Source organism: Enoplosus armatus, chromosome 9 (genome assembly GCF_043641665.1).
Source record: "Enoplosus armatus isolate fEnoArm2 chromosome 9, fEnoArm2.hap1, whole genome shotgun sequence".
Lineage (NCBI taxonomy): Eukaryota > Metazoa > Chordata > Actinopteri > Centrarchiformes > Enoplosidae > Enoplosus > Enoplosus armatus.
In genome coordinates, this window is record NC_092188.1 from 3,049,816 (window position 1) to 3,176,703 (window position 126,888).

Sequence of the window (126,888 nt, forward strand, 5' to 3'; positions counted from 1 at the left end):
ATACTCGTCTTTTCTTTTCCCGTCCCAGCAGATGTCAGGTCAGAAGTGACACAATCGGGTCCATTTAAGTTCCTCGAGAATGTTTCTATATGATTGGTGCTCCACAAATCTAGTGGGTCGAACATCCACTGAAATGGAAGTAAACAATACTGTATACTCCGAAATATTTTGGACCCAAAGAGGACAAGTCAAAAATGCCGTGCCATCTGGCATTATGAGAATGAACATAAAGCATAGAATGGACTGCAGTTATTATAATTATTAACTTTGTGGCTATTGGTTGTAAATAAAGGAATAAGTACTAGCCAAAATTTTAACTGTATGTGTAAATGTGTGCCTTATTTAATAATAGTGTGTGACATGGGGGTAGGGGTTAATGCAAGGGGCTCAGATGGCTACTATGCTACAGTATATTGTAGGTGTTTCATTTTCTATGGTCGTCAGTATGTGTCATACAGTATCTATTGTATATCTGAAGAGTTTCATTCCAGAATGAGATATTTGTCATTAAAAAATTTGTCACCTGTTCTGATGAACTGATAACTGCGAGTATGATTGTAACACTCACTAATGAATCATGTCTTATGTTTCATCTTGAGCCCTTTTTTATTTTACAAAGTAATATTTTACAAATTATGTTATTTTGAGAAATATTAAACACCAATATGTTTTTTTTTTTTTTCAAGATTGATACAGCGTTTTGGAATGAAACCCTTCATTTCTCTTTGGTTTTTTTTGTTTGTTTGTTTGTTTGTTTGTTTTATCCCAGAAGTGTGAGCCTGAAGATTTATTTTGGAGTGTTTCGCAAAGCAAGTACACAGCCTGAGACTGCAGACATTCAGGTTCGACTGCCTCCGTATTATGTCACTTTCCACTGGGTGTCACTTTTCCTATAGGTGCCATTGTTCGCTTTTTTTTTTTTTATTTATTTTAGCATTAGCAACTCTTTGGGTTTCTAAAGGAGCGGTTCACAGTTCCTCTTAAGTTATCACCTACAGACTTGTAGCCATTGTAGAAGGTTGATGGATGCAGCAGGAATGTGGCTTAACGGTAAGAAATATTTTTTTGCTTCTTTTTAGGAAATAGTTGAGAGGAATAATGTGTTACACTATATTGTTTTGGTTTGATATAAAAATATGAGAATATATGCAGCATGAGAGTGGACTTCTACAATGGTTACCGCTGTAGATTTTGACTTGCATGTGTCACCAAGCGTCAACAATATAGGAAGCAAATAAACAGGAGTGGAGATGACAACGTTTCTGTTTGGGAAATATATGGAAACATGGAGAAGTGCAATGATCCGGCGAGCAGAGATTGTCTCATGGATCGATTTGAATCGTGGAACCGGTTCCCAGGTGGCCACGCTGCCCAACATCTGCTGCGGGTTTCCCTCAGAGATGGCGGTGCCGGCCGGCTCTGCCTCAGAAATATCACAGCTTCAAGACTCTCCGCTGTTGCACTTTTCAGCAGAGTCACTTTGGCCACGGTTGACTGGAACCGTGATCAATTCTGTGAAAACAGCACTACGCTATTTACTGTATCTGAAAGTGGTGTTTATTGATTGAAGTTTCCCAGAGCTCATTTGGCCCAATGAAAAGTTTACCATTCATACTCCAACTCCAGTAAATAAAGGAAAAATGCGGCCGACCGCGTTTGTCGAAAGGAGAAAAAGCATTAAATGGCTTTCGAACAACAAATACAAAACATCCAACCTGATTTAAGGTCGTGACCGTAATGTTTCATAAGAGGAATTGTGGCAGCTACAGTGTTTGATGAGCGGAAGCGTGTTTCTTTTTATTTTTTATCTGCCGGTGACAGATTGTATGGGAGAGGGAGCGGTCTCGCCTCTAACAGCTCTATCAGTATTTGATTTGGTGTAAATACATTCTATCTGGGCGGGGTCTCATTGATTCAGTATTATGTTGGGGTTTTTTTTGTTTGATTTCCAGGCTACGCCTCTTGAATTACTATGAATTTGGTCTCACAGAATACCATTGTATGTCTCTTATACTAGGAATAAAATGAAAATATGATGCAAGTGTCTCACTGGTGAATGTGTTAAAATAATCCACGTCAAATCACTGGGTGATGCACGAGGGGTGAACACAAACACAACAACTGTATAATGGACTGCAGTTCAGTGCAGTAGTCCCATAATACCTTTAAAAAGATTAAGTTCAGTTTTTGTATGTTTTGAGAGTTATTTGGTGTTACACTGGATTGCATTACCTCCACCTAGGACGTCATGTCTTCGGGCCGACTCGTTTGTCTGTCAGGACGTCTCAAAAACAAAAGACTGGTGGAAAGTTTGGCCATCGGCCAAAGATATCTGAGAGGATTACTCCAACATGTTGTGAAATACGCTGCTTCGCTGCCTCACTGGGAGTTGCATTAAAAGATCAGTATCAATTTAATCTTTGTGTTTTAATACAGAGAGATCCAATAAGTGTTTAGCCGGTGTTCATTGTTTTAATACACAGGGGGCAGTAATGAGCCCGTTGCAGCTTGGCACAGCGTGAGGTGAAGAAGATAAATATACATGTTTGGTGTATTCGCACAAATTGTTTCTTTTTTTTAAAAAGGCTTTAAGTGAATTTGGCAAAGTTCCTCCAACAAAGAACAGCACAAAGCCTCAGCAGCACCATTCACTTCACCACAGCAATCCTCCACCACTGGTTCCTGTGCAGTGAGCCAGTCCTGGTCTGACTTAACCTTTGATGCGCTTTAAATGAAATGATTAGAATTAGTCAGTGCACAGCATGTCACGCTATGACAGTGCCATGTGAACTTTACGTGATACGTGAATTGTACGTACGTCCCTTCACATGTTCCCTCTGCAGATCCGATGGTGCTCGGAGCACCTTGCTGCGTCAGTTGTTCGTATTAATGAACAAATCAGAATTTCTTCCAGCTGCTTTAACTTAATGCTTTAAGCTCTGTTGTTCATTATAACACCAACCATGTGAAGGTGTCTGTGCATACAGGGAGCTTCCATAACGTTTGTGTGGAGAATACATGGAGCTTTAAGACATTGATCCGGACTGTGCTTTGTGGTTTTACAGGTTTTACACTGCCTCCTTACTCCAGGAACGTCATCGGGAATTTGTCTGGATAACGTGGACTTGAGCTCTTACGGGTTTGACCGGGGACAGAGTTTTGGTTAACTGGAAGATCCATATTTCAAATGTTTCCAGTGTTATTTGATGCCACCACAGAGTGAAGAGTAGCGTTCTCACCAGTCTGAACAAACCAAGCCCTGAGTGTTTACAGGAGTAAAACTGAATTTAACTGCTGAGTCGCATTGACTAATAGACTCCCCGCAGAGTATTACATAAGAGATAATAAACAATCATGGTGTGAATGCACCCCTACAGTGAGTAAACAGCCGGGAAGTTCGGGGTCCTGTTGAGAGTCATTTCTGCAGGGTTTCTGTCTGCTGAGGGAGACGCAGTGTATCGGAGAACTTTCGGTTCAGGGATAGTCTGACTAAAACTATCACAAGACTTTAAAGGGTCAAAGGGTCGAATTACAAATGATTTCTCACTATCAATGAAGGAGGTTTAGTTTTATTCGCACAGTTTTTGAGAATCATTTGTTTATTCGAAAGCTGTTGACAGCATGTTCTGAGAAATGGGGACGTTGTTTCTGGAAAGAGATGAAGTTTTGTTAATGTTTTCTTTCAGTGCTCTGAGCATCACAGGGGGTTATGTTCCTTTAACCCCCCATTGTGTCGTGCAGGCAGAAATCTCATACACGGATGTTTTAAAAGCTGAACAGATATAACCAAAAGTACACGTAAATGAGAAAAAAGAAAAACGTCATTTCTGGGTGAACCGACCCTTAACTGTAAGAAACTCATTTCATGGAAATAAACCAGCAGAGATTTGCAGTGAAACACTAGAAAAGCACAAATTGTCAATCATCCCCATATTGTGTTTCCAGCTGAACTCCACAGGTTCCTGCAGTCTGACTGCAGGGTTTGTGCCTGTTGATTATAAATGTAAAGCAGCAACAACACGGAGCCATCAGGGCAGCTTTACTGCCATTTCAAGGACGTTAGTTAGCCAAACTTTACTGTGATGTCCCTCCGTTTGATATGTTGTCCTCCTGTAAATGCATCACGGCTGAGGTGTTCCTGGATAAACCTACTTTGGCATTCAAGCGAAATGATGTTTTCCTATAGATATATACGGTGACAGGACTCTGACGGGGGGTGAGATTGACCTTTTAGCCAAAACAGTTCTCCTAATGAGGTGGTATTGATTAGTTTATGCAATTATCTTCCCTGCAGTCTATTGGATAATCGTGTGTGTGTGTGTGTGTGTGTGTGTGTGTGTGTGTGTGTGTGTGTGTGTGTGTGTGTGTGTGTGTGTGTGTGTGTGTGTGTGTGTGTGTGTGTGTGTGTGTGTGTGTGTGTGTGTGTGTGTGTGTGTGTGTGTGTGTGTGTGTGTGTGTGTGTGTGTGTCTCCGTCTCCGTCTCCGTCTCCGTCTCCGTCTCCGTCTCCGTCTCCGTCTCCCTGGCTTTGTATCACGAGGAGAAGAAGTGAGTGAGAGATGGAGGTTTGTTGCAGTTGAAGATTGGGTCCAGGCTGGATAATGGACAGTGATTAGCCGTAGCATAATTATTGGATTCCAACAGAACGCCAGTCGATGGCCCACGCTCCCAGAGAGGTCGGGCTTTTTCTCGAGCCTGTTTGCACCTTTTCCGATCACATGGCTGCTGATGATGAATGAGTGCTGATGGAAATAAGCCTCAGCTGAGCAGCTGATAGTGACAGAGGACAATGGGCCTCATTCACAAACAGTGCGTACACACAAACCTGTGCTTAAACACTGCGTACGAACTCATCAATCATCAATATTTTCTTACTCTGCGAACAAGTTTAGAACTGCCTCAGACCGTACGTACACACAAATTGTAAACGCACACCTTTTCACTAAATGCATGGCATATTAAAACTGCATTCATTAAAACAACAATTTTTCAAAGCGTTAATTTCCTAATGCATTGGCCAAATTATTAAATAATCGTGACATTTCATCCTCATCAATTATTGTCATAATTAAAATATTCAGCTATAAAACCTGAGTGTCCAAGCTTATAATGGACTATATTGAAATGTGACATGCTCTGTAATGATCGGCTACTCCCACTAATGTCTAGTGCCATGAAATAGCGCATACGTAATGTTAATTGCCCTAGCAGGGTTTATGTAAGATCTGGATTTAGAAAGGTTAGGGTTAGGTTTAGGAAAAGATAAATAAATCAGTTCTAAACATTATTCGAACAGCGATCTTCCGGGTGAAAAACCTATGCTTGACCTGCTGAGCCATAATTCACGATAAAGATTTCAACACCTCTAAGCAAACGTATTTCCTCATGTAGAGAAATGGGGGTGTGGCAGTGTGCTGATAGCGATAGTCATGCGCATGTTTCATGAATCTGGCAGTCATTTTGCATGTGCACTTATTTTGTGCACAAAGTAAGAACATTTCTACGCAGATATTGGTGAATGAGGCCCATTGTGTCTTGCACATAATAAGTAGAAGCAGATTCCACTTAATTACAGATGCTTTGCCTTCTACCCCATCTAGATTTTTCCCCATCTTAAATGTACTCAAACAGAGCTGAACATGGTGTTTGTTTTTATGAGCACCTGCTGGCACACTATGAATATATAATGAGTGTTAAGAAAACACATTTCTCCATTAAGTAAAATAAAGGATTTTGATGTTTTGATGTTGATTTGAAAACAAGTTTTTGGCATTTATTGTTATATAAGCAAGGGATGTGATATGGAGATTTAGCCCTGAAGATGAAAAAGGTTTTCATTTTTCATTGTGACCTTTTTCTTTTCCCGGGAGCTTCCCGCATCATCAACCAAAACCTACATTTTTTATGAAGGTATGTCCAAACTTACAAGTAAGTCATTTGTCATTTTTACCTCTTTGCTTCTGTATTTTGTTCCCAGACAAAATATTTTGATCTTTAATCCAATTATTGGCTTTGACCTCGTCTGCACTTCAGATGTCCAAAAAAAAACATTATGGTGTGATTGACAGAAAAAACATTTTCCAATTACAGTACACGGTCCCCTACCTCCCTTAATCTGTCTGACTGGTGACTCCATGGATTTTTTACCCGTTTAAATGGGTTTTTGTGTTGTCAGCCGTTCCAGCGTGACCTCCCGCACCTTCCCCACAGCCCTCTGGCCTTCCAAAAAAATACATCTACAGTAGAATCACGGTATGCACCTCAAAATGACTTCCTGTTCCCCGTGTCTGCACCCTGGCAGCAGCACGCTGACAGCTGGCATCACAATTCATTATGTCTCTGCTGGAAAAGGCTGCAAAGGGCCAGGGAGAGGCTCTCACCATATTTCACCATCGAGACCTGTCAGTGAAATAATCACCGGCATTGACAAGTTGCTAGGGAGTTATTTTTTTTTTGTTTTGTTTTTATTTTACTCTCTTCTATAAAACAGGCAGATGTTTGGGAAACACTGATCCTGGTTTCAGGACATGCGTATTGTCCCTCCTCCCTAACTTGAATTTACCCTCCTGCCCTCTGTCAGGCCCCTCTTCATATTCTCTCGTCATCACTGTCACCAGCTTCAGCGTTCAGATCTTACAGCCTCTTTTCGCATGTTTTGAAAGCTGTGCCGAATCTCGAATGAATGTGCAGTGTTTTAAAGTCTTTATTTCATCATTATCTACACTGCTGTTAGTGGGACAGTTGGTTACTCTGTATTAAAAGCTCATTTCACTTGAGAAAGAAATATGAAGAAGTGAAACATGGACAGTTCACTCTTGAATCTTTTACTCAAAGTTTGGCCTGAGGGGGGCGACAGAGAGAAGGCCGAGTTGTTGCCAGTCAAAAGGGTTTGTGTTGCGTTCATGTGGGACAGAGGACAGCGATGCATGTTTACCTGACAGTTTAGTGTCACTGGACAAGATGCTGGTCAGTCTTACTGTCGAACTACAATTCTGAAAAGTATATCAAAGGTTATACTCTTTAGCTAACAAATGACTGCTAAAAACACTTTATAATATAATATATAATTGATTTGTTAACCTGCAACATGCCTATAAATAGCTAGGTTTGCTACTGAATGTTAACACGCTGTTTAGCAAGTAATATTTAGCATATCGTGTCATGTAAGACAGCATATTAGCTTCTTCACATGCTAACCATAGTATGGCAAAACACGTACGGTTAGCATATAAACATTTAACACGCATAATTAGTGCAGTAAAATGTTGTATACATGTAGTATATGTTATCCATGGCAGTATATTATGTTAGCAATACTCTTGAAGTACATTATGGGAGTTTTAGAGGTATCCTGTCGTGACCTGAAGTGTTGGATTAGTGGAAATGTTGACCTGCTGGAGGCTATACATAAAAAGACCCCCATAAAGAATTGTTCCTCTGGGATCCAAGTGTGTCTCTGATGACTGTCAGCTTTGTCGTTATCATCCAACATGTCATCTTGGATTAGAGTGGATTCTGTGTTTTTAATTTCACCTTTTAACTGAGGGACTGAAGTCTCTGATGGGCTACCTCAGCGCTCTGTGCCTTCTCAGGATCATATGCAAAGGCTGCATTTCTGCTCGCCCCCAAGACTCGATTGAAAGGATCTGAGAAAGTGCCTCATTAAATCGGGCATTAATTTGAGTTTGTTAAACACCCCGGAACGACTTTCATCTCATTTTGTGACAGAAACATCTTGCTGAAGTTGACAGTAAAGGAAGTTTTCAGTTAAAAGTCAGCAGCTGGATCTTTCCCTGTCAAGACGGATTGTGAAAGCAGGGTGAAGGAGCTGGGCAGAACTTTTCAGAAGTCCCTTTTCTAATTAACTTTTCGAGGCTTTGAAGCATCGTGTGTGAAGTGTGTCCACGCCTCAGTGGAGGAGGGGTGTTAAAATGTCTACAGTTGCCCTGTAAGATGGGTGTCGTCATGGTGTGTTTTTCCAAGGTTGGATGTCCGGGGGTCATTATGGTTATCATGGTATGGTACAATTACTCATCTACTGTACTTAAGTAAAAATCTGAGGTACTTTTCTCTCATACCACTCTATATGAATACAAATATTTCCCTCCTACAATTCAGAGGGAAATATTTATCTGACAAAATTCAGGTTTACACACAAAACATACGATGAGCTTGAAAATATGATGCATTGTTATAAATTAAACTAAATTCAATACGATAATCTTTCTCTTAATACTTTACAACTTGCCTCCAGCCCATCGGTACCTGCTGAAGACATAAATCTAAAAAATAGGATACAAATATATAGTTTCTTTTTATTTTAAAAGGCTAAATAATTGCATCAAACAGCCGGGCACTGTAGTTTTTTAGCGATGTTCCTTAAACGGCAGTAAATGCTGCATTAGCCTCGGATTAATACACCCTTTGTGCTCCGGTTGAGCTTTTCCGGCAGCTGAACACCGATGTGGGATTGAGACAAAGCAAGCTGCAGTGTGTGTGTGTTGGTGGTAATGAATGAACATGTCACCCAATGCAACAGTGTGGCTCACTGATCTGGTTTTGGAAACACAGACAAGACTTGCTTGTGGGTTTTGGTCTTTCCGTGATATTTGTTGACAGTAAAAAATATAGAGAATATTTAACAGTTCATGTTTAATATTCAGTCCCGGCCCTAAACTAACTCTCTTACTGCACACTGTCCTGTATTTGCATCATAACTTGATACTGAAATCCGGCCAATCAGGCCAGTTTCCAGTGTTTGAACTGAAAAGTGTCCGTTCAGCAGGTTTACTTCTTTCAATTAGAGAAGCTGCGTCTGTGGAAAGTCAGGGAGCATTGTGAGGGCTCTGCCTTCAAACTCATCCAATAAATAGCCTTTTAATTAAATGAACTTTTCCTGCAATCATCATGAAGCACCTTTATTTTTCCCGTACTGAGCCAAACTGAAAACAAACAATTTGACCTACTTCAACACAGATCATCAGACTCGTGTTGTTGGGACGAACACTGGTCAAACTGTACAAGCTTCAGAGTTTTGCAAAAATATCTCACTTTTGAATTTCAGGAACATATAAAATGATGCAGAAGATGCATAAAATGTACCACTGGATGTATGAGCGTGACCATAAAACCTTCCTTCTTCTGCGTAAATTCAGGATAAAAATGAGGAACATTTGGGTTCAAATTGTCAAAATGTTGTGAAATCTAAACAGCGCTGCTGGGATCAGATTTCAAGATGGTCGCTGCGTCAGGTTTGGTGATCATGATAGATTGTGTATAAAGATGTGACGTCACCTACTGGTTTCCATTGGAGCCAGTTTGAAGCCCAGAGTTGTTGGCATGTTTTCCTTCACTTAACAAATCATTGCACCACAGACTGCAGTGACATCAGTGAATAAACAGCAGCAAGAATTCATGACTCGATGATGGACTGAAGACTAAAAATGGGCGCAGTCGCCTCATGCAGGTTCTCCCTGTGCCTGTGTGTGTTTTCTCCGGGTCCTCCGGCTTCTGTCCAAAGACACGAAGGTTAACTGCAGAGTCTAAATCGCCCGTAGGTGCGACTGTGAGCGTAAATGGTTGTTTGGCTCTGTGTGTCAGCCCTGTGATTGACCGCCGACCTGTCCAGAGTGCACCCCGCCTCTCGCCCAGTATCACCTGGCTCTAAGGATGAGCGGTTATAGATAATGGATGGATGGATGATTGACTAATGTCAGACTACATGTTGAACCCTGATCAATTATAGCTTTCAGTCTTTCACGACCTGCATGGTGTGCAAAGGACAAACAAAGACAACCTGAAGTTACAGAGTGTTTTGTTTGTCAAATCAGACGACACGCTACACGGGGATGCCTTTCAGATGTGGCCTTTATTAAGCTGATATCTGATCCCGGCGTTAATCTGGAATCTTTAACATTCTTATGTGCGAAATGTGCAGAGTAATGATATAATTACAAAGTGGAATTTGAACCATGGCGGACTGCAACAAGATGTGAACAACACAAATTGCTATCCGTGATCTGCCAATTCAAAAGGGCTCATTAAAGCTTGTACAAATACACAGACAGTAAATTGAAGGACCGCAGTTTGATCCCTTTTAATTTTGCTCATTCAGCTCAGTAAGTGGAGGCTAAATAAGGATTTGCAAGCTTTGAAACATATTTAGGAGGTGGTCCTAATATTTACATGGAAATAGAGCCAAAAGAAAGCTGGTTAGGTTTGCCCACATACTCTTTATCAGTCAGATAAAAATACAAAAGAGGAAGAAGCAGATTTATTTTACAAGCCAAGAATAGACTCAGCAACTCACTCTCTCCTGCACAACCCCCCCCCCATAACTCTCCCTCCACTGTGTCTGGGCTGTTTACTTTAACTGTAAGCCTGCGCTGGCAGCTCGCCCGGAGGGTTTGGGGAGGACTTGTAGGCCGCAAACCGCAGCACATTTGGAGGCTTTTAAACGCCCCATAAACACTGTTGGAGAAACACACGGAGCTGCAGCACACACATTGACAAGACGTCCATGCGCTGCCTCCCACAATCCCCACCGCCAACCTCCAACCCCCCTACCGAACCAAATACCAGCTCCTTTTTCCCGAAAATGGCTTCAGTGAAAACTATTACATTTCTCAATCTGATACGCCTTTGCTGCCTTTTCAAAAGCATTTCCATGAAAGAGCCTTTTATGCTGAGGCGAATGAGAGGAGAAATTACAGTTGTTATACGATGTCTGGCCCGCTAGGAACATCACAGGGCTCAGTCCTTCTTATGAAATCCTTCCTAACTGATCGAACGGAGCGGGCCGAGCCAGAGAGGACAGAACAGTTAAGAAACCTTGTGGCTGCTGCGAGGCAGGAGTCTCAGAAGGATTCGTAAACCTCACTGCCTGTTAGTTAGTTGAGTCATTCTGGAGCTCAGTATCTCAGTCCGGCTGATTCTGCCCTCTGTCTTACCTCCGTTTCAGCGCTCCGCAACGGCCATTTCACAAACATTTGGCTTAGCGGCTCTTTTCCAGCACATTTTATAGAGGAACTTGAGTCCGGCTCAATAAGTAGCCGTCTTTGCTGTGTTTGGCTCGGCAGCCCTGGACCCTGATCTTCTTTGTCTGCTTTAGGATTGAAACCTTCTGTTAAAGAACTATTATGTGATTATATCAGCAGTGTTCTTTGTCTGTTTATCTTTTGTGTGTTGTCGAGGCGCCTTTCTAAGCCAGGTCTTTTCTGCAAAGTCACAGTGAGATGGCAGTCAGAGCCTCTTCATCTTCGACAGAAACAGAATATGTTGGCAGGGCAGAGTTATGACAGGGATTTAAATCTAAATCTCTCAGATTTGATTGGATCCCTGAATCGCGGGCGTGGCTTTTGCGAATACGGAGCTGTAGAGGACTTTGACCTCCACCCACACCTCCGTCAGCCGCGTTGTTACATCAGGATGAGGGAAAGTTAATACATTACACCTCAAATACATTCTTTGAAAATGTGAGGTGGTGTGTGTTTGCCAGCTAATGTTCAAACACCTCCAACCCAATAATCTCTCTGCTAGCTGCTGTGGCCCACAAGCTAACAAATGAGACTTTACATGATAGGCGGGGTTAGCTTGTCGTCCCAAATAACATTTGATTGGATAAATTTATGCACATGCCCAAATATAAATATGGTTTATGACCAAATGCTGCAAAACTAATGACAGTCATATCAGCCTCAGCTGCACTTTGTGTGCCGTTGTGTTGTTGAAAGGTGCTGCACAAATAAACTTGCCTTTAGTGCATATTAACGTTCGCGCCTCGCAACACCGCTAGCGTGGCTGTAGTCTCTGGTTTTTACATGTTTAGGATTAGACTTAAAATATATTTTTTATTTCATTGTGTCTTTTAGGGTTAATTTCAATCTCAGTAAAGCCGTCTGGCAAAATATGTGTTGTTAAAGGTCCTGAAAACCGTGAAAAGCTTCTTACTATGAGCAATGGGGTCTTCCATGAACACAACATTTCCAGCCAAACTTTGAACACTTTTGGTTATTTCACATGACAGATGTGTTTGTGTTCAACCCTGAGCTCTTCTCACTGGTTCAGTTGGAAAGAGATCAATCAGGATTTTAGCAGCAATGCCGAAGGATGTTTTGTTGTTGCACTCGCTGAACTTCAACTTTGATTGTTGCAGATTTACCAATGATTATTTAATGTTATGAAGAATTACTTGAATAGATGTTTGACTGAAACCACATTTTCAGGGACTTTAAGACTTAAATAAATGAATAAACACACAGTGTTTTCATACCTCAATAATGACATTTCATTTTCACAAATTGGATTTAACCCAAGGATGTTTTGTCATTTCTCCTCTCCACATCTGTCATTTCATTTCACAGGCAATAAGAAGAAGAGAGGTTTCTGATGTTTCATCTGTCAACAAGTGAATGGAGGGCAAGTTACATCATTATTATTTACACCTGGTGCTAAGTGAAAGTGTGCAGTTCTTGTAAGTTTGCGATTATGTGTACATGTGTACATCATTTCAAGTAAGATATACATAAACACATCACAGGCTGATGCCAAATGTAAATTAGATGTTCAAGTCTTTATTTTCCTTTTGAACAAGCGTAAAAACCTGCAAACTGGACGAGATTATAATTTTCATTTTTTCCAGTTTCCACTTCAATCATGTGTTTCCAATTTCATCAGTTTTCTCCACTCGAATGACATCGTCTTGTGAACGTTGTTTGAAGATACCAGCAAAATGAAACAGTGGGTGTGATGAATGAAATTATTTCCCTCTTTTTCCACTTGTTTATGTATAAATATATCCGTTTTATCATCTTACAACAGAGAGGAATGTGCCACCTCCTCAAGCTGCTGCTTTATCTCAAAACTACTCTACTACATCACTTTATTATCCCTGTTGTTTATTTATGGATAGGTCACGTTGCATCTTCCATATATAAATAAATAAAACATCGGAACAGACAGCAGCACATGCACACAAACCAAAACATCCATTTTTAATCCATACTCGCCCTCTATCCCTGACCCCCCCACCCCTCACCAAAAATGTATTAAATAAAAATGATATTAAAACAGAATAAGGAAAAATACATCTGTCCAACATTTCCACAAAGGGTCTATAGAATAGATCCATCCTAGTTTTATTGTTTTAGATAAAGGATAAAAAATCTAATGGGAATAACAAAGAGGGAAAATCCATAGAATTAAAATATGACATTTTCATATGAAGAGTAAAAACCAAGACTACAAGCTAACATCTGACTGTCAATTCAGCATAAAAACAGTATTTTGTGAGTGATCTGGGTGAACTGACCCTTTATACTTTTAAAACAACACATCTAATGGATGCCCCTCATTAAAGTGCTGTGTTACCAACAGAAAACTGTAAACGGTGAAGATGTTCAGTGTATGTTGCGGCTAATACGTGTTTTTTTGCTGCTTGCTGTCCTGTATTATATATTTTGTGGCCTTGGCTGCCCTTCGCCACAATTAAGAGCTGAGGTCAGTGGGCAGTTATGCAGTGTGGTTGGTATGGTTGGCATGCCTGGCACGCCCGGCACTCGTGGCCCGGTGCCTGACACACCCCCAGTGCTACAGTAGCGTGTCTATGTGTGTGTGTGTGTTACTGGTTCAATCCAGAGCGGTCAGGCGATCAGAGGTCTCGACTCAGCAGTTCAGACACTTTCACCCGGAGACAAGGACCCACCTGTGCTTGTCTGTTTCATGAGGACTCACACGCAGGCTCATCTGTGCTCACACTCTCTCAGCCTGCCATAACCTGTTCACCCTGCACCTGTCCTCACCAGGACATCTCGCCCCAGTTCCCCCGTCCCCCACCTCCCCCGTGCTGGCCCGGACTCCATCACGTTCCTGTTGGAGCCAGCTGGAAATCCCCCAGCACAACCGGTTCTGGGCGCTCCCTCCCAGTCCACAGTGATAACCATCATCCAACAGCTCGGTCTGCGCAAATCTGTCCTGCCAGACCAACTGTGTCCGTGTTAACAGAGAAACAGGACTATCTAAGCTCAGAAGTGCTGATCTATAGCATTTATGAGGACACTATTTCTTAGTGTGAAATCTAAACCCGTCGTCTGATGTTTGACCTTTTAAAAAACACAGAATCTAGCTGCTGCTGTTTGCCATTATGGTCCAGGGCAGCCCTCAGACAACCAGAGGGCTCCTCTCGTTCTCTCTCCGGTGAGTGAAGGAGCCACAATCGATGAGCAGACACTGATGCTGCTGGATCAACTTTCCACAAGAGGAAAGCTCAGGGTGTTTCACCGTCTTGTAAACAGCCTTCTCTTGCATGAGCTGACAGTGTGGTGGTCGTGTGGTTGGATCTGCCATTTAAGGGTCATCGCCCAGAGCTTGAAGAATCAGAGGAAACAAAATGGCAGGCAGAGATTTCCGCTCACGACTGGTTTAATTTATGTCGGTAAATATATACAGTATTTACTTAGATTCTGTACTAATATACATACACAGAGTTTCACATATGCAAACACACGTAGCTGCAGGCATGAAAAATACTGAGATGGATCTTTTTTCAGAAGATTATATTGACAACCATAACTTTAAAGCTGCAATAATAGATCTCTTCACCACCGGGGGGCAGAAAAGCTTCAAAACAAGCCCCAAACAAACACACAGCCCTGATAAAGCCTTCTAAAGTTATTTTGGCTAATGTGTTAAGCAATTTTAATTTACACATTCAACAAACACGGAGCAACATTAGCATTTCTTTTGATTCATTCAGGGATTTGGGCACCTGATGGATGTAAGTCTAGATCTGGTTTGGTCTCCACCAACTCCAGAGAAAAATGTCTGACTCTCAAGCTGCTAAATGCTCCACTTCCTCCACCAGCTAGTCACTAAATACGCAGTTTTGTTCATCAGAGCTTGTTTGCTTAAAATAGGTTTGATGAGAGCGTCCCGGTCACGTCAGAAGGGGGCACAGAGAAACTCATTTACACAAACAAGGTGATTCTGAGAGCTTGGTGGTGTAGTGGCTACTTGGTGAGCTACTGTTGCTGGTGAGCTAACCAGTAAAATGCTAACTAGCATGTCACAATAGTCCATCAAGCTGCAGAAAACGAGGCTAATGAGAGCGCTGAACCGACCGACCCAAACTGTAAATGTTCCGTAAACACACAACAATTACCAAAAAGAGGCTAAAAAGCTCCACAGAGCTGCAGGTTTGGAGATAATTCTCTGTGGAGTTGTTTCCATGAGTACGAGCTTGAAACATAGTCATTTGATTGGCTGTTAATATAGACATTTTGATTAATGGAGTTAAACATAATCAAACATCTGGTGTTGCGACCAACCTGTGCAGTGAACACGCTGTAAAAAAAACTGCACGCTTACTGTTTATTTGTACTGATTAGACATTCAAACAAACATGGAGTAGTTTATTTGAACTCTGGTATGTTAATTCCTTTAATTCTACCATTTGTACCCAGATGACACCAAAGAGCCACATGGAGAAAGTCAAAATGTAAGTACAGTATCTGCGGGCTAACAAGATAACTGCTGTGTGGCTTGTTGGAGCAGCAAAAGAGTGAGAAGATAATCCTGAACAAATACCGACAACGACCCAGAACTCAAGGGTTTATGGGTACAAGGAGACAGATGTTGGCGTCTGATATCCAGCCGTTCCTCATGCTTGGAAAGCTGAGTGTAACAAAATGAACTGAAGGAAAACATGGAGCCGAAATGAGGTGAAATTCCTCCTTTGGGGCCAACGAGCACATTTCTCGACTCCTTAAAAGAAGGAAGGTCAAAGGCAAAGTGTGCAGATGAGTCCATCGTGCTCAGCTAAAGTTACAAACACTGCGTTTAAATTCTGTTTGACCTGAACATAACAAAGAGTAAATCATTCTTGATGAGAACTTCAGCGCGGTACAGAAATATATAAGGTAATAACAAAGTTTGACTTTGTGCTAAACAAGCACCTCGCTGAAAGTTCATCCAAAGTGACTTTGGATGGATTTTTGACTCACAATCAATGAGACGCTGATTGTGTGTCATTGGATTTTCATTTATTGCTGCTCTGAGAACAGTGTTAGTTGAAGACATCAAACCTTAAGAAAATGATATTGAGCTGATGAGACTCTGCAATACTCTGCTAGTTTATTATATTATTATTATCTCAGCAGTATATAGCCATTTCTTTTCCTGTACTGTCTTTATTACTGACTGATAATTCACCAAATCTTAAAGCTGTCGCAGTTTCCCTTATGAAATATTACAGTCACAACCTTAAATTAAGTCTGATTATTTTTCCCATCATGATCACACTTTTTTTGACTACACTGAGCTTATTGCAACTCTCATAAACTCATCTCTTCCCCCTCAACTCCTTTTCTAATCACCGAGTGCAGATTAGAGGCCAGTTTCTGCTGCCTTCCTCGCAGAAGGAAGAAAATTGTCTCTTTCAGTATTCTGCCTCTGCTAAGTTGTGGTAGCGGAGCTGATTACTCTGCAGGTCATAAGTTAATTGTTTATGTGACTCGCATGTCAGCGAAAAATATGTCATCTGCATCCCGGAGAGAGGAATAAAAACCTTGACACCACGCTGACTCTGGAGTGCACAGACGGCGAAAAGTAAGTGGAAAAAAAAGATAATTGGATCTCGATACCAAACTCAGTCTTTGGCGCAATAGTGTCAGAGATTAACCACAGATCACAGTAATCACCAGCAATAGGGATCAGCCTCTTTTCATCTTGTTATGGACGTGTTGTTGCACATAACAAAATAAACTAGACCCTTCAACTGATACCATATTACAGTCTGTAGACCAACCAAAGGCTTCGCGATAAAAAAACAAAGTCATCAAATGTGCCCCAACATTTGGAATTGGAGAATTAAAGGTCACCATTTAATGGTGTTCAAATTCACCAAACTACCTGCTCAGATGGGATGATACCACTCTCTTGTCTGTGAGCCAGCAGGTGGTTAGCTTAGCTTAGCATTAAAACCGCTTGAAACACAAATGAACACGTTACATCAGTTGTGTTTAATCTGTTTTAAACCTAAATGTAAAAACAACACACTGTGGTTTTGCAGAGATTATTATCATGTGCTGGAACTGCAGTCTTTAATCTTTACGCTAAGCTAAGCGAACCGAACCGCCTGCTGGCTCTAGGTTAATATGTAGCACACACATATGAGAGCTGTGTCGATCTTCTCATCTCAACTCTCGGCGAGACGGCAAATAAACGTGTTTCCCAAAATGCTGAACTCTCCTTTTAACACTGTCCTGGATTAGAAAGTTCAGATGAGGTGAAGTTAAATATTAGCCTCAATAAAGAATCAGAATCAGAGCTGTGTGTAAAAGAAAAGTCAGAGCTGCAGTCATTTAAATTTTTGCTCAAAATAAAGAACAAATCATACACACTGACCGGGATTTGAAGGTTCTTCGGCTCAGCCATGTAAACACTGCAGCGTTAAGACAGGAACTGAGCTGATGTTGGAAAAGGTGAAGCTTTGAGTGTCGTCACAACTCAATAAAAGATTTGACTGTGGACTTATTGCAGGTTTTCAGGTGCTTTTTTTATTAGGAAGGAAAGATACTGCAGAGACGTTAGGAGCAGAATGGTGAAAGGGGAATAATTGCACACGTTTCTCAGATGATTGTGCTTCATTAATTTTGGATGCAGATGTTGAACTTTCCAAAGTCAGGGCCCTTTTTTCTTTTTTTGTAGCTTCCACCAGCTTGTCCACTGAAGCCTTCAAAGCTGTGTCTTGTTGAACTTCAAAGATTCCCGTATGGCTCCGTTTTTGCTAACTTCACCTCTCACAGCTGCCCACCTGCTCGTGCTGACGACGGCAGCTTTGAGGCCGACCCGCTCATGGCTCACGCTGATACTCCATTAGTCCTGGAACAGCGGTGCTCCCATCGAACTAATGATTCAGAGCAAACCCCCCCCCCCCCCCCCCAACTATCCCCTCCCTCCCTCTTTCTTTCTCTCGCTCTGAGACGTTTCTTCTTCTCCTCAAACTCATTTTTTATCCAAATTGCATGTCTCAAAATGGCGGCGTCTCAGGATCATTACTGTCGGCGTGAGATTGAAGAGATGACAGTCGTGAGGAATGTAGATTTCTCTGTGCAGGCGGTAACATGTTTAGTCTCTGTCACCCTAAATGAGCTTTGGGGTCATGTGCAGTGTGCATGAGCGTGTGTGTGTGTGTGTGTGTGAGGAGAAAATGGAAGCCAGGAGCGCAACCACAGGATTGATCTCGAAGACTCACCTCATTGATTTCTCCCTTCGCCACCCATTTGTTTTCTTGTTCGATGAATCAACAGACGTGCATCATACGTGTCATGTCTCTCTGTCACGGGGGAGGAGGTGCGAACTGTTCGGTTTATGAATATGTGATCGTTCCTTTGTGGTCAACACATGCAGCGCAGCGGGCCTCTTCGTGCTTTATCATTTAAAAACAAAAAAAGAGGTTTTCATGGTTACACGAGCGAAAAAAAAGCTGTGATGAACTCACAGTACACAAACTGCCTCCAACCTGGAGCCGGTGGAGACCAAACCAGAGCTAAAGGGACGGAAATATTAGACTCCAAATGAGCGCTAATATTGCTCATCTGTCGGTTTGGTGAGCCGGAAATTTTTCACTAATATGTTCGCTGTAATAACTTTATAAGTCGGTGAGGTGGGGTGGCTGTGTAGCTCTGAGAATAATGATATTCCTTAAATCAGTAACTCTCAAAGTGACAAGAAAACTGGGGGTTTATTGAGTCTGTCGTTTCAGCAAGTGGCCCAAAACGACATTTGATTACATTCAGGTGACAGCGCCCTCTAGCAGCTGTAGGAGTTATGACGGGAGCAAAGGACCCAAACCCAAACCACGTGTTTATCAATTAATGCAGCTTTAAATCTACATGAGCGTTTGCAACAATACAGCTTAAAGAAATGGTGAAAAGTCTGATGTTCATCCAATCTGAAGGAAGCATCAGTTGCCTGCAGCATTTTTTTCTAACCAGTCTGTGTTTGCTGTTTCCATTGTGTGTTTGCCATTGAAACATTAAAACATGATCTGGAGTCAGTTAATTGCTAGAAGAAGAAAAAAAACGGTACATTCCTGCGTAGACTAATTATCATTGAATAAGGAGTCAAACAGTGACAAACACTTTTATAGCTGCTTCACAATAAAGGCCATCCACTGGTCCTTCAGCAGAACGCTTTTATGAGAAGCAACAGCAGGAAATCAGCATCAACAGAACGCAATAATTAAAGTCCAATTATACAGCACAGTGGATGCAGGAGTGGACCTCCCAAGCAGGACCAGGGTATCACAGGACAGCGTGGCTACATCTCCTCCTGTGAGGAAGCTGTGGAAATGCATATGATCATAGCTCGGCATGCCACAGCATTGTTAAAGATTATTAAGATCATTATTAGAGATTTGTCTAATGTGTGCCAGCTGTAAAGGGTCACTAATGTTCATTGAAATCCAAATTAAAAGTCTTGAAAATGCAAAATGGTCTCTTATGAAAGCCTCCTGTTCAAGGCTTGTGTTTAGGCTATTTTGCTGCACTAATACACCAATTAATCAAAGCTCATTATAATGAAGATTTTAATGAGATGATACTTTTTCAAGTGACTGTTTTTGTGTTTTTAGGCAGACAACCAAATGCCCTTATTTTTGTTTGGCTATTTACCCACTTACTAATGATACTAAATGATCTGCCAATTTCTTTTTGTAAGTCCAGCCAGATGAAGAAGAAGATGCACTTCCTGAACAGACCGACATGAAATAAATTATGTTAATTTTATTATCAGTGTCAGTTCGAGCTCTCAGCCTGATTGACGGGACTGCAAAATGTCATTCTGACTCAGTCTTTCTGTACACCAAAGTTGGTGCTGCAAGTTCCTGTAAATTCATCCCCAACAAAGAGATTCTTTGCTTCTGACAGACCGCCAGCAGACAGTAAACACTGAAGGGAAATGAGGCATATTCATCACTCTGCTGCGACACAATCATCCCTTTTCACTCTAGTTTCATCACTTCAGGTTTCTCATCAGCGCGCCTCATTAATTCAAATGATGTGACACAACAAAACCTTGTCGTGGCAATCAGAAGGTTAGTTAATCCCGCTAATTAGCCTCCAAGTGGCCGTGGACTGATCGCGGTCTTTGAATGGGCTTCTGATCCCTTCCATTTACTCTGTAAACAACTAGATGAAGACAAAAGCATTTTATGATGGTTCTTCTCACAGGGCCAGAGGTCACAAGAAGATGTAATATCCCAAAAATGGGAAAGGCTGTGTGTGGATGTGGACCAGACAGCTTGAGATATAGTATATAGTTGATTTTCTGCAGTGTCCTGTAGATGAACGGCCCATAATTCTTCCAGACAGTCACTTTAGTAAATTAAACACTTGTCCAGTGGGCCAGAGCTCATCGGGGCCAGCATCCGGAGTGTACAGTGTACCATCGCTTTGTGCTGACCGCCCCCAGACTCTCGTCCAAACACTGTTTAACCACAGCCATTAATTCTTCAAACACACTGGACGTCTCAGTTGAAAGATGCTGGCTGGAGGTGGCCGTCTCTCCTGAAGCAGATTCGTAGCAACATACTGACACCCTGTGACCGCTGACAGGTGGTGCAGGAAGTCTTCATGAAGTCTGATGTGCTTTATCAGCACAAGAATCCTCATTTTTAGCTTCTCCTCCTTAATACAGCACTTTTAACACAATAGCTGATCCTGTGAATCAGTGCAGGGTCAAACAGTAGACTTTGCAGTTACTTTTCCTCCAGATACGTAACTCTTTTTCATTCTTTGTCTTTTAGGCTCGCTGGTGAAGTGGCGGCATCTAACAGTGAGTGGAAGCACCACATGAATGCTTTGTCTCCACTAAAAGAAGCATTAACTTTCCCACCACAGCCAAACCCAGAAACCTTTTTGCAATGTTTTGTCTTCGTGTCTAATTTCAGGGGTTTCTACTCAAATAGGTGAAAACATATTGAGTTAAAAACATAATGCTGACATTTTAGTACAGTATCACTGAGGTAAGATAAGTATCAAAATGTTGATATGTGTTAAAAGTGTTATGTTCACAGAGCACTGAGCAGACAGAAGGACTTTTTTAAGGCCATGCAGTCAGTAACACACATGGTCAAGAAACGCCGAGCCCTCACATACAGAACAGGTCCATTCAGTCAGCGTGGCATACATAATGAGAGCCCTAAAAAGAGAATATCCTTCTCTAAGAGCAGATAAATGAAATACACACACAGTAGCCATTAGACCTGCAGGTTCCCACAAATATTCAATAATGCCTGAGACGCTCCTGGAGATTATTCAGGGCTCCAAATTGGATTAGCAGAGATGCTTCTGCCAGCAATTAGTCTGAGGGAATAGATGAGCTGAAGGAAGCACAAAGCTATTAATTAAAGCTGGGGGGGGCGATGTGCCACTGAGTTCATACAGCAGCGATGAAGACGAGCCGCTGTGGGAGAAGAGGTGTCAAGCGAAGTAGCCCATCAGTGGAGAAGCCTTGAGAGGAGCGAGGAAATCAATAACGCCCTTAGCTGTGCTTTTAGTACCCTTGATGGCTGACTTGGACGCGAGTTTGCTTGCAGGAGAGTCTCAGCGAACTTTATTTTCGCAAAAGTTTTGTAAAGTGTATGGTTGACGTGTTTTCTCACACTTAGCCGCCTCATTAGAAACTTAATTTGGGAACTCTGTAAGCCGAGCAGGCAACATGAAAGGCGCCTGTCGTGGGGATATAGGGCAAGACCACAGGCTCCAAGAAATTGTCTCTTCAGTCAACAAAAGCAGCTCCCGAGCGATCCCGAGTCGAGTGCACTCAAGTTGAATGTGAACTGCCTGTTGGACATACCTTTTTAAATGCAAATGGAGGGTTACATAACTTTGTTGCATGAGCCTAAGTGATATGGTCAAATGACTTTTCCTCTCTGGAAATACTTGACATGAAAGAGAGCTTTCAGATGAGAATTATTCCTGCAGAAGCTTCACATCTTCAAACATCTGCCTCTGCATCATCTGATCATTATTCAGCATTTACTTTATTTATTATTTCTATCGTTTCAATTTGTAGGGGGAAAACCCCAGCACCCCAGCACAAAGACAAAATACTATGTGCGCTATGACAACTCATTAGTGGGTTGTTGCTCGAGCTCTGTGTGAGAACTCCACGAGCCAAACAGGCAACATGAAAGGCATCTGCCAGGGGACTAAAGGGAGATTTGGAGAGTAAAGAAATACTTTCATTTGTGCATTTCTCGCACATTGAAGCCTCATACTACAACTGGCATCCATTTAAAGCAGCAAAACAAACAAGACTTCTCTCACTACAAACTGTGCTAACAGGGATTAAAATGTGCCAGTCATATTTGTCTTTGAGCTTCAGTCGAGTAACCGCTCTTAATCACTCTTGTTTACAGCACAGTTACATTTCTGGTTCAATGTTACGGGAGAGAAATGCCTTCACGTATTTCATGCTTAGCAAATAAACTGACCCCGTCTCCGACCCTGAAATGATTCAGTATCATATCCATAAATTACTACTCTCAGAAACAGAATATCACATTCAAGAATAAATTGCCTTCTTCTCTCTCAGGTCTGTGCTGCATGGGATGCCTCTTCATCTGGACACCAGTCGCTGTGTTTGACCTCTGGAGGGAAGGCAGAGTATCGAATACTCTTTTCCTACAGACCGAGATGAAATGTCTATCAAAAATATCTGAATGAATGTCTGATCAAATCTGTGCTCTTGGTCATTTATTCTTTTATCAAATAGCTCCTGTTTTATATCATTATTTTGGATAGTATTTTTGAGTATTTTGGCAAAGTTCCTGTGCAGCTGTTTGTGTGAAGAGAAGTTTGGGAGTAACGCTTATTCCTCAGAGTAAGGTATTAAAACGTATATTTTTGGCGCTGGTATCAAAACATCACAGCCCACATGGGGTCGAACTGAGGAGGTTTAGTGGGATAAATACGACGCATTTGTTCTTATATTCTATTATATTTCAAGTCAGCTGGAGCTCCATTCTCAGTATCAGCAGGCATCGTTTGTGGACTCTCTACTTGTCATCTTCCAGGGTTCGCATCAAATCAGCCCCCCCCCGGGTCCCAGCCTGTTCCCTGCGGTTCCCGGGGCACATTTTCTGCTGTGAAGCACTTCAGATCCTCTGCTGCCGGCCGCCCCCGGAGTTATCCCGTCAGTCAGCTTCCCAGCCGGGTGTTCACCCCACTCCCTCATTAGTCAGCCATTCTGCTCACTGGCCAGAAATTGTCTTTCCTGTCTCCAGTTTATTTGTTTCTCTGCAGCAGTTTCTCTTATAAACGGCTCATCTCCAGCCTTTCTGCCAGCTAGTCTGCCCTCTGCCTCTCAGTCAGCTAACAGTCCTTATGTCTCCCGGGCTGAGTGTTCTCATCAAGCCCCCCTAATCTATTAGTTCCCAGCAGTCCAGTCCCTTCAAGTACAACGTCCCTGTTGCTGCTTCTCTGCTTCTTTAAACTTGTTTCTCCGTATGAGCTTGAACATGAACTAATTTCTCGGCAGGAGCATTAGCCTGAACCCGTCTCTCTGCCTGAGCCTGGACAAGTCCTCTTTGTCTGAGCCTGAACAGGAACACCGCCTCTGAACCAGTTCTTTCTCAGTTTCTGGTTGAGATGCAGGTATATGTCGAGCCAATAGCTGCTTCTCAGTCTGACTCTTTTCTGTTCTTGTTTCTATCCTTTAAGATCCAGGTTCAGTCTCTACTATCAGATCCATTTCATAGATTTTGGCTCTATATCTCTTCTAGAGTCTGAATCTGTTCATCTTTCCGTTCCTGAGCTTCAGTTTCAGTTTGTTTCCTCTGTTTTTCCACCCAGGTCAGTCTCTATCAGCTCTCTGTCCAGCTATGTTTCCCTCGCTTCTCTGCCTCTGTCAGTCTCTCTATATTTTCAGCCTGTGCCTGGACAGCCTGGGGGGGGTTGTCAGATTGTGTCCCTAGAGGGGGAAGCCTTTAGGGACAGGTCTCTCTTCATCAGACTCAGACTCCCCCCAGACTGTCTGTTCTTTCTGTTCCCCTGCCCTCTAGTTGCCCTCAGATCACCTGATCCCATCACCAGCACACCCAGGTGCTCCCCAGTCACCATCAGCCCCACAGTTTATAAATAGAGGCCAGTTTTCAGCCAGATTGATTAAGTTTCCAAGGTGCTGAAGCCTTCCAGCCTCTCCAGTCACCTGTGCTTGTTTGCAACCTGTTTCCTCCTCAACTACTCGCTATTTGTCTGATCACCAGCCGTCTTGCCTGTTTGCCTATGACTTTTGAAAAATGTAAAAAAAAAAAAAAAAAACATGTCTGCATTTGAGTCCAGTTGCCTGTTTTAGTGTTTGGCCATGTGACCTGATTTAAGCCTCATTGTTAACTGGATTATTCACACAGCATCTAATTGTACTTTTACCTGTAGGGGGCGTAGGTAGGTATGTAAGCAGGGGAGGTGATGACCCTTTCCATGCATGAATATAGTTTATTTTACCTCGCATGACAATAAAAACAGACGAGCATCTGGTGTGATCTTCCCTCAGACTCTAAAAACTACAAAAACACCATCAGAAAACAACAGAAATATTATAATATATATATTATATATAATATAACAGAATATATAACAGAATATATTTGTTTTTACTCTGTACTTGTTCTGAGGAAGTCAGATGGTATCAGGTAACTGTGTTTTGGGTCGGCATCAGCCCAGCCAGGGTCGATCAGTGCTTAATGGATTCCTCCTCTTGATTCACAGCCACCTTGACACCAGCCAGGTAGGATTTACAAAATAAAAGGATAACTGAGCTGCTGAGAGGTGTCGAGTGGTGATGAGCAGGTTTCAGCTGGCAGCTGCCATCTCGCTGGCATCGCATCATGCAACGTGTGTTGGCTGCGAGTTTTGGCAACGTGCTCGATTCTTTTATTCTTCCAAGGCTGCTAAGATGTGTGTGAGGGGTGTGTGTGTGTGTGTGTATATTAAGGTTACAGCAGTGTTATTATCAGTGTGCTTATGCCAATATTGGCCTTGCAGTTAAACACAGATGTTGGCCAGATAGTGGTGCCTGCTGCCAGTACGACAGCAGTAAAGACCTGATTTATCAGTGTCGGCGGCATCAGCGTGTAAATGTGAATCTGGCTTTAAGGATCTGGCTGATAGAGGTAGACATCCAGTGAGTTTTTTAAGACCCCAACATACGACATATCACTATTTTACTGCATTTCTGCAATTAACATTTATTTTCATTTTTGATTAATCTGCTTATTATTTTCTCCATCAATCAATCGATGGTGAGATGTTGCTTGAAAAATGACTAAACTAAATGAACTGATTATCAAAATAGTTGCCAATTCATTTTCAGTTGATCAACTCATTGATTCATCTCATTAATTTAATCAGTTCATTTCAATAATCTGGGCTTTAGTGGAGAGTTTTAGCGTCACATGTCTAATTTGAAACTAAAAATGGGGAAATATATATTATTTATTGCATAAAAAATGTGTATATTTGAATATCTGCACAAAATATCAGCTTTCAGCAGCTCTAGTCCAAAACGTTTGGTACCTTTTCTTCCTTTAAAGTTCACTGCCGCCTTTAGCCAATCACGTCGCTGCTGTTGGTTGTGGTAGATGATCGGTATTCACTTCCCTCTCATCCTCTTCCTCTGGTTTCTCTGTGTAGCTGCATCCAAACGTTTAGCAGTCCGACAAAGGGAGGTGGTTCATAGCTCACGAAGGTGTTACTGAGTTCGTACTGCCAGTATGTTGAACATCGCAGCGTGTGGAAAGTGTCTTGATGTCTTCCATCAAAGTGAATTCTGTCTGGTCACCATAGCGCCACCCCGATCCATCGTTGCTTATCTAACTGAAGTCTAGTACGGACTACAAGACTTAAGACGTAAGACAAAGACCCTCAGGTCGGGACAGAGTCTGCACTAGTCACCACCGGTCTTCTAGTTCGAGCCGTTCAAAGACATGTCTTCACCTCAGCATGAGTCTGAGATGGGACCAGCAAACAGCCACCAATTATGTTGTTAATGCAACAAGCTTCATTATACCTATTGGATTCCTCCAAGTGGAATAATCTTGTAATCGGTACACCTCGTCTGAGATCAGTGGTGTAGTCTGTGCATCTTCTTCGTCCACATGACGGTCTGGGACTAAAGATGTTTGAAAGCCTGCACTTGGCTTCAGACCGACATGTTGAAATCACCTAAAACATAAAATTGTGATCAGTAAATTAGTTTAAAAACGCTTTGTTTGCTCACGTGTTACAGTCACAGTCCTTTAATGCCACTCATGCAGAGATCTGCTCCGGCAACCTGCTATCAATGGTGAACTTTATTTTTCTCTGATCTTTGTCTTCTGAAGCGTGAACTGAGGGCTGGGAGACTGACACAGCAGCAGCAAGAGCCAATCAGCTACCTCCGCTGCCTTAGCTGTCCAATCAACTCACCCACTCAGCATGTGGTGTACACTGTATTATATATATATATGTGTGTGTGTGTGTATTTTCATTCTGAGAGTGTGAAATACATTTCTGAATCGGTTTTATTGGTAAAATTCCAACTTGATGTTCAATGATGTCACTCATGACCGACAAAATTGGAGCAATCAGGTCTTGAATTATTAGAATGTCATGATAAGGAAACAGTAAAGCTTCTCAGACCTCATTTATAGGGTCAGAAATTCTCATTAATACAGCTATCAAACAGTTGTCATGTGGAATGGAGTAGGGCACAGTAGTTGTAATTCAAGTGCATGGTCCATCTCGTGTATCTTATTCATTTAAAAGGTAAAACAACGTGTATTTGATCCTCAGTGGACTCGTAAAACAACCAAGTGGTGTTTTTACACTTTTTACACAGGTCAACTGTTTCCCTCTGGTTTCTAGTCTTTGTGCTAAACTAAGATGGCCGTCGATCTTAAACTCGGGGCAAGAAAGCAAATAAGAATTTTTCCCCAAATGTCCGACTTTTGCTTAAAGAGTTTAACTGAACTCAAGGTACCTGCGTTAAGGCTTATGTGTGTGCATATAAAGAGATTATTCATTTCAAGTTGGACCCTTAAAAAGACACCCTTTGATGTATCTAACCTGCGTAAAAGAAGAAAAACATCTCATTACAGATTAAAAGTTAGCTCAATTGAGCGTCTGTGGATTTCCTGTCTCAGCACCTGCAGTCCTCACTGGCCTCCACCAGGTGGAGATGCTGCACAAGCGTTTGGATGCTGACAGCTGACTGAGGACATTATGTAACTTGAGATTTCCCCCTAAAAACTGCTCTGCACAGTCACTCCCTGACCCCTTCATGGACTGTCACGTCCTCCCGGAGCTCTGAGGGGATTTGCATCTGTCAGGATGAGACAGCAAAGACTCTAAAGCTTGTCACCAAAAGAATACCAGAGGATGAGTGTTCTCTGCTCGAGGTGCCCATCACACCTTCATCTCTACGTTGTGCACACATCCGGCCTGAGCAACTAGTCTGCAGCAAAGTCTGTGCTCGCTTACCTCTGGCTGTGCATGTTCCTGCGTATTGTTTATGACAAAGATTTGAGCACATTATGATACTAATTTGGCATTTTGGAGTCTTAATAATAACATTAAAGAAGATATGAACACACCACACAGGCCACTACACGCTCACCTTTGACCTCCGCTGAGATCTCTGTGAGAGAATCACTTCAACCTGCAGAACTTCTCTTTAACTGTGTGTTTTGTGTTCTTCGTTTGTGTCATATTAGTGATTATTACTCCATTTGCAGATGTCATATTAGGGCCACACCTTTCCCTCATCCGCTTGCAACATATCGCCTACCTGGAGGATTGCTATGGCAACAGGTTGCCAGTAGCGACGGGGTACCACTACATCTCTGCGTGTGTGTGTCTGCGGGGATGAGCGGCGCGTCAGGACGAGGAGAGAGAAAGAAAGAGAAAAAAAAAAGACAAGCGAGCAGCAGAGGGTGAGGTCTGCGCGGCAATAAGCAGTGCGAGGCTCCTTCTGTGTTGGAGTGAGGAGCGCTGCGCCCCCCCCCCCCCCCCCCCCCCCCCCCAGGACGCGTCTGCTCGCTGTGGTTTCGGTGAAAGAGCCTGAAAACAGAAAGGTCTACCGGAATGGAGAGCCGCCGCTGACGGAGACTCCCGACTCCCCTGATAACAACAGGTTAGTGTTTCCAGACTCGGCCGCCTCCACCTGCGGCTGCTGCGCTCGCGTCCACCTTCACCTTCGCACGGGAGCCTCTTTCGTTTCTGCACGTGCAGATCTGATCGTTTGACTTTGTGCGGTGACTGAGTGGAGGGTACCGGTCAGGCGCACCTGGGGGGGGGGGGGGGGGGGGGGGGCAGAGACCGTTTGTCTTTGGACGTTTTGATGCATCCACGTGCGCCGCGAGGAGTCCAGCTGCGGCTCGTGTAAGGCGGATGAGGTGCAGCTGCAGATGGGCAGCGGGGGCCCTTCACACACAACAGTTGAAGCTTTTAGACCTTCATTTAAATGGCGGCTGTTCATTTCGCACTGACTTGTTGTTGAAGCTGCGGGTGTGTCCACCTTTGATCAGCACGGGACTCCACGCATCAGGCAAGATACAGACACCACACCAGAATGTGCCCTCTTTTACATTCATGCGTTTATTAAACGCATATTTCTGCATATAATAATCCAGAATGGCGTCATATTTGTACCTCAAGTAGTCATTTTGTAATGTTTACCCTCCTTTCCTCTTTTTCTTGCATTTCTTTACATATAAACTCTTTATACAAGATTATAGAAAATTATAATTTAAGAATTTTAATATTAGGCTGTAATGGTTGTTGATATTGTTATTTAAATATAAGCCATATTTTTATTACTAATCTTATTACTATCTGTATCATTTATTTTCAAATTCTTGCTCAGTTTCATTGGGTTTGGTACTGACAGGTGTGCATGTGTTGGCTTGGAAGGATTCAGAGGTGTATTTGTCACATACACAAACAGTATGCGCAGTGAAACACAATGTTCTCTTAGACTGAAAGACTCAGTGTGAAAACAAAACATTTAAATTCAAGATAAAAATAAATACATGTACAAATGGGACTCATTTTAAATATATTCGATTATTAATTGTATAGCTAAACGTGTTGTCTCATACTGTGTAACATCATCTTTGCAGTCTTTTAATAATACAGGACATTTTATATCGTGAGATGATTGACAACGTGTTGAAAAATAAACCCCAATAATTCCCCGACACCACTTCATTTCACCTCCTCTGATGCACTTTGAATCCCCCATTAGTCATAGTCATGACACACACACACACACACACACACACACACACACACACACACAGCTCTGCAGGTTAGATCAACTTTTCATCATAATCGGCTTCATTTCTAAATTTGGCTCCATGTCCTTGTCACACTCACTTCCCTGTCAATTTGACTCTCAGCGCCTGACATTGTTTCATCTCCTCTCCTCACCACGGCAACCGTCACTGATGCTGTACAGTTGGACCAAAATAACTTGTGCAGTCATATAAAGCTGGTCAGTTTCTAAATTCACACGTAGCGTATCTGTATTTCCGTCACTCGGAGGCTATTTCAGAGCTACAGTCGCTGCTGATGAGCATAAGTACATAGACAGATAATACGAGCTTCTTCAAACAGAAGAGATCTGGTTTTGAAATGGGAAGTGTGTCTCTCTCTAAAGTTGTCGAGGGAAGATTAAATGTTTAGCGTATCTCTGACTGTCAAGAAAAGCTCCAAACTCTGAGCACTTAGTCATGGAGCTGCTGATGATGTACATGTTGGGAGTCTTTGAAGTGCATTACATAACCTGCTGACAAATAACAGAGTGGTTTCTGGCCCAAGGTGCTAATACTCCGTAACCTCACCGTGTCCTTGGAGGACAAGAAGGCGAGATTATGGTCTGACAGTAAACGCTTATGGAAAACCGGCGGACAAAGAGAAACAGCCCGTTCCTTATCATTTTTCACAGCGAGGGCGATGAATCACTGCTGTGAAATATCATTTTTGAGTTTTAAGTGTGATGGATTACAGGCTGCTGATCAGCCAGGCAGGGCTGAAGGCTGCTCTCTCTCTCTCTGTGTCTCTCTCCTGAGAGTTGCCTACAGAGATCTTTTCTCTTCCTTTTTTTTTTTTAGGCAGAAAGAGACAGCTCTCCTGCCCGTCTTGTCACTTCTAGCAGCCTCATAACATCCACCACCTCTCCCAAGCGGTTGTCAGTCTCCGTGACGGCTCTTCACGCTTGCAGAAGCGCGACCGAAGGACGCAACCTAAAAAAGATTGGAGTTCGGGTTATGCAAACATTTCTCAAAGGCAATTGATACTCTGGTAATGACCTAATTGATCTGAAAATGATTGGTGGAGCCAATTAAGCTTATAAGAAAAGTCAGGGTCACCTCAACTTCATGTGCAGATCATTTGGTTTCGTTAAGTGCTTCCCAACCAAACCCAGAAGTTAAATCTGAGGGGTCATGAGAAGATGATCAGGAAAGGAAAGCAGAAAAAAAACAATGTTTCTGCAACCTCACATTCTGTATATTTATCAGATGTTCCTCTAATATGTTGCTTCTGTTCTTGTTAATGTGCTGAATTATTAGTTTCAGGCGTTTTAAATGTAATTTTTCAAATGAAACTTTGGCTGAAGTGGTCACCATCAGTTGTAGACATGTAACTGAAGACGGGCCTCACAAGTAGATGTTACTTCGTTTGACGTTGTCACGAGCCAAAAAGGTTTTGGAAACTTTGGTTTAGATAATTGCATCTGACTGTCCTCAGAACTCAGCAATGAAGTTGGAGAATAAATAGGATTTATGTCCAAAGTTACAGAAATAATACTTCTCACATATGTAAGTTTTATACACACGATCGTGTCAGTTGTGCTCCTGTGCTGTAAAACTGGTTTGCAGCAATGAGAGACATAAAAAGATGATCAGTCCTCCAACTCTGTTTATAGAACAGCCAACGCTCTTCTCCAAATTCAATGTATTGGGCCTCTTTTTGCCAGAACAAAATATCCACACAGAAAGCTGCAAGCTGCTCCTCCTGTCAAATCTCCATGTTAGCACATTTTGATGAAAAAAATATGTCACGTTGTGGGTTTGTTTTCATGAGAAAACTGTGACCACTGCTAACGAGTGAACCTCATGAGTGACCGAACCACCTGCAGGGTCTTTGCTGTCACTCTCCAATCTCTGTTGTGCTGAGCTTGTTGTGTCATTGCAGGAGTCATGAGGTCGGAGCCTACACATTAAAATACTGTATTAACTCCGTACATACTAATAAGTTCCACATTAGTGTCCTCGCCTACTGAAATCTACTCATAACTTAACCTTAACCAACCGAACTTTAAGTTTAACATAGTAGAAACCTGCATGGTGTGAGCCGAGAGCTGAACCCAAGTTGTTTAAAGGTGGATGTTTATATCCATCATGATCAGTAAGTTGTACTAGTACAAGGCTGTGTTGTTGTTTGTTGTTCTTATTGTCAACAAATCCCATTAAAGAGTAAAACCAATGATGAGTTGGTCCGTCTCTCTAAATGTTCCCGCTTCCCAAACCTGTCTGTGACACTCAGCCCATTGGTTCCTCCTGAAGATGTACAAGTATATATGGTTATATTTTTCTGAAACAGCTGGGGACTGTAGTTTTGTGCAAACGTTACTCAAACGGGAGGAAATGTCGCATTAGTTTGGGACTATTTTCAGCTGTTGATTGTTAGTTATTATTAGTATTTCTGGCAGCAGGGCGGTGTATGTGGGATTGATTCAAAATAAACTACAGTGTGTGTGTTCATGGTAATGAAGGAACATGTGTTTTTAATCATTTTTGAACAATGGAGCTCTATTGCACAGAGGAAGAAGATACACAGACAACACTTGTTATTAGGAGAAATCCATCGTTGCTTTTGGTCTTTTAATGGGATTGTTTGACAATAAGACAAATATAGAGCCTTTAAACACAATTAATTAAGTAACAGAATCTGCACTTAAGCACAAACTAGATTCATTGAAGGTAGGGTTGGAGAAGTCAGAGCAGCAGGCTGTGGTTTAATGAAGCCAGTGACATATCTAATAAATGTTGTATAACTAAAACTCCAAAGTGCCAATTCAAACCCCCTGAGCTGCAGAAATTCAAGGCCAAAGGAGTCCCTTGAGCCTTCTTTGCTCAGAGAGCAGGCTTTTCGCCTGGAGTTCCAAAAATAAACCGAATCTGAGAGCCACTTTGTTCCTGAAACACATTTTGTTTCGTTCCTCTCGTCTTGAGATTTTTTTTTTCTGTTTCTACGATTACACTGATTCATCGTTTTGCTGTTTCATCTGTCAAACCACAGAGGACACGATCTCCAGTGTAACCCATTTGTTTGGATTCTCTCGCAGGTCTTATCCGCCGAGCCCATCTTCCCCTCCAAAATCTTTAAGCAACCGACAAAGAGCTGGAGCCGAGACGATCAAGCATGGATGTGCCCAGGATGGCTGAGGGCCTCTTCAGCAGCACGCTGTCCTCGTCGGGCGGCGGCCATCACGTGCCTTCCTACCTGACGCTGGAGCAGAAGGCAGCGTTCGTCTTCGTGCTGCTGCTCTTCATCTTCCTGGCCCTGCTCATCGTGCGCTGTTTCCGCATCCTTCTGGACCCCTACCGCAGCATGCCCTCTTCCAACTGGACTGACCACACGGAGAAGGACACGTTCGATTACCGCATCGTCTGAGGACCCCTGAGGGTGCACGAATTGGGGGGAAAAAAGAAAATTAAAAAATAAAAGACTGATTTGATGAGCATTTCGAGAGCACTTTGGCCCTGAGAACAAATGACTGCTGATTCACCAGGAAAACAACAGCTTTCAGAAAATATTCTGAAAGTTCAAACGGAGAAGAATTTCGATGCCGGATTGTCGTCGAGATGAGCGACACCCAGAGTTCAACAGCATCTCCCTGCCAAATCAGAAAATTCTCAACTATAACAAGACAACCACAAACTACCATGACCCTCAGTCCGAGTGATGCACCAGAGCCAAGTTACGGTTACCCATAACTCCCTTTCCCAGCCATCAGTTCTCTTGTGGACTACCTCGTCCCTCCTCCATCTCATGTGTGGAAGACTCTTCTCACATTTCTCACACAGGGTCGAATATCTTTTGATATCCAAGCCAGTTGGATAATAACAGTGTTTACATCTTATCATGTTTACGTCCTTAGATTTTTATTGATAATGTAGACAATCAGTGTTTAAAAAAAAAAAGTTAGTGAAAAAGTATTTTGCAGAGTAAATAGTTGAGATTTGTCGAGGTCTTTTTGTTTTTAGCGTATTTTGTCTTAATTTGTGGACAGACACGAGAGGTCCAAAAGACTTTGTATGACTGATATGGTTCAGGTGAAGAGGAATTAATGCCTTATGTCTTTGTAAGATATTCTGATCTGGTCATCATTTTAGGTAAGACTGGTATCAAGGTGATAAAGCAGGTTAAATAATCACAAAGAAGGAAACTGACGTGGAAAAGTTCTCCCTTTAATGTTTTGGAAAGGTGTGTGGACAGATAGATGCCAGCAGTGAGTAACTATAACTGTTCTGTGTGTGTGTGCGATAAAAAAACTATTTGTCCTTTCAGTCTCGGAGAGGCCCGCGGCGTCCACGTCTCTTAGATGTCAACAACCAAAAGAGGTATTGAAGAAATAAAAGTTTACTGTGCTGTACCGTGTGCCTAATTTGAAAAAAAAAGAAAAAAAAACTAAAGTTGATATTGATGTTTTAGGAAAAAGAGGGAAAAAGGGTTCCTGATTTTGTCTTTAAATGTAGTTTTATTTTGAGTGTAGTGCCCATTTAAAGAAACTTAAACAGCATTTTACTGCCTGCAGTTGGTATATTGACAGTTGGTATGCCAGATCTGCAGAGTGTTGGTGATGAAGATGACGATGCATTTTCACATCAAACCCTTTACGAACTGATGTTGTGGCTCTTTCGTTGGGCAATTTTTCAACTGTGCGCCTTATAGTGTAGATTGTTTACAGTATCGTAGGTAGCGGAGACACTGGAAATCAGCCAGTCACTGATGCGACTGTGTCTTTGCACTTCACGGAGATGTCATACAACCCGCTAAAAAGAAGAAGAAGAAGAAAAAGAAGCGTTCCCTGCTCTTGTTCCTGCCGGGACAGGAGGTGAACTCTGACCCTTTCGACGACATGTGATGTTCTTGTGATCTGCTGTGGCCTTTTCCTACCTATCGCAGATGTTGCGATGTTGTGCTTAGGTGATGTGTTTTTGTTAGTTTTTTTCCCCGCATGTGTTTCTTGCAGAGTGTCCTCTCCGTGCATGATAAATGGTGAAGTGCTTTAATCCTGATGTTGTAGCTGTGGGTCAGTTGCTCAAGCAGCTATTTCCTGTCTGTACTGGAGCCTTTTGTTTCGACCTGTTTTTTCGCCCTGGAGCCGCCGTCCTTTTTGTAATAAAAATGATCAGAGTGCACAACTGCCTTTTAATGTGTTTTATTTCGTTAGGGTCATTCGCCAGGCGGTGAAAGTGGCAGGTGTTAAGGACAAACAAAAAAATGGATGAGAAAACTGTTCCCTGCCCTTTTCAAGGCGCCATGTGTGCCGGAGGCCCAATACATTCTCTGTCCCGTTTTATCAGCGGCAGGCAGTGGTAGCCGGCAGGTGTCTCGATTGGTTTTCTGTGAACCCACACACACACACACACACACACACACACACACTAGTCTCCAGGCCCGGGCTGCTCTTTGAGCCGAGACCCTCCAGAACGCCATGCAGAATAACAATCTTCTCTCTGACACCAACACTGAATATGTTGATATGCAATCATCTGCTGCACCCCTCCCTGAAAAACCTGCATCATTCCTCACTTTGAAGCAGGACGTGGATAGATCATCCTATGAATTCTGTTTTGCAGGGTGAATATGTGAATCTGTTGTGTGTTGCTTAATAATTCTGCTGATATCACACGTCCACAGGTTTTTTTTTTGTTGTTGATTTTTTTTTTTTTTTTTAGGGAGGGCCGGGAGCTGAAGCGGATCAGAATTTTAAATGCGAGCTGATCCCACAGAGGAGAAATGTGCAGTCTGCGCTTTTTGGATTATTATGTAAGAGACAACCTACGTTTTTTTTACTGAAGCCTTTTCACTGTTTGCTCATTTCTAAAAGTCGGAATAGTGCCGTGAATGCCACCCTCGGCTGATAACGGCTGCAATATGAAAGCAGAACTAAACATGTGTCATTTACACAAGCACAGAATCTTCTGGGATGTAGGAAACACATGTGAGGAGTGATCAGACATCAGTCATTTGAAAAGAAAGACACCTGCACTCGAGAAGGATTCTGACATGAAAGTTAAACACCGTAAAAGTTTCTCCCAAAACCTTTGCTTGTTTGAAATTCTGATCATTTGGAGCGATACCCAAAATAGAAACAAATCATTTTGGAATGAAAGCCTTCATTTTCTGTTTCTGAAATCTCATTAGCTCACGCCAAACAAAGATTATAATCCAATCTAAACGCGCCTTTACACAGCAAGTGGGAGCGGCAGTGGGGAACATTAACCATTATGGATCAATATCACAGTCATGCTTTATGCAACATGACTCATATTAAAGAAAGCCACTGATAATTGAATTATTTTCATTCTCTGCTGTGCACGCTCAGTCGCCTTATGCTGAATTTATTCCCTCTCCAAACGCCCCATTTCACTATTCAGCCTCCAGTTAATTTAATGGTCTCTGAACAGGTTGGAAGGGGCTGTTCCCCTGTGAATGTGAATGGCTGTGCAAGAGGACATAAGGGGGAACTACTGATATTGTATAATTGATTTTGCAGCAATTCCTCTTATTCCAGAGAACCGGTGACGTCTGTCCTCTATTTCACTGGCGAATTGTGTGAAGCTTCAGGGAACATTGGCGCCAAAGAAAAGATGATCGCCAGCATTATTCAAAAATACTTCAGGTCTGCAGCTTTCAGACAGATATTGGATTGCTTTGCGTCTTATGTGTTCTCATATACAGTGCAGAAAATGAAAAAACAACTGTTTTGATATTTGATCATTTGTGAAGAAAAAAATGCAAAACATTCGCTGGTTCCAGCTTTTTAAATGTGAGGATTTGCTGCTTTTCTCCTGTCTTAATTTACCCAGAATTCACAGCAAATTAGTCCTACTTAAGATAGTCAAGAACTTCACAGCTTTGTGCAAAAAATGAATTTAGACGACTGTGAAGTCTGACTATTAGTTAGCTCAAAGTTTATCTTCGTGAAACCGGCCTTTAATGATGCCGCTGTACGGAAAGTTGAGGGAACAATTCATCCTGAGTGGAACATGAATTTCATAGCAATCCATCCAAACCACTAATGTCAACCTCATGGTGGTGAGGGAGGAAAGGTCAGGGGATCAGCAAAGTCAGAGGGATTCATCCTCTGGGGACCATCAATATCCAAATGTCCATTTCATAGCAATCCATCCTGTAGGTTTAGAGATATTTCAATGCGCTGCCATCCCGAGAGCTGTGCTAAAAACAGAAGTGACCAGAGCTGAGCTGACACCTTGCTGACACAGTCTCAACAAAAGCTCAACAGTTTAACCCTCACAAGTATTGGATTGTATGAGGGGGTATTATTTTTATTGAAAGTCTTCCGCTAAAAACAAAACAAGAAGGAAAAAGACTAAAATGTGGAACGGCTGCATTTCAAGAGGTGTTTCTAAAGATTCGACCAGCCGTTCTCCTCAGGCAGGTCGTTCTGAGCCTCTGGGCCTTGACAGATGAGATGCTGTCAGGCCTGGTCTCTCTGGGCCTGCCTGAGGGCCCCCGTCCAGGTGATCTCTGCACCATGTGAGTCCTGATTCAGCCTTCAAAGCTCTATAACATAGCAAGGACCCAGACCACGTAGTGCTTTTCAGGCTAAACATTTGAGATCAGTTCTGAGTGAGTACAGACAGCCCGCGTGAGGAGGGTAAAACCGGGGCGATGTGATGCCGTCTCCTACGTCTTGTTGAAAGTCTGGAGCTGGTCTGTCAGATTCATGTCAGCCACGATCTGCTTTAGCCCTCAAAGGACATCAGAGGAAGACAGCTGTTCAAGAACACACATCACATCAAATACCAGCACACACTCCCACTGAGCCGTTTTGTGCCCACATTTCAAGGGTTTTTAGGAACAGAGAGCTGAGTGCAGCGCTGTTTTTCACCACAGTGTCCGACTGATGGCCACTGGGAGCTGCCCAGTATAATGACAGTCTTTACTGGTGACCACTGGAGAGCTTCACTAGAGCAGCTGGAGGATAAATGCTTCCCCTGGCTGCAGGATAAGAAAATGTGGAAAATTGGCATAAATGATTGCATAATTGCTCATGCACAAGTGTTGGGATCTTTATACACATGCAAGGATGCCAAGCGGAAACAAACAAAGAGCATTTTATTGAAATGTAAAAGACATTTTCTTTAAAAAATATTCCAGATGTAAAATTATTCAACTTCATTAAATTCTACATGTTGTTTTCTCTTTCTCTCGCACACTAAAACATGATAAACCTTTAACAACCACTAAACCAAATAATGAGAACACGTAAATTAACCTTCTGCATTCACACACAACTTGACAACAGTAAACATGTAAGTGTTTTCACAGGCTGAGGAGTTCTTCCCGTAACTACTGAGCTCATTTTGATGAGTAAAGTCAGTGAAACTAGTAATGTCTCTGAGGCACCTCTTTATTTCTCTGTAAGGTTTGACCTTAAAACAGACTTAAAAGTCAGATTTTCTACTGTATAAATAAAGCCCTTAAGTCCAACCATGTAAACAAATGTCTCCTGACAGTTTCAGTAATGAGAAGGCGGGGCTGTGTGATTTTGGCTCAAAACCCTCGACCTGCTCCTTCATTAGTTCCAGTGGAAAATGGCCCCCACGCTGCCACTATAAAGGTTAAATGCGCCTGTACCTTTGCACTCATGATTTTGATGCTCAGAGTGAGAGCATCTCACAACATCACCACCTCATTTTACTCCCCTTCAAAAAACAGATCTGCCTTGTTGTAATTCATATTAAACCCATAATATTCTCCACCATCATAAAGGTCACATGTTGGATTCCCAGAAAAGATAAGGTGTGCCCATTAACTGCCACGCGTTCTGTTGAAGTGTCCTTGAGCACAACACCGAGTTCCTATCTGCTCACTGTAGGTCACCCTGGATAAGAGAGCATGAAGTGCTCTTACTGTAATTGCTTCATGATTATCTCTGACCGTACTGTGCACCTCCACCGAGTGACACGCCACAGTCTGAGGGCCCTCATCACAAGTCCTGCCGGAAAAACTGTACAAATACTTACAAAAAAACAACACAGAATAATGAAGAAATCGATCAAATATTAAGAGGAATTGGGGTGTGGGGTGTTTTTTTTTTTGTCACATATTTATAAAGGTGAATTCTGTAAGCACGGAGGGTTGAAGGAACAAAAGTTAAGCAAACAATAAATTCAAAGTAACAATAACCACAGCTAGTGATGCTAACGGTAGCAGTTTGTTTCAATGGGAGGTAGACGTACTGTACTGAAGCAATGTGAGAATGCGACGTGAAGTCAGATCGAGTCCGGCCTGAGACCTTTGTTGCATGTCATTCCTCGTGTCTCTCTCCACTGCTGGCTATCTAATAAAGACATAAAATGCCCCAAAAATTATTATTAAAACTAAACAAATAAATAAAATCTGGTCCACGATTGATTAAAAGTTGTCACTTTCCTTCGCTGACCTAACATTTGTGTTGCCATCTGACCTGAGCTCCACAAATCAATACTTTTTAAAATTAAGAATGGATCAGACGTGTGACATAAAAGGCGTCTCTTGGAGTGACAAACCTGCCTGACATTTCAGCCGATTTCTGCCATAATCAATCTGTAATGACTGATGTATCAGTCCCATCTGCTGTGATTGCGAGCAGCAGCGACCTAACGTTTGTCATGTCAAAGAAATATGCAGATTTAAGAGTTGTTATTTCTATAAGTCAACTTACAACGACCTGTACAGCTGCTGCAGTCTCATCCACGCTTGCAGCCATGTTTGTGGCTCTGGCACAGGAAGACGAGTCTGGTCCTAATCCTACCTACGTAACTTTGATTGGCTCGTTTTCTTACAAGCAGCTGTTTACGGATAAAAGCCCTGACAGCTTGTTGTGGAGCTCTTCTGCACCAAAGTGGCCAAAAAATGAATTAATGCAGCGTTAAGTATTTAAGATGATGTAACTGTCAACATGGCTACAATGCAAGTATGTCAGACATTTTCTTAACCTTAGTCGTCTGTAAACTTCTGGCAGGCAGGTTTTTGTGTGTAAACTCTTCTCCTCTTAAAATGTTTGTATTTGGCTGAGGCAAAATGTTGGGATGTAATAGTCATTATTTGCAGGAGGTAAAGGACTCATTCAGTTGGGAGGCTGGTCATGACGTTACAGGTGATCCCAAGTGTTGAAAGGCCAACCACTTCCTCTCCAGGCTCAGAGTGTGCCTGGAACTAACCAACCAAGCTATTCCCTTCAAACTAAAGTCCTCTTCAGGTTTGTGCAGCTCTTCCTAATTCTTTACAAAAGGTTATAAAATCAATTAAATAGATTATCAGACACATGTCAGCTAGCGTCTGCGTCTCCCTCTCCCTCTCCCTCGGCCTCGGCCTCGCCGACAGGGGGAAGACTTGTGGGTTTCCTCTGTACGATCCTCCTCCTCCGTGTCCTTCGTCTCCCCTTCTTTCACCTCCTCCGTCTCTAGCTGCTCCTCTACCAGCACCTCCTCCTCCTCCTCCTCCTGCTTCACTGTAGCGCTGTGTGTAGTGATGCTGTTGTTACTGGTGGCTATGGCCTGCTCCAGTTTGAGGCGATACTGCTCGGCCTCCTGCTCCTTCTGCAGGAGCTGCTGCTGGTACTCGTGGGCTTGAAGTTTGGCTTCCTGCAGCTGCCGCTCCAGCTGCTCACGACTTTCTTTGACCTTGTGGAAACGAAGCAAACTGATTAGTGGTTCAAGCATAAAATTGAATTAAATTTGTTTTTCACAGTCAAATGAACTTAGTGATTGAAATTCATTCATGTTTTACAACAAACTAAAAGTAAACCAGTACTTGTCCATAGTGGCTCTGTTCAGCTGCATGGTATTATGAGGGATAAATAGCTCCATGTTGTGTTGTGTTGTCTTTGTGGTTCATGTGTCTAAATCATCCAGTCGCTGTGAGAAAGTGAGAACTTTGCAAATGTATAAAATAGAAGCTTCCAACTTATAAACCATGTTCATATGTAGCCGAACTATTGAACTGCGTACAAGTTGGAAACAGGTAATTATTACCTGAAAATATTGCATTACGATTCATTTCAGGTTGAAATTAATTGGAATGTAATAAGCCTTATTGTACAAGATAAAACGAGCGCACACACCAAATTAATGAATCACTTATTTCTTTCTGTATTCAATAACAAGCTAATTGAATATACTCAGATACTGAGACGTAATGTTGTGTTAATCCTCCTAGATTTAACACTCCTGGCTTACCTTGCCTATTAGGCTGATGTGATTGGCTGCGGGGTCTGTCTTCCTCTTGCGTGTGAACGTGGGCTGCTGAGGCTCCTGTACCACCACCTCCTCCGTGATGGAGCCTGCTGGCAAAGCCACCACTGCAACCGCAAAACAGAGAAGTGTCTCGGACGAGTGCTAGTTACAACCAGTGAACTGTCAGTGAAGTGGCATCTGGCTTTAAGTTGCTTCTTTTCCCCCGAGAGACCCGGGTTATAATATGATATTTGTCATATTTAGACATTATCACTGAATGGACGATCCCTTACTAGACCTCCAACATGTCAAATAGTCTTAAGACGCTGGTTTTCTCACATCTGTTTTGTATTTTCTTCCGTTACATATAAAATAAGCAGCTTTTTCTTACAGCGATATGTATTCAGGATTAGTTCCAAGGTTTTACATGGGTCACATTTGAATTCAAGATGCAAATAAACGCAAAACTGCAATGTCATCTTGAGGTTGTCTGAACTAGTCCCAGCAGCTATAACTTTAAGACTCCCCATGTAATTTCAGTGCCTCTGTTTTGCTTGAGCGTCTGTGTGTAACGTCTGCAGAATTGTAATCATCTAACCGGCTAATTTCTTATGTGTGTCTCGTTTTTATTGTTGGTATATTTCTGCTTTTTTAGACACTATCTGCATTCATGTCATCACTGCATCCCTATTCTCAGTTAGGTCCTGATCGGTACTGGAGAGCGCTGCCCACTCACTCTGCTGCCCCTGCAGGGTGACGATGAACTGTTGGCCCAGGGCTGCTGGCTGCAGGTTGCCGAGTTGATCCGTCACTATGGTAATGACCCTCTGCCCGCCGTCGCCCACCACATGCTGGATGGTTGTTTCCACCGACTCGGCAGCCGTGGCGTCCTCTGACTTCCCTGAAGACAACAGGTGGCTTGTATTGTTGGATAACAGCTGCTATCAAGGACTACACCAACATTACGCTGCTGTACAAAGAAGACTCACACGCTGACAGTTTCAGACACTCTGTGGATGGTTAAAGAAAAGTCTAAATGAATTCAGCTGATGTTTGTTGTTTTTACAGGAATAAGGGAAACATGGATGGATGAATAATGTGGTTTATTGGATGTGCCTCCTTTGCTGTTCTACACCTGTCTGCCATTTTGCTTCTGTTCTAGATGGTGTCCAGTCCAGGTGTTTCTTGTCTGTTGTCAGATATGATTACATGTCTCTTGAGATAACATAGTAAGTCTCCCGAGGTTTCTTTTTTCCCACCTGCACGCATTTGAATTTTCCCTTCCACCTGCTGGTTATTCAGCATTCTGCTCGCTTCATTTCTGTACTTCATCGCTGCACCTGAACATAACTGACGGATGCCTGTGTGCTGCCTACCTGCAGTGGTCTTGGTGGTGGTGATCAGCTCTGAGAGGTTGACCAGCCCGCCAGTATTGACGATGTAGTGGGACTCTGGGTTGATGTTCACCTGGTTCTGCATGCCGTCCTGTGCACACACATAACACAGGAGTTGTGGTTACACTGAATCATGTTGCAGTTAATGATAATTTACAAAGTGATCTGTTGCACAAGAGAGGAAGAACATTTCAAATGAAATCATATGTGATTCCATTCAAGAAATAAGAAGTCTTTCTTTAATTGACATTTACAAGCCTTTTTGAGGGACAAAGTGGTCTATAATACAATTTCTGATCTCTTTTTACATTTTAGATTCATGTGTAATTTAATTAAAAACTGACGGGCTTAAAATGAAATGAAACACGGGAACACTTTGATGTATAAAATAGGACCTTGCCAATTGTTTCCATTTTTCCTCCACATTTCAAACTGAGATAACAGGTTTACACACAAAACAACAGAACGTTCATCTAGTATTAATGTCTTTAGTTGACATCACTCATACAAAGTGGATAACATCAGTATTCTGTAACTGAAACGGACACGTTTAGCCACTCGTTTCATTGATGGTATGATTCTCCTTTTTAAAACTGGCCTATTTTCCGACCAAATGTAATCATGCTGTTCATCTGCACAGACTTGATGAGGGAGAGAAACAATGTCATTATTTAAACATTTTTGTGGCTTAATGTTGCGTCTCAATCTATAACAAATCCACCTATAACAAAAAGCGCAGCTATTTCAATTGTTTTCTTGGCAACGAAAGTGCTTTACTTAATCAGGGCACAGCAGTAAGTTTATTTCAGATAATAAACACACATTATGGTGCAGTCACGGTGATTCAGCCCTCAGGGGAGCATTTCGCACTCACGGCCAAGGTGGGTGTTTATGTTTCATAAACGCGTGTCAGTGCCCTTCTGTATTCAGCCATCTTGCATGGGTCAACCAGCTGCTTTTGCTCCAGGCCCTACTATCTGTATCCTGGCTGGTTGAAGAGTCCTGACCAAGGAGAGGAGTTATCTAACGCTAACTGGAACCTCCTACGTACCACCTGAAGGCCCACACACACCTCTGTTACGTAAGGCCTTGGTAGGAGAGCATGTGGGCCTTCCGTAATCTCATTTTTTCCAAATACTGTGTCTACTAATTTCAACATAATCCTTTACCACAATTCCGTTATTTTAATTATTAGCGTGGATTCTTTTTTTGTTTTCAAAGACGAGGCCTAATCCGATCTTGTGTGAAATGGTGTCTAAATGCGGGTGTCATGGTAAGAACTGTTTGCAACATGGCTGTCTAACAGAGAGAAGCTGCATGGCCACTGAAACCATAGCAACGCCAGTGAGAGTCCGATTGGAGCTTCGCTAGTCGCACTTAGAAAACATCAAACGTATTTTTGAAATCACAGAGGCACTGTGCAAACACGTCTGCGCCTGCAGTCTCACACTTTTGTCTTCTTCTTCTCTTTTTACTTTTCTCCCCCTCTTTCAGTCTTTTTGTTAATCTCCTCGGCTCCCCCATTTCTCTTCTTCTTCCCCCTCCTTTCTGTTTCGCTCTCCCCCTAATCTCGGTCCATCTTTCTCCCTGCCTCTCTCACAAGCCCCTCATTTATCCATCTATGTCTCCTTGTCTTCCCCGCCTTCATCTATCTGTCCATCTCTCGCCGTTTCTCCTCTGCATCTTCATTTTTACCTGCCTTGGCTGAAATGTGCTGGGTCATTTTCTGTCTTTTTGGGAATGTCTCCCGGTCTTGTTTTTTAACCTTGCAAAGACGTGTTTGAGACGCCAACAGAAACAGAGATGACCTGACTCGACTCGTCTCTGCTTCTCTGTCCTCCTCCCTGCATGCCTCACCCTTCCCTTCCCTCTCAGTTGTCTGTCCTTTCATCCATGTCTTTCCCCTCCTCCTCAATCTTCCTCTCCCTCCCCTCATCATGCATCCTTGTCTCTCTATCCTTCATCTGTCTGTCTCACATCTCATTCAATGTCTTTGTCCATTCCTGTTTTTCTCTCTTCAACTCTGTCTGAATGTCTGTCTCTCTCTCCCAGAATGCCCCCCCCCCCCCCGTCCACCTGTAGCAGTATCATCAGCTCAGTGTCGCTGGTATCCATGGCGATGTCGAAGGGTGTCTTGTCGAACTTGCTGAGGCAGTGGACGTCTGCTCCGCACCTCAGCAGGAGCTCGGCCACCTCCCTGTGGCCGTGCTGAGCCGCCCAGTGCAGCGCCGTCATCTTCAGCATGTCTTTGGCGTCGATGTCAGCGCCGTTCTGCACAGGTGCACGGCGCCCCCCGGTGGCGAGAGAGGGAAAAGACCACAAAAGAGAGGGAGACAAAAGGGAAAGTGATGAGAAGGTAGGAGAGATACGATGGAGTGTAAACAATCGAACAGTGTTGCAAACAGTGTGACGTGGTCATTTAAAACACGTGCTGAAGTCTCAGACAAGCTTCAAATGTTTTTGTATCCAAAGCAGAGATTAGGAAATGGTCTTTTCAAACACTAAAACCAGTTCACCTGTGACACATTCACACCATCGTCATATTTCATGAAATGTGTAAGTCTCACATCATACAATTTAGGACATTCTTAATGCTACAACATACAGTCATATTTAAGATCATAGTGTGCTTCCAACTTTGTAGCAACAGTTTGTGTTTAGCCCTTTTCTATTTTAACATAACAATGCTCCGTGCACAAAGCCAGGCCCATAACGAAATGGTCTGGCGAGGAAGAACTGGTACCACATCACAGTATACAACTGCAAAATCACATTGATCCTCAAAGCAATGAAACTCTTCACACAGTAACGCAACGACTGCACTGACACAGACGTCCCTCCTCACCCGCACTAATAGGTCCACTATGATGGAGTGACCCTCTGAGGCGGCCATGTGAAGAGGGGTCTTGTCCACCTTGGTTCGGGCGTCCCTGCTGACTCCGGCACGCAGCAGCACCTCTGCGGTGGAGTGATGGCCGTACTGGGCAGCCAGATGCAGCGGAGACGAGCCCAGCTGGAGGAGGAGGAAGAGCGAGACGGAACAAGACATGTAAAGGAGCAGCGGGAGGTGACGAGATTTGTGAGATCATTTTTATTATCTAACACGCTTTTTTCAGTACCAACATTTGTAGTCACACAGATGCACACCATCACATCTGGGGCCTGCTGAGTTCAATCACAGCTAACGTTCAGTGTCTCTATAGTAGTCACTGAAGAAGAATAAAGTAAATCTCTATTATCTTCGGGTCAGAAGCTGAAATATCTGACTTCCACACTAATTTCTCTGATTTTTAGGCTTCTGTTGATGTTAGTCATGGATATCAAGGAGGACTCGTCCTAGCTGAGTTAAAAGAGCAATTAAGTTGGGTACTCTTCAGAAACAGAAAGGTACAGAAAGGTTCAAATAAATGCAGAAGAGGGACAGATATTCTGACATTTAGTCCCTCGTATGAGTTAAGTTGATTTCCTATAATATAATAAATTTCGACAGACCCTTCCTTCTAGGTAAACACCCACATCTGTCAAACTTTCTGTCAGGATAACTCTCTTGATGTCATTTGAGTCATTTTCTCAGACTTGAAAACGCTGCTCATGTTATGCAGCTGCTTTCACAACCTGAGCAGTGCTCCTCATGACATTACGTTGTAAATGTAACACCCCCCCCCCACCCCCACCCACCTACATCTGTAAGTCTGCTCTGATGAAGCGCTCACAACATGTCAGATTTACCGTAAACACAAACTGCCAACCAAGAAAAACTAACATTAATTTTTCAGAGTTATTACAACTGATGTAGGAGTTTGTCAAAGGCCAGTAAGTAAAGGCCCCCCCTCCGCCCCTCTGCACCATGCACTGCGGCACACATGACAGCTAATCCACCAATGTTGACACTCCAAGGTAACAGAAATCTTAATTATCATCTGTTACATTCACACAGTCGGCTTTACTTAGAAAAAGAGTAAGAAATCTGTTTCATGTCATTAATGGTGGAGTTTCAAGTCATACATATAAATGATAAGGGATGTTGTCATTCTAAAAAACTAAATAGGTGAAAGCTCCCATTTCTCCCCTTATTTTAAAATGAACACATCATGTGAATGTGGCATGAATCACTAAATCATGTGCCCTTTAATATTGCATCTACTCCTCTATGTACATTTCTAAAATGTGACATACTGTCACAGATGAAGGACAGAACTCCACTTTAAATTTGATTCATTTTGACACCTTCAATCCGTTATCTGCCCTAGTATAGCAGATGACGGTGGCATTAGGAAGAGGAAATCCAATAAAACTGCATTAGTGGTGTACACAGTGCCTGTGAGCAGTAAATTATAAATGAATGTTATAAATAGATATGATAATAAGAGTCAGAGAAGGTGCCTGTGGATTTTTTATGTGGGCTTGTACGTTTAAATTATTTAAACAGCTTCCATTATTGTAATAAGTACATAAAGACAATAATTTGATCAGTTTGCGGGCCAATTCAATTAATTAATAATACAAAAAGAATAAAACAAAACATTACGGTGCAATGGAGGTTTATCAAAACAACTCATGTGATGCAACTGCTGGTATCCCTTTTATTCCCTTTTGCTATTTAGACTGAGCGCCTGTATAACACAGGGATAATAGCGCAGCTAAAGTGCATTAATTGATTAGTCAATCAACAGAAAATAACGGGGCAACTGTTTTGATAATTTAATTTGATTAATTATTAATTGTTTAAGTAATTTTTCAGTGTCTCAGTTTTGAGGATTTGCTGCTTTTCTTTGTCTTATGTGACCGTAACCTGATTTTTTTTCTTGTGACTGTTGGTCAGACAAAATATGAAATTTGATGACATCACTCTGAGCTTTATAAAATTGCGAGGAAAATGTTTCACTGTTGTCTGACATTTTGTAGAACAAATTATTAAGAGATTAATCAAGAAAATAATGTACAGATTAATAGTTAACTAGGAACTTTGAGCCCTCGACTATAGTTTCATAGGTTTCACAGACATATGGCCGGTTGTACTCCTACGATACTGAAACTGATCTTTTTCATTGCACATCCACAGCCACCTTGTTGGCCTACACCAGCATGCAACATGTTTGGTTTTCCTCTTTTGAACAGTGTTGAAGCATCGAAGATAAACGTGTACACAGAGACAGATTACAGTAAAAAGTATCTGAGTGTTGTGCTTTCCTTCATGAAGTGTCTGCTCAATGTTTTCTTGTCTTTTAAGCTCGACATGAGGCCTCAGCATTACTGTCACTCTGCTGCTGCACGGTGACAAAGTCCAACACGACAATAAGAGCTGACAATGTCTGTTTCTTGGCAGCAGATGAGCGCTCACACTCATCTCATTACGGATTAGTGTGAAGATTATTCCATAATTAACGCATATCAGCCTCACCCAGTCTGTGGTGAAAGGAGCCCCATTGGCCATCAGAGTTTTGACATCATCATCCTGTCCGGTTCGCGCCGCCTCGAGCAGCTGCTGCCCAAGATACACCAGTGACATCTGCTGGCAGGTAGGAGAAACACAATGAGACAAACAGTCAGGTAAGAAGAAACATTTCAACTGAGCACAAGTTGATGTAACCGCGTGTGTTGCTTCTTTTCATAATGCACAGTATTTTGATACTGGTTTGTCTTGTGTTTAGCAAATGATTTGCACCTCAGAAAATCAGGACCTTCAAAATTAATTAACCCCTATTTTGATAACCAATTAATCATTTATGTCATTTATGAAGCCAAAATGCCAACAATTCGCTTTTTCCAGCTTTTCAAATGTGAGGTTTTGCACTCATTGTAAATTGAAGATTGTTCTGTTTTGGACTGTTGGTTGAACAAAACAACCAATTTGAAGACATGATTACGAGCTCTGGGAAACTATTGGGGTTTCTATTATCTGACAAAAACTAAACAATTAATTGATTCATTGACAAAAAATAATCAACAGATGAATCGATAATGAAAATATCTGTTAGTTGCCTGCAGCCCTGAGATTACTGTGGCAATACAACAATGTCAAAATACTCTAATACAAGTAAAGGTTGTGCATTGAAAATGTACATAAGAATTAGTAGTAAATTGTACTTCAAGTATCAAAAGTTAAATTACTAATTTTGCACAAAAATGGTTTCTGTCAGTGTTAAATTATTATCTATATATTAAATTATTAGATTATTATTAGTAATGCATTAATGTGAAGCAGAAAATGCAGTGCAGCAGAAGTATAAAGCAACACAAAATGGAGACATTTCAGTAAAATACAAGTACCTCAAAATTGTACTTATAGCACTTGAGTAAATATACTTCACTGTTGTTTCACTGTTGTTGTATGTAATGTGTGAGTAATTACAGTGGTAGTGCACAAGGAAAATAATAAGCACGTACAAACTGAACATAATGCATTTTAATTGACCATCCATGCATTTTAAATGATCTACCCATCATTCATGTGTATAATGAGTGTGTGGCAGAATCAATCAACACCTTGCAAATGTGAAAATATACTTATAATGTCTTGACACAGAAACGAAAGCTTGACTCAGCTCTACGCGGCTTAACGTTATTAGATAGACAAACTATAACAACACAAATCAAATCGATAAAACAGGAAGAAGATGCATGGACGATCATTGGAAAATATATAAAAATTATAGTTTGACACCCAGTCAAGTCAGATTTGTTCCGGTGGAAGTCGCGGCTAGCAAATGAGCTATTTCCACATCCGCTAGTGAAGAGTGCAGACATCATGAGGGAAGAGGACCACTCAGCTGGGATGTTTACTGACAAACAATAACAGCTGTAACATAGACAGCTGCCAGCCCGAACATCACCACACGTATCCAGACCGCTATCTCTGAACTGACAGCAGCAGGCTAACTTGCTAATAGTCCTGCTGCTGTCACCGTTAACGTTAGCTATAAAGAAATTCATTTAATAATAATATATCGTGGTATACTTGCCTCAGAACGACGATGTTAAAAGGGCGTCTGTTAATTACGCTGATTTCTGGTATACGATAGATGATTGTTACACTTTCATAACTTCTTCCCGAAAACAAAATATCATTTGTTTTTATTATTCGGGGATCAAATATGGCGGCGACATGATAATGGTAAAGAGAGGCAGATTGAAACGTGGGTGTTCCGCTTGGACCCTCCAAAATAAGACAAATACCGAACGCGTAATATAATTGTGTGGGGTAACAATGCAGTACATGTCACTATAAACCTTTGAAGTAAGTGAACATGACAATTTTGGTTTCGTCTTAAGCTGCCCACAGGTTACACTTCAATATAACGACGTGTGATAGCGTATTTTCACGATGTGTTTTCTAAGTCGTAATTTGACGCCTTTACTTTGAAGGTAAAGTCCGGTTTCAGCTTTGTTGGTTTTAATGAGCTTGAGTCGCTGTAAGAACACAACAAGCGTCTGTGCAGCACGAGTGGTTCACAGTGCATCTATACAGACGTCTTGGAAGTTATTAATTCTGCAAGTAAAGTAAAGTTTTTTTTAGATAAGATCATTTTCATGACCATTAACTTCATTCAATAAACATGACGTGTTGACAAGTGTTGAATCAGAATCAGAATCAGAAACAGTTTATTGCAAAGTAACATACATTACAAGGAATTTGCCGTGGTCTGATGGTGCTTTAACATATAATGTGACAGACAACAAACATGTAAAAATATAAAGGTACATTTTTGAAATTGAAAAAGTTGAGTATTTACAGGTAGAAGAATAAGATAAGATAAATAATATACGAACATAGCATAGAACATAGAATAAAAACTATTCAGTGATAAGCAAGATACTTGATGCCCTCTGTGGTGTCAAAGAAAGGCATAATTAGTCTATGGTTTATTATTCCCAATTACAGTGTTATATTAGGGGTCATTTTAGGCCTACAACAGAACAGTAGAGGGGTTACAACTCTGTCCTTAGTAGAGTACACCCATCAACAAAACATTTTTTGATAAAACAAAAAAAGTCAAACAATAAGCCCAACAATTTATGAAAAGTTAACAAAATGAAAACTGCAAATAATAACAATTGATAAAATACATTTTAACCATTTAAGAGCCATAATACACATAATGAGCTGCATGGATGCAAAAACATTTCATATTTGGATACAAGTTAATGAGAATTCATAGAGGAATTGAGAATGGCTTTATAACTGTGGTGATCTGTTGATTCAGCACTCCATAAACAGTTTCCATTCTTCATTCTGCTGTTGGCTCAAAGTGTTAAAATTGGAAAAACTATCACATAATTAACTTTTGTGAAGAGGCTGTGATACAGCAGTATATCACTGACACCTTGAACAAATGAAAAATAAAAATATTCTATTTTCAAACGACATCAGTTTGATGTGAGCATACTTTGGCTACTTTAATTTTAAAATGACATTAAGTTTGTTGGTGTCTGCCATCATGCCTAACTTCAACCATGCAGGTTCATATCAGACAGGACAAAAGGAAATAAATGACGTCGCATCGGTGACTACATTTCCCACAAACCCTTGCGGCACATATTGAGAGCCTACGTCACGTGCGCGCCCAGCTTCCGGTTGAAGTGTAAATGGATACATGACACAGTTGTTTGGAGGAAAGCTATCTTTTGGAAAACAGTTAACGTCCACAAAGCCACCGACGTGGTTCTGACATCGTAACGGCTGACAGTCCCGCGTAGAGTCGGCCGCGATGGAGGCGGTCCCCCGGATGCCGATGATCTGGCTGGATCTGAAGGAGGCTGGGGAGTTCCAGTTCAGCCCGTCCGTCAGGCAGGTGAGCTGGGTGGGGAAAAGAGCAACAGGGCTGAGGTCGAAAGTCAACCAAACAAGGATTATGGACGACCGGATAACCCAGTCAAGAAGCTAACGTTAGCCACCGTTCAAACCAACAGTTAGCTGTCACTGCCTGTCGGGGGTCGGGGAGTTTTCCAGAACGGGTAGCTGGCCAGCTAGCTAAGGTCTGATTCTGGCAAATCCCCCTGACCACCGCCTTTTGTTTGCTAACGTTAGCCGCATGCTAGCTAATAATACGCTAGCAGCTCAAGTCGAAGTTCATAACTAGCCCTCAAGTAAGTGGCTGAGTTACTTATAGATAAACCCAACAATTTAGCGCTGCAGAGGGAAACGCTTGGCTAAAATAACGAGCTTGGCTCCTCACGGCCCAGTCAGACTGCCGACATGAACATAATAGACAGTGATCTCATTGTCACATGCACCTGGCTACAGCAGGTTCCTGCGAAATGTAGGATCCCTGCCAAAGGAAAGAAGACTTCAAACCAACAGCACGTCTAGTCATCTGGTCAAACATGGATACTATATATTTTATTTGCATATCACTCTAGAGTTACATCCACAGGAGAGGAGGAAAAAGCTGTCAGTTACACCTTGCAATACTTTTCTGACTTAAAACAGTTCAAGCTGCACAAACAAATAGAAATGGACATCAGAGATAACCAGTACACACACTGAAGATAATCAAGTGAACACGAGACAGGAGGAGCTGTGGATGTTGGATGATGTAGGAGATGTTTTAGATGTTGTGACTCTTTCACAGCATCTTTCTGGTCTTTGAAGTGTCCAAGCTCTGATATGATGCTCCTTGTTTCAAACGTCGTCATAGTGTAAAGGCTTTGTGATGTATGGTCAGATCTAACTGATATCAAAAAGTAGTTTCACAGTTGGACCGTTGAAGTTCACTTTCCAACACAATTACGTGTTATTGCACATTTTGAGGCACACTGATTTCTGTTGTTAAGGTTACAGAACTGACATCCTGTTTCCAAGCTCACGTGTTTGATATTTACAAGAAAGAAAATGCCAAACACTCAAACACTTCTTGCATTTTACTCCGTCTTTATCTGATGACCCATTTTCCAGCACCTTCCTGATGCAGATAAAATAACCGACCTTTGCCCTCTTGGGTTACTGTCATTCCTTTAGGTAATACTCCTGTCTCACATCAACAGCTTCGTTCAAAATGCTCTGTGAAGAATGTTTCTCTGACACAGAGCAGTACTTAAAAATGATGTATACCATGCTCAAAATGTCTAACCTCAATATTAACCCCTACTATGCTTAACCTTTATTACAACAGTTAATATTGGACAGTGGTAGTATTTTTTTCATTTTAAATGCTGGATCTTATTTTGGAACAAGTCAAGCTGTAACGTGAGAGTTTAATGTTGCGTTCCTTATTGGCAAACCAGTATTGCTCAGATTAACATTGAAGAAATTGTCTAAATTAGCTACAATTTCATCCATCCATGCTGGACAAAAGGCAGAATGGCACATGTTTGTCTTGTGGAAGTCAGGACAATGCCTGTCTGTCTCGTTGCTGTGTCATTGTGTATCTTTCCAGAAGCACTGTGGCTTCCCTGCTTCCATGATTTCATTATAAACGGAAGCATTAGTAAAAGAATGAATATGTCTGCAGGGTTGTTCACCTTTTGACATGACATTAAGTAGCTTGCTGCTTATTACAGTGGCTCATGGGGACAGGGAAAGTCTTGGCAAAGCATGATGGGAGAACTCCAGAGCCTACAAGAGAGTTTAAACCCTTGGCTCTTGCTCATTGCCAAAGATTAGCATATTGATTCATTAGCTACAGTTTAAAGACATTTGAGGTGAATGTTACGAACTTATTTTGTAAACTGATTTATAAAATGTGTCACGTTTACCTACTTGCTCTCTCTGTCTCTTCTCCTCTAGTTCATCTTGAAGAATTATGGAGAGAATCCGGACAACTACAACGAACAGCTGAAGAAACTGGAGACACTGCGGCAGGTAGGTGCTGAGGGAAACATCTCCAGACACAGCAGAATTATTTTCTGTCAGATCTCTGTGGCTCTGACCTGTCTGTCATTATATGGATTTCCTTTAAAACTGTTTATTAGCGTAATGAAACTTATTCCATCGTCTACCAGCAACTCCTGTTTGATCAGATGTACCAGTTTAACACAACAAACAAGAAAAAAGGTGTTCCCTGGTTCCAGACTCAGTTCTGTTCCATGTATAAACAGTAGGAAATATCAGAATTATCAAAATGATTTTTGTACCTGTAATTAAGTCAGTAGTTGATTTAGCTATGTTGAGGAAAAGTCAGGAAGAGGTGGTAATTTATATGAACTGCAACTCAGGAAATAAGGGTCTTAAAATCATCCGTTTTGTAGTGGTGAGTATATTATTTTAATACTATTACCATCGAGATGTTCTGACAAACCAAATGATAATTGCGTTGCACTATTGATACCTTTTACCGGGTAATTAACTTAAGGCTAAAATACAACATGCATCGGCCGCATCATTTGGCACGCTAATAAATAAAAGCATCTCAAAACCCAATATTGTATAAGAAGGTTGCCATGAAACATATGCAGACATAAAAGTATCGAACATAGCTTTGTAATGCTGGGGATTAAGGGCCTCAAAGAAGAAGAGCAAAAGGACAAAGACATGATGGGAACTTGATAGAAAGTTGTGATTCTTATATAAAGTGTTCCTTGGCAGCGCTGGATTCTTGGTGTGTTTCCATCTTTCCAGTACTTGATATTTAGGGAAATTGGTCGGTGATGATGATGTGGAAGCCTGAGTAATACTGTTTAGAGCCTTCTGGGGGTTTTGGCTGGGTCATCTGCACTAAAACATATTTGTCCTTTTTGTGGGGGGGGTGGGGGGGGGTGGTAAAGTCTCTCTCTCTGTTATACCTGCAAATTATTAAGTTCAACTCCTCGCCTCTCACTGCATTCGCTGAAGGTGCAAGGAAACCTGCATCCAGTGCTTCACAACCACAGACCTCACTCTGAGATAAGATGGAGTTGAGGCTCATCGCTCAGTGATGAGGATGTAATCATATGTGTGTGTGTGTGTTCTTTATTTCCTCGGGGAAATTCTAATGGCAGATGAATCTAACCGCTGTGTGCTATCTGCTGTCTTCCACTCAGTAATGGTGTTTGTGTGTCAGGTTGCACATCCATCCCTGATCTGATCCCAGTCAGGATTCAAGTCCAAATGACACCTAAAGCTCTTTGGAAACGAAAAGGGTTCTAAACGTGAAATGCTAAAACCTGTTACTCTAAAGGAGGGATTGTATGATGTCCATCTGAGTCAGGTCGCAGTGTGTTTGCAGAAGCAGTGACTCTGTAGCTGCAGTATGAAAGAAACACCGCATGTGCGTCTGTTTCACAGAGTGCCGTAAATGTGACGAGGGATTTCGAGGGATGCAGCACTCTGAGGAAATACTTTGGCCAGCTGCATTACGTCCAGAGCCGAGTACCAATGGGAACGGGCCAGGAGGCTGCTGTACCCATCTCATGGTAGTAACACACACACACACACACACACACACACACACACACACACACACACACACACACACACAAGCAAGCCGTACAGAGTATTCACACACACACCCATCCTCCTGCAATCCGAACTATTGTTGGCCTGAACGCTTCAGGTCTGGAGCTTATTTTAGTGTTACACTCGCTGCACTTTGCTCTGGATAAAAATGTGAGCTCACTGCCCTGAATCTTCATGTACAACATTATACAAAACTGTTAAATCCAGGGAAATATCTAATGATTACTTTCTGTTAAGACTGTGTCAGAATAGTTTTTAATTCATGGTTTTGTTGTAGCAGATTATATGATTTATTATATGATAAGGTCTTCCTGTTCGCCCCCCCACCCCCTGTGCAGAAAGGGATCAGACTGTCACTGCATGTTTATGTGCTGGTATTAACCTTCCAGTCATTTTGTGCTGCTCTAAGGTGAATGAACCTCCTCCTTTACTGCAGCAGTGTCAAGTTAATGTTCAGTTTTTTACTTTAAACATTTAATTTCTGTGTGAGATTTCTGTGTAATTCTTTGTAAGATAGCTCATAACTAGTACGTCTCATTTTGTAGCTGTATATTTTTTTCAAATGGATGTCTGATTATAGATGAGACTTTCCATTCTATTGTAATAGTTAACTGTAATGTGCCCTTTTTTTATCTTTGTTTGTGTGCAGGACTGAAATCTTCTCTGGAAAAACAGTCACTCATGATGACATCAGCTATGAGCAAGCCTGCATCCTCTACAATCTTGGTGAGTCGCGTCATGTAGAGCAATTTAAAGGGGGGACAAGACCTGCTCATTTGAACTATTTACCTTTGCAGAATACTATAAAAAAGACTGAATGAAATCAGGAACAGTTATTTTGTGGTCAGAAGCCCTTAAAAGAAGCTATTAACTAAAAATGTGTCCAAGTTCCTTTTTTCTTTCTATATATCTGATTATGTATTTTTTAGCATAGATGTCCACATTTCATTAAAAGCTCACAGATAAATCATGCACTCATTTGCTGTATGCAACAACATGCTACACGTAGGGCTGCAACTAACTTCTTTTCATTATTGATTAATCTACTTAAAGGAAACTAAAGTTTTCTCACTGTAAGAAAACCTGCTGAGAAATGCAGATCATAGTCCACCTGTGACGCCTGTGGCCAGTATGTAAAGCTAAACCTGCTAACCTGTCTGTGGATTCTCTGTAGGGGCCTTGCACTCCATGTTGGGAGCCATGGATAACAGGGTATCTGAGGAGGTAAGACACACACACACACACACACACACACACACACACACACACACACACACACACACACACACACACACACACAGTCCCACTGACTCTCTGCTCTCTGTCCAGGGGATGAAGGTGTCTTGTACGCACTTCCAGTGCTCGGCGGGGGCTTTCTCCTACCTGAGAGACCATTTCAGCCACAACTTCAGTGTGGACATGAGCCACCAGATCCTTAACCTCAACATCAACCTTATGCTGGTAGGTTACACACACACGCAAATACACACATACACAAACACACACGCATAGAAAAAAGTCTCATCAACCTGTGTTTGCCTCCCAGGGCCAGGCTCAGGAGTGTCTTCTGGAGAAGTCCATGTTGGACAACAGGAAGAGTTTCCTGGTTGCTCGCATCAGCGCTCAGGTTGACTTCTTACCTTTTAAATATTAATCACATTTGATTATATAATTAAACTATTAGAGTTTAATAACGGTGGCTGTGGTGCTGCAGGTGGTGGATTACTATAAAGAGGCCTGCAGGGCTCTGGAGAACTCGGAGACAGCGTCTATGCTGGGAAAGATTCAGAAAGACTGGAAGAAACTGGTTCAGATGAAGATTTACTACTTTGCCGCAATTGCACATGTGAGTCTGATGGGAGGGCGTCAGAGTGGCTGTGTGTATGTGTGTGTGTGGTAATTCAGTGCGTGTATGAACGTGTCTGTGTGTTGGCATTTGATTACTCAGATGCACAAACACATACCCTCCCCCTTCGGCTCAGTTTGTTTTTCTCCTCACAGCTTCATATGGGAAAACAGGCCGAGGAGCAGCAGAAGTACGGAGAGCGGGTAGGACCAAATTTCACACATAGTGTTTTTCTCCCTCCACTGTCAGGGTGCCGTGGCTTTGATCTGTTTGGTTTTCTGTTGGTTGCTGCATTGTTCCCGACAGAAATGAACAGTCTTTCCAGGCATTTGCGAAGAATGAACCAATCTTGTAATATTTGCGAGATCTTGCAATTTTATTCAAATCACAATTTATCTGCAAGTTTTACGGCAGTTTTTCATATAAAGATATTTTAATAAATTCCACTTTTGCAAGCCAATGTTAAATAACAATCAAGTTTCAATCTTTATAAACTTAGTAAAACTTGGATGAGTATTGTAGTACTCATCCATGCATTTCTTTCTGTTGCCTACTTAAATGTTCTGTTTCCAACAGTTGGCGTACCTGCAGAGCTCCTTGGACAAACTCAGTGAAGCCATCAAGCTGGCCAAGGTAGAATGGCACTTTCTTCCCAGCAACACATGATAAGATAGGATAAGATAAGTCTTGTTGTGTGCGCTCACATTGTTTTACAAAACTAAACTGTCCTTTGTCTTGTGTTGGTACAACCAGGGTCAGCCTGACAGCGTGCAAGAGGCCTTGAGATTCACCATGGATGTTATCGGGGGAAAGTGAGCAATAAGACTTACTCATGTAGTTTCACTGGTGTGATACTTTTCATCAAACCTGTAGAAATATATGTTAAAGTCTTTGAACTTTCACCCACAGATTTAATTCAGCCAAAAAGGACAATGACTTCATCTATCATGAGACGGTCCCCTCTCTGGAGACTCTGGCCTCAGTCAAAGGTAACAGGAAGAAGCTTCAGTATGTCCAGTTTCCTGCATTCACTCAGGGCCTTTATCACTGTGTGCATGCAAATATATGTTTTTGCATGTAGATGATATTGTTGGTTGTGTGTCTTTCACTGTTTAACTGAGTGTGCCAGTGTTATATATATACATATAATGGCATCCTGTAGGTTGTAAGTTAAAATCTTGGACTTTTACATGTATTATGTGACTAAAGTGATTCATTCATCACATTTATGTATTTGAAGCCACAGTTAACGTACAAAACTGTGAGTTCATCACTTTGGCTGACTGGCTGTATTTGATTGATCACATTTGCCATCATACTGGTTAAATAATGTTATGATAGAATTTGACTTGAAGAAGGTGGCACATTAGGGCTGCAACTAACGATTATTTTCATGATCGATTGATCTGGCCGTTATTGACTTTATTTGATAGGTGATCGATTTGGTCTATAACATTTCTGAAAATTCTTCTGTTGATCTATTCTGCATAAAATCGAGCTCATGTGTTGCTGTGCCAGTAAAATCAGCTGCTCTGTGCCCTTCAAGGTGCCCCGCTGGTGAAAGCTCTACCAGTCAACCCCACGGACCCCAGTGTTACTGGACCAGACCTGTTTGCCAAGTTGGTGCCAATGGCTGCTCATGAAGCCTCTTCGCTGTACAGGTAGGCTCCTTCAGTGGATGCTGAGTTCATATTAGACAGGTGAAAAAGAGCGCGTTTAGTGAGCCTCTCATGCATAAAGAACGCTTATTAATGTCTGTGGTTATGTTTCAGTGAGGAGAAGGCCAAGCTGCTGAGAGACGTCATGATCAAGATTGAGAGCAAGAATGAAACACTGGAGTGAGTACATGAGTGTGTGTGTGTGTGTGTCCTGTTTCTGTCTGCCTTATTTTTCCCCCTGAATTTAGTCTGTAAACTAACCTTAGTACGTCTGACATGCTGTGCAGCACTGTGCAAAGTGCAAATTATGGACCTGTTACTTTCATAAGAAACAAAGAGAGATGACATTATACCATTAATTAACTAATGATCATTTTGTTTTATGTTTGCCTTCAACTGGTCATGTCATATCATAAACTGAGAATTGGATTGGATGGGATTGATATTTTTGGCACCTTTTTGTGGCCATTCCATACTCTGGTAACTTGGTATTGATACTGACAAGTAATAGTAATGTACATAAAGGAATAGACTTTGTTTTACCAGACCCTTTGCCGGTATGAGCGGACTGATCTTGTCTTCTCCTGCAGGCAGTTCATGGACTCTCTTGGCTTGGAGCCGGAGTCAGTGGACAACCTGGACATGTACAGCCACATCCCTCCGGTCCTGATGGAGAAGTGTGCAGCTCTCAGTGTTCGACCCGACACCGTCAAAAGCCTCATCCAGTCCATGCAGGGTCAGTGTCCACACACAGACACACACAAAACATTACAATAATCTGTGCAATAATTCACCACTACAATACATATATATACATATATACATACATACATACATACATATACATTGCTATTGTATGTATTTTTATTTTTTATATCTTATATTTTTACATACTTCTCATTTCTAGCTCTATGCTACTTCTTCTATTCTTGAATGGGAGCACCTGTAACTTGTCTAATTGCCCCCGGGATCAATAAAGTATTTTTGCTTCTGTGTAAATAATGCCCTTCACATTCCTGTCTTCCTCAGGGCTCTCGGGGGTCTTCACCGACGTGGAGTCTTCACTAAAGGAGATCAGAGACGTGCTCGAGGCGGACGAGGCCGGTGGGCGAGCCCTGCAGGAGGCTGGCGGCCCCGCTGCAGGCGAGGCGCACTCTGCAGCGCAGGCCCAGGCTCTGGCTGAGATCCGCAGGGACCTGGAGAAGTACATGGAGGCCCACGAGAAGGCCAGTTTTACCAACACGGAGCTCCACCGGGCTATGAACCTACACATCAGTAACCTGCGTCTGCTGGGGGGGCCACTGGAAAGTCTGAAAGAGGCCCTGCCCCGGCCTCAGCTCAGCGAAGGTGAGGGTGTGTTTGATGGTGAGGGTTTGTGTACATGTATGTTATTTGGAGGGGTTCAGCACAATGTGTTTATATTAGCCTAAATTAGTTGAATGAAGGTTTGATGAAAGTTGTTGAAGACTATTATTTTGATTATTTTCAGTATCGATAAATGCCTCACTGTCACAGAAATATGATAGAAAGCATTTGAATAAATATTTAAATCAAAGACAAGCAAAACATGCTAAAGGAAGGCAGGGAAGCCTGATTAAAATGCCTTTGAAAATAAAAAGGTCTTTAGATGAGATTTACAACGTGTGTGTGTGTGTGTGCAGAGGAAGTAGCGGGGCTGCAGTGTATGAAGCGGATCCTGGGGAAGGTGCAGGAAATGAGGGAACAGAGAGGCTCTTTGGAGAAACAGCTCCGTGACCTAATCCAGCAGGACGACATCACCTCCACTCTCGTCACCACGGACAGGGCAGACATGAAGGTATGTGGCTGAAGTGTTGTACAGAATCTCTCTTACACTCTAGTTTGTGTTGAGCCATATCGTCATCAGTATGTCTTTTTAAAGCATTATATGTGAGAGCTCTAACTAACCCGTGTCCTTCTAGCGCATATTTGAGGAGCAGCTGAAGAAGTACGAGCAGGTGAAGGTGTATATTGACCAGAACCTGGCAGCTCAGGAGAACATCCTTAAGGCCCTGACTGAGGCCAACGTCCAGTACGCCTCAGTTCGAAAGGGCCTCAGCCAGACTGAGCAGCAGTGGAACAGCACCGTCCAGGGTCTGGTGGGCTCGTACGAAGCCTATGAGGACCTGATGAAGAAGTCACAGGAGGGGAAGGAGTTCTACGAAGACCTGGAGGCCAAAGCATCACGGCTGCTGGAGAAAGCAAAGACCATATGTCAGACTAGGGCAGAGGAGAGGAAGCCCATCCTGGAAAAGTAAGGCAGACATTAAACTGTAAAGTTTTAATACCACAAGTGATCCTTTTGAAAGTGTTTCAATCTGTAATACAAGAAACCTGTATTTTGAGTTACATGGGATTACTGTGACAATGAGGCTCTGAGCTCTGGCTTGTACAGTCAGACACTCTCTTGCTGGCACTGTGGTTTCTTTGTAAATTATTGCTCCAATATTGGCTTTGTCACAAAGTCAAAAACGTCTAATACATTAAGGCATTTTTCCATTTGACAACTTTGACCTCCAGGAAGACAAAGACTTTTTTCTCTGACTTCTGCTGACAACTTTTATTTAAATCCCTGGTTTTCATGTTGTACCCCTGCTCTCTGTTGTTTGTCTCCTCTTCAGAGAGACCCAGAAGAAGCCCCCAGCACGGCCTACAGCAGCTAAGCCCTCCTTGAAGCCAAAGGCTTCAGATGTTGACTCTGCCTGCTCTAGCTTGGAGGACCCAGAGTTGGCCCAGCTTAGTGCAGCCATCTTGGCCTTAGGGGGTGACCTACCTGAGGAGCTCCGCAGCCTCCCCCCTGACATTCCTTCCTTCCCCACCACTGCAGCTCGTCTGCCCAGTCATGAAGCCTTCCCCCCTAATGCTAACCTGGGCGGCAGCAGCTCTCTGCCTTGGCCTGGTGCTCCAGTTGCTGGTATTCCTCGCTTCCCTGCCAACTTGCCTCCTCCAGAGCTCCTGGCACGGATAGCTCAGTTTCCCACTTCTGGGGCTCTAGCAGCACAGGGACCTCTGGGTGGACCCCACCCTCAGATGACCCCACAGATGCCTCCACAACTGCCAAACCAGGCAGCAGTGTCAGGTTATCGGCCACCCCCTCCTCAAGCCCCCCAACCTGGCCCTGTAGCCCCCGCCCCAGTCCGGCCCTCGACCACCACTGTGGATAGCATCCAGGCCCCTATCCCCAGCTACGCCCCTACACCACACCACCCTGTCCCACCTGCAGCCTCAGCTGGCTACACTGTACCCCCACAGATGGGGGCCTACCCTCAGTTTATGTCACAACCAGGAATGCCCATTCATGGCCCAGCCCAAACTCCTACACCCCAACCACAGCAGCAGAAGCAGCCGCAACAGTACCCTCAGCCTGTTGGGCAACCATTGCCTCAGGGGTACCAGCCTGGACCAAGGGCTATTCCTGGCCCTCACCCTCGTCTCCAAGCCCAGCAAGCCTACCCACATGGATATATGCACCCTCAGCCTGGTCTTCCTCCCCAGTATCAGCAGGCATTCCCAGGTCAGCTGCAGCCACATCAACAAAATGGCTATCAGCCCCTGCCTCAGATACCCCAAGGTTACCAGACTCCACAGGGCTATGTACCCCAGCAGCATCCTCAGATGATGCCAGGCTCCATGCCAAGACCACCTCAGGGCCAGATGCCACCCCAAAATGTACATCCACAAATACCCCCAACTTCTCAGCCAGCACCCCCTGCATCTCATCCCTATCTGCCCCATCCCAATCAACAGATGCCCCCTGGACTCCCTCACCAACACATGTTGCCACAACAGCAACAAATGTCAATGCCCCCTAATGCCCCGCAGATTCCACCTCACCCACAGATGCAGATACCAGGTGGCCCCAGAGCACAAATGCCCCCCACAAGTCAGCCAATGCCTCCCGTCTCACAGAACTACATGCCCCCCACTAGCCAGCCCATTCACCCAAACCTGCGCCCACAGATGCCACCTGCCTCACAACCTCATATGGTCCCTGGTCCTCAGGTCCACCTGCCAAGGGGCCCTATGCCACAGATGCCCCCAAGTGCACTACCCCCACAACATCATCCCCACCCTGGACAGCCTCCTATACCAAACATGCCCCAGCCTTCCATGCGGATGCCCAGCCAACCCCAGGCTCAGCCCCCTCATTCTGGTGGAGTGTGCTACCCTGGAAGGACTCCAATGATGCCTCAGCAACCACTGGCACCACAACCTGCAGCTCCCCAACAACCTCAGGCTTCTCTTCCCATGACCCATCCGCAGCCCCCTACTATGTACCCTTCAGCTCCAGGATCTAATGTACCTCCAAGTGCCCCACAGCAACCCACTGCCATGGTCCCACATGGTCCACACGTTCCGCCAACTCAGCACATGATCCAACCCTCTCCTGGAGGTCCTTCAGTGGCTCAACCACCCAACACTGTCCCTCCTTCCCCTTCGCCTTCCCCCTCCCCGTCTCCCTCTCCAGGTCCTACCTCTCTGGGTCTGAACCCCCAGCAGCGACCCACACCAGCTGCAACCCCTGGAGGCACAGCTCCACCCACTCTTCCCTCTCCCTCTGCTGTCTCTCCCTCCACATCGCTGTTTCAGCGCCAGAACTCAAGTACAGATGACCTCCTCTCTTCGAGCCCTGAGAGCCAACCTGGAGGCACCAAGGCTCCCACCAATGTCCTTCAACCCACCAAAGCTGACCCACAGGATGGGGAGCGTCGAAAGAAGAGCTCACAGGGAGTTCTCTTGATCCAGGGTGACCCATATCAAGCTCCAGAGCGTGTTGCCCGTCTTCACAGTCAACTGGAACGTTATAGAGGCCAGGTAGATTCCCTGGAGCACCCCTCAGAGAACGAGGGTGGCCTGTCAGTGCTGGACGCCCGCTGGAAAGAGCTACAGGATCAACAGGAGAAGGACGCCCGTCAACTCTCTATCGCTATCGCCCGCTGCTACACCATGAAGAACCGGCACCAGGACGTCATGCCCTATGACCTCAACCGCGTGGTGCTGCAATCGGGCAAAGACGACTACATCAACGCCAGCTATGTGGAAGACTTGTCCCCATACTGCCCGCGCCTTATTGCCACACAGGCTCCGCTCACCGGCACAGCGGCAGACTTCTGGCTGATGGTGTATGAGCAGAAGGTGTCACTGGTAGTCATGCTGGTTTCAGAGCAGGAGCTGGAAAAGGTACTGGGTTTAGTTTAGTGTACGCTGTGATTAGTAACATGTGGTGTGCAGTCGTTTCTCATTTTCCATTGTTTAAGGAGAGTAACAGTTTTCTTTTATTAAAAAAAAAAAATATATATATATATACATACTATTATTCATCGTCTTTGCACTTTCAATTTTGAAACTGCTGAGAAAACAATTTGATCTCAAGCTCAGTCATTTAGTAGCTGTTTTGGAACTTTCAATCATTTCACATGATCTTCATCAGCAGATGGAGTTGTAGATGATTAAAATCTTTTTCTGAGCTCTTATAAGGACTTTTTGTCATTTACTTATAGCAGTTGAGAAAACAATGTCACCATAAGGTCCATTTAATAGCTGTTTTGGAGCTTTCAGTCATTACATGATCAGTAATTCATATAATTATTGCTTTAGTGAAAAGAACTTTATACAAAAACAAATAATATATAATTAATTATTAGAATTACTAAAATCTTTTGACATATTGAGAATAATTTAGTCTTTGTAGAATTTGTTTTAATTTTTCAAGGATGGAATGAGCTCTGTGTTTAAATCAAACGGCTCCCATAGAGATCCACTGAGAACATAATTTCCTCATTCTTTACCTTTTCTGTTGTTGCTGTCTGTTTTTAACGTTGTCTTCTCAATGTCTCCCAGGGAAAGGTTGTGCGCTACTTCCCAACGGAGCGTGGCCAGCAGCTCTCTCAGGGACCAATCACACTCAGCCTAACCACGCAGAAGACAACACCGACACATGTGGAGCGCATGATCAGCCTGCAGTACCGCGACCAAAGCCTGAAGCGCACTGTCGTCCATCTCCAGTTCACCTCCTGGCCGGAGCTGTGCGTCATTTGTCTTTTGTCTCCCTAGAAAACACACACAGCTCCGATTATGTGTAGAGTTTGTCGTTGAGATGTATTATTATAACCTTAATTTAATTAGTTAATCTCATTTAAGTGTGTTTCCGTCTGAGGAGTCATCATTTCTTCATATTTCTCATCAGGGGTCTTCCTGACAGCAAGAGCAACCTGCTGCGATTCATCCAGGAGGTTCATGGACACTACCTCCACCAGAGGCCCTTACACACACCTGTCGTGGTGCACTGCAGGTGAGTGTGTGTGTGTGCGTGTGTGTGTGTGTGTGTGTGTGTGTGTCACGGTGTGTAGAAATCTCTCAGCATATTCAAGATAGCCAAATGATGCTGAACTTCAAAGTAGCTGGTTAGTTTACTCTGCAAGCTACTTTGGCAGCTGAGCAGCCACCATTTAGATTTCTGATGAATTTAGGTTTAAATTTCTATCCCTGTTTCACAAAATCATTTTAACAGAACTGTTAAAGTTCTCAAAGTGTGGCGGCATCAAGTTTACAAATAAATGTTCTCTGCAGATTGCAGAGAATCCTAAAGGGCTCTTGCATGTTCATGCATGTACGTTCAATGTTTTATTAGTGAAACATGTAAAAAGGAAAGAGAAGAAATTATCTTAGGGACACAAAGAAGGTTATAAGGGCCCCACAGCAAAGACCTAACAGATACACAATTATAAAATTATGAGTAAAAATCATTTTGAATACAATCATATGAAAGATTTCACCCTAGAAACGTCCTAAACAATAACATACAAATTGTGTTGTTTCCCAGTTTCTTTCATTATTTTGATCACTGCAGATAGAAAAGTAAAAGTACATCAGTGGATATTGTTCCTCCTCAGTGTTGCTGATGGGCCTGCTGTCTGTCTGTCTGTCTGTCTGTCTGTCTGTCTGTCTGTCTGTCTGTCTCAGCTCGGGCGTCGGACGCACTGGCGCCTTCTGTCTGCTGTACGCTGCACTGCAGGAGCTGGAGGCAGGAAACGGGATCCCAGACCTTCCACTACTGGTGAAGAAGATGAGACAACAGAGGAAGAACATGCTACAGGAGAAGGTCAGACACACAGGACTCTCAAGTTGTGATTAGATTTGATTTGTATCATAAGTTGAAAGCTGCAGTGAGTTGTACAGGTTGTACAGGTTGAACAGCAAGAGGCAGTTGTTCACATTTTGAGGACTTTTATATGGACTGTGCAGTACGTGGACCTAAATGTCCTCCTGGTGGACGAGGTGGTCCCTCAAAGTTTCAAACTTAGCACTTCCTGTGTGCTTACAAAGTTTGTCTTTTTAAGATTTCCTGACTATACTTTTGGACAAAGGGATGTCCTGGATAGCTATTAATAAGGTCACTGCAGTCGGCTGTGGCTCCACTTTGATTTGTAGGAAACACAATATCATTTACATTACAAATAAAGTTTGAACTGAACCATGTGCTGCGATTACAGTGTAGTCGCTAAACCTCAGACACAGAAGAGACTATTAATGGAAAGCTTCTTATATCTGAAAATCTATTCCCTCTGTCTCCAGCTCCACCTGAAGTTCTGCTATGAGGCCGTGTTGAAGCACGCTGAGCAGGTCCTTCAGCGACACGGCATCACTACCGCCACCTGCAGCAAGAGCACCAACTCTGCAGCCACAAAGGTTTGACCCTCAAAGTCCAAAACTCCATTCAGGTGCAGTCGGTGGTAAATTTAGTTTTGGCATTCACCGGCCTCTGAGTCTAGCAGATGTGACTAACTTTCAGTGTGTAGTTTTAGAACTTTAACTGACCCCCAGTATCCCAGAGTGTTCAAGTGATCCCAACTTTGCAAGTAGTAATATATATCACATGTACTAGATCAGTGGAAGCTGGACAGTTTGTTCTTATTAGCAGCCTATACACACAGAGGTAAATGGATGTTATATGAATACACTGTATTTACCATTAACTTGGTACATCATAACTCAAATGTACTGGTTATGGTTTATGTTATATGACAGAAACTGTAACCAATAACATTATTGATGGCTGGTGTTCAGAACACTGACAGTTTTCGTTAAAAAAAAAAAATTCAACAGCAACATCTCTTTGCAGACACAATGACGTTACTCTGGATAATCCACAGGCCACATGAAACCATATCAAAACTCAAGGTAACAAAAACATCCGGAACTGATGTTGCTGTTGAAAATATATTGCTGTGAACTGCGTTCGCCCCCATAATGCTGCAGATTTCTGGAGGTAGACATCTCAGAGACGGTTATCTCAATACCTGGTCACATAAAACCAGAACTATCTGCATGAGAAGTGAGAACATGTTTTATTTGTAATTTGGGTCATCTGACTCTTTGGTGTTCTTATTTACACGCCTTTGAAATCAAAATGTCCGCCGTCAGAAAGGAGTAGACTTAGTGTAGTCTTTGAAGCTCCCTCCCGACCCTCCAGCTCCAATCTCTTTAATCCTTTTTAATGTTTTACTGTTGTACTTACATTTTGCTCACCTGATTGTTCCAAAGGAATTCTACGAGTTCTGGCCAGACGAGGTACTGCTTTGGTTTTCAGTAGAGCCGTCGCAGCAGCAGCAGCAGCAGACTTTCTCTCCTCTGTGTGTCGATCTCCATCTGAACATTGATCCCCTTTTGTCTCTGCAGCCTTACTCGAGACAGGAGTCCCAGCAGGACATCGTCCTCGGCGGTGACATGCCCATCAGCTCCATCCAGGCCACCATCGCCAAGCTCAGCATCCGGCCGCCCAGCGCCACAGACCCAGCCATGGAGGCCCCCTTTGACCTGGAGGAGCAGGCCGGCACCATCTTACCCGACCTCGACTCGCTGGGTGACGTCCAGCTGCTCCAGTACTCGTGTCCCTCAACAGATCCCCAGCCCCCCACCTCTTTCAGCCCACCTCTCACCTCCGCTACCCACTCTCCACCACCCCCCAATGGCCTGGATGCCGCCTCCCCCTGCACGCCACCACCAGCCAACCACCAGCCAGTCCCAGAGGCTACCCCCAGCGTGAGCCCGCCTCCCGCTTCCTCTGCTCCGGCTCCTTCGTCCCTGGAGCTGCTGGCCGCTCTGACGCCTGAGGCCTTCTCCATGGAGGGAGGGGGCAAGGGGAAGCAGCGGGTGACCAAGCAGAGCTTCTTGCAGCCAGCGGAGGGTCAGGGTCTCCACGGGACTCGAGGGGAGGAAGGAGACGACCCGCTCAGTGGCCTGGACCCCCTCTGGACCCTCAACAAGCGCTGAGACGTGTCCACAGATCGCTGCCTTTCTTTCACTTTACCACCAGGCGTCAGCGAAGGCCTGTAGCTCTTTCTAACCCTGCTTTTAAGAAAAAGAACCACACTGAATCCTGAGAGTGTGAGACATTTTAGCAGTGCTGATGACCAAGACGTGCCTGGTGGCAGACGGTAGGGGTTCAGTTTTGAAGTTAGGTGTATTTCCACTGCTTTAGGGGTGTGATGAAACACAAACGCACTTGCTTCTCCTTCCATCACTGGTGGCTTCTGGGACCAGATCACTATGCACTCGTCTGTGTTCCTTCATTCCTTCTGTCGCTCTTTGCTGCTTTCCTTTCTACGTCTGTGGTGGATGGAACCTGTTCTGCACTTCCAGCACCAGATCTGGGCCCAAAAGAAATCCCAGCATGCACTCCACTTTCATAGCCCCCCCTTCACAGGTGGTCGGTGTTCGGCTGCTCCCTCCTGGCGCTGGTCTGGGATCGTTTTTAATACCTGGGAAAATAGATGCATGGAGTTGCAGGCAGGCCAGAGGAGCCGGGCGGAGCCATTTTAAAGGACACAAAACCCCCCTCAACTCAATCAGTGTGTGTAGCTCGGTCGTCATGGTAACACAGAGCAGCATACAAATCAGCACGTCTTAACAAGTTGATTATTTTTCTTCATCTGTAACACTGTAAATATCTTAAATAAAATTAGACTATTCCAAAAGTCACTAATCATTCATTATTGTAAAAATATCAAATAAATCCAGTAGACAGAAAATTGTTGTGGTATCAAAGCCTCTTTATTTGAAAATTAGTAAAAAGTCTCGCTCTTTTTTTTTTTTTTTTTTGTGTTACAAAATAGTAAATAAGTTACCTCCACTACTACAGCCTGCGTAGATTGTAGCCAGCCAATGAGGGGAGGGGAGGAGGCTGGGGGGCAAACCTGGGGATTTATAGACTTAACTGTTAGAGATTTTAGTTTTTTCCTCCCACAGCTGATTCACCCGACAGCCGTCTGAACATAAGAAATGAAATGATAGAGATCTCTACTTGTTTAGGCAGCCGGCAGAGGATCAGATGTGGAGCTCAAAGCGTTAAATGTCAGAGCTCTGGTTATTGTGAGGATGCAGCCACAGGAAATGTTCCTCTCTCTGCTTTAACAACTCAAAAGATTGAAAGATGCATCCACAAACGTTTCATATGGTACGCTGACATGAGAGCCGCAGGATGAAAAGGTACGTTTTGAAGCCGTAACAGCAGTAACAAGCATGGTTTATGAAAAGAAACTGTGCAGAACCGTAACTGACAACGTTCTGTTGGATATGGATTGTTAACAAGGCCAGGTCCACATGTGATGAACCAAAACATTCAAAAGAAGCCAAGATTCAGTTGAAACTGCCACAACAACCATCCCTCCCTCTTTAAATAGGAATAGTTAGACAATTTGGGAAATACTTTTATTCACTTTCTGGTACAGGAGAAGCTTTTTACCACCCTCATTAAACGGAGCGGGATCAATCTTCTCATTTAACTCTCTGCCAGCATATTTCCCAAAATGTCCAACTTTTGCTTTAAATCAGATTCACATTGCTAGAAAACAGAAGTAAAAAAAAAAAAAAAAAACAATCAAAAACTACATTTTCCCATTTCTAAAGCACTTTCCACTAATGTTACTGTTTACAACAGAAAACACAAAGCTAATAAATGAACAGGTTGAATGCTGAGGAGGTCATAAGTCTGGTTTCTGAGGGATGCAGTCGCAACAGGTGTCTCTTTAAGTTACAATTAAAAAGGTGAATGACGACACAGAAGGTCAACAGTGGGAACTATTTGTTTGCTGCATCCCAGAGATACCAGACCTGTAACATCGACTGCAGCATGCGTGTCTACTCGTGCTGCAGGTGTGAACTCTGTTCACATGTCTAGTTATGTCCACATTTCCTGTTTGTAAGCTGATGTCCGCAAAAGTGCCTAACATGTGTGAGCATGTGCGCCGGAGAGAGTTAGTAGTGCATTGAATTAGTGTTGCGATGCGATACTGGAAAGGACATTAGTCGCTGGTTTTTAACGGATTTGTTCGTCACCCCTTCTGGGACTACATTCAGTTGACGCAGATACAGTAGATGGTGGATGATTTGGAGAAAATACATTCTGTACGTTATTGGTGTCAGGGACAAGTCTTAAACCTGGAGGACTACATGGAGGACTACATTCTGTCAGCAGGTATCCAGCAGGTACATACTCTTATTTCTAAATGAATGCTATTTTCTACTCTTGAATGGGAGAACCAGTAGTGTATAGTTTATAGGATCAATAAAGTATTTCTGATTCTGAAAAGGGGAGAAGTTCAGGAGCCAAACAAAGGGTTAAATATCCCAAACCTGACTACTTTTATTACTTTATCAAGGACGTAAATAATTTGGAATGACGTAGGATCTCCCAACATGTTGTTTTGTTTGTAGACTTTAAGCTTTTGGGTACTGACAAGTGTTCATTTTTAACTCTGACTGATTGTGACACACCTAAAGCCTTTCTATGGAACTAGTCAGTTAGGATTCTGGTTTAAAAAAAAAAAGTGAATAACTGGGCAGAGCCAAGGAGCCTGCTGGGACTCCTGAACTGAGGAAACTAATCTCTGGAACCCTACCGCTATTTGTGCCACACAGGTGGTTGGCTTTTTAACCACCCTGCTGAATTATAGAATTACACAAGGACAATAGTAGTGTGTTCTTTGGCTCTGCACACTGAATTTTAAACCAACCGATGTTATTTCTATCAGAGTTCTGAAGCAAAAAAAAAAGTAGAATCAACACACTGTTTCTGTGCAATATTTCAAGCATGCTTCACAAGCATCACATGATATATATATACATCCCTCAAAACACTCAATAAGCAACACGTCCACCAACAACGGTTGTGGTGTTGCCTTGGGTTGTAGCAAATCGCCTGTAAGACTGGATACCTGTTGCTTATTGGAGTTAATGTAGATAATGTGAAGCAAAAGTTTTGTGCCTGAATGAAAACTTTGCACAGCAACAGTGAATAAAAAAAAAAAAAAAAGAGTTGTGGGATTACGTTGAGCTAATTCTAAAAGAAGTGACCGCAACGAGAGCATCTGTGTATATATTGTTATGTATTATTAGCTTATACGGACATAAAACAGCCACGAGTTCAGGTGGTCTGGAGTCTCTGAACGAGGTGCCGCAGGATAAATTAACTTTATATTAACTCTTCATCGGTCTATTCGTTCACATTTTCAGTGACTGGCTGCAGAAAGAGGCGGACAGGTTTTAAGACAAACTCCTCCATCCAACAACATGGTGACGACAACACGATGGACTGCGAGGTCACAGGACGTAGTACAGTAAGTTTTGTTATTATTGGAGCCAAAATGAAAATCCTGGATTGGAAACTGTTTAAGTTGAACCAGTTACAGTAAACAGCAATTAAAAAAAAAAATCTCTAAAGGGCACAATTTATAAAAATACGACATCCAATGTAAACATGACGTCAGTATTCTCCTCCAAAATTCAAGCAGTTTGGAAAATGGAGGTAGCCTGATGAAGGTGTAGCACACAGGGGCAGAGGGGCCACAGGGGCCCCTCGTACAGCATCAGTAATCCCAGAATCAGAGGCTGAGGCTGGGATAAAAGGAGGAGCCTTTTCTCCTACAGCCCCCAACTCCATAACAACAAACACTTCAGTGTTTCCAGTTCAATATTACAACCGATACCCCAACCCTGCAAACAAATAATCACCATCTGACATTTACGTCATTATTTCCACATTACTATATTCTTGTTTAAGAGCCGCATTTAGCCATTCATAAACAAACTGTTATTCCAAAATGTATCGCTAATAAATAATAGATTTATACATATAAAAACAGCCCCCTCTGGAGGTTTACTTTATACAGTAATCATCAGTTCTCCCTCACGCACACATTTCACACATAACCAGTCCATTTTTGTTCTCAGCAGTTTTGCCATAAAAAGGGTCTAAATTCATTCATTCAGTGCCACACACACACACACACACACACACGTATAACTGCAGGTCCTCCCGACACGCCGTAGACCCGGCGAGCTCGCTGTGGCTGCACTTCGCTGTCGAACGAAAGAGGCAGCGGGAATATTAAAAAATAAGGAAACTTCTTCCTCTCTGGGCGGGTGGGGTCACATGAAGCCCCACCCGTATCAGCAGCATAGAGGGCAGAGCCACAAAACAAACACACACACACACACGCACAAAAAGCACAAACTGGCGACTGGTGGATCCTCTTTACGTGAGAAACATCCAGCTTTCGTTGACCAAACCTCGTGACCCTCGTTAATGTCAACACTTCGGTATCGAGGGTCTGTCACCCTCCTCCGACAAAATGTAGCAGGTTGCACAATCAGTCCTCAGCTTTTTTTTTCCTCATTACATCCAGGTTTGTACATAATATGCACATGGAAACTGCACTACTGTGTCTCCTTTGGGTGTCAGAAACAACACAAATCTGTCAAGTCAAAATGATGAAGAGGAAAAGGATGTTCTGAGTGCATTTTTTCATTTACTGCTGCGTACGTCCGTCCGTCTGTCCTCAGTCCAGTTTCTCCAGCACCGAGGGCACGTACACCAGGCTCAGCTCGCTGCCGAAGTCGCAGATGATGGCGGCGTTGTCGAGCACCAGCAGCTGCCGGACGCCCTGGCCGTCGCTGCTCTGGCCCAGGTAGACGGTCTGCAGCAGGTCCCCGAAGTTCAGGTCCCAGAAGGAGACGCAGCCCTGGCCCCCCGTCACCAGGAGAGACTCTGAGATCACTCCCAAACTAGCACCGCAACCCACCTCCTGGTGAGGAGACAGAGGTTAGGTAGACTCACTGTGTGGTGCATTTAGCTGCAGTGTAGGGCGTCAGAACACAAGGTCCCAGAGCCCAAGATGAAATGTCATTTCAGTAATACTATAATATCTTCCTGTGAAGTTGTAAAATGTCTTGATTATCCCTGACGTGACTACACAGCTGATCAAATTCCAAAACTTTCTCTGCCTGAAGTACAAGAGGAATTCCCACCAGAAATCCTGGCAGACGTTGTTTGTGTTAATTAATTAAGAGGATAAGTCTGATGATATTTTATATTTTAACATTGTGTGTGTATCAAAGTCTTATATCTCTGTCTCTCTCTGCTGTTGCCCCAAATACTCACAAGAGCACCAAATGTAGATTAATCCGCCACTAAAAATAGTCCCCAACAAATTTCCTCCTGTTTGCGTGACGTTTGATAAAAAATACAGTGAAGCTGTTTTAGGAAATTACTGAGACTTTTTTTCCCCTTTTTTTTTTATTATTATGATTATATATTTGTGACCTGTTTTCAAATATTCACATCTTCAACACATTGTTGGTTTTTGTCTTTTCGTGGGTTTTGTTGACAACAACAAAAATACAGAGGTAGTGGGCGACAAGGTAAATCTAAGGGGTCGGTGGTTAATTTTTTGGACTTTTCTTTAATCGTTTTTCTTCTTTTTACATTATTTATGTATAGTTTTCAAACATAAAAAGGTACCAGGACAAAAAAAAAAAAAAGAGTCTAACTTTAACTGCGGGTCATTTCAGAGATATAAAAATACCTGCTGTATGGAGTAGAGCTTGATCCCGGTGCTGCGGTCCCAGATACAGATGAGGTCATCCAGTCCCGAGCTGATGACACAAGAGGTGGTGCAGACCAGCGAGGTGACGTCGCCACGGTGACCGTAAACATGGCTGACGCGGCTCCCTGTCAGGACGTCCCACAGGCAGATGGCGCCGTCCTGCCCGCCGCTGGCCAGCACCATCGTCTGAGGAGGCCGAGACACAGAAACATGTTCACAGGGTTGAACAATACAATATGACAGTAATATCACGAAAGTAAAAGCTCCACATTATTCTATTCTATTTTAACAGAAAGACATGCTGTGCTTTATACTGCTGTAAATTAACTAAAATCATAAGCTAATCTGGTCAATTGTATAATGTCATGTCGTTCGTCTGGAAGGACAATATAGATTTTCATTGTGATATAATACTATCAGAGGAAGGCATGTCACAGACCTGGTCTATGTAGATGGCTGTGATCCCTCCAGAGTGACCCTGCAGAGTGAAGAGGCAACACGAGTCCTCTAGACGATAAATCTGACAAACAAACAACAGAGGAAGAATTCATTAGGATTGAACCGTAACACTAATGTGACTGTTTATATGTTTTGTCTAGAAATGTTTCTTATATCTGTACTTTTGTGTAACATTTTGTGAGATATCAGTTAGAAGTACTACATGTAGCAAACAAGGCTACAGAGTCATTATTTTACATCGTGTGCTCTCAAGTCAGATTTGGTTATTCTTGCTGTTCAGTTAAAAAAAACATTCTGACATCTTTAGTATTTGTTGTATTTCTAAACTTGATGATTGGACATGTTACCCGGACAGTGTGGTCCTGGCTACCGGTGACGACCCTCCCGGCGGCCGCTCGCAGCACCGTGATCGGCTTCTGGTGAGCGCACTGTACCGAGCGCGTGAGCTGGCAGCTGATCACATCCTCGCTGCTGTAACAGGGAGAGGGGGGCATGCTGCCTCGCCCAGGGGCACCTGTACGAGGAAGAGGAGGACATACATTTTTAGGAACCTTCACTCCCATTTCTTCCTCCTGTTTCACCTTTATTTTTAGTGGAATCATCTTATATTTGTATTGGATGGCAGCTATTGCAAATGATCGACCAGCAGTCCAAAATAAAATAAAAATATTAAATTTAAAACAATATTAAGACAAAGTATAACAGCAAACGTTCACATCTGAGAACCTCAAGCGAGATTATGTGAATTTTTATTTTTATAAAATTTCTGTCGATTAATTATATTTTAAGATAGCGACGTTTCAATGTCTGAGGGAGTCTCTTGCTGCAGATATTTGCATTATGGCCACAACAATTATTTTTATTCTCAATCAATGTGCAGATTATTCCCTTGATTACTCGAGCAATCGTTTGGTCTATGAAATATCTTGTTTTGCCCGACAAATAGAAACCAATGATAAAAGATGGTGAAGATGCAACCAGTGAATGTTGTGAACGTTTTAGCTTAAAAATCAGTTATAGAATAATTATAGAACACTTGCCGAGAAGTTACATGCATAATCACCAATTTGTAAAACATCTAATAAAGCTGCATCCTGGAAAATAATATTTGCTTTGGATGCAGCAGCATAATTTATGTACAGCTGGCCAACTGTTCGAAAACCACTGAATGCTGTCTCCCCAATTTCGTATCATCTACATCAGAATAGACAACAGTAAGGTTTTCCACCATAAGGTAATGAATAAAATATAGACAATCATACCCAAATAAATAAATAAAAATAAAAACTATCAAGGGCATAAAGGTAAGATAGAAATTGCCCTCTTTAATAGTTCATTAGTTTTCATTTACTTCACTGATTAAGGTCATGTAGTATGTTGTAATGTTCAATTTAACATCGAAAAAGCTGTAAGAATATACAGAAATGCATAAAAACACTACGGGGCAGTAGAAACATCACTACACAGATGTGATGAAAGCTGAGCCTCACCTCTGTACTGCAGCAGACACAGAGGTTTGTTTATCTCAACAGTGAAGAAATCTAGAGACCCGTTCAGCCGAGCCGCTACGATTCTGAGGAGGAAGGAGGAAAAACACTTTAGCATTATGCAATCGAGACACCGCAACATTTTTCGTGAAGTGAGAAGGAGCTTGTATCCAGTGACAGTCAGCGTAGTAAATGACCTACATGAAAGGCACACAAATTGTACTTAAATAAAATCTGAAACAAATGAGAAATGCATGTGGCAGCAAAACTGAAAGATTTGTGTGTTTTACCTGTTGTTGAGGAAGGCTAGAGCTGTGATCCCAGAGACTCCGTCTTCATTACTGCAGCGTAGCGATCCTTCCACTGCATCCCACAACTGTGACCAATTACACAGAATGACAGACGAGGGGGTAGGAGTTCAGTATCTCTCAAAGCCAAAACCCTCTTCAGACACATGACACCGAACACTAAACCGCTGTTACTCTCAATATTTTTACTTCCATGTACTTTTAATTCAAAAGTGACAAACAACAAAAGTTTCTCCAAAGAACATTAAGCATGTGAGGGTAAGAAGAAACTCTTAATACCTGCTTCATTTTGTGAACGTATCTCACAATTTCTCATTCCAAACTTAAAATATTGTGATATTGGCCAATAGTGAGGCATTTCATTAAATGATAATAAATGAAAATGTCTATAAAAGTGCAAAGGTTTAGCCGTCTTTTACACAAAACAAAAAATTAAATCATGACCCAAAAAAACAGCATTTTTCCACGTTTCGCTTTGTGTGAAAACAAACAGATAAACACACCTCCAGTTTACCGCTGCTCCTCCCAGCAGCTATCAGATTTCCTCTCAGCTCCATGGCCCAGACGGAGCTTTCCCAGTCTGCCGTCGCCTGCGTCCCTGCTGTGGAGGCTCTCTCCTGGGTTAAGAGGGCGGCTGGATCCCCTAAGCTGGGTCTTCTCTGGAGCTGAGCTCCTGAGGGCGGCGAGGAGGAGGCAGAGGAAGGAGAGGGGTAGGTGGAGGGTGAGGGGAGCTCGTGCTCCATGTAGGCGCGCTCCACCAGACCTCCAAAGTCAAAGCCTTCTCTGGGTGGGGTGGCGAGGTGGGAGGGGGGCTGGGAGGTAAAGTTGGTGTCAATGAGCGGGGTGAGATCGGGCTGGTCGGTGAATAGAGTGGGCCGCGTGGGAGCAGTGCGGCGTCTCAGCGGGTAGCCCTCTTCCTCGCATAGGCCGTCGCCATTGACGGAGGAGCTGCGAGCTTCAGAGCCAAAACACTCCGACTCTGCTGCTCCGCTCACGCTGTCCCAGCCATCCCGCTGCTCCCAGCAGCCACTGCTGCTGCTCCGCCTGAGCCTGAGGAGCAAACAGAGAGTTATTCACAGAGATAAATCGATCTTCCTGATACTATTGGCAGATGTTAACTCATTGCAGATACAGTATATATCGTTATTGGAATAGGATAGTTAGGTCATTTAAAAACAGTGTCACCATCACATAGTTTAGCCAAAAAACAAACAAATACTAAGAAAGGATGCTTATCAAACACGTTTGTTTATGTTATGAGAATGAGCATCACCAGAAGATAGCGGACAGAGGTTTAAATAATCGATGTTGTGACATTCTCACCCGTGGTTTGGGATGACGGTCAAACAGTCACCAGTCTGAGCGTCCCAAACCCGAATCTGTCCTGCCAGGCAACAGCTAGCCAGCAGCATCCCGTCACTGGCCAAACACTCGATGTCCTGCAGGACAGAAAGACAGAGCATGAACTAAATGAACAAATGGGCTTTAATTTTCAATTTAATTTCCACAGTTTGTGTTTTGGGGTTTACTCTTGGCTTAGTTTGGAATCAGTGGCCACAACCAATTTTTTGTTCCTGTTCAAGTGTCAAGTGTCCCTAATTGGCACAGTGAATTCCTGTTTTTATTGTTCCAAACTGACACTGTAATCTGACTCCTCTGGTGAATTGCACACATGTACAGTAATTGTGCCTCCAAAGAATATGAACAATTTCATAATTACAGCTTGTGTAACATGGCAACTGAACTCATTAACACTGGCTCATTTTAGAGAGTTTCTCACATACACATGTATCTGAACAGACGTACGGATGTATTAGCTACTGAAATGTTTCTTCTCTACAGTGTAGCTGCACAGACTGTACACAGTGTATTCTATCTGCAGACACTGAAAGTGATTAGTGGTTCAAAACAACCAACTGACACATTTTTGACAAGATCTAGGTCACCAGCATCCCAGATGTTTTTTACTGACTAAATAACAAAAGAAACTTTTGTCAGCCTATTGATTGCAAATGAAGTTACCCAAAAGATCAATACGGGGTGATTAATTTGCTGTTTTTGTTTCTTCCTGACTTTGTTTTTGGGTAATAGAGACAAAAGCCCATTAGGACTGGATTTGTTTCTCTAGGGGAGGTGGAGTGATTTGTTTTGATTACTTGTGCTGGTCAGTAATTTTAATACAATCATTCTTATCCTATATTTGTTTACATTTTGGCAAATTGGCACCGTTACAAGTATGCCAAATTAGCTGTTAGCTGATCCTGTTTGCAATGTGGATTATGGATGTACAGACAAATATCACTGGATTACTTAAATACAGATGAAAACTTAAAAATGTGATGATTCTCAGTCTTTTTTTTTCTGATTTCTAAGCTGAGTTATGGAGATTTGATCATGATGGACATCAAGAGATAATGATGTCCTCGGGATCTGTAAGTCACACTGAATTATATCAATGTGTGTTTCATTCTGTGTATTAAGACTTGCCTGAGTTATGACTCAGAGAAGGAGTACGATTTTGACTGAAATTCACCTCACGCTGAATGTCCATGTCAATTACAAACCATATCCTGTAATCTCCTGATGGCTAAAATGCCGTCCGCGGTTAAATTACCGCTGTGCGCAAACCAGTTTGACCAATATAATACTTTTTGCCAGTCATCTAGGTGTGCGTGTCTTCTTTATCCGAGTCCATTCTCACCATACTGTGGCCCCTCAGCAGCAGCGGTGAGATCTCGCTGATGGGAGGTGAATAGCCGTAATCGTCGCAGGGCAGGTCACCTCGGCGCCGGCGCCCATGAGCGACGCCGTTCTGGCCGTAGTTACGTGGGCAGAGAACCCGGTAGAGACAGAAGAGCAGCAGCACCAGCAGGACGCCTGCCGCCAGGCCCAGAGCTGCCACCCTGGATGGGTCAAAACCAGGGACAAACAAAAAACACTATTATACAGTCAACATTTACACCAAGTGGCTTTCTCTCTTGTTTACAACTTTTGGATACTTTCAGGCAACTTTTATGTACACTGTTTTAAGATCTACCAAGTCTCTACATTTTATACTACAGTTTATCGAATAAGTAATTATATCCCTCCTCCCTTCCAGTTCAACCTTACAACCCCAATCCTACAATGTGCTGAACTATCCACCTGGCAGAGCATGACGCATCTGCCTGCTCTGCTACCTGCCGTGGAATGTGGCATATCTGTGACGACGAAACCTGTCAGAGGAGTGTGACCTGCTCTGTCCGAAATACCCGTCTTTTTAAAACCCTGCTGCTCTGTAAAACGTGAGGAAAGTTGTCACACAGGAAATGAAGGGACAGACAAAATCCAAGCGGGGATGATGTGATAACGTTGCACTGGAGTTTCATCCTTATGGGTGTAAGGAGTTTAAATGAGCAATCATACAGTTAGAATTAAAAAATGACAATGACAAATGAACTGGGGTTTGTGACTTTAAGACTCACAAATAGCTTATTTATTAAGCTGCTTTGGTAATCCTTTGTAAAATTAACCTGAGGAGGTCGAGTTGATCTGAACTTCTTGACATAATTTAACTTCTGCTGTATGAGTCGGTCTGCTCTTCTTTTGTTAACATGGAGAAAAGCCAACAGTGTTATTTATTTCAACAATGTTCTGGGGTCACTTCCTGTTATTTGGATTTGTGTTCTCACCTCTCACACTTTGTTCTCTTACAAGAGGACAGAGGTGCAGATGTTAAGGAGGAGTTTGATTTGTGCCCGTCTGAACAAACTGAACTTAATAAATAAATGATCTGGAGCGACTCATGCAAGTGTGTTCAGGGCGGTTTACGCTCGACTCCAGCGGGAATCAAATCTGATCTCGGCAGTGCCTGCTGAGCTGCACATGGCAGGGCAGCACGTACACAGAGAGTCAGGAATCTGATTCAAAGATATCCCGTGTTCTCCATATTAAGCTTTGTTGTGATTCGAACAGTTGATCTCTTTGCTGATGTACATTTATGTTACTGAAAAATACACAAGGAAGTACACCATGTCCCTCTATGTGTTTGACAGGCTAAAAGGCTTTCCTGCTTGCGTACATGTTTGTTGCAATATTTATAGTAACAGGTTCTTGCTGTTCCCAGTTTAAATAGACGTAACTCACGCTGTCTGCTTGCTCCAAACTTTTATGGAGCATCTTGTTTCTGTACGGTTTACAGAAATGACGGTGACACAAAACATTAATAGATTGGCAGAAAGGCTACTGGTCAATATCTCCTAAAGCCTTAAAGGTGTGTGTTTGTAGTCTTAAACAGGTTTATGACGCAATTATGAACAGCTGAACGTGTGCTCTGAAACTTCTTCAGGCTGACAACCTTCACACAAAACACGTTTTGTAAAACTAGCAGCTTACACACCAGGATTTGCCTGATTTGTATTTTAGTCTTTACTCGGACAATTTATTTTGTTTTGTATTTGAGAAAAATTGAGATTACAAAGCCATATCTTCCACCAGCACTATGTGCAATCCTCCAGCAACGTTCCAACATCTTGTGCATCAGGTGCCACCAGGAGGGGACATGATGTAGTGATTTTGTCAACTCAGTTCAGTGGTTTAAACACTGTTACCAACCCTGACTACTCCACATTCCTCAGCTGGAAGATCCATCCTGTTTCCCTTGAACTTGAGAAATACCTGAACAACTCAAGGCTCCATTGTCTTTTCTAGTGATTAAGAAAGAATGTCCCTCACTGTGTTGCAACCTGCTCTGAATGCGGTCGTAACAGCATGTTCACCTTTATCACACTGGCCTTCTCTCTGCCTCAAGGTCATCTAAACTTCCCGGCTGTGAAGGTCACGACTCTGACCTAACTTCAGCTGATAGCCTTCGTATCTACTGTCCAAAGATGAAACGAAGAACCTTCCACTTAGCAGTCAGGGTGACAACACACTGCCTTACACAACACAGCACAGTGAAAACTACACTCCAGACTCTGATCTTGTTGGTGAGGGGAGGGGGGACAGAACCTTAAAAACACTGTCAACAAGAAAGTGTCCACGGTGCAATCAGTTCAATGACACACTGGTGCAAAGACCCAAGGCCAAGGACCTTTAACTGCTGTGGCCCTCGCTTTCACTAGTCTGTGTGTGAGTGTTGTTGTTTCAGCCAAGTGCAGATTTTCAAATAAAGAAAATTGCCAAATTTATGGCAGTCTAAAAAAAAAAAAGAAAGCCACTGCTGGAAAAAACAATCACCAATCAGACCAGGTTTGAATCTGTGTATAAAAAAGCCACAATGTGATTCAATGATGCAATAAAACAATAAAAAGGGTTGAAAGCATTTATAGGCACTGTGCAAACTATATAAACTCAATACGAGTTTATGTAACTATCACAACAGATGCACTGATAACCAACAACTGCATGGTCCAGCATTTTAGTGTAGTCTACATTTTAGAAGAATAAGAAACGACAACATAATTACTTTGAAAATACAAATTTACATGCAGCTGGTCAGTACTACTACTACTACTACTACTACTTCTTAAGGCTGACATATTTTAAGTGCTTTAGTAATATGACACTACAGTGTGACGTTTTCTCCCCCCTTTGTGAAGGGGAGCAGTTTGACAGTTGTTGCAGACAGAATATTGCGTTACTTTGAGCGTGTAATTTACAAATAACCTTCGGTTATGCTGTTGAAACTGCTTTACTTAGCTCACTTTCAGTTTTAGTCAGACTTTGGCTTTAATTATTATGGATATATGATGCACCACTATGACTATGACACCACTAATTTCATCCCACCCCACCGCTGTTGGAGTGTTAATGTCTCTAGTCTAATGTCTGTAGTTTTGTCATGTACATGTACAAAAAAGGCCTGTTCCGTCTTTAAATTCAGGCTGAAAGACATGTGTGTCTGTGTGTCTTAGCACTAACTTGTAGAGGGTGAGGTCCGTCTGTAGATCTGGAACTTTGGGAATAGGTGGAGGGGGGTGTCTCGTGTCCTGAGGGTGACGTGTCTCAATGGCCTCCTGGGGGCTCAGGTGAACGGTGACGGGAATGACAGGCAGGATGCTGATGTACCTGAAACAGGACAGTAATAAAGAGGATATTACAAAACCTGATGGGATCTTCTATGTAGAATCCAAAACTTGCTAAAGCGCCTTTATGTAGGGACGTAAACACAGTTCTAGCCAGTAGCAAAATACTAGTATGTTGTATACTAGTTGTAGCTACATTAGCTGTCAGAATTTAATGTTTATGTCATTTTACTTTTAAAAGAACACAGTTAAAAGTCTTTCTTTCATTTTATTTAAATAAAATCCTATAATATGGTATATTCATATTATAGGAAAATGGACTAAAGTTGACTCACTTAGGTCAGTAGGTAAAGTGTCTTCGACTGTGACACTGAACTCTGATGGACTCTCCTGCCGCACTCACCTCTTGGCTAAAGTGATGTTGTAGTAGCTGAAGAGCGATGGCCAGTGCCTGAAGGAGAGCCTCCTCCAGCCCTCTTCATCCTCCGCCCCCCAGGTGATCTGGGGCACAGCGGGCGGGGCCTGGGGGAGGGGCCCTGCCCTGGCTGAGCCATGGTGGCCCTGTGATTGGTTCTCGGGTACAGGAGTTGGATCTGGTGCGGGGTGGATGCCGAGGGTGCTGGTAGGATCTCCTCCACGAAAGACTGGAGCCACCACCCCCAGGTGAGGGGGCAAACCACCTCCTCCGGGATCTCCCAGAGGGCTTTGCTCGGACACCTGTGCAGCCAGGTAGGTGCGTATTCCGGCCGGGTCAGTGTAGACGAGGATGCCGATCCAGATCACCGTGCCAACCTGGAGATAAAGCAGATGAATGATAATGATCAGTAAGCTGAGATGCACTATCTGAGATTCCTGCTTGACTTGTTATATATGTATATAATCTGTCTTTTACCAACTGTCACAACAAACCAATTATTCACATGCATTCTCACAGTGTGCCACAGCCAGCAGCGAACCCTAAAGCTCAAATGATTCAGATTGAGAAAGTGGATTCTGTTTAAAGCAACGGCACACATGAAAAGTCTTGAGGGTGCAGCCACACTGATGAGTCACTGAACTAACAAATATTTGGCAGAGAAGGTTCCTGTCAGTCTTTGTGACATGAATACAATGACAATGGAATTGAGAATGAATCCAGACACAGAAGAAGACAGCAATGTAAGATAACACAGTACAAATTTACAGTCAGCTTTAAATCCATCTTCTCACCATGATGATACGCTGAGCCAGGCGTGTGCGGGCCAGGAAGTACACCACACGCAGCCTCTTGGGAAGCCTCAGGTTCCTGAAGGCCGGGGTCTGCAGGGTGATTGTGTGGGGGGAGGGCCGTGGGGGTGGGGGGACCTCGCGTGGACGCAGCGGGCCGGGTTTAGGTGGTGGTAGTCCTGCTTCGGCTGGCAGGCGACGGTTCAAGTCAGCCAGCTGGGGAGGAGGGGCGGAGAGAGTGAGGTGGTTTAATTAATTCATCAAAGTCCTTAATCAAGCAAAAACGCCAAATATTCTCTGGTTACAGCTTCTCAAATGTGAGTGTTTGCTACGTCCTGTGTTTCATGTCATTGTACATCGAATATCTGAGTTTGAACTGAACAAGCAATTTGAAAAAACAAGATATTTGAAGGGGGATCTGGGAAACTGCGCTGGACATTTTGTACTATTTTGAAGAACGACTAATCAAAACAAAAAGTCAACAGATTAATTGATAATGAAAATAATCATTAGTTGCTGCCATATTAATCATATATTTTACATATACCACATATTCGTCGAAGGATTAAGGATTTAAGGGTTCTTATGGGTACCAGATTTTTTCGTGTATGTAAATACATAGGCTTATGGTGCTAATGCTCATTTAGCAGGGCACTGAGCTAAACACCAATGAAAGGTTTCAGTATGTAAGTGACAGGAAAAAGACCAGGTTTTAAATAAGAAGTGCACATGTAGGGGAAACAGTAATCTGAAAACTATGGCCTGTGACTGCTATCTGACCTCCTGTATGACCTATATCTGCTCACTAGGACGGGGTTGCGTGTGTGTGTGTGCCCCAGTTAGTGCTTTTCATGTTATCTTTATGTTTACATTTGAGATTTTTGCAGGGATTATCATGGTTGATTCATAGATATGTGCTATTGTTTGTCAAGAATAAATACAGATTACAAAACAACAGTAAAAAAAATGTCAAACAATCTGTTGGGTTTGTCTTCTATACAAACCGATGTGTGATGTTTGTGTGTGAGCCTTCTCACCTCCATGCGTCGGATGTCTATAGATAGTACTGTGGTGAAGAAGAACATCTGCAGGAAGAAGTCAGACACCAGTCCCACAACAGCAAACAGACAGAACTCCTGCAACGCACAGGAACCAGTGGAGACATCAGACCAGTAAACAGGCAAAGCACATGTTCGCATTTCTCATAGAAACAAACTGGTATAACCTGTGGCACGATGACTAGCTAGCTTGACTCATCAGTACGCACTGCTGCATCATAAAAATGAGCAATGCAGTAGTTTGCCGCTAACAGTACATTAAACTAGAATTAGATATATATCCTCAGATAGTTCTATTAGTCTTTGGATTGAGTATGTCACGTGTTGCAAAGAGGACACAATAATAGACAGAGGACGTAATTAATGTGTTTTTTCATATTCTCATAGCTTCTCAACTGTTTTCATACTACATTAACATTTTCTGTCTCATTACGCGAGACATGTCTAACTAATACTTCCGATACTTTGTTTTTGCTGATGCAACAATACACCATGTTTCTGTTACCTGGATAGCAGGCACCAGAGTAAAATATCCAATGAGGATGATGCACAGTTCAGTGGCCATGTTCTTCATGATAGACCAGCTCTCATTACTAAGGCCTGGAGAAAAAAAGCAACATACATTTATGAAACAAACAAGAGATACTTTACCATGCCAACATATGCAGTAAGACAGTAGACTTTGACTAGTACAAATGTACTGATTGATCAGCAATTTTGCTGCACCTGAAACAAACACACTCAACACACACACTCTCTCCCTTTACCCTGAGCAATGCGGAGTTTGACCTCGAGGTCGACGGGGGTGGACACCACAGACTTTGTGAGGACCAGGACGTTCTCCAGGCCGATCACCACCACCAGGTAAGGAAAAATCTCCCTGCAGACAGAAACTATGAGCTATGAAAAACTATGAGCACAGGAATAAAATTAAAAAACTAAACCAGGACTCACTTCACTTCAGCGTGTATACTCTACATGATCATTACTCGGTACATTTTCCATTGCCATGTTAGCAAATATTTGAACCTCTGTCATTAGAGAATCTGACAATGACCTCAACGGTATAATAAAGCTTCAGTTCCTGGATCATCCGCAGTACAAGAAACCCCAAGCAAGGAGTGCACGAGGTAAAGCTGAGTTTGGTGGAACAGATATTCCTGTCTCCCTGAATCACTTTTTAATAAAAAAAGAATTGTGTCACCCATAATGACTTGTGGTCATTCATTTCCCCAGAAGCTGTGCAGTTTCTAAATAATGAGTTGTGTGGCCATCAAGATGATCATTTACAATAAGGTCAGATGAATCATAAGGTTCTCCATCACAGCGAAGATTAGATCTTAAAAAGGTAGGTGTGTGTGTGTGTGTGTGACGCAGGCTAAAACTACACCAATGACTTTAACAATGAGGGTTCTCTTCCTGCCAGAGCAGCGGACATGATGACTACACTCAATTATTTATCAATATTTGGCAGCTGTCTGCAGGGAATTTCCTCCTCTGTTGAAGTGTACAGAGAGATTAGTTTGAGAGTTATAGATAAGCTTGTACTGTAGAAGTAAGGGTATAACTGGGTCACAGAGGAGTCAACGGCTCTACACAGACGCACTCACTAACACTGCACATAATAAACACACACAACTTACCACCACCCCTATCTCAGGAGCCCTGTGTGTGGAGTCGACCATGAGTAAGCAGGATGTGTAGCTTGCATGCATATCTTGGTTATGTTGACCTTGATGTGCGTTTATGCAAACACACTGAAGGTACAAGCGCCGCTCAAAGCAGACCTGCGTGGATCTTGATCAGTGGTTGGACGACAGTGCGCCGTTGTCACGCCACGACGCCTGCTTTCTAATAACCCGCAAATGATTGGACAACCTTTAAGCGTCAACATCGCTGTATCTCCGCCTCCTCACAAGGGCCCACCCACATCCAAGCCCCGTGCCTTATTTTTCGTCCACACTAACACACTGACTTTTTACCCATCTGCAGTAAACATTAACGCAAATCCATGTAGAGTCAATGCAGAGGAAGTGGGAAGTCAAAAAGCCTGCTTGTGTGTGTGTGTGTGTGTTTATGGACCTGTCCTTGTCTTTCTGTGAATAAGATAAGAGATAATGATGAAACTATAACAGCCTGTTGCTACAGTAAATATTAACAGGATACATTTAAATGTCAATAGCTGAGCATAATGAGGACACCATCACGGCTGCAGAAAGTGTTCCAACTGTGACCCAGAAGCTAAACTCAATGATTTTTTCTGTGACCTCCCATGAATAAGTTAGAGATCAGCGGTCTGGTTCCCACTACAGTAGATCTTCATAAAATTACCTTAAAAAAAAAACCATGAAAACAAATTGGCAAGATACATGTTGACATGTTCCTGATTCAAGACGAAGAGTCTACAGTCATGCTAGCTGCACTTTGGCACACTGATGCTTTGAACTAAATGCAAACATCAGCGTGCTAATGTGCTAACATGCTGTATTGGACAAATTTACATTTTGACCTGATAATGGCACTAGATGAAAAGTTAAGGGATTGTGGACGTCCTGGATTCCAAATTGCCTCCACATTCGCTGGCTTTAAGGTTACGGCTAAAAAACTATTTTCTACTAGCAAAAATGAATCACAAACTCTCTGCATTTCTCTCTGTTTCTGTTCTGCAAACGTTTTTGAGGTATCGTGCTGACAGACAGGAAAACTAACGAACAACGGTGGAGACAAAGCCTCTTTGGTAATCTCCCAAAACTGATGTAAAAAAAAAAAAAAAAAAAAAGTGGGCATTCCTACCCTCCATTGAGCGTGGGTGTCAGTCCAAACAGTGTACACAGTCCCACAGACATGAGCAGAGAGCTGAGGACTGTGACCACAGCAGCCAGAGCCAGACCCCATTTAGACTTCACCATGTCAATCTTACCTGCAGGGAGGAAAAGAAGATATGTTGGGTACAGGACACTAAAGCTGTCCGTACAACTGTTAGATTAACTATTTGAACTATTTAACACTTCAGCCATGAAGTCTGATATACTCCCAACAAATCCTTCAAATGATGTGATCTGCTGAAGTGGCTTTTTAAAGATAACTACTTCACCACCCAGGTTTACTATTTGAGTTGTAATCAATTGTGTGCCAAGAGTTTCATAAAAGAGAACAATGGAAGTGTTGCCAAACTCAAGTTTTTAAATGCCAGTTAATGAAATATAACACCAAATTTGCTATGAATACACATGAACTTTACTTTTCTTAGCCAATGGAATAACAAGCAAGTACTCGATGAATAATTTAGCTTTTGTTATCCAAAATTGTTCCAGTATTAATAACCTTTTCAAACACTGACTATGATCAAAATTATTTCTTTTTTTAACCTTCAGAAACTCTGCACTGGCCAGTACCTATTTTTCCATGAAGGTTTTCCATTAAACCATTAATTCCAAAGAGCACTTCGTTGTAAAGCTCTAGCAACATAATGTTCTTTAAAATGTATTAACATAAATTAAGTATATTGAATAGCTATGCAAGCAAAAAGGGAAAATTCACTTAAGAAAATTATGACTTTTCTAAAAATAATTTTCTCACTTTGTTTTAAAAATCTAAAATAAAAAAAATGTATAAGCAAATTATAAGCATGGTTTCTTTTTCACATTACATTTGAAAAAGATTTCTTTAACAAGGTGACAAACATGAATCGACTAATCAGCTTGAGTGTGAACATTTATTTGGTGCACTTTGAGTACGTGTGTGTTTGTTCCATGAACTAATGTTTGTACCGGTAAGTCTGTGAGGGTGAGGTGAGTGCATTCTTACAGCGGTGTACAATGTCCCTGTGTGAGGATTATCCCTGCACCAGACAGGAACAACATTGGCACACAACCACACACAAAGGCGCAATAGGCATGAGTCTGGATCTCTGGCACATTTCAAAGATTAAGTGGTGTGAGTTGTGTGAACAAGGAAAAAAAAAAAAAAGAAAGAAAGAAAGCATTAAGGAAAAAGTATGATGGTGGAACAAGACACGCAGGACAGAGCAGACAGGAAGGGAGTTGGACTGACGTGTGGAGAAGTAGATGTAGGCAAAAAGGATGATGTATGTGGTGACGAGGGGGATGAGCTCAGCGATGCCGATCTCCTCTTTGAAGTGGACGTGAACCATGTGGTCGTCTCTCAGGCTGCAGTTGGCCGACGGGTGGAGCTGCTTCAGACGGGCCCGCAGGCTGCCCAGGAACCTGGACGGACACACACACACACACACACACACACGTCAAGATCATCATCAGCACGGCAGATACATCCCACTAACTGATTAATTAAAATTATACAGTTACTGTGAGGAAATGGAAGTTTGATGCACATGATTGGTAGTCTCTATCTCAGGCAAGTAAATTGTTGATGCTAAAGTTCGTCAATAGAGACAAGATAAGCTCAGTCAAGCAATCCAGCACTGAAAAAACTGCCAGTTGTCTCAGTAATGCACGTTACACTAATGCCTCAAAGTAAATGGGGTAATATGCTACACGAGTCATAATCACACAGCAATAATGAATGCAGCCTTCAAAAAAAAAAAATATATATATATTTTGTACAAAGCAACAGCCATTATATGATTCCTGAGTTTAAATAGAAATGTATAAAATTCAAGTAAAATGGCACTTTCTTATCTATTGCATGTGTAACTCACCTTGCATCGTAGCTGGACAGCACTACAGTGATTGTGTACGTCACCACCCTCTTCCTGTTGTAGTGACTGACTCCAGTGTACTTCCCAGGGACGCCAAACAGCAGGTCTTTAAACACACAAAGTACAGCGCATTAGTGCAAATGGTAACCGTTTTCCTGTCGTAGTGACCGATAAACAGGAAGTCAAAAAACAAAAAGACATTCATACTTCAGCATCCAACTAATCTAGACCAGTAGACATTCATTAGTCACAAGTTTAGCAGTTACATAACAGCCAACTTAACATCCCCACAGTTGTTATATTATTTTGCCTCTTTGAGTACGGGACATACTTTACGATCCAGGCTCTTTCGGCCGTCTGACTAGCCCTCCATCAGCTCAATGTGAACAAGAGAATCAGTCTGACTGTATCTGGCAGCCGAGCCGTCCCTGACTCCAGCTCCAGATTAAGCTTCCCACCTATAAATCACTTGAGCTGGAAGGTGAGACAGAATGCTGAGCTGGCTTTGCCCGGACAGGGAGGGTGATTTGGTTCACTATGTCACTGGGTAAAGTTTTAGAGTATTCAATATGTTCCCAAGGAAAGAAACTGCTTGTTCTCTGTCAATATGAAAGCCTTAGTTTTCTGATGCCACTAACCCCCCCCCCACACTCACTCACTGCCTCCCTAAAATGACTCCTGTTGAATGATGGCAGGACAAAAGCCTGAATAAACTCCACTCCTTTATTTTGTAACAACCGTACCACTCATTGATACGGCGACACCATTATAATTACTACAAATAAGTGAGTCACACACATTTTTGTGTCAGCGAAGCTCAGCATACATCCAGTGACAGGCCATCAACTCTGACACTAGCAGCCTCTGCCTTTTCCCTTTCAGACTGGATTTGGTGGGTAATCGTGTGCTTAATGGCACAAAACAGGAAGAACACAGCGCTCTTGCAGCACAAGTTAAACTGAAGGCTTCAGAAATGAAATGAACAAATGGTAGCGGTGAATGAAAACAATTACGATACAATTAGCTCTATAGTGGCACTCATATGACACTTCCGTCATCTACAAAATACATAAGTTTATGTTGAAATCATGACCTTCAGAAAAAGTTTGGAGAATGTGTTTTCTGATGAAATCCAAAAGTGGACGATGTTTACCGGCACTATGTCGCAAGTTCAAGTAGGTTCACATTTTTGATGGATTGAGTTGAGAAATGTTCCGCATTATACAATCCATGTCATAGGTCGAAGCATGAGTCAGTTAGAAACACTGTACACGGGAGCATTTGACAGGTAACAACCACATGTGAAGCCCTCGTCATGCTCTTCAGGACAAATGCACATGGAACACCAGGAGGGTTTGGGGGAGTAAAAGAAACGTGGTCTCATCTTTAAGAAATGTGAGCGCTAAACCCTCAACTACTTTTCTTGACTTTAAAATTCAAAACGTCTCAGTGCCTGTTTGTCTGTGTTGATTTCTCTGTGCCATTTTTCGTCCCTTGATTAAATATCCCTAAAGCAAGAACTAAAAGGGGAAGACACTTTTCCATGAGCATGTGTTCAGGCCGTCTATTAGCTTCTCTTACACCATCCACCACCCCCCCACTCCCCATCTGAGTCCTCGTCATCCCTACCTCGCAGCGTGGCCGAGGTGTGCAGGCCTTTTGGTTCATGTTTCTGGATGGTCTTGAGGAGGTCGGGGTCCGAGTCGAACAGCTCCCGCTGGTTCTGCCAGTAGTTGCCGGGAGAAACGAGCAGGCAGCCGTGCTCTGGCAGCACCGACTGCATCCGCCGTAACCCTGGAAACAGGTCTGTCACCTGGAGACACAGCGTCTCCAGACTGCGAATCCCGGAGCTGACGGAGGAGAGTGGAGGAGAGGGCCGAGGTGAGGGGAGGAAGAGAGAGGAAAGGGGGGGAAATGAGGAGGAGTAGTTGATATTAACAAAGCTCACAAATACCAAAAGCTCATTAAGTAAGAACTATTTGAGCAAGGGGTAACATTAATCAATCAATTTAACTGCATGACAGGAAAATGTTTTCGATTTGAACAAACTTCACTGAGATCAACTGCTCTGTACAACTTCCAAGCAAAACACTGAACTGTGCTCCGAGCCAGCGCTCATATCAGTGCTTTACAGTACAGCTGCCAAACAAACAGATGGCTGCAACACAGCACATGCCCGACCTGACAGCAGATCAATGCTTCGCTGGAAGCCCACAGGTTTTTTTTGAAGGTCGTATATGTTTTTCTTTCTCTCACGCTGAAGGCAAAATAGTTTTGGGTTTACAGTTTGACTTTGAACACGTGTTGGGGCACAGACAGCAGCGTATCTTCAAAAGCAGCTGTGTTCAAGACACAAATGACAGACTTTCAATCAGTTTGTACCTCCACTAAAGTTAATTGATCTGCAATTATTTATATAATCATTTAATTTTTCAAGAAAGAAAAAAAGCCAAACATTCTTGTTTCCAGTTTCTCAAACGCGAGGATTTGCCTCTTTTCTCCATTTGAAATATTGCAGACTGAATATATTTGGGTTTTGGACTGTTGGTCAGCTTCTGCTCTGAATTTGAGGAGTATTTTTAATCAGTTAATCAAGAGGATAAACAGCAGATGAATCAACTATGTAAGTAATAGCTGCAGCCCTAGTTTTGTATAGTATAGTTGGGACATGCAGAATTGTGGTGTTTACCTGTCGGTGTGGACGTGGTTGCGGATCTCCTCCAGCAGGCTAAATGCTCGACCCAGTGGCGACCGAAACACGTCCACCGGCACCAGGCTGCTGTCCCACGGAGACACCGCTGCCTTCACCAACACCTGCTGGATGTAGGCGACCGGAGGACCCCGGTACTACAGCACACACACACACACACAAACATGTAGGTGACACATTCAGACACAACATGAAACTCGACTGAACCAGCCACGTTAGCAGTTTAATTACTTTTTAAACCAGAACTCAGACAGTGAAAGTCTTCTTGTTAAGTTTCCAGTTGCGCTGTCTCAAAGGCTTACAGTAAATTAAAACTACTGCTGACAAGGAAGTGAGCCACCGCTTTGTGCTCATCTTCTGCTTTCATTATTCATGAGCCTCCATCTTTGCTGTGAAACTTTTATGCCTACGTCTGGGTCTGAGAAAAAGTCAGTTTATGGTTTGGATTCAGATTTAAGATTATAATTAGTCTTAGGTTAGGAGGAGGATCAGGATTCAAGGTTAAGTAATGAATGCAGATAAAGGACAAAAGTGACAGTCAGACACTCTGGGATGTATATAAATGTGTGTGTGCTTTCACTTCTCCTACCCAGTCGGGCCGTTCTCCGAGGTCTCCCTGAGGCTCATGGGAAGGGACGCTGTAGTCTCGCACCCCTGTGGTGAACTCCACAGGACCCGTCCCAGGCAGGGGGAGCCTCAATAACGGATAGCTGGGAGAGAGAGAGAGAGAGAGAGAGAGAGAGAGAGAAAGGGAGGAGGGGGGGGGGTCACAGGGTACATAATGGATATGAAACACAAGTGTGAGAATGACTGAACCTCTCAAAGTGTGCTGATTTGATCTGTTTGAAATGTTTCAAGGAATGGGACATCGGTGCTGTACATAATATTAGAAATTATGGCTGATTATTTCCTCTATGAATTCATCTAATCTCCTTTTACATACTAATTCATCCTTTAGACAGTAGTTGGGACGGATGCCCATCACAGGTTACCAGAACCTTAACATTTGAATGAATATGAAATGCAGAAACACAATCGAACTGTTTTTGTATTTGTCAACCACAGAACTAACCAGCAGAGACTTGGCACATAACCAAATATAAATTATATACAAATCTCCTGCATTTTCCTACTAATTAAACAACAAATCAATTCAGCACTATCACACATTAATATTGACAAGTAATAAATAAATAATAAGCATTCAAAAGACAGAGGTGGACCGCGTCTACGTGATGTGCGTTTGCTCACTATGCAACGCTTCAGAGAACATGAAACCAGGGCCTCTGCTTTTCTTGCCAGATGAAGTGCTACCTGGAGAGACCTGCTGCCTCTTTCTACTGGAAATGGGTTGGTCCTTATGAAACAAGTTCCCTTTGAGAACTAAACCACTTATTTCTTGTTCTGTGTGTGTGTGTGTGTGTGTGTGTGTGTGTGTGTGTGTGTGTGTGTGTGTGTGTGTGTGTGTGTGTAGGGGTAGTAAGTTCATTTTGAAACAGTAGTATTGAGCAACCCTGTCTCACAGCCAACAGGCTGAGCTTTCAGTGGTGGTGGTAGATGGGTAGATAACAGGACATAGATTAAAACGATTTACACACAGTGTCCAGACGGAGAAAAGAGTAACTTTCTGCTTACTGAATACACCCACGTCACAAGATGAACAAAAACACAGCTAATTCCAATCCTACCAAAACCACGGGAGAGGGGAGAGAAAACTTTAAGCACTCATGCATTACTAAGCCCAGGTGTCAGACTGACATTATTCATGTCATAATCAGCTTTTACAGTGGGCGGTCGAGTCGGGCCCCTCATGAAAAGCTGGCCACAGGGATGTCTTCAAGACCAAGTCAAAGCCAGAGCACAGTTAACAGTTTAATGACTAACTCCCCCACCCAAAAAAAAAAAAATTCAAGTCAAACTTCTTCTTTTTATAAACATGCAGAACCCAACTAAAATATTGCGATAGTGAAGACGCAGGTCTTGCACTATGAAAATATTGCAAGCCTTCAAAACTTTGAATATAAAATGCAGCAATACCTCTTTCATACAGCAGAAGAAAGAGTGACTGTTTTGTTGTTGTTTTCTTGTCTCTGAATTGAACTAACATGACAAACACAGGAACGTCTTAGAGGGGAACATTTATAGGCTTAATGAAAATCACCTAAATCACTAAGTACAATGAGTGGGCTGTAGCATACTGGCACACATAAGAAGGGGGCTTTGTGTATTCTGCAACGAGACAGTGAATTACTCTGGAGGGCTGGACCTCTCGTGAATACACCATATGTGAAATTATGATAATGTATGATGACATTATCCACTTTCCTTAATATGTATCACACAAGCCTCAAAGCTAAAACTGAGGAGCAGATTATAAAGTATTTGCTGAGTCACCGGTATTGATCAATACCATTATCAGCTTCCACGCAGACAGTGTAGTGTCATTTTGAACTGTTGGTTAGTACAAATATTACTTATTTCCCTTGCTGTCAGTTGGATGGAAACCTCTCTTCTCTCTGTTTTTCCTCCCTCTCTCCAAGCCTCCCCCACTCTCCAAGGTCACTGTACCTCCACAAAGGCCTCTTTTGTGTGGAGCCAGCCCCCCTCCTGACATGCAGATGGAGGGACAGGCCTCCCATTCTCACAGGGCCATTTTCTCACAGCCCTTTGCTCTAGTCCTGCCTTTAACATCCCCGTCGTCAAGCTCTTTTCTTTCACTTCGCCCCGGGTGGTGGTCAGTCGTCCATTTGGTCTGCACCCCTGCTGTAAGGTGCTGCGAGGACAGCACGCAGCAGGTGCATGCGTGCGTTTCAGATTGCTGAGATTGTTTTACAATGCCTTTACTGACAAAGCCAGGCCAACTCCCTGACCTATGTCCTCTCTTTTGACCAGAGATTTAGCAAGAGTGTATATGTGCGTGTGTTAAGTGAATGTTTGTGTCATGGTGTCGGCGGGGGGCTGTTATGTGTGCGCAGATGGCCAGTTCAGATGAGCTGAGCCGGTTACTTGTCTCCTTTGTCCAATCACTTTCTCTACAACTCAACATGCAGGCATTACTAAAAGAGGTCTGGTGTCATTCATCCACCCCAACAGCAGCCCTACTGTCAGTCTTTCACAAACCAAAATCAAAACATCTATCTTGCTGAGTATATCAAATGTACTTACTGGCTATAGGCTTGACAATGGCTCTAAAAAGTTTTAAGCTTGCTCCGTTGAGGAGAACAGGATTCATAACAGTTACAAATGGATTCTGAGGGCCAGGTTTTAGTTCAAAGGAGTGTTGTCTGACCACTCATGAGTTCTGCCAGAATAGTGCATGTGTCATTTTATTGGCAAAGCAATAACCGAATACTTGAGACAGACTTTCAGTGGTGACAGATTCTCAGCAGTGCTTTAACAGCATTACAAACTTTGGCCTAAAAAATGACCACTGAAGTAAATCAACACCTGCCTGACACAAACAACAAATATGAGTTTTACCAGTCTGTATTGTGAGGCCACTGCACTGTACTGTATCTTAAGGTTTCTAGCATCAAACAAATACAATTTAATGTAAATTTTGAGCAAAGAAAAATAAACACCAAAGCCCTGACAGAACACCTACCAGCAGGTGAGGATGCTGGCGGAGGTGAAGAGGATGATGGGTACTGGGTAGGAGGCACACAGCAGCCCGTGGCGGTAGAAGGCCGCCGAGATCTTTTCTCTCAGCTGCTCGCGCAGCGTCATCCTGACGGGCGGGGTCAACTCCCGGCCATTGGGAAGCACTGCGCGGCCGAGGACGGTGCGCCGCGGGGCATCCAGGGACCTGGAGGAGCGAGTGAGACCAGAGTTTAATAGGTTATTTTAAAAAAACTCCCAGTTGCTGGTTCTGCGGTCTTTCACATCATAGAAGCTACAGCAACGTGTATGAAAGACTGTTTTGTTTCAAGAATCAATGCTTTATTGCCTTTTCAACATGGCTGGGTTGGGATTCAGTTTGGTGAGCTCACACAAAACAAAAACAACAGGACACATCACCTCACATACAGTCACCACCTTAGGACATGAGAGAAAAGACCCCATGTCGCTGTAGGACGGCAACATCTTAGTTGCTAGTCGCACACATTCACCTCATCACAGACAGTTTGTATAAATATCAGTCGTACCTTTGGGGGAAAACGAAACCCCAAAAGGTATTTTTCTTAAGATGGTATGCATCTGGTAATTTGGTTCAATGGCTGATTCCACAGCACAAAGCAGAAGCAGTGGTTTTACCCAGCTACATTCTCTCTAGGGCTGCAAGTTGCAACCAATAATCATTCTGCAACTGATTAATTTTATTCACTGATTAAGAAAATTAGTTACAAGTTCCTAGAGCTCATGATGGCATCCTCAAATTGCTTGTTTTGTCCACCAAGAGTTCTAAAACCTAAAAGGTACTAAATTATAACGGTATTCTAACAGAGAAAAACAGGAAATCCACAATCAAAATGCTGCAACCAGCAAATGTTTGGCACTTTTGCTTGATACATGACTTAAACAATTAATCAATTATCAATATTCTTGTCAATGCTGAAAATGTATTAAAATATATATATCAAAATATTGACATCCCATGACTGTTTATCAATATGTGTATTTTCATTCAGATTTGTATCTAAACATGTTGTACTATTAAAAAAATAAACTGAGAGGTTTGTGCAGCCTTGACAAAGACACTGTGTGTGACCTCTGACTGCTTTCTAGTTTTCTAGAGTGCTTCCTGAAAGCACAGGTTTAATAAATATGGGAAACAAAACTGTAGCCTAGCAGTGAGTTTTTATTAACAACATCTCTCATCGGAGAAATCCTGTGGTACATCTCCAGACACACACACACGCCAGCTCTTATAGGGAAGCTCTGTCCTGGACACCTAATTAGCTACATACTCCATGTGTTGGCACACGCGCTGCTGACTACAGGCATGGTGTGTTTTTCCTTCAGCCCATACAGGGGTCACAAGTTAGACATCACTTAAACACACAGCTCATTCAGCAGCAAACAAGGTGTGGACACATTCCCCCCAGTAGGAAACATGCAACTCCGGCTGAGCAGCTACACTGAAGCAAACAGATCTCACCGGGGTAAAAAACAACCACCAGGTTACCCGATAACAGCCTTTTGTTATTAGACAGCGGGTAAATTCCACTTCCATTCAGGTAGGAAAGCGCAGATTAAGCTGGCCAAGGTGGAAGACAGTAGGATTTAGTAGACATCCTTTAAAATGTACAAGTGCTGAAACGACTTGTCACTTATAAGGGAAACAACGCTTCTTAAATATGATTATTTATTAATTTATCCAATTTCTGATATCATTGCAAATTGAATAATATCTTAAGTCTTTGGCCATTTGTTGGACAATTAAACAATATCTTCTAACATGAGCAGAAGTCAGTTGCAGCCATAATGTTTATACTCAATGAACTCAATAAACTCAATAGTACGTTCATTTTACATCAGGAAGCCAAGAAAGAATTAGTCGATTAATCGTTTAGTTTATCAACAGTACATTAATCAAAAAGTTCGGAAACTATTTTGATATCGCTAAATTGTTTTCAAACAAAAGTGCCAACCAGTCACTGTCGCCAACTTTTCCAATGTGAGGATTTGATACTTTTCGTTTGATATCATCGTTGATTAGACCAATAAAACATTTGATGATGGACTTTGTTATGGCCATATGATTCATCGACTAATGGTCTGTGTCACAAAAAATGTGAAATCTTTGCTTTACGGGTGGTTCACCTAACTTCAAACAAAAATCGGGTTCCTTCAGTTTCCTTTATTAATCACATGTTGACTTCTCTGCTCAATCTCAGCTCCTGTCTCTGTTTACTCAGCAGACAGGTTCAACACTGCCTATCGCTGTTTGTAGTTACACACTGCTCTATTACAATGTTTAACTGGCCGCCCTGGCACACATAATGCAGATGGATTTGTACAGTATCTCATTCTACCGACCATTTCCAGCTCCCTCTTGCCTCAGCTTCTCACATGATGTCAATAAGCAGCATCATACTATTTGTTAGCCATGCCAAAACACAACAACAAAGCTCTGCCACAGCAGCCGTCACCAAGCTGTATCCATCATTCAAGTCTTGAACTGTTCTGAAACCATACCTGCTAATGGGAGACCAGGTTATCTCTCTGGCTCGCAGCCGTTTATGTCCCCTGAAAGCAGAAGCACTGGGTTTTTTTAGCTTAAGCGGTGCCTTGTGGTTAACATAGCGCTCCCCTCTTGATTCAGTCAGAGTGTGCGACTGCTCGGCTCGTCCCCCCGGGAGCAACGGAAACATTCCCTGGGAGGAATTCGCCTCAGGAGTCTCTTGATCTGCTGTTATAAATACCCTATACAGTAAAAACAGCAACGTCCTGGCAAGCTCTCACAATGGGTTCTGCAAAGGTCAGAAAGGGCTTTGAAGTAAAGCCTTTTTGCTCTCTGTTTCTGTTGGAAAGTTGACTCAGCCAGGTTCTGGTCCTGCTCACTGTCTCGCAAGGGAAAACTTTCAATGAATGCCTCCTGCATCTCTCAGCTGTCTGTCCAGTTCACTGCGTGCTGTGGCGTTACGTGGGTGTAGCAGCAGCGAGACCTGATTTGGCAAAGGCTCAGCAGCATCTCCGTCAGTGAACTAATCCGGGATTGAGCCGATCGGAAACTCAACGAGCAGGGCTCAGCGCCTATGGCCACCCCCCGCTGCTTCACCTCCTCCTCTGTTCACAGCCTGTAAGCAGCCTATCATGTATGTTGCACCACGCCAAGACATTCACATGTCAAAAGAATGACAAGTTTGACGCCAGAGGCCTTAAAACCAAAACTTCACAACCAGAGCAGAAAATTAACCCCAGCCACAGGCCGAGTGCAGGTAAGCTGCTGTTTCAGGCTGGTGAGTTTGTTTTCTCTTCAGCCACTTTGGCAGAAGACCAGCGATTGTTTAGAAATCCTATTCTGTCTGGCCGGATGGTGTTTGTTGGGATATACCAGCTACTATTGATGAGGGAATAAAAATAACTTCTCTGCTTAAACCCAACAAATCACAAATAAATTATCATGACAAAAAAAATTGTCTCCATTAAATATCCCTGTGCTTTTGCGAATACAACAAAAACACAGCTGCAGACATGACAGACAGTGTTTCCCCTTGCAAACGCAAATTCAGTTTGTCAGATCATTGTGGGTCTCTGCAGCTTAAATTGGCGGCTTGCAGATTAAGGTAGATTTATAAAGCCACATGCCTACAACATAACTGTGAGCAAAATGGTGCACAGAGCTTATGGATGAACTATATCAAAGCCATTTCAAAACTAAGACAGTACATTTTGAAATACCCTACACTGGAATGGGAGAAAAAAAAAAGCACAAATACCAGCTTACCTCTTTTCAACACTTCCTAAAATGCCCAGCTTGAAGGCATCTCCAGGGTTTATAGATTCCAATGACATAGTCAACAACATTTAGTGCATTTACATGCCTTATTAATTATATTCAAGTGAATTACTGTAAGCTAAAAACGATACCAATATCCACAACCATTCCAGAGAGCTTTAGGCTGCGTCCATTTCCCGTAACATAACTGCATCAACATTCAATCCCATAGTTGCATAATATGGAAGTACGCTCATCTGATCAGTGACTCCCATTAGTCCTGTTGTAACTGTGACCAGCTCGACGTGGATGAGCAGATTACTGCAACACAGCCTTTTACAACCACAGCTGTTGACAAAAGAGGGAAATGTCCTGTCAATCAGTAACCATATTGTAATAACGAATGATGTGTAGCAGGCAGTCCTTTTCCGCACAGGGATTTCTGTATTTCTGACAAAATATTTAGAGAAAGAAGAAGAAAAAAACAAATTTTTAATAATAATAACATTTTGATTTTATTATTATTATTTTTTTTACTAATTACATCTGCCGGTTATCATGCACTTATCTTTAACAGAATATTACACTTAAAGTTAAATCTTTTTACCACATGTAACTGCCTTTACAATCTAGACCACGTTAAACTAGTCAAAATGGTGAAATAACTAACACAAGACACATGCAGGGATGATGCAACCCTGTCGCAACATCACCTGCCAGGAACAAACTAGCACCGGTGGCTCCCAAAGCCAGGGCCGCCCGGGGGGGGGGGGGGTGACAAACAAGGTTCTAGGATGGTCCTCAAATAAATAGCGTGTACTTTTACTTTTATCATGGGGTAGACTTTGACAAAATAACACGATAGAACAGAAGAATTTAGAAAGATTGAGTGATCCATCACAGGTTTCCTCTTCAGCGGACATTCTGCACACCGAATATAACTCATTCACATTCACCACAACACAGCATTTGTCAGATGGGTAAACATTAGGTCTTTAGCAGCACCTCACACCTCAACCAAACAGCAGTTCATGGCCTTTGTCAACAGTTTCCTCCAACACGAGAAGGTGCAGAAACCACCGAGCTGGAACATGCAACCGAGTACCTTCTTTTTTGTTTTTTTTACGCTATATTGCGATTCAAACTTCCCAAGATAACACACAAATATGCCTCGCTGTCTGACCTTATTGGGCGAATGTATTTTCATAACTGAATCCCTTTTCAATAACCTGCTGTCAAGTGTCAACTCCCAAGCTAACGTTAGCTTCCAGTATCTTGCAGGGTGTCTCCAACTTTCACAACATAACACTCATTTTGGGACTTTGTCACATCGGTCGGAATTACATACCAACAACCACGTTAGCGACTTGAGTAAACACAATTTACGAATTGTAGAAGTTAACGACGAACCCACCAATTGTTAGCTTGCTAACGTTAAGTTACCTGAGTGCGTGTGTGTGACTGAGCTGATCTCTAACCGCAAAACACACACATTTAAAAAAATGACCACATTTACATTGTCATGTCTTACGTCCAAGGCTACAACTAAATACACTTATACAAGTATAACGTTTCTCTCAATTGTTATACCTTTTCTGTACCTGCAGACAACTTGCGATGGCACCACGCTAAAGGCTAACAGACCTCACGTTAGCAAGCGCCTAGCTCTGTTAGCTCCTGAATGAACCCTGTGAACTCGTGTCCCAATCAATGTATATTTTACATATTTTACAAGTTATCTCACCTAGAAAAGCCTGAGAATAAAAGTGAGTCATGCGTGCCACAGGGGGGCTAGCGTTAGCCAACAACGCTGCAAAATATCAAATTAACGCTCAGGTTAGCTTGCTTAGCACAGTGACGACGTTAGGTTGTACAAAGTAGCTAGGGGATGTCCGGGACTCATACACGAGTTTACTAATCAAAACTGATGCGTGTGAGTCCCGCAAGCGCAGCCTCGCTGCTATGGCCATAACAACGCTCAGTAGCTAACATTATGTCATTAAACAATTCAACAGCTCCCATGCTTTCCTCCGCCACTGAGCTAACTTTAGCAGCGCAGCTAATGCTAACGGGTTTACAGCTCAACTGTTCACACACTTGCCTGGGCAAACTTCAGAGATCCCCAAATGTAGTTGTTGCTGTGGTCCTCCTGTGTAAAGCGACGAGCAACCGCCGTATTATTCCTTTTGTTTTTGGAAGGTAAGCTAAAGGCTAACTTGTATGCCTCGACTGTGATGCTGGCGTGCAGCGTTTCAAATCTACTGGTTGTCAAATCCCAGAGAGCCCTCTCCACTTCGACCTCTCACCCTGCGGCGAGGAGAGCAGGCACAGGGCGACCTCTAGTGTGGACATAGACAATGACACTGTTCCACTGTTTTATTCAACCAAGATCCAGCTCCATTCAATGGCTAAACAATCATCTTATTTATTCATTATTATTATTATTATTATTCTCACCACCAATTACCAACAGTGAGTTGGTATGTGACCAATGTATTTTCTTTATTGTTCAGTCCATTTTCCATTAATGTTCACAAACCAACACACAAAAACTGACCAAACATTGACAACAGCATGAGCCTGTAGTCACACCTTCAGCAGACCAGCCTGATAAGCAGACTGAATTTCCATTTTACTTCACAAATCTGAGAAGTGGGCAGGATCACAGTGTCCTTCCTCCAGACAGTCCGGGATCCAGACTGGGTCTTTGACACTAGCGAGCATCCTCAAATGTAGAGCTTGGCTAGTTGACCAACCACTTTGGCAGCTAAACAACCAACATTTGTATTGTATAGTGATATTAAAACATAACAGTCAGTTGTCACATGTAAAAAAATTAAGAAAAAGAGACAAAAGGCAAACAAGGAGGTTGGAAGGTGGGACTAGAGAACAGCGCTGGACGTCCCACGAGCAAAGAAGGAGGCTCCTTTATCGTGGACCTTGTACTGAAAGAGTTTCTTCTGTGTGTGCTGCCCATCACCTTGTCTCCTCCTCCAACACACTTCCACCTGAAAACAAAGAACACTGTTGGTTTATTTACATTCTTATTACAGAAATATTTTTATGCGTCCTGCGCTGATCCCTCCCAATGTATACTGGGGATATACGTAACCTCCTACAGACCGTATGCTGTGTGTATCACCATTTTTGTCACCTTTAAAAGTTATCGATACTGTTTGCACACTGTACGTTAAAAGGGTAGAACAAATGTGATAATCGATTGATCATTTAAGTCATTTCTTAAGCAAAAATGCCAAAAATGTATTGATTCCAGCTTCTGAAATGTGAATATGTGTTGTTTTTTTTGTCTTCTATGATAGTAAACTGAGACTTTGGTAAATTGTAGTGGGAATTTTTCACAATTTTCTGACATTTTGTAGACCAGATTAATGAAAACAATCTTTATTTGTAGTGCTATCCTCAAGTGTATACAGTACACATCTATGCAGTATTAGAAAATGTATGTACAATCGGAATCAGAAACATTGTGCGGACAAACACACACACCTGCCCGTGTATGTCCCTGCAGTAGCCAGTAGGGAGACCCTGTACATGAAGAGTGAGGCTACACTGGTGGGTCAGGCCCTTCAGAAGTCTCTCTGAGCCTTCATCATCTCCGTCGTCCTCCTCTTCTTCCCCATCACAGCGTGTCACCATCACCACATTGCCCTGAAGTCACAGTTAGAGTTTTTATTAGTAATCTTATTGTGCGTACAGCAAGTCAGTGCTCATTAGTGTTATGTTATGAATACACAGAACTGCAAATGCTATTTTAAACCACAACCAGCTCACCTGTGACCAGTAAAATGTCTCAAATAATCAATTAATTTACTGTAATCCAAGGACAGCAATAAAGTCACGCTTTGACAGCAAGAGTCTAACCTGTAGCTGGGAGCAGATGGTGGCTCGGCAGTAGTGGCTGAAGTCCAGCACGGCTCCAACGCTCACCCCCAGACTCAGCAGCACACTGAGGTCATCCACCAGCAACACCGGGGGTCCCCACTCCTCTGCCACCTCTGTCCCCTCTTCCCTGCCACCAGAACTGCTCACACTGGACTGAACAAACCCGTAGAGACTCTTCAGGCCAACAGCAGGATCCCTGAAGACAGAGACATGAGGGAGTTGGAGATAATCTAGAAATTTGTGTAAAGATTCACATCATTTTGCATATTTATGTGTTGTATATGTAAATATTGATGGATTGGTAATCCAGATAGATACGCTCAAATAAATACATACACAAGTCTGTGCAGGTAAGACACAGCAAAAATAAAGTTCCAAAAACCTAAGCAGAAAAATGTGATTATTTGTTTGTACCTGAGGAAGTCCATGGCTTGACTTCCTGTGTTGGTTTCTTGAGGATTCAAAACAGACAGGGACTCCTTCAGCCCCTCCAGGAAAACCAGCTGACCTTTTTCCTTTGCCTGTGTCAGGCTTACACCCTGAGGACACAAAATTCACACACATTCAATGTCAGAACTTGTGACGGCACCAAGCTAAAGGCTATCATTGCTGGCAAGCAGCTAGCTATGTTCTCAATTAATCCAGCGAAGCCGGATCGCAATCAATACGTATTATATACAGCTGCACACAGATTCAATGTCATCATTCAGTGTGTACCTCCTACAACTAAAAGCCAAAATATGAAAACTAAAACAGACACATCAGTATTTGACTGGCCGTGTGGCAAAACTGTTGAGACACATATCTGGAGTTCAAAGTGTGTTTTAAAGGAGGAGGCAGGCATGATGGATAATGCAGAATATGATTCAGTTGAATGGGTGCAAAATAAACTCGGACTGGAATGTAAAACGCCAATAAGTCTTTAAATAACTAAGTCTTTAAATAACAACTCTCTCCTGAAAGTGTAAATGTTAAATGAGAGTACAGTGGGGACTCACCAATCTCTGGCTGACTGCACTGTAATGGTTGAAGGACTGCACCAGACCCAGGAACCACACTTTGCAGCGTGCTGAGATAAGAAACACAGACATCAGCTGTGGTTCAGCTTTTTAGCATTATAGCATTTTGATAACATGCTCACAGGTGACGACTCACCTCGCAGGTACAAGGAGAGGAAGTGGTGGATGAGGAAAGAGGCATCACTCTGTCTGTCTGAGATCAGGATAAATTCTCCCTGCAGGTTTGGGCGAAGTTACAAACTTGACATGAGACAAATATGACTGCTGGATCATTTAGCGGCTAACGTTACACAGCTGCTAAAGACTGCTGCAAACACAACAGGGATTCCCGTATAGTTAGCATGCAGACCGGTGTGACATATCATCAGGCTAGATAAATGATGTTACATCCTCACCCGTGTGAAGCTGTCGGGAGAGGCGTTCAAGATGCTGTTGAGCTCTGCATACATAGCTAACCTTGCTAGCCAACCTAACTGTAAACAATACAAGCTAAACAGTTTGCAAGTCAGCTAAGACAACGTTAGAAATAGGAGCTGTTAGCAGCGATTCATCTCAAAAGTTGTCTTTCAAATTCACAGATTAAAATACAACGTCAGAGATTCTACTTTCCACCACAATTTGACAGCTTTCCTCTCTACTGTGCTAACTTCTGTGCTAACGACAAGTAGCATGCTACCAAAGAGGAGTAAAGCGCATACAGGAGGTCTCACTCCGCGCCTAGCGGAAAAGTCCTTGTGGACCGCGGAGAAGCCGTTAGCAAAGACTCACTGCGGCATAAATATCTTATGTTGCAGAATTATTTTTTTATTCACTCTATAAACTCGATCCTACACAAAAATAAAATCTCAAGTTTTAAGACTGAACTGCAAGAGTCCATGCGTATTTGTTTTTGGAAAACCAATGGTCTCCATGGTGACAGCTGGGTACCGCCATTAATAGACGATCTTTGCTAGCGCATGGCGACTTCTTCGATGTGTTTCAATCCTTTTTAATTTGAAGACATCGCCTCCTGCTGGTACTACAATGGTACTAGTAGTAGCAGTTGTGGTAATAGTATACAGACAGTAGTTGTAGCAGTTGTGGTAATAGTATACAGACAGTAGTAGTAGCAGTAGTGGTAATAGTATACAGACAGTAGTAGTAGCAGTAGTGGTAGTTGTGATAGAGGCAATCTCATTACAATCACCAGAAATTGCAGTTACATTCAGGAATGAAGTCAGCCACATTTAAATGAACCTCATGCATATCATCACCTTCCTTTGTTTTTCATATATCTGCATTAATTACCAAGTATGCACAGGTTATTAAGAAGAACGTCTTATCAGGAAACATGTTAGAAAATACTGAGGATGGCTTTCATCCCTCTTTTTTAGCTCAGCATGCTCCGTCTGCACAACTCTGTCCACACCTGCTCCAGATGTGGTGCAGCATCAATCCTACACGAAAGCTTCAGTGTCCTCTTAGTACGAGACAGTCTTACTTAAATCAGCATAACTCACATGTGCACGTATTTGCAGCACAACTCTTTAATCTAAGTGGGAGTATACATACCATACATGCATATACCAACATAACAGTATATTGCTTCAAACCACCAACCTCTGGATTATGGACCCAGCACTCATTTCACAATTCTTCTTTCAGTTTAGAAATATGAGTTTTTATTTTTCAAGTGGAAGCGGCATCAAGTCATAGTTTAGTCCGAGATGCATTGAAGAAGAAGCACTTTTCAGGAAATACTCAAAAACCTCACACCAGAGATTTCTTACCTGATGCTTTTATCAGACATTTCTGTTTTCGGTTCCAATGCACGAACATGAGTGACAAGTAAAATCAGGATGCACATCATATTAAGTGTATGATACAGAACATTTTAATCCAGCACTCTCATGGGTTCTTTGAAAGGGTAAACAATGACATTAAAGCACCTATAATTGAGATTCTTAAACCACAACACAGAGCTGAGAGCTGCTGAAAGGAACTGCAGAGTGATAGATGATGGGTTCATCCCCACAAGCGACACCTTTCATATTACATATAAACATTTCATCCATTGTAAAAGTATAGATTAGTGCAGCTTTAAAAGTAAGAACTATTAAGCTATTGCATTTTAACAGCAGCAGTCAGCAGTTAAAGCAAAATCCTTTCAACGGATGTGAGAATGAGAACCTGTGGCCGGTCAAGTAATCGAGATGGACTAGTTTCCTGCAACTTTGTCTGTCTGCAAGAAAAAAAAATCAATGAAGTATCACATTAGCATCCTGCAGGTGTACACAGACATGAATATTGTTTTACACCGCTGAGTCAGACGTGAATGAGTCGAATGAACCAGGATCAGAGCTCAGACACTCATGTGAGAAGAGTAAGACAGAACAGTTCAATGAGCTATTATTGACTGGTTGCTGGCAAACTGCCTGCTTGTTCTGGTATGATTGTTGGCACAGAGGCACAAATGTATAAATAAATGCTTGTGTCTCTGAATCTGTGAATGTTATCAGCAGCCAGTTGGCGGTTTGATTCTCCTACAGTCCCTGAAGTGTTCCTGAGGTTCAATACTGTCACAACACAGTAAAGAATAACGCTGTTTCAAACAAGAGAGAAGGGGCTCTTCTTGACTTACACACACACACACATTCTTTATATAGATAAATATATAAGTTTTATATAAATATATATTTTTATTCTTATTGCTCAATATATGTCACTTTGTGAGCGTTGTTTATAATAATTGTAAAATATTATTATTTGTTTATTAGTCCTTTTTTCCTCATTTTATTCTCATTGCCTTCTCTCTCATTTTTTTTTATTACTCATGGTTTTACTTTATATTTCCTTCTGTGAAGCACTTTGTAATAATTCTCCAAATGAGTTAATACTAACTACAATGAAAATTGATTAAAATAAATGGTGAAAGCATTATTTTCTTGTTTTTTAAAGTAGATATACTTCCTGTAATATTAGTGTTTATTTCCTTGTGCAGTCGTAGACATAGAATATAAATTAATAATACAATTAAAACTAAAAATACCATTGTCAAATTTTTTAACGTGTCATGAAAACTGCAACATAATTATTTGGTATTCCTCTTCTGAAGACACCGTACAGTTTATTGATTTTTGGGAGTTTTTGACAGCTGCCAGAGGAGGGCAGTGTCCCTCTACAGCTAAATGTAAACTAGCATCCACTTTGTCTGAGTCACTTTCCATGTTTGTCCCACGGACTGTAATGTCATGGTCCAAGAGAGACACTTTAAATACCATAAATACATCATGCTCCAACGTCCTGGTTCAACCTGACGTGTATGTCAAACTATGGAAGCAGAATCCCATAGAAAGTCTGGTGAATTTTACTTTGCCTTGAATAAGAGCTGGTAAACTTTAACAAAATGCAACCTTCACAGAACCGTTTTCAAGATGACAGCCAGGACAATGAGATATGAGGAAGAGTTCATCAGGGGGTGTGGGGCTTCAGAGTCCACGGTCTGGACCGCTGAAGCTCATTGATCATGGAGGCTGGCAGCGAGCGGGTACTGACAGGGCTGCAGATATCGCACGGGGGAGAAGGAGGGTACGTGTCGTCCTCCCACCGCAGGACTCGGTCCTTAGCTCTGCTGGGACCATTGACAGTCTTGACACGGGGCCCGTTGGGGATTCGGGGTTTGGTTTTGGGCACCCTGTAGAGGTAGACATCGTAGTGGGCAAAAGGACCTCCGGAAGACTTTAACTTAGTCCTCTTGTTGAGGTGGAGCTCCAAGTCGATGGTCACCTTATGATGAGAATAGACAGAGAGATATACTGATGCATAAACACACACAGGAAAGATATATGGATACAAATCAATACACATTGTGTTACGGGTTAAAAAACACAGAGCTACAGAGAGTAACATGTGCTGTTGTGCCCTTATTGACACTCCACATAGCAGCTTTATCATATTTTGCCTTGACACACATTTTGTACAACCAGTACGAAAGATTCAGTCAGTTAAGCTTTGTTTGCAGTTATTGAAATGACCACATATACATGACACACAGTACACACAGTACACACAGTACACACAGTACAGATACTGGGCAGTTGCACAAACAAAGATTTAAATCAGTGTGCAGGGCATATTAAACTGCAGGTAACCATAGCAACTGCTTTGTGCTACATTACTAGTTAACTCTCAGTTTAACGATGACTAAAAAGAAACTTTCAAAAATGGACGATAATTTGAACACAGTGTCTCTTTTAGCCTGGGCTAAGGGCACATGGTGATGATGCACACTGTAGAGGGTCCTTATATAGAAAACAACAAACTATGTTACGTTCATTCTTTATTGATTCAACCAGTTGCCAGTTCATGAAAGCTGCTTTACCAAACCCTCTGTGTCTGGTTCCTTGAATTAAACAGGCTTCGACACACTGATGAGGCAGCTGTAGCTTATGTGGAGAAGTCCTGAGATTTCTAATGTGGAACCATTATTTCGCCTCCTCTTCTGTTCCCACTTAATGCATATGATTCAATATTTTGCGGATACTTGGATGCATGTGTCTTTGTGTCCAGGATGTTTTTGTGATTACTATCTGTTTTGTTGGTTTAAAAAATAAAAGACTAAGTTGAAGAAAACTAAGAGACTAAGAGTCTACAGCCATGCCAGCAGGTCTGTGAGGCTGTAGTTAGTTTCACCATCTTAGTGTGGCATGGGAACGGCACACTTGCTAATTAGTGCTAATTGCTAATTAGCACTAATTAGCAAAGAACAGCTGAGGCTGGTGGGAATGTCATTCATTTTGCAGCTATTTGGTTGTAAAAGAAAATGGATGAATAGACATTTTGAAGTGAAGATGGCGCTCGTGGAAAAGTAGCCTCATTGTTAAGATATTTTACTGGATAGGTGAAAACTTACTGGTGGCGCTAGAAAAAGTCAGGGCATCACCAGAATCTGTAGGATTCCTCCTCTGGGGACCATGAATCTCACTACCAAAGTTCATGCCAATCCATCCAATAGTTGTTGAGATATTTCAGTCTGGAACAAAGTGGTGGACTGACCGAACGACAGACTGACTGACTGACACTGACTGCATACAGCAGTTAGCATAAGCAGTGATTGTTCAAATAGCGCCCCCCCCCCAAAAAAAAACAAGAGACGCACAGATTTCATCGACAGGAAATCTAAAGGAAACATTCCCACCCACACTTTTTGATTGACAGGTGATAAGCAATGAAGAAATATCACTACAGCCAAAGATGAAGCTCAAACAAAGAAAACACTACATCACTGACCACAACAACAACAAAACAACAGGCCAAGACTTCATCATCATCATCATCATCATCATCAATCTTTCCTGAGGCGAACAGTTGGGTCACATCACTCTCTCAGCCCCTCTGAAGTCGCTGCCATCAAACTGCCCTGCTGCCAAACCAGTCAGTCATCCACATGTAGTGCAGGACGGAGGAAGGGAGCGACTGGGGGTGGGTGGGGGTGGGGTGGGGGGGTTGGTGCTCTGCTTTAGACTGGTAATGTATCGCTACATTTCCATCAGAAAAGAAGCCAAAGGGTCCTGTTCTGATCAGCAGCATTCCTCAGAGCCTCATTAGTAAACTAGACTGTGCCAGAACGATTCATTTAGACTTAACCCCCCCCCCCCCCCCCCCCCCCCCCCCCGCTTCTCTCCTCTTCCCTTTTGGTTTCAATCCCTCCTTTTCAGGCGGCTTTGTAAGACACACTGTGTGCTTGTGTGCGTGCATGCATGTAATTCTAAATTAAGTACACTTTCCTGCGTGTGCATACATGCGTGTCACTATGTGTTTTGTGTGTGTGTATGTGTGTGTGTTCGTATGTGCATGCATGTAAATTCAAATGTCTACAACGTGTGTTGATTTGAGCATTTTTTTTTCGTATGTGTGTTTTTTGCATACATACATGCATGACTTTGTGTGCCTCCATCATGCACTACTATGTGTGTGCGCCTGCATCAGCCAATCACGGCGGCCCCTTCAGGATCCTAACACCATCATTCCACCACATCGTCAGCCAATCGCAGGCCTGCTGATGAATCCCAAGTCCCAGCAGGTTTGACTCGGAACAGCAGAGAGAGAAAAAAAAAAAAGACTGAGAAAATCTTGACACGCCTTCAGTATATTCTCTGTTTCCCAATTCTTTTCCTGAACCACCTCAATACCCTCCACAGACATTTTATACCCCAGAGAGCTCTTTGTCTCCTCAAAGTCCAGCTGTAATGAGAGCAGGGCTGCAGGATTCTGGATAAAATGAAAGTAAATCAGTGCATTTACAGTTCTCTGTAGTATAATTAATATTTCCATTTTATGCTACTTTCTAATACATTTCAGAGGGAAATATTGTACTTTAGACTGCACTACATTTGTCTGACATTTGCAGATATAAGATACCTTGCAGTTTCAGATTTGCTCTTTTGCTGTGAAATACTGAATAGTTTCACCTCTTCTGGTCTCTGACAGTTATTCAAAACAAACAAAAACCATTTACATATTTAACATGTGACAAAATGTCTCAAAGACTAAATGCTCCACTATTTCCATCGAGTTGCTCGCTCCATCTGTCTGCTGCTTGCTGCTGAGCAGGTAGTGCACGGTGGGTTTATCACAGCTTTTTCACTGAAAACAGCCGCCTGCTGCTGCTGGAAGAAATGAGAGAGATGAGAGACAGTAAAGTTGAAGGCCGTGATACCAAAACAATGAGCCCAAAGACGGTAAAAAGCTGTGTTGAACCGAGGGGAACTGCCGAGCCGTGTTATCGTTCATCGATATTTCTACTAGCGCTGCACTTAGGATCCTAATTTGATGTACTTTCTTTAAAGTCTGCGTTCACGCTGTCATCACCCTGATTATTGATAGCTGCCACCATAAATGAAATGAAAAGTTTCCATCAAGGTTAATACTTAAATTCTTTGCTAATATGGAGACTAGAAACGTCAATCTGACTAGTCATAATGAGGACAGTGCTGTGTGTGTGTGTGTGTGTGTGTGTGTGCGCCCTGAGACAACTGTAAGTGACAGCTGGACAGCTGTGTGGGACAGGATTAGGGTCGTCCCAAGAGATCGCAGGGTTTAACATTTAACCTAATGTGAAGTTGAGAGTAGTTTTAATGCTCTGATACGCTACAGTTTATTACTAGATGACAGTAAAGCTGCATAAGAGTCACTTAATCTGCCTCGTCCATCCGTGTACGTGTGTGTGTGTGTGTGTGTGTGAAGGCAGAGGAACTCGGAGGTCACTGGGTTTGGATCTCATCTGCTCAGACTGTAGCATCAGAATAGGTTCCCATGGCAACGACGCCCTCTCTGTCTGAAGATGCATGAAATCGCCGCCAGCAGCAGATAAGTGAGAGTGAAAAAGAGAGAGAGGAAGAGTGTGATGTGACGAAAATGTTCAAAAGGTCAGTGGACGAGGAAAACACACACACACACACACACACACACACACACACACACACACACACACACACACAGACTGACAGGGGGTTAATGTGTCCTTTTACAGCCGTAATAAATACGGATCAACAAGTTGCTGCTTTACTCGCAGAGATCAGGTGTCATGACGCTCGTGTCCTCGTTGTCGTCTTTCACGCGGTCACCAGATTGCTTTGCGGAACATTTTGCAGCTTGACCTCGTTATCTAATTCCTAGAAAGTTTTGTTTTTACAGAACGTGCAGGTGTGCCACTCTCAAAGATTATCTGTGTCATCAGTTTCAATGATCAGTTTGTACCAGCTTGTGTCAAAGCAAAAAAATGTTTTTTACATAGTTGATGTGAAGAAAATGGAGCTCGATCATTTTCCATTTGCTGCTGCAGACTTAAGTGTCTGGTAGCTTTTTGCAGGGAAAACATTTGGTACTCAGTAAGTGAGTCTGACATTTCCGGCCACCTACAAAACTCTGAAAACTGATTTCAAGTGTGAAATAAGATTCTGTCGTTTTAACATGATCGTCTAAAAGATTCATTGTCAAACTCAAATGTTAAACAAATGTCTAAAACCAGTAAAAGCTCTTCCACTTTCAGCAGAGTGAAGCTCCGTTCAGTCACCTCTGAGCCCTCTGTGATCTTTCATTTAGGGTTTCAATATTGCCACATCCACAGCGGAGGTGTTTTCACTGACATGTCTATCTGTTTCCATTGTGAGACGAGTATGAAACAGCTCTGTTGTTCCTGCTTACAGCACAATGTGAGGTCAGTGCTTGTAAAATGTATCCTCTCAGGAGAGTATTTTTTGAAAATCGCTTTTGGGAGTGGAAAGCAGGTTTGTGCGGATGAAGCCACAAATTGAGATTAATTGTGTGTTTTACACTGTATCGGCCGTCATTTGACCCAGAACTTTAAAGGAGAGAGACGACGCTGTCCCTCCCACAGTGCTTGATTGACAGCTGATCCCTGAAAAGAAGAGACACCACAGCGATGAGCACTTAACCAAAGATGGAGAATGAAAAAGACAATCATCTTGTGGATCAACACTTAGCGGCCACACCTTCCAGTTGATCGCTGTGCATCTTTAAGACATTATTATCATTTTTAACTGCATTTTAAAGTCCGTGAATTGATGAAACTTGCTTTGCTCTCATAAACAAGCACATAAAGGTTCACTCTGTCACAGTGTTACTCTCGGAGGGATGGCGGCACCTCCCCCATCCTGCTTCACTTCTCGCCGTTGGTAATGTAATGCCCACTTGTTGCCATGGCGTCCGCTGGTACTTCTGGCCTCACTCGTTTCAATTCAGAGGACCCTCCTTTAGTGTCTGTGTGTAGGTGTGTTTGAGCATGTGCAGTCATGTGCTACTGCATGTGCCAACTTCTGCAAGTGTGTGTGTGTGTGTGTGTGTGTGTGTGTGTGTGTGTGTGTGTGTGTGTGTGTGTGTGTGTGTGTGTGTGTGTGAGGCTGGCAGGAATGAAATAGGGTGATAATCACTGTTGTTGCTGTTTTTGTAGCTTGCCTACTGCTGCTTCCTATTCTGGGTAAAAAACGAAAGTCTTTTCTTCAACCTTCTGGGGGCTGAAATGCTCTCTTGTCCCCCCCCCCCACCCCCACCCCCCCTTTATTTATTTGAAGAAAGAGAAGTGTACCCAGACCATCCCCCACCCTCCACCCATCAGCACCCCTCCACCCTGGGAGGGATCCCCAACAATAACACTGTTTAACCCGTTGCGTTCTCAGTGATCCAAAGGAGAAACCCGACAAAAGGCCGGCAATGCTGCGGCCTCATCTGAGACGCATTCAGGGCTGTTCATCACAAGGGTGGACGTGTGTGTGTTGTTGCTGCACTTCTATCCTTGTGGGAACCAATTTGAGTTTTAAGGGCTAAGGTTTAGAGGAAGGTTAAAGTTACAATTAAAGATGTAGATTTGAGACTTGGACCAGATTTGAGTCACAAAAATTTGTGAATTGAGATTTGACATAGACTTGACTGCTTTGAGGCTTGAGACCTGACTCCCTAAAGACTGACTTGACTCGAGACTTGAGAGTAAAAATATACAAGTCTCAAGTTTTGACAGCTTTTAAGAAAAATGCTCAAATGCTCATTTTAATAATCAGCATTCAGAGGCCTGAAAGGATCTTGAATTGCAATTTGCTTAGGAAGACTTGTGACTTGAACCTGCCCTCTAGGACTCGGCTTGTGACTTGACTTGGATTGGTCTTGAATGACCTCAGACTTCGACTTGACTTGAATTACTTAAGACTCGACTCAAATGGTGTGAGACTAAATTTCTGAAATTACTCAAATCTCGACTTGGACTTCTCTCGAGTGATTTGAGACCCGACTTGGACTCAAATTACATGAGACTTTTCTCAAATGACCTGATTGACTTAGACTTGTGTCAAATGACATAAGATTTGTCTTGAGACTTGCTCTTCAAGACTTGAGACTTGACTTGGTTTAGGGTTAGGGTAGTTAAGTGGCTTGTAAATGCATTATGTGGATGAGGGTCCTCACAAGTACAGAAGTATATATGTGTGTGTGTGTGTGTGTGTGTGTGTGTGTGTGTGAGCATGGGAAGCTGACAGATGCTTTGAGCATGTATGAATGTAAGTGTGCATATGTGTGTGTGCTCTATAGTGCCAGTTCAGCATCCTGAATAGAACAAAAAGTTCTATAGAACAGAGCTGAAATATGTGTGGGAGGTGTGTGTGTGTGTGTGTGTATGTGTGTATGTGTGTGTGTGTGTGTGTGTGTGTGTGTGTGTGTGTGTGTGTGTGTGTGTGTTGAATGTCAGCACTGAGTTTATTACAGATACAACATTTCTGTCACAGACCTTCGTCAGATTTTCAAAATAAAACAACATCTTTATACTAAAGCCACTGACCCTCTCGCAGAAGAAGTACTTAGACCTTTTATTTAAGTAAAAATAGTGATACCACAGTGTAGAAATACTCGGTTACAAGTAAAAGTCCTGCATTCAAAATATACTGAAAAGTAAAAGTACTCATCACGCAGAATATCCCATTTCAATAATAATATATATCATTAGATTATAACTATGGATGCATTCATTTTAACACTTTAATGTTGCAGCTTTTAAAGGGGGGGGGGGGGGGCTAATTGTAACTACTGTATATACTGCTGGGTAGGTTCATCTGTTGTAATGCATCCTAATTTATTAGTTGATTATATTTTATTTTATTTTTTAAATTGAATGAAGCAAAGTAACTAAAGCTGTCAGATAAATGTAGTGGTGTGAAAAGTACAATATTTGCCTCCAAAATGTAGAGGAGTACAAGTATAAAGTAGCATAAAATGGAATTACTTGAGTAAAGTACATTTACCCCAGAATTGTACTATACTACACTATTTGAGTAAGTTACTTTCCACCATTGTCATCTCATAGTTTTCACTTCATTTTGGCACATTTCTCATTTTGCCTGACGAAGGTCCATGATCAAAATATATATATATATGTATATATATATATATATATATATATATATACTCAGTGCTGACAGTGTTACAGCAAAAACTTTGTAATATGATAATAAAAACAGCAGTAAACCACTTTGTGTTTGGGCGTTGTGTTAATATGTGCTCATCTACAGAATATGTTCATATACTGTACTTGCATCTTTAAGTGTGAGCATGTCTGTGTGTGTGTGTGTGTGTGTGTGTGTGTGTGTGTGCGTGTGTGTTCAGCTGGAAACAGGGAAGCGTCTCTGGAGGCAGGAAACATGCAGAAGCAGCAGACTGGTACCTGGTGTTTGCCGTCATGATTTATGTGCCATGAAGACGATTTTTCGACTTTATACTTCAGGCACATATATGAGACATGCTGACCTTTGACCTCCTGGTCATTATCCTGTAATGTTGGTAATGTAAGAACTTAAATTTAAAGTATTGACATATATCTATGTTTTCATGAATGTGACCTTTGTGTAACTTTCTGGCATAATATAGAAAATTGCTCCTGTTTTGTCAAAACCTCTTAATCATAAGTTCCTACTTTTCTGGGATGAAGTAAAACAACCATCGTTATATTCTGGCTGTCCTCGAAGTTATTTAGTTTTCTCACCTTAGCATGTGCTACTATTATTAGTACTACTATAATATGAATATGCAATATGTTTGTAGAAAGAAATCTCAGAAATAGATATTTAACACGGGGGTCCTCCCCTTTAGGAAACATTAGACGTCAGCTGATGTGGTGCATATTCCTAATGAAATTCAAATCAGCGTAGTTGGCAGTAAGCCTGGAGCTCTGGGGTCCCAAGGCAGTTGCACACTTTTCCCAGTTGGTAATCAATCCTTGTAACTCACCAAAGAGCACGTAATGACTCAGTCGAGTTGAATTAAGACAAAAATCATCAAAACCAGAGTTATGAGATTTTCATTTCTCCAGAATCAACTAAATGATTCAGCGGCAACAAAAACGTGCGACGTGTTTGCGTGTGAGGTGATGGTTCGGGTTAGATTATTTCTTTATGTGTGTAAATCCACATTCATCATTTTGACAAAGAAATCATATCATGGAAGTCAGCCGCATCTCTTGATCGTGTAACAACAGCTAAACATCTCCATGACAACTCCATCTGCCGATGAAGGCCATGAGATGTGGCTGAAAGCTCCAGAAATGCCAAATGAATGAACCTTCACGCTCATACGAGAGTCTCTTCTGCTGACCTGTAATGTCTACTTTGTGTGTGTGTGTGTGTGTGTGTGTGTGTGAGCAGGGGGGCACATTTACGACAAGGATCTAAGAAGCTGCGTTCAAAGCCATGCAGAGAGTTTTGGAGTTCAGGGGGAAAAAAGGGGGGGGAGGCGACGCCGAGGAAAACACAGGATCCACAGAGGTCATGTTAAAAAGGTTTATTTCAACAACTGTCTGAATCTTGTTTGTTTTATTCTCTGTTCGAAGTCCCAAAAAAGTACAAAAAAAAAACAAAAAACAAGTACATCAAAGGATTAGAAATCACATCAATGAAAACCAAGACACATTGTGTTGTTTCTTTTTAAATCAATCCAAGCAAATTTTTTTTTCCAATATTTATACATACTCACTGGATTAGTCAGACAAACATCAAAACCTCTCAGTAGCTTTATCTTAACTTTTTTTTTTTACAATGACGTTTTACGTACGTTTTAAACTTCTGTATGATTTCTTTCTTTTTACAAAATACACCAATGCAGGCAGGGGAAGGTGTGTGTGTGTGTGTGTGTGTGTGTGTGTGTACATATAAGTATATGTTTTCATCTTTTCACTATATGTGTATGCTTCATATGTGTGTGTGTGTGTGTGTGTGCAGGTAAGAGAGATAAGGGAGAGTAGAGTGACAGCAACAAGGGGGGCGGGGCTGCGAAACAGGGGCGTGAATGGATGTAAGGGGGGGGGGGGTTGCAAGGCGGCGGCAGGGTGAAGCTGGTGGGGGTTGGGGGGGGTGTTACTCTCAGCAGGGGGAGTGGCGGCGGCGGCGGTGGTGGTGTACGTTTTTTGCAGCGGCCCGAGCCGCTTGGTGGCAGTGTTGCCGTGTCGGAGACGGTTGCAGACTGGGTTGGTTGGCTGGTACGTTGGCAGGCTGGTTGGTTGGTTGGTTGGTTGGTTGACCGGTTAGGCGCACTCGGCAGCGGACGGACGGAGAGCAAGGAGGGATTTGGGGGGGGGCTCCCGTTGCCGGCGCACCTTGTCGTTTTCGGTGTAGTGTTGTCAGGTTGCTGGGGTTGTTTTGTTTTTGTTTTGTTTTCACATCATGTTGTTCTGCAGTGAGTTTACCTCCGAGGAGTTCTCCTCGCCCAGGACCTTGTGGTTCTCGTGCTTGGGGGTCAGAGAGTTGTGGATGTTGAGGGAGTCGTCCTCCTTGGGCGGGGCCTTCACCGGGTCCTCCAGCTTGTTCTGGGAATTAGGATCATCCTACCCGGGGAGGGGTGGAGGTGGAGGGGTGGGGGCAGAAAGTACAGTTAGAACCACAACAACAGTTTCAGGTTCAGTTGCAGCTTTGGTTCTGCCAATTGGTGGAAAACTTGACTTTTGAATTCTTTTAAAGCCTCTGTAGCAAATTCCGACCAACCCATCAGAACTGGATTCCCTCAAAGACTGCGTTCATCTTAAAGCAACAAAGACACACGTTCATATTGGATGATTCTGCACCTCACAATTTAAGTCCAATGCAAAACAGTCAGTGCCAGTTTAGGTCAGTCTGTTCTTTACGTAGTGAAGCAGAAGATAAGAGTGTGTAGTTCGCATCCCGTCACAGACCTGCAATTAAAAGGTAACCACAATGTTTCTCTGACCTTAGCCGAGTGTTTCAGTTGCCTGTCCCTTAACTATTCTTTATCTATCATAACAATGTTCTGTAGTTGCCATGTGCAGATATAACGTAGAAAGCGAGAATTTAAAAGATGCTAGCATTGGACATAAAAGTCGTTGAATCTGGTGTTTTGCAGTATCGTCCAACATGGACGCCGTTGTCTCTGTGATTGGGTTGAGGAAACAGATGAACTTATATGCGTTTGAAGAGCCCCAGATCTTTGGATTTGTCTTTTATTTCATGCAACAGATTTTCTTGTTGAACCTTCATGCTTTAAAGACACACACCAGTGGTGTTTGCATATTTTAGCTCCTTGACTACAAATCTTTACTTTACTTTGCTGACCTCTTCCGAATGCTTTCCGAATACAGATTTAGATTTTTGGATCTATTGTTGCTGTTACTCCAGTTAGCTATTAGTTTCCTTTAATTTCTGTAGAGCCTGACAACCAATAAGACCTACAGCAGATTTTTAAATTGTACAGACATTAACAGAAGCCAGTGGATTCCTGGAGTGGCTGAAACGCAGCAGCATTGTTTGGTGATGTATATGTGATTTATAGTAAAAGGGCTAAAACCTATGAAAAACAAACACTGGTATGATCCTTTAGAGACTGTCAGAATGCAGCAAAATACCATAAAATATTCAGCCACATCAGATTGCAGCTATTATTTTGTTACTTCAAGCAAAACCAGGTTCAGTAGCAGCCATTTCAGTGTTTTGAAGGCTCCACTGTTTGACAATCATCATGCTCGGCTGGCATGTCGTGTTCGGTTGAGGAGACAGTTAGGTGAGCTGCATGAGCGACACTCCCGCCCCTCCCGTCCCCTTTTCAGGCAACCCAGGAAGCACATGCACATCCACATGCAAGACCCTGAACAATATGCCCCACATGAACAGTAATGATCGCTCATGCAGAACACCCCATCTCCTCCTGCTTCACCTCCTCCTTCTGTTTATTGCCCCAAAACAAAAAGACAAATAAACTCTCCACCCTGGCCCGTTGATCTGTGGTTACCACCATCACACATACCCAAGCAGTCGCTGGGGGGGGAAAAAAAACAAAACGAGTTTTAAGAGGTTTCAATTCAATTCATCTGAGTTTAATTAAGGTCAGAGGGAACAAATTGATTGCGGAGTCCATTTTAGCTCAGTTTTTCCAGCCTCTTATCCCCATTAATATTGCATGGCATCATCGACCCTGCTGCGCCCAGGCATCCTGGGGCGTCCGTCTGCGCCTCTTCATCACAAACACACACACACACACACACACACACACACACACACCATTAACACACAAGCAGAGCATGATGACAGACACATTCATTCAGACACACAGGTTGGCAGATTCACACACACACACACATCAAATTCCAGACCCTGAGGCCTGTGCCACTTACAAACACACCCTAATTGAATGTTTGCGTTTGAATTCAATGGCACTTTTAGAAAGGAAGAGCAGTGAGAGCATTTACCCGGTGGCTGTTGGCCTAGATAGTAACTTCAGGCAGGACGTGTGGATACGTCACTTCCATGGTTACGGGAAAGGGGCCCTCTGTCCTCCCGTCAGCGTGAAACTGGAAAATGTTTTTTTGTTTTGTTTGTTGGATTTCATTGTTGTGCATGGGTGGAGGAGGGGGAGGGGGGCGGGCGGTGGGTGGGAGGCACAGAGTAACGAGGACTTTAGAGTGGGTGTCGTTTTCGGGGGGAGTGGGAACAGAGATAAACAGGGTTCTGATGATGATGATGATGGAGGCACATGGACAGTTTCTGATGTCCTTTAGTCTTTTAGTGGGTGGGTAAGAGTGGATTATACGTTTGGTGTAAGGTGCTCCGTGACATATTTCAGCATCAGGAGATAATTCATGTTCCAACATGTTGATAAACATCTTAAAGCCCCTATATGTAGATTTCTTTGTGTGATTAAAGCATCTTTCAAATTATTGTGAGGGCATACGTGTTTGTTCGTAGGAAAGTCCAGGTGTCGTTTCTTTGTTGTGGTAACAGATAATTCACCACTTTGGTCCAGACAGAAATGTCTCAACAACTATTGGACGGACAGCATTAAACCTTGAGCAGACCTGATTTATTTAACCACCATCAGGTCAACATTTTAAATTGTCCAATTCTTTGGTTTATGACCACATAACTGCAAAACAAATGACTTTACCATCAGCCTCAGCTGTACTTTGTCTTTAGAGCTACATAGCATGCTAACAAAAACTAAACTCAGACAGTGAATATGGTAAACATTCCTGCTAAACGTCAGCAAGTTAGCATTGTAACTGTAAACATGTTAGCATGCTGACAGCCGCTAGCATGACCGTAGACTTCATTTTTGTTGAACTACCATTAGGAGAAAGTCACAAATGTTTAAATCACACACATAAGGGCTTCAAGTTAAGTGAAAAAATATATTCTTTATTGGATAAGGTCATCTTCTTTGCAGGAAGTGATGGGGTTTATGGGAAATGTGGTCCTAAATTTAAGTTTGTATGATTTTGGCATCTTGATTGTTGTGCACAGAAATGACCAAAGTGTCAGTTAATTTGTCGGCACTACATGTATATGTATGTTAAAAATGAAATGTGTGGCTTGACATCCTTCTTATTTTGTCTGCTGCTGGATTCAAAGTGCAGGCAGGTGTCTGAATCAGTACTTTCATTCAGTGCTTTTCTTGCAGCTGATTAAATGTGTTTTGACATAAACTTCAGATCAAAATATTTGTATTGGGATGTGTGTGTGCGTATATTAGCCTGCCTGTGCTATTCTCGTGAAGACTTCATGCGTGTGTACATACTCTTTGATTTGTTTGTGTTTACTGACTGGCTCTTTCCTCTCAGTATGTATATTTGTTTATAGTGTTTGTGTCAGGTCCGTTTGCGTGTCTGTGTTTGTGCAGAGGAGTAAGAAGTCATAACTTGTCACGGGAACAATATGCATGAGCATGGTTCAGCACGGCCTCTTGAACTGGAACTGAGACATGCAGTTTATTCAGGGACTCACAGGTATGAATCGCAAATACAAATACAACTTTTTGAGACTAAATATTTTTCAGATCGTCACTTTAATCACGAGATCAATAAGAAATCAAAGAATCTGGTCGCTCTAGATGCTCCCACTGATTTCTGTTCTCACTGCACAAAAGCGTCATATGAATTTATTCAAATTAAAGGTAAAATTTACTCATTTTGAAAGGCACAATTCTACCGCACGCCTGCAGCATTTGGACTTTAAGGTCAATTCTGAGGCTGATTCAGTCAATGGGAATGTAATTGTCTCAGAAACTGCGGCCCGCTCTGCCCAGTCAATTCATTTTCTGTGTTGAATTTATTTAGTATTGACAAAAAAAAAAGAAGAAACGATTCAATTTCACCGTTTGCTGCAGAGCGTGTGGCCGGACTCTGCTGAATCACTGTGGGGGGGGGTTGAGGACAAGAGGGTTCAATCTACCACAGTGAATGAAGCACAAAGCGCTCTGTTACTGTGGGGAAACATAAGTGCTCTTTGTGTTATTGTTCAGAAATTACTAGCGTGTGTGTGTGTGTGTGTGTGTGTGTGTGTGTGTGTGTGTTGGCTGTATGTGTGTGTACATGTCTTTTTTTTTTTTACATAATAATAACATGGCTGTTTTTCTGTGTTTGTGTACAGTTAAATTTCTCTGTAAATTCTGCCTTTTTCCACCAACTGCAGAGTTTTCTTCTTCCATTGAAAACCTCAGTGTGTGTGTGTGTGTGTGTGTGTGGCCGAGGTGGTACGTTGTCTGCCTGGACATGTGACAAGGTTTTTACAAGGTCAACAGTTTCCCGCCGCAGGACCGATGCAGTTTATGATGGGGTTTGGATTTTACCTCCAGGCTCTGCCTCTTTAATGTGTGTCAAAGGGCGATTTCACACAGTTTTCATGGTTTCATCTCTGCAGGAGGCTTACATGTTCCTCTGGGTCCTTTTGGGTGACAGGTTGCATTGCAAACACAAATTGATTTAATTCCTGCCAAAATTCTGTTTCAAGATGAGCTTTAGTGCCGCTAAAGTTAAAGCATTAACTTTATTTTATAAGATGACGAGGAATCGGCACAATTTGCGGCTGAAGAAAAAGAGTAAACCATGAGCTCCAGGTATCACCACCAGGTAAAAGGTGCAGACAGCAACGAAAACTAAGTGACCAGTATCAACATTTTCTGATGTTTATCAGCAATGTTTTAAAACACAGAAATGTATATGATCAGAACATTACAGATTGAGCCTTTAATACAAACAAACACTTCATATGTTTTCACCAGATAATTAGATGGATTTGTTCTACAGAGACTCCATCATGTAAAGGTGAATACTGTATTAAAAGAGTACTTTAGCTTTGCACTTCTATATTGCTGTCACCTACACTACCCACAATGCAACTCGACTGCTGACGGTTGGGTCAAAGAACCAGGTGTGATATGCTAGTAGCGGCTAACGTAGCCTCGAGCCTCTGGCCTGCAGCAGAGATGAGGCGCTACAGAAGTCTGGTAATCTATATAATATATATCAATAATAAAACAATGTTCCCCGGACCTGTAAACACACCTATAAAACGTTGCCCTTTAAGACAGATTTTATTGTTTACAAGAAGACACGTTGTTTTACACTGTTTTTTAAGCAGAAATTGATACTTTTCTAAAACTATAGTCCATATTAGTGTTTGTTTACCTGGAGCTAATAGTTTATTCTCTCGTTCATATATTTAGAAAAGAAAAGGTGACATTACGTGTGTGGATCTGTCTCGTGTCATGTTTTTATGATATATTTTTGTTTTTGATTTACTTGGAGGGAGGGTTAAGACTCGGATTGACCCACTGAGAGTTGAGAAAGGGTGATTGACAGGGCCACAGTAACAATGAGAGAGCTGTTTGGGAAGGTGAGAGAGGGGGGGGGGGGGCGGGACTATCTGACATTTGGGATTTGGTCTTACCTCACAGTCGGACTCCTCTTTGGTCTTACACTCCCAGGTGTATCTGCTCATGGTTTTCTGAGGGGAGGGGGATGGGGCAAAGGGTTATACTCCTCAAAACCATACAAGGCATCCTCAGAGAGAGAGACAGGTAGAGACGGACAGAGAAAGCCGGAGGATGAAGAGAGACCGATCGAAGAAGAGGAGCGGGAGGAGCGACAGATCAGAGACGATACCGAGAGATTAAGTAGCAAGAAAGATGGAGAGAAGAAAGAAGAGGCAGACGGGAGGAGGTAGAAGCAGACAGATAAAATAGACAGAGAGAGATCGAGTGTTGGAGACAGAGACTTCCTTTCAGACGTCAGCTGATATTCCCAGCTGGCTACAGTATCTCTGAGGTAGTCTGTTCAAACACAGACTCTCTGGTGCTGCCGGACCATTATTCTGTATTACAGTAAATACAGGGCTGGATATTTCTGGCGAGGTCCTCCAGTCCAGTCACAGGGCTATTAGTTTGGAAGGTACTTGAGGTTATTTGCTTTATTAGTGGGTGTATTTTGGGGGTAAATAGGTGAGTTGGTATGGTTTTTAGGTTTGGGCAAGTCTACTGTATATGTCTAAGTGAGCTTTGTGCACGTGTTAGAAAATAAACCAGGGCTGAATAGTAGTTGGAAATCTGTTCTGTTTGTTTTAGGCTGAATGTGTGGACAAGAGGGCCGAGTGTGCCACATCTGGAGCATCTGGACCAGAGTCACAGAGTTTACACCAAGTTGACTGACTCCATTCAGTTATTACTACATTTTATCAAATCAGAATCCTTTCACGTCTCTTCTCCAATTTATTTACGATCAGCTTTCAACATTTGTAAATAACTAAAACTCAAAGATTCAGTTGAGATCCTTTATCAACTTTTGTTGTGTTCGAAGGCAGAAACGCTTCAGATTGATTAACTGACTTTTACACATTTTCACGAGCTACTTGCTCCAGATGTTGGAGGTCCAGGAGGAGGTCAGCTCTACAAGGCTCGACATTTAGGATTCAGACTACTGATGTGAAGCAATCAGTTAGATCGTTTGACAAGAGGAGACTCACCAAATCTGTAAATCGTCTCGTGATCGCAGAGTTTTGCTTCTTCATTTGAGTACAACGGCTTACAGCGAGCAAATAAAGTGCACAAAAGCCAAATTTCAAGAACTTAAGCAACGGTCAGTGTCAACTAAAACTGAGAATCCAGCCATGTGAATGTTTTATATTTTGCTTTTTGTTAATAAAAAAGAACAAGAAGAGATTTTTTGACAAAAACAAAAATTGTTTTAGCCTCAGATCTGTGCAAATTTGTTACTTAAAGGAACCCTGTGCAGTTTTTGTGTGAACAAACAAAGTTACGTTCACATTCACTGTTTCTCACTAAACATACTGAGTGTATCCTTGTTGCCTAACAAACCTGCTGAGTGCATTTCATCCCTCATAAAACATTTGCAAAGCTGATTTATATTAATATTTTTGAAGCCTGCATGTTTGCTAGCTTGCAGTCTTCTTCTTTGCCTTTTTCTGTCGCATTGCTACATTTCTTCTTCTTCTGTTAATCAGTGGAATAGCATGAACCTGGCAGCAGAAATGTATATTGAGTTGCACAAATGCCTGACGTCTGCATGTGCATCCTTGTGCATTGACAAAGTGGGGACCCACTTATCATAACAACTAGCCATCGCCATACTAGTGGTCAAAAACGTCACAGGGTACCTTTAAATGTGCCAAAACAAACCATTTTAAGTATTTACAAATACTATTCAATCCAGTGGATGAGTGGGGATTTGGGGGGGTTTCTGGGGGGGTATGTAGGTGATGTTGAGTTAGGAAGTTGACATTTTAGAGATATTGTTAGGTGGTGATGGTGGATGTTTTTTTTATTACTCCTTTGGGAGGGTTAGCCCATTTCTTGTCTGTCAGGGTGGTGAAAATGGTATTTGGTTGTGGTTACAATGAGACACTGGCCTCTAAAGGAATGAAACTGTTGAGCTAGCATGAAAGAAAAGAGAATTATAGAGAAACAACTAGTTTCTGTAACTTTACAAGTGAACAAAAATACTGATGGAGTTGTTAGAGGGTGGTACCACATCCTAAAAACAAGAACAAATCAAAACAAACTCTACCTCAGTTGTAGCACTAGAACTACCCATGCTGCTACAACGATAGCGTTGCCGCTACTAGCTTCCCATGCTTCAGTTAGTGAGGCACCTGTCGGCTCTCTGCTGCCACCCGCAGGCAGCCACGAGGCGTTGCATCTCAGATGTTTATCCTGATAACCCCCGACCATTTCTCACAAATACCCCACACCTTTAGCTTACCTGTTTGTGACATCAATCCCCCCCCTACCCCCCCAAGAAAACCACAATAAACCGTTTCATAACAGTCCCTCCCACTTCACCACCCATTTTCAGGATAAACACGTAAAGCAGACATTTTGTTGTAAGTACAGATTTGTAAACAGATAGCGAAAGCAGAGCTGCGGTGGCTGACATGTCCACCGGGTGGCGCATGTTGGCGACAGAGCAGGAATGCCTTGACGCACCGATGCAAGAGGTGATCAGAGAGAGAGCAGGTTGGAAGTCGGGGTGGGGAGGGGTCGCAGCGAAGGAGTGTGGGAGTTTTCTCTTTAAGGGGTCAAGGTAAAGCCAAGGCGGCTCTGAGGGCAGTCCATAAATGTTCAGTCTGCATAGTTTCAGGGGGGATTTAACCTCTAACCTGGGCTTGTTAGCGCCCTGATTCACCCACGGAGCTGATTTATGCTGCGTGTCCTCTTTGTCAGCAGGCAATTTAGTGTTTCCTGGACACAGTTCAGTCTAAACAAACTAGTGGGATGTTGTGTGGCGTGCCTAAAATAACTAGTTAAAGCTTAAGACTTAATTTTTCCAGACATTCTTGCCTTGAAATGGGTAAAAACAAAGCACCTGAAATCTGTACTTATTTGTCATCTCTTATATGTGTGTGTGTGTGTGTGTGTGTGTGTGTGTGTGTGTGTGTTGCCGTCACCTTCAAGGTTGGATCAATAAGCAATAAACCAGCGGGAAGTGAATCAATAAACACGATGAAACTATGAGACTCAACAGCCATCGCGTTGCCATGGTAACGAGCTGCCAGGGCTCAGTCACCCCTCGTATACTTGTTACTTTGAGCTGTTACAGCGTCATGTACTTACCCTCCTGTCAATACGTGCTGTCGGGTGGAGCACGAGAGGGGCACGGGGGGGGGGGGGTTCTCATTTTACTTTTTTTTAATGCACGTGTTCCCTTTCCACTTTAAAAGTAGACGGTTTTCACTTGAGTGTGTTTTTTTCTCTCCTTAAATTATGATTGTATGAGATCAAGAGCCTCTTAAAGAGCTTCCTCGCAATAAACATGTCACGTCGTCTTCATCGGCATGTGTGTATGCAGCTCTTTGTGTGTGTGTGTGTGTGTGTGTATGCAGCTCTTTGTGTGTGTGTGTGTGTGTGTGTATGCAGCTCTTTGTGTGTGTGTGTGTGCTTGTGTGTGTTCACCTGTGCACACATTTCTGTCTCTAATACTAACACTTGTTGTCAAATGTATTCTGTACAATTCCAGGCAGCCATTTCCATTCATTTCTGTTAACAGACTTTAAAACTCGCTGTGTGTGTAATGCAAGTCTGCATTATTTTATTATCAATAATGTCAATTTAAGCACAGATTGATTTGACAAGTCTGCCTTACGTCAGAGCAAGAAAGCAAGAAAGATTAATGCAGACTTATTAGTCGAATAATTGGAAGTTGATCACCAGCGAGAAAGTAAAAAGGCCAAATATTCTCTGGTTCCTGCTTCTCAAACGATTTGCTGCTTTTCTCTGTTTTAAATAATTGAAAACTGCAGAAGTACATTAAAATGCCTAATATATATATATATATAAATGTATATGCTGTATATGTTCTAGTATAAGGGATTTGTGGTACATGCAGTAATCAGTACTACCCTCAACATATATAAAGCTCTATAAGAAGAACTAACTCAGACAAACAGGGTTTGATCTTCGTGTCTAAAAGATGCTTCTTTGTGCATCCAACAGCTTCTTCTCGTCTCCGTATTTCCCTCGCCACCTGAGAAAACTCCTGCCATCCTTCCTCGCACTTCGACCCCGCCCATCCGCCTCCTTAGCGTTGCACACCTCAGAGTATCGGAGAATACTCATGCCCATGCATTAGGGGGGAGGGGGGGGGGGGGAGATCATGGGGCCCGGGCAGGGTTTGCGGGGGAGATGCAGAAAAAGGGGTGAGAGAGAGAGGCGAGAACCACGTTACCTGACAGATAATGTTATCATAGTAAGCCAATGCACGGGCATGAGGGACGTTAGGAGGGGTGTCGCACAGTTTCCTTACATTTGGGTGGGAGCCCTCAGCGATGGTGGACAGCGAGAAATTATCATTGTGCTGCTCCGATGTAGGCCGGTACTTACTGCTGGGCGTCGGAAGATGGAGGGGGGTGAGAGGGAGGAGGGGAGGAGAGGATGTGGAAAAGAAGATGAGGAACATAAATATGGTGTGGGGAGAGAGTCGAGAGAAAGGAAGGAAGAGTTGGAGAAGACGCAACAGAGAGGAAAGACATAAAGAGATTGTGTGGAGGTGAAGAAAAGGAGGAAAGGAGGTGGGAGATGAAAATGTGAAGTTAGAGAAGAATAAAAGATATTTAGGATGGGGAGAGAGGCAGAAGCAAAGAGAGTAGAGAGAGTAAAAGAGGGGGGTTCAGGTCCAGATAATGAAAAAGAGGATGTTTTGAAGATTTGAAAATTAGGAGGAAAAGCAAGAAGGAGGAAGAGATGGAGGAGAAGGGACATTTGCAGGCGACGAGGAAGGAGAAAGATGAAGAGATGAAACAAGACAAAAGGAAACCAGAAAGTAGAGAGGACAAAATGGGCAAGAAAGAGGACAAATTTAGGAAAAAGATTACATTGTTGAAGAAAACAGACAGACAGAAGGAAAAAAAGGAGGGGGGAGAAAAAAAAGCAAGAAAGCAGCATTAGTCAGACAGCAAGTTCACGTCTTCAGTTCGTCAACCGGCAAAGACACAAACATTCAATCTGTGATGCAACAAACTGACATTCACACAAAATCGTGGAAATGTTTCATGCTGAGCAGAAACACCTTTTGATTCCTGAAATGTTCTGCTCAGCGCAGCGATATTTGTGTTTTTGTCATTCACCATCTGATCTGATCGGCTGGACGGACCCGTGAAGAACCTGGTGCACCACTTTAAAACAGACGCAGGTAAACACAGACTCTCCTTTGATCTCG

At 42.6% G+C, this 126,888-nt stretch overlaps 6 protein-coding genes across 6 annotated transcripts in view; 2 read left to right on the top strand and 4 right to left on the bottom strand.

The window, feature by feature from the left end:
• Positions 1 to 32,466: 32,466 nt before the first annotated feature.
• Positions 32,467 to 32,718, top strand: LOC139290786 (cortexin-3). The gene has a single exon (XM_070912648.1). It carries the CDS (start codon positions 32,467 to 32,469, stop codon positions 32,716 to 32,718), a length of 252 nt encoding a protein of 83 aa, XP_070768749.1.
• A 6,899-nt stretch (positions 32,719 to 39,617) lies between these two features.
• On the bottom strand, positions 39,618 to 47,423 carry LOC139290069 (GA-binding protein subunit beta-2-like). Its single transcript, XM_070911759.1, has 7 exons — positions 47,316 to 47,423; positions 44,760 to 44,927; positions 43,991 to 44,185; positions 41,897 to 42,005; positions 41,257 to 41,421; positions 40,524 to 40,645; positions 39,618 to 39,968 (listed from the first exon to the last, which is right to left on the bottom strand). Exons 1-7 carry the CDS (start codon positions 47,421 to 47,423, stop codon positions 39,618 to 39,620), a joined length of 1,218 nt encoding a protein of 405 aa, XP_070767860.1.
• A 3,199-nt stretch (positions 47,424 to 50,622) lies between these two features.
• On the top strand, positions 50,623 to 67,828 carry ptpn23a (protein tyrosine phosphatase, non-receptor type 23, a). Its single transcript, XM_070912206.1, has 23 exons — positions 50,623 to 50,706; positions 52,641 to 52,715; positions 54,117 to 54,244; positions 54,937 to 55,013; positions 55,462 to 55,511; positions 55,617 to 55,748; positions 55,834 to 55,914; positions 56,002 to 56,133; positions 56,710 to 56,766; positions 56,887 to 56,945; positions 57,043 to 57,122; positions 57,680 to 57,794; positions 57,906 to 57,971; positions 58,382 to 58,527; positions 58,821 to 59,138; positions 59,453 to 59,607; positions 59,732 to 60,063; positions 60,431 to 62,990; positions 63,651 to 63,835; positions 63,997 to 64,101; positions 64,773 to 64,911; positions 65,385 to 65,498; positions 66,489 to 67,828. The coding sequence occupies exons 1-23, from the start codon at positions 50,623 to 50,625 to the stop codon at positions 67,080 to 67,082; spliced, it is 5,784 nt and encodes a 1,927-aa protein (XP_070768307.1). The 3' UTR covers positions 67,083 to 67,828.
• A 3,793-nt stretch (positions 67,829 to 71,621) lies between these two features.
• scap (SREBF chaperone) lies at positions 71,622 to 94,346 on the bottom strand. Its single transcript, XM_070911775.1, has 22 exons — positions 94,210 to 94,346; positions 91,195 to 91,315; positions 90,585 to 90,742; positions 89,525 to 89,745; positions 87,896 to 88,001; positions 87,271 to 87,443; positions 86,011 to 86,137; positions 83,985 to 84,097; positions 83,723 to 83,817; positions 83,197 to 83,295; positions 82,163 to 82,375; positions 81,357 to 81,745; positions 80,850 to 80,996; positions 77,650 to 77,851; positions 76,272 to 76,387; positions 75,452 to 75,998; positions 74,931 to 75,016; positions 74,644 to 74,726; positions 73,501 to 73,667; positions 73,134 to 73,214; positions 72,674 to 72,880; positions 71,622 to 71,893 (listed from the first exon to the last, which is right to left on the bottom strand). The coding sequence occupies exons 1-22, from the start codon at positions 94,329 to 94,331 to the stop codon at positions 71,648 to 71,650; spliced, it is 3,819 nt and encodes a 1,272-aa protein (XP_070767876.1). The 5' UTR covers positions 94,332 to 94,346; the 3' UTR covers positions 71,622 to 71,647.
• A 6,012-nt stretch (positions 94,347 to 100,358) lies between these two features.
• elp6 (elongator acetyltransferase complex subunit 6) lies at positions 100,359 to 103,407 on the bottom strand. Its single transcript, XM_070912144.1, has 7 exons — positions 103,304 to 103,407; positions 103,045 to 103,123; positions 102,888 to 102,958; positions 102,304 to 102,428; positions 101,869 to 102,085; positions 101,494 to 101,655; positions 100,359 to 100,994 (listed from the first exon to the last, which is right to left on the bottom strand). Exons 1-7 carry the CDS (start codon positions 103,355 to 103,357, stop codon positions 100,869 to 100,871), a joined length of 834 nt encoding a protein of 277 aa, XP_070768245.1. The 5' UTR covers positions 103,358 to 103,407; the 3' UTR covers positions 100,359 to 100,868.
• A 12,687-nt stretch (positions 103,408 to 116,094) lies between these two features.
• Positions 116,095 to 126,888, bottom strand: part of cspg5a (chondroitin sulfate proteoglycan 5a) — a 51,216-nt gene continuing 40,422 nt past the window's right edge. The window contains exons 4-6 of the mRNA XM_070912587.1: positions 125,899 to 126,055; positions 121,610 to 121,666; positions 116,095 to 116,262 (exon numbers count right to left, since the gene is read on the bottom strand). Coding sequence (XP_070768688.1) covers positions 116,095 to 116,262; positions 121,610 to 121,666; positions 125,899 to 126,055 — 382 coding nt within the window. The remainder of the gene's footprint in view (positions 116,263 to 121,609; positions 121,667 to 125,898; positions 126,056 to 126,888) is intronic.

Bases quoted from the DNA above. Each gene is read 5' to 3' on its own strand.
- LOC139290786 (XM_070912648.1), top strand. From the start codon at position 32,467: ATGGATGTGCCCAGGATGGCTGAGGGCCTCTTCAGCAGCACGCTGTCC.
- LOC139290069 (XM_070911759.1), bottom strand. From the start codon at position 47,423: ATGTCACTGGTGTATCTTGGGCAGCAGCTGCTCGAGGCGGCGCGAACC. The intron at 42,006-43,990 runs GTGGACGGGGGG...GTGTGTGCACAG, and splicing joins AGCTGATGATACTGCTACAG to GACGGCATGCAGAACCAGGT. The intron at 41,422-41,896 runs GTAGGCAGCACA...TGTTGTCTTCAG, and splicing joins CACCACCAAGACCACTGCAG to GGAAGTCAGAGGACGCCACG.
- ptpn23a (XM_070912206.1), top strand. From the start codon at position 50,623: ATGGAGGCGGTCCCCCGGATGCCGATGATCTGGCTGGATCTGAAGGAG. The intron at 58,528-58,820 runs GTCAGTGTCCAC...TGTCTTCCTCAG, and splicing joins CCTCATCCAGTCCATGCAGG to GGCTCTCGGGGGTCTTCACC. The intron at 65,499-66,488 runs GTTTGACCCTCA...TTGTCTCTGCAG, and splicing joins CCAACTCTGCAGCCACAAAG to CCTTACTCGAGACAGGAGTC.
- scap (XM_070911775.1), bottom strand. From the start codon at position 94,331: ATGACGCTGCGCGAGCAGCTGAGAGAAAAGATCTCGGCGGCCTTCTAC. The intron at 91,316-94,209 runs GTAGGTGTTCTG...TCTCTCTCCCAG, and splicing joins GCCAGCATCCTCACCTGCTG to CTATCCGTTATTGAGGCTCC. The intron at 80,997-81,356 runs GTGAGTGCGGCA...GTCCTGTTTCAG, and splicing joins AACATCACTTTAGCCAAGAG to GTACATCAGCATCCTGCCTG.
- elp6 (XM_070912144.1), bottom strand. From the start codon at position 103,357: ATGTATGCAGAGCTCAACAGCATCTTGAACGCCTCTCCCGACAGCTTC. The intron at 102,429-102,887 runs GTGAGTCCCCAC...TTGTGTCCTCAG, and splicing joins GTGCAGTCAGCCAGAGATTG to GGTGTAAGCCTGACACAGGC. The intron at 100,995-101,493 runs GTGTGTGTGTTT...CTTTGTTTTCAG, and splicing joins GCAGGGACATACACGGGCAG to GTGGAAGTGTGTTGGAGGAG.